This window comes from Oreochromis niloticus, linkage group LG7 (genome assembly GCF_001858045.2).
Source record: "Oreochromis niloticus isolate F11D_XX linkage group LG7, O_niloticus_UMD_NMBU, whole genome shotgun sequence".
Lineage (NCBI taxonomy): Eukaryota > Metazoa > Chordata > Actinopteri > Cichliformes > Cichlidae > Oreochromis > Oreochromis niloticus.
Genome location: NC_031972.2, coordinates 48,675,538 through 48,819,716, shown reverse-complemented (window position 1 = coordinate 48,819,716; position 144,179 = coordinate 48,675,538). Strand labels below are relative to the sequence as shown.

At 40.8% G+C, this 144,179-nt stretch overlaps 7 protein-coding genes across 11 annotated transcripts; 3 read left to right on the top strand and 4 right to left on the bottom strand.

Annotated features, from left to right (window-relative positions):
- Positions 1–43,344: 43,344 nt before the first annotated feature.
- hbp1 (HMG-box transcription factor 1) lies at positions 43,345–51,422 on the bottom strand. Of its 2 annotated transcripts, none has more exons than XM_003443882.5 (11): positions 51,322–51,422; positions 49,682–49,847; positions 49,413–49,590; positions 48,956–49,076; positions 48,710–48,824; positions 48,171–48,289; positions 47,281–47,437; positions 46,990–47,134; positions 46,509–46,796; positions 44,394–44,535; positions 43,345–44,253 (listed from the first exon to the last, which is right to left on the bottom strand). In XM_003443882.5, exons 2-11 carry the CDS (start codon positions 49,752–49,754, stop codon positions 44,236–44,238), a joined length of 1,356 nt encoding a protein of 451 aa, XP_003443930.1. In that variant the 5' UTR covers positions 49,755–49,847; positions 51,322–51,422; the 3' UTR covers positions 43,345–44,235. The 2 variants fall into 2 exon arrangements, with proteins under 2 accessions (XP_003443930.1, XP_005450978.1); XM_005450921.4 differs by lacking the exon at positions 51,322–51,422 and adding an exon at positions 50,805–50,824.
- Positions 51,423–51,766: 344 nt separating this feature from the next.
- Positions 51,767–58,743, bottom strand: prkar2b (protein kinase cAMP-dependent type II regulatory subunit beta). Its single transcript, XM_003443883.5, has 11 exons — positions 58,184–58,743; positions 57,061–57,096; positions 55,951–56,003; positions 55,777–55,860; positions 55,416–55,522; positions 55,117–55,270; positions 53,792–53,893; positions 53,619–53,693; positions 53,448–53,516; positions 53,222–53,357; positions 51,767–53,077 (listed from the first exon to the last, which is right to left on the bottom strand). The coding sequence occupies exons 1-11, from the start codon at positions 58,446–58,448 to the stop codon at positions 52,944–52,946; spliced, it is 1,215 nt and encodes a 404-aa protein (XP_003443931.1). The 5' UTR covers positions 58,449–58,743; the 3' UTR covers positions 51,767–52,943.
- Positions 58,744–61,725: 2,982 nt separating this feature from the next.
- Positions 61,726–67,386, bottom strand: hsp90b1 (heat shock protein 90, beta (grp94), member 1). Its single transcript, XM_003443884.5, has 18 exons — positions 67,217–67,386; positions 66,600–66,702; positions 66,135–66,276; positions 65,928–66,044; positions 65,512–65,843; positions 65,149–65,260; positions 64,907–65,038; positions 64,595–64,711; positions 64,368–64,505; positions 64,194–64,271; positions 64,020–64,085; positions 63,500–63,769; positions 63,163–63,408; positions 62,903–63,039; positions 62,728–62,806; positions 62,408–62,563; positions 62,099–62,194; positions 61,726–61,996 (listed from the first exon to the last, which is right to left on the bottom strand). The coding sequence occupies exons 1-18, from the start codon at positions 67,263–67,265 to the stop codon at positions 61,973–61,975; spliced, it is 2,394 nt and encodes a 797-aa protein (XP_003443932.1). The 5' UTR covers positions 67,266–67,386; the 3' UTR covers positions 61,726–61,972.
- A 4,798-nt stretch (positions 67,387–72,184) lies between these two features.
- Positions 72,185–81,297, top strand: nt5dc3 (5'-nucleotidase domain containing 3). The gene is made up of 14 exons (XM_003443980.5): positions 72,185–72,598; positions 73,726–73,910; positions 74,366–74,440; positions 74,535–74,590; positions 74,697–74,787; positions 74,869–75,006; positions 75,817–75,877; positions 76,034–76,136; positions 76,812–76,913; positions 77,057–77,138; positions 77,240–77,326; positions 79,610–79,750; positions 79,876–79,940; positions 80,048–81,297. The coding sequence occupies exons 1-14, from the start codon at positions 72,304–72,306 to the stop codon at positions 80,307–80,309; spliced, it is 1,743 nt and encodes a 580-aa protein (XP_003444028.1). The 5' UTR covers positions 72,185–72,303; the 3' UTR covers positions 80,310–81,297.
- Positions 81,298–81,429: 132 nt separating this feature from the next.
- Positions 81,430–86,756, top strand: LOC102075816 (parapinopsin). Its single transcript, XM_019361725.2, has 3 exons — positions 81,430–82,117; positions 83,392–83,720; positions 83,870–86,756. Exons 1-3 carry the CDS (start codon positions 81,766–81,768, stop codon positions 84,155–84,157), a joined length of 969 nt encoding a protein of 322 aa, XP_019217270.1. The 5' UTR covers positions 81,430–81,765; the 3' UTR covers positions 84,158–86,756.
- A 170-nt stretch (positions 86,757–86,926) lies between these two features.
- LOC112847366 (dopamine D2-like receptor) lies at positions 86,927–89,249 on the top strand. The gene is made up of 2 exons (XM_025908961.1): positions 86,927–88,642; positions 89,039–89,249. Exons 1-2 carry the CDS (start codon positions 87,131–87,133, stop codon positions 89,195–89,197), a joined length of 1,671 nt encoding a protein of 556 aa, XP_025764746.1. The 5' UTR covers positions 86,927–87,130; the 3' UTR covers positions 89,198–89,249.
- A 503-nt stretch (positions 89,250–89,752) lies between these two features.
- LOC100700816 (potassium voltage-gated channel subfamily D member 2) lies at positions 89,753–122,779 on the bottom strand. Of its 4 annotated transcripts, XM_005450925.4 has the most exons (8): positions 122,238–122,779; positions 120,745–121,931; positions 95,288–95,450; positions 94,650–94,748; positions 93,479–93,577; positions 92,212–92,432; positions 91,713–91,753; positions 91,185–91,346 (listed from the first exon to the last, which is right to left on the bottom strand). In XM_005450925.4, exons 2-8 carry the CDS (start codon positions 121,854–121,856, stop codon positions 91,333–91,335), a joined length of 1,749 nt encoding a protein of 582 aa, XP_005450982.1. In that variant the 5' UTR covers positions 121,857–121,931; positions 122,238–122,779; the 3' UTR covers positions 91,185–91,332. The 4 variants fall into 4 exon arrangements, with proteins under 4 accessions (XP_005450980.1, XP_025764745.1, XP_025764744.1 ...); XM_005450923.4 differs by lacking the exon at positions 91,713–91,753 and having other exon boundaries at positions 89,753–91,346; positions 122,238–122,772; XM_025908960.1 differs by lacking the exons at positions 91,713–91,753; positions 94,650–94,748 and having other exon boundaries at positions 89,753–91,346; positions 122,238–122,773.
- Between the last annotated feature and the right edge of the window lie 21,400 nt (positions 122,780–144,179).

The window sequence follows — 144,179 nt, the reverse complement described above, 5'->3', positions numbered from 1 at the left end:
GGGGGAAACGACAACAAAACATTCATGGCCGCGACAGGTCGCCCAGCAGGGACTACGGACCATGACACAGGGTATCTCAGCATAGTTTATAATGTGTTCTTAGAAAAAACTGAGGAAATTGGACAAGTAGAGGACAAAAAAAAAGTGTCAGGCCTAAAATCAGGTTCGCAGGTTTTATGGAGTAATGAATCCAAATGTAAAATTCTTAGGTTGAAACTGATATCAATATGTATGGAGGAAGTTTGGTGAAAAGCACAACACTAAGTTTCTGCAGCCATGTATGAAACACGGCAGAGGCTCAGCCATGCTTTGCAGCAGGATTTCAGCAACTTTGGAGATCTTGTCAAAACTGATGTAATTATTAACACAGAAAAGATCTGGAAAGCATCTTAGCAATAGCTGGATAGAACAGCACACAGTGGAACACAGTATTGGTTTGTCCTCACCAGAGCCTGGATCTAAAATGACTGAAACAGTGTGGGTTCATGGAGACACATGACAGAGAATGACGCAAAAAGCATCCAAAATCTAAAGAACAGCTTTGAATGACCTTCAAAAAGCCTGAAGAACTATTCCTGAACACAAGAAAGCTGCCTAAGAGAGTTCAGGCTGTGTTGAATATTAAAGGTGGTCATATCCGATACTGACTTTCAAGCTCTTTAATTGTACAGTTTCTGTTCCTGCTTTAATAGCATGTAAGGAATGCATAACTACATTTGGTACAAGGACGGTACACGTGGAGGTTGTTGGTACTGGCACTGCTTAACTGAATTAGAACGTACTCACTGGGAATAACTCCAATAAAGAGACAACTGTTTAATCTTTTCCTCCAGTTAATTTGAGCAAGACATCATTTTAACGAGAGTAATGTTTCTCAGAGCCACATATTCATTAGTTGTAGTTCCACAGCTGTTATTCCTCTCATAGATACCAAAAGAAAATTTGAAGTTAAACATTAACAGATAGAGAAGTAGTAGTACACATTCAGCAGCAAAGAGACCTTCCTAAGGTATGTTGCCCTTCAGTTCTGTTTTCCTTTTGCCTCTTCCTCATTTCTCCACGCTCCATCTTACATTTGATTTAACCCATCAAATAAACACAGCTGACCATCAAAATGAAATGATTTATGACCACCCTTACAATTGTCCATGGGGTAATCTGTAATCCTATTTGGCTATTGAGTTTCCAGGCAATCAGCCACACACATAAACAAATTTGCCAGTGCAGATGAATATATCGCTGATAAGCTCAAGCAAAATGCATCCCAAATAAAACTGGCAATTCCAAGTGGCTCATTGTCATATGCTCTCCAATTATCACAGACTTTTCTGGGATTTTGGTGACAGTCATGTACAGACAGTCTGCCTTTGTCCTCGGGGGGCACAGGAACTGAATAAATAAAATCTGAAGAAAGCAATAAAAAATATTTCCTTAAATGGAGTTTATGCAAAATAAATATTATACCTTCATCTTGGCATGGCAGTTTACTACCCCGGGGTTTTTAAGCATGATGCTGTTCAGCGTACCATCAGCCTTCATATTTTTTCCTAATACCAGTACTTAGACTGCTAAATTTATTATAATATGTCGTCATATTATTGTTTATAACAGTGAGACTTTGTGCTTTTTATTTTGGGTATCATTTTTATAAATAAAAAACAGAGTAATGGAGTGTAACAGGCTGCCTGAAGGAGAGATAAGAGTCTGACATGTATCAACTCATAAACAGGTGTCAGTCGACATGACACAAAGTCTGAAAGGTTTTGGATAAAAATACAAATCCTAATAACATGACATTCAATCTAGTATTATGTCAAAATCAGCTTGACAAACACAGTTGTCTGTAGATTCTTAGAGTGCCTCTCATACTTGCAGTATTTTGACCACATTCTTGTCATCACTGTGGAGAAGCAGTCAGGGTTTTTTTTTTCTGAAGCAGGTGTTTGGGGGATTTCACTGGAAAGGAGCAGAATACCAATGAACTTAAACTGTTGCTGGTGTGAAAAGACCATCAGACCATCTCAATATATCCCATTGTGGTGAGTGTCAGACCCTTGTTGATTGATTGTAGTTCTGCTTTGCACCCCTCTGCTCAGAGCTCAACTTTGCAATGACAGAAAGGACACACAGATGAATAATGCATGCCTCTATCAACCCATCTTGCAAGCACAATGCAAGGAGAGAAAGCGATGGATAGATAGTGGGACAGATGGACATGGAAAGTGAAAGAAAGACATGAAATTATGAGTCACACCATCTCACATAAAGTGTCAAACATGACATGGGAAATAAATAATTAAAACCACTATCTTTCATTTAGATAGCTTCACTAATTTCAGATAACTACTTTTTTCAGTAATTTAATATATGGCTTGTCCGCTCAATACCTAGTCTAATTAAAGGTCGGTTTCTTTGAGGTCTCAATGTTGCTCTCTAAATTTATTAATTATAGGCCTGAGCCATGCCATTTGCTCTGCTAGACAGAAAACTGAATTACTCAGCACCTGCCACAAAGCAATATTACTTATTAGAACAAACTCATCAGTGACTTGAAATATCAGGTAATGCAGATGGAGGACAGATGCTTTACTCTGCACAAGAACCTTTACCCATATACTGACTAGAAACCAAAAATACACACTGGAGTACAAGCCTGTTTCCTTCTGCTGCACATTAATAGACAATAGGAAGATTTAGAGATATTGATATCATTTCCTTGTGTAAAAATGAGGTTGACTAAATTCCTTTATTTCACCGGTGTTATTTGTTTAAGGTATGGGAAAAACTCAACAAAGGCATCATATTCGTTTTTTTATATATGGATAAATAGAAAATCTCCCTCTCGCTCCCTGGGGGTTCGTATGTGTGTCATCAGCTCTGGACAGTGAGCTCTGATGTTGCTCTTTCAGGTTAAAGGTTACAGCACCCAGTGCTCCTATTATCACTGGGACAGCTTAGGACTTTGCCTTTCACATCTGGTCCAATTGTTCCTTCAGCCACTGACACTGATGTTGGTAATGGTGCTGTCTGCTGGGATTGCCACATGTATCACAACTGCAGTTTTTCCACCACTATGGTTGGTTGGCCAGCAGCTGTTTGTCTGTGTGAGATTCGACGTCCCACAGGACTTTACCCTGTTGTTGTCAACCACCTTTGGTGGCATCTCCCATTAGGAGTTGGGGACTTCAGTGTGGCATACACACACACACACACACACACACACACACACACACATATATATATTTCAAGTCTTTTTTTTCCATGTCCATCTGTCCTACTATCACTCCATCGCTTTCTCTCCTGGAATTGTGCTATATATCGATCAGGACTGTCCGGCCTTCAGTTAGACATTCCGGGTGTCTCTCATCAATTAGCAGCTGGCTCATTTGTGTTGCCAAATGCTCATGGAGTGCAGTCAGCTTCTTCAGCCAGTTGGCGTGAATCATGTCAGGGCCTGGTGTTGTCCAACTTTCATACTGGAGACTCTTTGTTGGATGTCTGTCACTGTGATAGTCACTGGATCTTGTTCAGGGAGGTTGCTGGGATCTACTCTTAGATCCATTAGCCACTGAGCATTCCTGTTATAGGTTTCATCCTTCTCCCAGATGCTCTTGCAGTATTGCTATGTCTCCAAGGCCTCAGGTATGGGCAGCTTGCTGTACTTCCCAGGCACGCCTTTCTTCATCGCACATTTCTGCAGCTCCAATAGTTCCCTCTTCCTCCATGCTACCTTAATCTTGGCTTCTAGTCTCCTTGTTCATGGAGGATACCGCTCCTTGTGGCTGTTCATCTTGTAGCCAAGCTTCTCCGTGATCACTGCAAAGAAGAATGGCAAAAACTGGCCAAGCTTATAACATCATACTCAAAAAGACATGAGGCTGTAATTGTTGCCAGAGGTGCTTGAACAAAGTATTGAGCAAAGACTGTGAATACTTATGTGCATGTTATAGTTTTGTTTTTTATTTTTTATAAAGTAAGAATTTCAACCAAGCTTTTTTTCACTTTGTCATCATGGGGTATTGTGTGTAGAATTCTGAGGTGAAAAATGAATTGAATCCATTTTGGAATAAGGCTGTAAAACGACAAAATGTGGAATGAGGGAAGCACTGTGAATACTTTAATGCACTGAACAAAATAATCACAAAATATTAGGCACCAAAAAGCATTAAACCACTCGATAGCATATAGTGCTTCTAAGTGGGGTATTTTTACATTCACTGGCCTGATGAATTAATCATCATAACACTATCGTCATGCTCATCTTCACCCTCCTAAATGATCATCAACATTATGTAGCAGAAAATGGTATTAAAAAGACTGTGCTTTCCTCTCTATTTGTGCTGCCATGTACACATTTAAAGAGCTCTGAGCCCCTTTCCGTCCCACCTATTTTACTCTTAGGTGTCAGGAAGTTCTCTGTCCTATCCTAGTATGTGAGCTCACATACAGAATGGGGTTGAACTAGGACCGAGAAGAATGAGTGTGTAGTATAGGACCTGATGGAAGTGAGAAAGGGTGACTTGCTGGAGCTGCAGATTATGCTAATCTATGAAAAGCCTTGTTCCTGCTCTGTACCTGAAACGAGTACTATCTTGACTGAAGCCAAAAGCTCTTTCAGTCCAAAAATGTTACATCTTTCACCAAATAACGTTCCTTTGATCTTTTTCGTCTCTTTTGTCCAAATAAATTGTTTTATGTGCCATTATGATTGTACAAATGCATTTTTGGAGTTTGAGAGAGTTCCATTAGTTCTTCAAGTCCATCATTTCTAAGTCCTAAATGGTTGACAAAAGCATATGATCACCAGTTGTCACATGATACATGTTGTAATTTTTTAATGCCGTATCCTCAGTTCTGAAAGTGAATGTTATCCTTCCGTAGTCCAGGACCTCACCAATGTTACACAATGATTATCAAAGCTGCCAGCAGATAATTTTAGCTCCATTCTGTTTTTGTTGGCTTTGCTGTATAGTTCATATGGTCCTCCATGAGGATTTGACTAATTAATACCCCCTACTCTGTCGTCAGAAAAACTGCACAATCAAGGGAATCAATGGAGCATTGCCACAGATTTAGGAAGCTTTCCACGTTCGCACCCAAGCATCACAGATGCACCGTCACATGAGGGTGTTTAAGAGAAAGGCCTTTTTCAAGATAACATCAAAAAGAATTCTAATTTGAATATGCTGCCTTCAGTTCTTATATAATCTAGCACAGCAAGCACAGTAAAATCTTTTAATGGAGTTCCATCTCTTCATTTTGGACGAAATGTGCAGTTGTGTGTGGGAGCATGCCATGACTGGAGTGGTGAATCTTTATCATGTCCGTACCTGCCAGTCTATTTTATACTCAAAGCTCTTATCTGACCTCCGGCACAGAGCTCACTCATACGCTGCATAGAAAACCCCTGCAGTCATTGGCTGTTTTGGGTTTTGGCTACTCTGGCAGATATGACAGCATCAATTATTTTCCACAATACGAAAAAAAAGGACACATGCATCCAAAGTGTTTAAATGCTTTAAAAAATTGTCATATGTTGTTTTTTTTATATCTATTGTACCTGAGCTTGAAATCCATTTTTAACGTGTTTCATGCCCACGGTGTTTTTCTGTGTGTTTGCTTTTTGTGTGTTTTTTCCTGGACTCAGAGAACAGACTTTTTTCTTTTTTGCAAATGGCATAGAGCTCGCGTTGTTCATTGTAAAACACTTTCCTAACCAACCAGGCTCATGCTCCCTTCATTCCCACTATCCTCTGCAAACTGCAAATTCGTACCATTTTCATTTCCATGCTTTTAATGCTGGTCTCAAGCGGTCTGCTTCCACATGCGTCTGTGCTAGCATCACTGCTACTAGCAGTGATTTTAGTACTTGCTATGCAGCTACTATTTATATCATGCTGTTTGTGAAGCCAAAATGTGAAAAATAAAACAAAGTTTGTTTCAGTTATTTACTTATTTTTGCAGTGATAAGACCTTTGTACACTTGATACACTGCCAAACATCTTGACCTCACCTGGAGTGCTTTTTTATCACTGTTTAAGTCCCTACATGCTGAGCCCTCACTGGCTCCTGTTTCATCCACTGTCAGTCAAACTCCTCCATCTCAGGCTATCACACAATACTCCATCACTTCTTTTATTGCCAAGAGGCCCTACAGAGCTACATTTATGTCAGTGTGTTTGAAAAATAAAAATTAAAAAGCTAAATGCTACAGCTTTTGTTTGGTGTACTCGCTGTTTAACTGTTGCATTTCTTTCCAGATAAATCACCCACAAAGCATTCCCACAGCACCACACCACCTCCTCCATGCTTCACAATGGGAATCGCACATGCACATCTATTTCTCAGTATTCACAAATACTGGAACCAAAACCAATCAGACCTAATCACATATTTTGTTTGGTCTAATGCCCATTCTTTGTGTTTCTTAATGCAAGCACTTCTCTGCTTCTTATCAGTCTCCCTCAGGAATTCAACCATGAAGGTCAGATTGATGCAGGCTTCTCTAAATAGTTGATATTTAGATGTGTGTATAGCAGTGATGTGGGCATCAGTCTGAGGTGCTATTTTGCCATACTGATTTCTGGATTTCACATTGTTAATAAAATTATCCTCCCCATCATTTGTAACTGTTTTCTGGAGTTGGTCTGATAAGAGCCAGTTTCATCAGAACCTTTGATTGGTTTTAGACTGTACTCAAGGGAACTCCGAGTTATTGAAGTTTTACACATTGACTGAAAATGTCTTAATTGATGTTGTTTCTCCATCTCATTATATGGATGACTGCAAGAGTCAAAGGGTTGTTTGTTTCATACCGACGCGTCTGATGTCTCAGACACATTAAAAAGTCGTAAAATTGCATTACACCACATAACTTTGGACAAGGGCCATTTGTTAATTAAAAACCGTTTCAAGTTACAGTCCCGTGTGTGTGTTTGGAATGTCTCTAATGGCAAGAAGAAAATCGTTGGCCACTTTTGTTTCTTTAGTTCTGTGTTACAGAAAACCCCTTAAATAAGGTGTGTCCAGTACGTTGCAGTACATCTATATCTGCTTTCAGTTTAAACTTTTTGTGGGGTTTTTGGTTTAGTATGGTGAGCTAAACAATTCATTTCCACCTGAAACATTTTTGACAGTGCATCAGTTGTGACTAGTGTAGCATGCTAGCAGGTAAAATTTTGAAAGCGTGTTAAAAGCATGACAAAAGCATGTTAACTCGCACTGCACATTTTTAACTGTCTTTTTAAAGACGAATTTTGTGACTTCTATGCTCGCACTGTGCAAACTAATCAATGGACAACCATGTGAAGCACTCGCTGGACATAATCACAGAAGCCCGGGTCTTTTCTGTCCAGTGACATTTCCAATAAAGTCTTTTCAGCCATAACAGCTCAGTTCTCATCGCTGACCGAAAAAGACAAAGGCAATTTTCCTGCAGTTTCATACTTGCCTTTAATGGTTCATTTCATTCTGAATATACTGCACTTGTCTTAATGAATTTTTTTTATTTATTTTAGACTTGAGAGTAAATGGATAGGAGTCCTTGCTTATTGTTATTTGTTTTTTTTAATCTTGTTTTTCTTATAAATTTTTATACCAAAACCATCTTTTAACTCACTTCTATAAAAACTCTCTGCTCATTTATATTCAAGTCTTAAAGAAGAAAAGAAGGGAGGGGTGCGTGGGGAGTGGTTAATGCATAAAAAATTAACCGTTTAGTTTAAATTCAGTTCTTTTTCAGGTTCCTCACAGACAAAAGGGAACGTGGGTGAGTGTGTGAGTGAGTGTCCAAAACATTTGCACAGCCATGGGTGGATGGAAAACATTCAAGCTATGATCAGCTCTTAATCCATCACCACTGTGGTTGTATTTTTGCTCTTTTGCACAGTTTCACAGGAGGTTTAAAAAGTACTTACATATTTAAGAGCAGAGAGATAAATGTAAGCTGTATTTCTGCATGTACGTGACAATTGTGTTGCCTGTATATAAAAATGAAGACGTGTTGGTATTTCAATCAAAAACTGCAGGAGGCATCACAAACCACAATCTTAATGTATGTAGTGCATGTTCATAAATACCATAGGATATACAGACAGCCCACCCACTCACATATGTGGTGGCTGTAAATTGGTGGGAATCCAACGGCAGAGCCAGATTAACTCTCCTTGTAATACAGAACCTCATTTTAAGATGAATAAAGAACACAAAGCTAGAAAACCATATGTTGGAATCTACTGTTGAACTCCTGCATTTCTGTTGAGCTTTCAGAGTGTTTTACAGTATTTATCTTTCATAATGCTCTGATAAATTGAATTCAGAGTTTGATTATATCCCCAACCTTTTACAGTTATGACCAGATTTTAAAAGTTACATGCACCTCTTGGTAAGAATTTCAATTTGTGACTTGAATTGCTGAACATTTTTCATTTTGCTGAAACTTTGAAAATATATATGATTTTACCGTATATATTATTACAAGACACTGGAAGATTGTAAATGCGTTTTAAATCATTTCTACAGTTTAACCTTTTTTTATTGGAGATCATTCACATTTGTTTTTAGAGTTTTTAGAGTTTCCAACTGCAGGATCTATTTTTCTCTAGTCGTAACAAACTTTACCAGCATTATATTGTACTATGAATCCTTCTATAGAGCCTAAATGTACTGTAAACATGCATTTAGCAGAAAGAGAATGACAATATCAAAAGCCAGGAAAACAATGACTTTTCATCCAGCAATTGTTGCCAATTCCAGAGAAATATTTGAATATGACCCAGTTTTAGGAGATTACTTGCGTTTTGCTGACGTCAGTGTCTAAAACGCTGGAGGCCTGAGAGCTTCTGCATGAAAGAAAGATGTCTTAAAATTTTAGGAACCCTATGCAGGAAGGAGGGCTGTGGGAAAACCTTGTTTGAAGTTTCAAACCGGCTCAACCTCAAGAGCATAATAAATTTAGAACTACTAATTTCACTAGACTCTAAGCCTTAATATTGCATTTAAAAATCTCTGCATCTCTGATAGAGAATTGTTAGGTTGCTGCGTTACGTGGAGTCTGCATCCTGCAACTGACTGCTTCATTGCTCACCTGAAGCTTTGTATAATGTGTGTAAAACCAAAACAATCGGGCCTACCAACATGCTCAAAACCATTTTATACTAATAAAGCCTTGTTAACAGACCTTACCTTCTATATAAGGTATCAGGACCACAGCCAGCTCACTCCGTTATTAAACTGCAATGTTATTTGTCCTATTTTGTACATAATTCTCATTGTCCGGATTTGGCTCAGAGATAACTGCAGATAACAGATTCCAGAAGTGTGTTTTGTGTTTGTAGGAAGATGTGGGTGGGCACTTCTATCAGAGTCCGTGTAGATAGGAGTGCAAAGCTAAATAAGTAAAGCACTCTCTCAGAAATGCTAATCTGTTTAGTAGGCTCGCTGTTAGATTTCCTGTAGCATAGTACACAATTAAAATGATTGTATTGATTCTACATTTCCACTGCTGATAAAAAACTAAGATAAGTCATTACTGCGGTCATGGCATATCCTCTTCTGATTTTAATAATGTGCTTTTTCAGCCTCTATTACATTCTCTCAAAACTGCCTCCTGTCCTTGTGAAGCATGATGCTGCTTGATGGATTTCATGGCGTTTTCTTGGCCTTGTACATTGAACCCTCCCCCTTCTGCATTCCCCTGTGGCAGCAATTAGCCCTCAGTTTGTCAGAGGCTAATGGCTTTCTAACCGAGTCTCCGCAGGTAGTTTACCTGTTTGTGGAGGTTAAACGGAAACAATGCGGGCAGGACAAAGATCTTTTTTCCACCTCTTCATCATTTTATGGCAAACAGCAGGAAGCAGTGTCCTCAATCTATAAGTGTCATCCTTCCTGTCTCTCAGATTGTCACCCAACTGCACTTCATCCAGTTTGCTCCAGTATCGTGCTGTTCAGCTTTGACTTGTACTTGACTCCTTCTGTCTCCAGTAAGCCTCAAAATTCAACCTTACACCAAATGTATGCCTATGTTAACACATTTAAAATTTACAGCACGCTTTCACACCAAAAATTAAAGTTAATTGACAGCATGACATTTTTTTTAATTTGTTTTACAGGTTTTTTGATAAATTGGAAATTTCACGTTGCAGAACTATTCCAGTGCACCACCATGCATCCTTCTTCTCATTCCTCCGCACCACATATATCTTTGCACCCTGCATTTTACCTAGCTTCTTACTCAGCTTCAATCTTCTTTCCAATATCCCTCTCCTATGGTGCATTTTCCATTTTCTATTATCATTCTCACACAGGGCTGTCTTTTTTCTTTAGGTCCACAGTCGTCCATTTGTGTGCCGTTTTTAAAAGCTTTTCTTTTTCTGCCTGGACTGAAGGACACCATCAACATCTCTAATATCACTTGCTGTAATTTTAAAAAATGATTCTTACATTCCTGTTCCCCAGTTATTTGCTAGCTATGGGAGAAACCTAAAATAAAAGTATCATCTCTCTCACCTTCATCCAAATGAGCACCTCTTCGTATTGATTGAGTACTAAGTGCATTAGTGCCTAAACATGGACTCTCGCTCCCAGCCTGGTAAAGCAATAAAAGGCTATTGATCATCCTGCTCATCTGACATCTGCCTTTTTTGTATGTGTGTGTGTGTGTTTGTGTGTGTGTGAGAGAGTTTCAGGGGATGCATTGCTGATGCAAATGTGTGTTACATAGCTCGCTGTGCTAAAATGTGTGTTTTTTGGTTTTTTTACTGTTTTTTTTTTTTTTACAAATGATTTTTTCTTGCATAGTAGAGACGTGTAGCAATGTAATGGGAAGCTAATCATTTAGCTATGCACAGGTATAAGCCATTATGACAGAAAGAATAGCTTACAGCTGCTGTCCACCTAATTGCACCTGTTGACCTTTCCGAGGCAGTTTGGTGCAAAAACAGGATTGCATTCACAAAAAAAGTCCTATGTTATTATCGTACACCTGTAAAATGAATTTGTCAGAGTAGTTTTGTGGGATTTTGTTATGGGCACAACATCTACATACTACTGTCTGAACTAATTGTTAGTGAATGAAATCTTAATCATCCATCCCTCTATTTTCTTCCACTTTTCTGAAGTTGGGTTGCAGTGATAGCAGCCTTAAGCAAGGTTTTCTCTCACCGTACGGTTCTTGTTAGTGGATTCTAAGGTAATCCCAGTCCAGAACAGATATACCTCTACACCAGGTTCTGGGTATACTCCAGGATCTCCTCCCAGTTGGGCATGCCGAAAGAATCTCTGAATGGATCCACCTAGGAGGCATCCTTGAAGATGCCAACCCATCTCAGCTGGCTGATCCCAGCCACCCTACAGGGGAAGCTCATTTCAGTCACTTATATTCGCAACTTTACTATTTCAATTATTACCCAGATCTCAAGATCATAGCTGAAGCTTGAGGCATTGATTGGTAAATTGAAAGTTTTACTTTTTAGCTCAGCTCTCTCATCACCATGACAGTAATTCCTGCATTACTGCCTGTACCGCACCAATGTGCCAGTCTAACTGACACTTGAACGCTTCATTTCGGCATGGACATGCATGAAAACGTAAGGTTAATGTTAATGTACGTCATGGGACTGTAATTGTGATAATAGATACTATTTTGCAAAAAGTGTCAGCAATTACATGAAGTGGAATTTCTGAGTGCGAATAAATCAGACATCACTTACATGAGCAATCATTGCCGAGCTATAGCAAAAGTAAATTAGCTACATATTTACCCACCAGCCAACTATGATGCTCACAAGCTTCACAACTATATTTCTATTAGGATATATTAGTCAGAAAGCCCAGTCTGTGTTGTGCTGCATGTAATTTATGAATTTACTTTCATATATAACATATCTATATATTGTAAATACTGGGTTCATTCTCAGTCCTAAATAACTGATTATTAAGTTCATATTAAAAAGTGAAAACATTTTTTACTGCAGTCAGCTTACATTCCCATTCCCACTTCATCATTAGCTCATGTGGGAATCACCATTAGGTATGCCAGATAAAAGGAAAAAGCATGTGGAGAGAAGTGTGAAAATGAGTCAGTCAGATGGTAGCGGTGTGGATTAGTAAAAGACAATAAGTCAGTATATTGTTATATGATAATCGTTGTTATATGCATGAAAAATATAGTCCATGTTCTTTGGAGGGGGGAGGATAATGGAAAAGCCCAGACCTCAAACTTAGATTTGGTCCCTCCAAAGCTGACTCCATGGCTTCCCACACGTTCATATTTCTTAATAAATGATTTAATATCATGAAAGGTTTATCTGGGTGTTTTTGTAACCTGTGATGCATCACTCAGTTTCCTTGACTATAGAACAGGGTGTTACCTTTGGGTAGTGTATAAGAAGGCAACGTGCAATCATAGAATTTCGTAACCTGCCCATATATATCAGTTCCTGTACATTTAATTTAACTTTGATCAATCTTCCCTTCAAGAAAATCCCGTAGCTAACTTTCGCTCGTACAGTAAAGCACAAACTTGTTTAAATAGCAAAGATTCTGTGTTAAATTCAGCTAACATTCATCCGTAGGGCCATCACTGATGATGAGAGATCCCAGTGTCCAAGTCCAAAGGCTGTGCATCAGGCGAGAAGCAGAATCAGGAGCATTTTATCAACACGGGCAGCTGACACAAGATCAAATGCAAATTCTGTGCAATGACATCATGGGTATGCTAATCAGTACACTTAAGCTGTGTGTCATGGGTTAAACATGCCTGTGACATTTCACATAGTTTTTAACACGTAAACCTGAGCACCTCATAGAAAGTACAGAGATATCCAATATACAGTTTACCGTCATTCAACCTAAAAATACCACAATATAAGTTTTGGTCCATCTACACCAGAAAAAGCTGAACAGCTGTGTTGCTATTAAACAGTGCAACTTCTTAACTTCCGCAAGTTTTCAAATATTTAATCTTTATACAGTTACAGTTGATGTGATCTAAAGTGTGCTATGTTCTGTCATTTTAACCAGAAATGTTTAAGATGTAAAGCTTTGATCGTGTTCCTTTTTTGTTCTCATCCTAGCCTGATTCAAAGACAATTAGTTATTACTCACACCATTACACACACAAAATATTCCACGTTTGCATTTTTCTGTAGTTGCAGGGTTCCAAGATAGATGTATGGCTCAAATTATTATGCTAAATGCTAAACACAGCAAAATTCCCATACCACTAATGTATCAGTATCAGATCAGAGCATCAGAATGAGGAGAATAAAACACAGTAAGCCCAGTGAAGCCCGGAGTAGCATTTGTTTGACCCTATCAATCCTATAACAAAGGTTTGATCCATGCCAACAACAATCCTTTGGAATAGCTTGGGGCAATAATTCATGGTGCATCTTACTCCTTATATTCCTCATCATGTCCAAAATTATTCTGTACAAATTTCAAGGCATAGAACAAAGTGTTATTTGGGTTCACTTGTGTTCCTGTCCCGTGTTTCTGCTTCTGTGTTGTACACAGTGTCCTCTTGGTGTCACTTCAGAGTTAGGACAGCTGGCACAGGACTATTTGTTTCCCTCTGTAACATCTTTTAATTATGAATAAAATGAGATCTCATAGGGCCGTAGCTTATATGCAGATCCAATTCACACCAGTTTGTCCTTTGGGCGGCTGGTACCCTTTTTGCTACATTGTGCAATATGACGAGCCTGCTCCCCTCTATGAAGGAAGAATTAGCATATCTGAAAAACCCATTCCCTGCACAGGTCTTTGACCATTATGTGCATTTGATAATTTTGTTTCTCTTGAAGTGGCTTTTGAAATAGAATTCACAGATACAACTGTACGCTTCTGTATCTCTTTCCCACTCATTTTGCTCAGAGCAGTGGAGCAGAAAATGGGAGTGTGGTGCGTTGGATTGTGTTTATGTGCGCGTGTGTGTGTGCGTGTGCGTGTGGAAGGGGGGGTGTACGTACTTGTGCATATTTGGAGTGGGTGTCGTTTAAAAGATGTGAGATTATGTGCATGTGAATTATCTGGTATTTTCTTATGTGGTTCAGGGACATCAGCTCATTTATCAGCGAACAGCCTAATTACATTAATTCAAAAGCCGCGTGCTTTTTAGGTTAAGTGACATTTAAATTTTGCAGTCTGTTGTCGAAAGGTCTTTTTAACGATGTTGCACACGATGGAGAAGGGTGTGTGTGCATGTGTGTGTGTTTGTGCGCGTGCGTTTCTGTGAGAGAGCGAAGCAAAAAGACAGAGGGGGTGTGTGCATAGAGAGGTGAGAGAGAAGGAGGAGGGATGTGAATCCATGATTAATGCAGTATTGCCCTTGTATGTTTCAGAGGAGAGAGGACGGAGGTAAGCCTAACAGCATTAGCATTCTGCTGTACTCCTGGAGTAGTCTGCTGTGCCACTGTACAGATGCTCCATTGCCTTTCCGATTACTTGATATGTGCTTCACAGACACACTTTAGTCTGGATGCACACTAAACAGACATTTTCCAAAATCAGTCTTAGGCCTATAGTGTACTCATAGATCGCTTTATTCTTTAATACAGTTTGTTATGGAGTGTCCATTCATCTGGTCTCAGCTGTCATCTCTCTTTATAGCTCTCATTCTAAAGCTATTATTGAATACATAAACAATAGAGTTTGCTACCTACCGTAATTGGGGAATCAGTTTAATGGTACTGGGAAAGTGAAATATTATTGCCTTTGAGTGACGATGTTGTACAAGGGCCTGGTTTCAAGCTGACTTCAAAACTCATCACATATTTAAATCCCGCCACGCTGCCAAAAACCTTTGGGGTGTTATTTGGAGTAGTGACAGCAGGCACTTCAGGGTTACTGGTATGCAGAGCAAGCCGTTCCAGCACATGGAAGAGCTACTAGCCTGACGGTGCAACTTTTGACATTTCTGGTTCTGTGCTGCATTATAATGTGAAATATGAGCACCAGCCTAGCAGAAAACTCAGTCACCAACTTAACTTTGGTTCTGTACATGCCTGAGCAGGACCAATTCTGTCCAAACTACAGACACAGGCGTCCCAATTTAAAACATTTTTCCTCTCACGTGTGACACAGATCTGAATGTGAGCAGCAAAAAAGCACAAGAGCATTATTTTTCTAGTTTAAGTTGGGTCAGCTTTTGTTAAAACCTCAATGAATCAATTTAGAATGCTTAAATTGAGGATGAACCCATGCTTGGAACAATCATTCATCAGCACACAATATATGAACTATTTAAAGTTTCAAGTGTTTGTGCAGCATTATTTGTTCTCAGGAGCAAAACCTAGGTATACAAATTGACTGCTGATCATTTTCGGGACCAAACACTCTTGTGTTAGAAGTGTTTTCCAACCTTTAACATATGTACAAATGACATAGGTTGAAAATGACAAATTATTTCTGTTTCTGTTGCTTGTGTTACTCACTTATGGCAACAGTACCTCAGCAGTGTTGAGGTAGTTTTTCGAAACAAGTAATTCATTATGCATTACTCATTAATTTCCTTAAAAGTAATGCAATGCATTAATTATTCACTGGACAGAGTACTTTGTTATACTACTCGTTACCTTACTTTGGTCGTGAAGCGTACTGTCACGTAATTAAGGGTTAACAATATGAAACTAAGGCTACCATCCAACACACTAACATAAATCCCTTTTCTAACTAGGACACACTTTCTTTTACTTTTTGTAAGAACAAAAAAATCAAAAATGTAAAGCAAAGTTGAAAATGTGCAACTTCAACATCACTCTGGGGTTGCTAGCTTTGTGTTAGCATGCTTCTGTCCAGATGCTTGCTTGCTAGCTAGAGTTGTGCTAGCATAAAAATTTGGTTGTTCCGGTCTTGGAACCAGTTTGAATTTCACCTTTCAGGTAATTAAAATAAAAGTAATGTCCAAATCTCCATTCCTCAAAAGCTGTATATCACTCGACCATTTTCCTCGTCCTGCACACATTACAACGCAGGAAGTAGGGCTGATTGTAGCGCTAAGGAAGAAAACAAGATGTTTTTTTGAGTTTTTTCCTCCTATCTGCCCGTCGTGCTGATAACTGCAAAACCTTTGTAATATGAGTAATGACCTTATTGTAACTCTAATGTAATTACTAACTTATTTAGTACAGTAATTTACAGTAATAAAAAGTGCATTTTCTTCTATCTGAAAAATGTAATGTGATTGCAGAAACATGTTATTTGGGAACGCATTACACAAAACATCATGTCAACAGTAAAATCAGATCATGAAAAAGGCATTTTTTCATGACAATGCAAGAATTTGCTGAGAAATCATGCGTCTTGGTATGTTGTTTTTACTTTGACATATACTAACCACCAAAACATTACTACAGTGAGCACCACCCCATCACCTTAGCCCTTTCACACTGAAGAAATTACTTGAGGAATGCAACAAAGTAGACCCCAAACAATTAGCCAGATCCAACCCCAGACCTACTCAGCAAAGAACCCAAACAATCTATTGTCAGCTTTGTGATCTGGACATCAGAGGACACCCTCAGAGGTCCTGCATCCATGACCCAGAACTTTAACAGGTAACAAAGGCAGTGATGAGCAGTCAGGCTTGTAGCGTTGTAGCCTTGCACATGCCTATGAGAGTCTGAATCTAAGTCTACTGCTGTATAAAAAGCTACATCAACGCAGAGTCTACCTCAAAAGATGCACAATAATGAGATATGGATATTGTGGGGAAAATAGACAGCTCTTGACATTTAATTCCGATGGAAAATTGATCTTTGCATTTACTCAGTCAGTACCTCTCAATGGATCAAACCTAGCATTTCATTAACATCCAGAGGAAATCCATATGTTGACACTGGTCGTGTAGAATTAAGTAATGCTTGAAAGTTAATCACAGGTCTAGGTACTAAAATGTTCAAAATCTCATCGTTCTTATAGTTCACGGTATAAAAATTGTCATTTTGTGTTATTGTGGCTGAAAGAGGCTCGTTTCACAAACAACATCAGCATCTCTTTGTGTCTTAGGAACTGCTTGATTTTTGTGCTGGCAGTGGAGGAGCTGTTTAAGAATGTCTTTTTGATCCATAGAGCCGAGATCATCACAGCTGCCATTGTACCAATCGATTCCTGCATTTACCCTCCAGTGCTTGTCGTTGTCCTCGCGTTTCTTCTCCGCTGGGTTAAGGAAATGTTTGCACACATGGCTTGTTCGGGTACTTATTTCTGCTCCTGCCTCAGGTCACATATTGAGCTGAACCTGGCAGTAATGTTTGTTATATTGTCGGTCAGACATTAACTCTGCATTGTCTCCTTGTTACATGCTGTGCCAGAATGATTTTTTTAGCAGTTTGATGTAACTATCATTCTTAAAGGACAATCAGTGTGGTATGGTTATTTTGTCTATACTGATCCTTAAGTCTGAATATCACCACAGATCAGTTTCATATTGTTAACTAATGGAGTCTTGGTTAATCAACCAGCTGATATGGCAAATTTACGTTATCACTGATAATGTGTATACACTCATCAGCCACTTCATTATATCATGCTAGTTCTGGGTTGCCTTCCAAACAATCCTCGGAGATATATTGATATGATAGCATCACAGAGTTGCTGCCGATTTGCTGGCTCCACATTCATGATGTGAATCTCCTGTTTCACCACATCCCAAATGTCCTATATTGGATTGAGATCTGGTGACTGTGAAAGCCATTTGGAGTACATTTGAGAACTCATTGTTCTGTTCAAGAAACCAGCTTGAGATGATTTGAGTTTTGTGACATGGTGTGTTACCCTGCTGGGAGCAGCCATAAAAAGATGGGTACATTGTGGTCATAAAGGCACGGACATGGTCGGCAAATGTACTTAGGTGGGCCGGGACTTTTAAACAATGTTTTCGCTAATGGGCCCAAAATGTGCCAAGAAAATATCGCCGACACCATTACACCAGCAGCAGCAGCCTGAATTGCTGATACAAGGCAGCATGGAGCCATGTTTTCATTTTGTTTATGCCATATTCTCACCCCACCATATCAGTGTTACTATGGAAATGAAGAGTCATCAGACCAGGCAACATTTTCACAATCTTATATTGTCCAGTGAGCATGAGAGAACTGGAGCCTCAGTTGGGTTATTAGAAAGGAGTAGCCAGTGTGGTCTTCTGCTGCTGTAGCCCATCTGTGTCAAGGTTGGCATGTTGTGTATTTAGAGATGGTATTTACCATACTTGACTTGTAACAAGTGGTTATTTGAGTAGTCTCGAAGCAGTCTCCTTCAAGCTCCGGCATCAACAAGTCGTCTTCAGTCAGAGAACTGCAGCTCACTGGATATTTTCTTCTTTTCCAGAACATTCTCTGTAAAATCTAGAGATGGTTGTTTGCATAGTCATCCTAAGTTCATTGAAAATGTTGGGCAGTATTATTATTTGAGTTCATTAGTCAATAAACTGATGGGTATAAATGTAACATTAGTATTGTAAAAACTGTTACTTCATTCGTTTCAGCAGTTCTGAAACTTTTCTGGCACCACCATAGACCCATGTGAGAAACTGGAAAAACCTCAAACTCCTTAAAGGTCTTTAATCAATCTTTAGAAAGGGAAAAAAAAGGATCCAGGCTTAATTTTGCCTAAATAATGAAGGTCAACATTTTCACAAGATTCAGTAAAGTTCTGCTTATTAACTTCTGTACACTTCTTATTTTTCACCTGGTTGTCCACACCCTAACCTGAAGGGTTTCTGCATCCCACCAGGGGGGCAACAGTTTGAGAACCACTGATCCGATCCAACACTGCTGAATAACAGCTGAAGGAACCAGTTTATATCTTCAGATGTTGCAGACAATAGGCACGTAACTGGTGCACCTGATGTCTCGGTAATTTCAGAAATTGTCTGAACTTATGTCATGGGATGGGATTTTCTCATTCATGCTTTCAGGAACCATAAAATCTTCCCATTCTTTGCTATTGATGTCTCTGCAGAGGGTACAAATGGCAGCCTCAGAGGTAACTTTTGTTCACCAAATTCACAAATGTGATACGCATACTTTTAACCTTATTCACATCAGTTACACAGTTTTAATAGCTTTTTTCTTTACGTGCTGTAAACTAAATAATGACTTTCATCAGTTAAAATGTAAAAGATCTGCTATTTAAACAGCAAAACCTTACCCACGGGTAACCTCAAGTATCACGTCTTCCTTGTATACATAGTATTTCAGTGTAGTTCATTATGCAGGCATATTGTGTTTAGCCACATTTAAATCAGAATCTGTTTTCAGTTAACAACCCACATTCATCTGTTCACATCTTCTACCTTTGATACTATCATCCATATTTATCTGGCATATTTTAGATGTGCATAATACAGTGGTTTGGATGTGCACTGTGGGATTTGTGAACGTCGTTAGCCAAAACAGCTTGCATATGTTAAACTATAGGTAATTTCCATAAGTTATCATTGATTACCATGTAATTGTTAACGTCTTTTAGAAGCATAGTTATTATTTAAAAATCTTGCTGAATGCTCAATCTATTTTACGTCACTTATGGTACTTAAAGACTTCTGTTAAAACAATATATAAGTTTTAAAATTTAAGTGAAGTTCGAGCAAGTAGCAAAAAGTAGCAAAAGTGTTATTTTTCACAAAAAACAAAGCCTTCAGCTCCTGCCTAGTCATGTGTTGGACTGGCTGTCTGAACAGTCGTTGCAGTGGCATCTTTTTCTTTTCTTTCTTTCTTTTTTTTTCTCTCTTTCTCTTTTTTGTTGCCCTCTGCTTCACTGCATTGTGGAAATGGATGACAGCACCGATACAAACAATGCTATAAAGTTACGCACCACAGATTCAAGTTTAGAAAACTTTTTCTTCCCCTTTTCATGTTACGCTTTTAAGTATCTTTTGCTGCAGCTTTACCATTTATTGAAACAGACGTAACCTTTGCTTTCCCTCGTTGCATATGGTTCCCCTGTGCTTTTGGTGCATCCTAAAATACCTCTAAAAATTGTTTCATGTGTTACTGAAGTCGGGAAAGCAGGCATCCTTTGGGCATCCAAATATGGGTCATGAAATAATTTGAGTCCTGTGAATGTGAGGATATCTTTGTGGTGGAGTTAAAAATATCAGCAAGCTGAAATGTCATGGGGGTCGTGTCTATTAGTGAACAGATTTTTTTTAGGGGGATCAGGACCTGTTGCTGTTTCTAGGAGTGACTTTCATGACTCTTAGCTTTCCCCAGCACCTGTGCCCCAGAGCTGGGTTTCTGTGTTTGATGTAGCTTTAATTACTTTACCTGTCCTGTAGAAGTCAAGGTCTCCACCTGTCTCCGGTGCCTGAAGTATAGTTCATTTTGCATCTTTAGCTATCCTTTAAAATTGACGTCAAGTCACTCCTGCTTGGCTTGAAGTGATTGTCAAGTGCCATCCTTCCTGCAACTTTCATATATATGACTTTTACTTTTACAGGTAATTTTCCTCTTTATTTATCCTGCTGTGCCTCAAAAAAAAAATTTCTGAAAGCAGCGTAACAACGAACCAAAACATACGATGAAAAAAAGTATTTTCAGCAACAAGGAGTGTGTAACAGATGATTTGACCTTAACAGAGCCCTGATCTAAATAGTCTCAAGTCAGTCTGATATTACAGAGACAGACAGAAATACTGAAACAGGCAAAATCTGCAGAAGTGGGGCAAATTTTCCAAAATGCTCATGCAGATAAATTGTCTGGTATTTGCATTTCAGCATGGACGTCCCTGCCAACTATGTGTATGGACACTTGTTCAGGAACCAATAATACTATTTTTCCATAAGCAGGCACTTCTTTTACCCAAATCACCACCTTTTCCAAGTAGTCCCCCCAAACTGTGCCCTCCTGAATATGGACAAAGTTCCAGTTTAAACATTTGTCATCCATCCTGCCTTTTTATACAAACTCCTGCTTCAAACAGGACTGTGTAGTGTCCAGCAGCCGTGGTTAATACATCAAGGCACTGACACCTTGTGTGTCAGTCACTTAGCATTTGATGCCCTTAGATGTGACTGTATTGAAGTTCTTCTTTGCATTGTTTTTGAAGGGGTACTGATTTAACATCAGCGCTGCTAATGCTGTATTTGTACAGGGTTTTTTCTTTGTTAAAAATAATGCAGTCTGTATACCTCTGTACACCCAAATCTTACACAGTGAGTCATGGCAACATATTTCAGGCTAATGTACTCAGAGCAGGTATGTAGTTTCAAATATTGCAGCTTTGAATAACTGAAATGCTGTCAGAACCACCCCACCTAAAGTATTGCTATGGATATGATTCTTTGTTACTGCACCTTATGCTCTAAATTATTTTCTGTCCTGTCAAAGTGCATAATGATAATATGCTGTGGATGATTCATTATCACTGTGGTTTAGAACAGGGTATATAAAATGAGCCTGACATTGCTCAATTCATCTTAATGCATGCATATGCTGTATATGTCTGCAGACCCTGTGTTAAACTGCAGTCACAATCACTAATATAAACTCTCAGCTGTTGAATATTTCTCCTGAGATGTGTATGCAAAGCCAAATAATGCACTCTCTCCTCTGTTGATAATTAGAGACGTTCACCTAATCAGGGTTGTGAGACCACCTACAGTAATCTTAATATATTAAAGTCCCCGATCTTCCCAGTGAGATTTTATTCCTCTGCAGTTCACTGTGTTAGACTTTTAAGACCCAGATCTTCTCAGCGGTAGCTTCTCCAACCCTTATTTTTCAAACGTTGTATTATTCTCCTGCTGTGCCCCAGGTTTGAGGCTGTTGTCGTCATTAATTCTGGACACAGCGCAGTGTTGCTGTGACCCATTATAACCCACATCTCCATCTTGGTTCTGTGGTGATGCATTGCTCTATAATTCTCATTAATAATCCCAACTGCAAATAGCTTGGTGGTGGGATGAGGCATGGCAAATGCACTACAAAAGGCAAGAAAGCAGTGTTTAGATAAAGCAAAGCAGAAGTAGCTGATGGCATTAAACCACCTGTGTAGGTTAATTACTGTGACGATCCATTAAAGTAGCTATGTCCACTGATGCAGCTGGGAAATGGTGTACTAAACTAACTGGTCATGGTTGTGCATTATTAACTTTCAAGGAGCTAAGACAGACCGAAGGGATTTGTGATGTCAAAAAAAAAAGGCAGGCATGTTTCCCTCCCACAGCCTTCGCTGTAGCTGAAATGATAAGTATTGTTTAGGAAACAATCTGTTTGTGCTTCCTCAAGTTTTCATTGTTCAAAATGTAAATTTTACCATTTAAAACATGTCTGAGTAGATCAGTCATCATGTAAAGCTATTCTGTTTTCTAGTGGTGAGGAAAAATGTCAAATAATTAGTCGATAGGGAGATAAACAGCATGTAATTTGTGATAGCTGCAAGTCTGTAGCGTTAGTGCAATAATTTATAGCAAACACAACTGCTGCAATGTCAGGAGAATCTGGCTGTAGTACACAACAGAAGACAGCCAGAAAGATTCAAGGGTTAAGCACGGTTGCTGCCTGGGTAGAACATGCAGGACACGTGATGTGATTTCTGTGGAATATTACCTGCACTCTTCTCACACAGGTCTCACATCAACCTCCATCAGGTAATGTCTGGAAAAGTTGTACAAAAAGGGTGCAGTGCATGTGGAAAGAGCATTTTAGAAAAAGGCGAGAACAATAAACTGTTAATGAATCATTTACTCTGTCAGTTCACAGAAATTTAAATCATTACCGTGCACTTTTAGAGCCTTCAGCAATACATCGCATGGATTTTCTTAACTTGTTGACAGTTTTCTAGTGTCTTTCAGGATGATGTGTAATATTTTACAAACATGCATATTTGATGCAAAAAAGAGCAATGTTTGTGGATCTTTACTGCAAGCGAGCTTTTTTGTAAATTCAATAAGGAAGATCTGTAATCTCTCATCTGCCTGCTTTCCTGGGTGTTCTGCTGCTTTTCTGTTCTTTACATGACTACAGCTTTCCCACGCTGTCCATCTCAATACTGACATCATTACTTTAGACTCTCCACCTCCTCCCCATCTCCACCTCAGACACCTCAAGCCTCAGTCTTCATCTTCTCCACCACCAGCAGCTAGACTCTGGGGTGTCCTGTCCTAAATCCCATCACCGCTGGGATTCTCTTCTGCCATGATGGTTCCTCAGAGTCTGATCGCTAAATAGATACATTTCACTACCTCAATAAATCATGTTCAATTCTTTAGAGTCTGAAGGCACTACAAGCTCCATCGCCAAAGTCACGCCATGTGTGTTGTTAATTTGTGTTATTTTTAGACTACACATGCACAGATAATGGCCTGCATTGTGAAAAATTTCATGTAGCCAGTGAGCGGATATTTCTAGTGATTGTTGTTAGCACATACTGTACAGTACAGTGCTTTAGGCTGCTGCTGGATTTCTGATATTCTTCATATCATAATTAGATCTAAACAGCTGAGATGGTCTTATCAAACACGCAGAGCTTGTTCGGTAGTCTTGTTAGTAAATGGAACTGAGGCAAAAAATTGGACTCAGACATGAAGGACATACTCTATTCACTGCACCATTCAGCATTGTGCGAAAGTCTTATAGTCTGTATTTTCCTGGGAAAAGGCTGACCAACAATTTACGTGCCGCAATTTATTGAAACAAGCAAGCATGGAAATGCTGTATAAAAGACTAAAACATAGCTTGTACAATTATAATGAGCTTGAAAGTCAATATTTGGAATGACTATTCTTCAGCACAGTATGAGCACTCTTTACTTTACTGTTTCTCTAAGTAGCCTCCAGATTTCTTGAAAGGCATTCAAAGCTCTTCTTTGGATGCTGGCTGCCTTTTTGTTGCATTCACTGTCCAAATGATCCCACACTGCTTCCAAAATGTAGAGTTCTTGGCTGTGGGGAGGCCAGTCCATGACTGACAGGGTCCCATTGTGTGTTTGTGATCGCTGTCATGCTGAAAATAAAATCGTTGCCAGTTAGATGTTTTCCTGATGGTATTGCATGGTGGATCAAAATCTAACAGCACTTTTCTCAGTTCATAATCCCATCAGTTTTCCCCACCACCACTGACTGAACCGTAGCTCTGAGTCAGAACAGAGCCACCTCTGTGTTTTACTGAGGACTGTTTGCCTGATGAAGGCTCAATCATCCACATGAAGAAATCCCAGAAAGTTGATTCTGTTCATCTGGACGCAGCTTTTTCAGCTGAAGAAAAGTTTCTAACCTATAAGAGAGGATCTTTTATGAAGATGACAAAAGCTCAGAGAGTCTGATGGAAATGTGTTTGTTGAAAATGAAGCTGTAAAAATATTTAATATCCTATTTGTTTTGGAGGTTATCTCTCCCATCTTCCATTTTCTTCTTTTCACTATCTCTGACTGGATCACATGGAAAGGCTTACCTGTTTGAGCCCACTCACTATTCACTCAAGTACAGGCCTGTCAGGCCTAAATGAAGAAATCTTTTTTGTGCTAATCAAGAGCATATGTTGCTTGCCACCAGGGTGACTAGGAACCTCGCTGACAAGGCAGTTTGGCACACTACAGAACTCCCAGAATTAACAGGATGTTGAGTGGCACTGCCAGGACTCCTTGATGAATCCATCACACTGTCACTGTGATACTCAGAGGATTCCTCATTAATTCAGGTATTTTTTCACATGACCACATTCACTTTAATGGTAAATGGTAAAACTTTCTATGTAAGTGCTTTCTATCTACCATTCACACACATTCACACTCTGATGGATGTATCAGAGAGAAACTTGGGATTAGTATCTTGCCCAAGGGCATTTGGCATGCCGAGTGGAGCAGACGGGGAGTGAACCTTCTGATTAGTAGGTGACCTGCTCCACCACCTGAGCTACAGCCACCCCATAATTGTGATACTGTTCTCTTGATTGTCTATTGACAGTCACTGAATTGTTTGATAATTTTTTTTTAAAAAAGACTGTTACTATTACTTTTAAATGAGATTTTAGCTATATTTGATTGCTCAGGCCAGCCCCTTCAGGTACCATTTCTCCATCTGTCAATCTTTCTGATGTGTTGCATGGCAACAAAAAAAAAATGCAGCTCACAGTATTGACCATTGCAGATTTGTGTCTTAAAATTATTTGTCATTTTTTAAACTGTGGGCAGCTGCAGGCAAAAGCAGAAAAACATTTTATATCTTTCTGATTATCACTGATACTGATGGATGAACAAATGTTGCAGGTTGCAGGTGGGCTACAGCTAATTCAGCTAAAACAAACTCCACTAACTTGTTAAAAAATACTGCCTGTGAAGCATGAGGTTAGGGAATTATTCAGACCTGTGTGTCATTTTCATCTGGTCATTTTTCAACAAAAAAAAGGTGACTACTTGTAAAGGAATGTGCTCTAGCTTGATCCTTTAAACCTAAACAAGTTGTGTTTAGCGCTGTGACCCAATCACCACGTGCTAGAAAAGTTTAAAATAAAGGGTAAGGGTTGCCTGCTCACTGAGTTTAGCAGCGGATCCATATGTCATGAGGCTAATGCAGTAGTCCTGGTTCAAATCTTCCCTGAGGCCAGTTATTTCCTTCCCCCGGCCTTTCTCCCAGCTTTCCTGGCCTCTCTCTCTCTTGGCTGTTATACCTGTCACTTATGTGTCAACCCAGGGTGGAAACATTAAATTAAAATGTCAGCATATCCCAAGATGATGATCCATGTGGAACAGAGGAAAATAAAAAAACAGCATTGCTTTGTATACAAAGTTTACCGCAAGTATAGGATAAGAACAAATATTCAGTGTTATTATTTTAGTGTACATGCTTTTTTTTTAATATATGCATATGTCATCTGGTAACACTGAGATTTCACAATTTTTGTTGGGAGTAACCAGGAGGGACAGGATTCAAAATCAGAGGGACAGCTCAGGTTGAGTGGTTTGGAGACAAACCTAGAGAGGCAAGGTTGACACGGTTTGGACATGTGCAGAGGTGAAGGGCTACAGAAAAGATTCATGGATGTTGTGAAGAAGGACATGCAGAGCATTGGTGTGACAGAGGAGGAGGCTGGGGTTAGAGCGAGATGGAGGCAGATGATCTGCTGTGGCCATCCCTACAGGGAGCGGACGGAAGAAGGAGACCATCTAAGGTAACACTGACAGGACTGCTAAAAGTAAACATCCCCAAAAACTAATAAAGAACTGTACAGAGCTGGTAATGTTACACTAAAATCTGATATCTGAGAGAAGCAAGCCAGGTCACTGTGCTGTTGCTCTTATGTTCTCATCTTGGAGAGCCCAAAATATGACACCACTCTCCAAACCATCTAAATATGTCTCAGTTCATTCCCACTAATCTGGGTGTTTAGAGGTCAAGTGTGTTTGGTTCTTTTGTATTTATTTGTATTTTCAGTAAAATGCAAATTCTGAGTTTACATTTTTCATAACATTTAGATGGATTGTTGCTGTTTTATACGATCCTCGGTCTATCACGAGAACCAAAAAAAGACAGATATATTTTTCTGGGGATTTATGAGTATGGATTTAAACTCCAACTTGCAGAAATGGATTTTTTTACATCTAGTTTTAAAATGTTAAACTGTTGGAAGGCGCTCCTTTAGTTGTCTATAAAGATTAACTACTCAAGTGCAGACATCTGGGGAGACTTCCTCAGCAACTGTGATGCTTATGACTCTGCCCGTACACAGCAAACACTTGATGGCTTAAAAGGAGAGTTTGTGAAGTGCCACTTAATATACTGATCATCACCTACTGTAAGTGTGAAAGTCCAGGCATGTCGCTCCATCTGTTAAGAAGAAGCAGTGATTATTAGCTCGCGTTAGGGTTGTTGTCACTGCTAGAGCTGGCCAAAAAGCAATGTGTTCAAAGATTAACCTTAAAGCTTGGAGGATTTGTGCCAATGTATGAGAGGGGGAGGGGTCAGAGTACTGCATGTATTATTCAAAAACACTTATTTAATCATCAAAAAAAAAGAAATGCATTATTGACCAGTTGCTCCGCAAATAACTATGACTCTATTTGTTTGATAGCACTGGATAGCAGTGGTAAGAATCAGATAACAAGCAAGGGCGCCGATGCAGTCTCCTCGTCTGTCTCTGATCCTCCTAACTTTCTCATCCCGAGAGTATAACCGTCATCTGTGGGCTAAGATCAGTGTCTTAGCTTAGAAGATCTTCTTTCCTCATATGCAGGCTATGCCAGTGTTTCATTTTGTGGGTGCAGTCACAGGACGATCACGAATGGTGGCAACCACATATTTAATAATTGGTTGTTTTGTTTTCTTCTATGGAAAATCAGAAAGAAATGCTTTATTCACACTGAGTTTTCTATAAAGATAATTTTGCATTTCTGCCACATTGGTTCTGTTAGGCTGGACAAAAGTTGCACAGTTTTTGTTCAGTGTAATTTTGCAGAAATATTTCAATGTTGTTTTTTTTCCTGTGGATGGCTGAAGGAGAATAGAACAGTCTGGCAGACTGTGGCATAACACTCTTTCTTATTTACATAATATATCAAATTCACTAGAGAAGAAATGATATTAGAGCCCACTGGTGCTTTTGCAGCTTTTAGTGAAATGTTGTTTTTTTTTTTCTGTTTGGTTTTTCCAAGTACTGCTTCTCCATCACAGCAAGAAAATGTGGAATTTATTGAATTTAATTTCATTTTCTCCCACTTAACATAGCGAGATTACATATCAACTATGATAGAAAATAATACACAATCGACATAATCTTCCCTTGGCCTGGAACAGTGAGGAAAGAGATGAGCAGGTAGCTGATAGTGAAATAAATATATGAATTTCAGAATCAATTTTCCTCAGAAGTGTATGTCACAGTGTTCATCAAGCTCCATCTCTGACCTTAGAACTTGAGGCGAGTGAGTGCGCTTACATGAATGAATGTGACAATTACGTTCAGGCTGCACTGCGCTTGCTAATCAGTTCAGCCCTGTGTTTACATTCCTGATGCCTCCCATTCATCACTTTTGTTTTTCCATTGAAGCTCAGGTTATTTTTTAAGCGCTAAGCATCGCTATACGACCACTCAGGGAAGTCTGAGGAGCAACAGAGATGAATGAATTATGCGATCGTTTTATAGCTGAACGTGGCAGAAGTACTTTTACATTTGCACTCCAAAGATAAAGAGGTGTGTAATTCAGCAGTGCCTTTACTTATTTTATCCATTTTATTTTTTTAGACCTAGTCAGCCTCGTTGATTTGTGTTGAATCTGGCAGAGATGCAAAACTCTTTATTATCTCCTTTGACTGGCTAAGAGCCTCAATAAGTGGATTGCATACATGTACAGATAGTCGTGCTATAATACGTAGATATGTAGATTAACTGGAATGTCATCTTTCCAACTTTATTAGATTTTGCAGGTATTAAGGGGATTACTGAAACATGCTGCAGAACATAACCATTCAGAAAGCGATGATAGCGCAACCAGCAAATGGTCTCTGACAAATCCTGCAGAGACCACATGTCAAGCAGTATCTTTGAAAGAGTTACAGCTGGGTGTTTTCCTCGCACGTTCACATTTTCCTTCAGTACTGAGGGCTATAAAAAAATAAATAAGAATAAAACTGGGCTAGTCTCTTGGCGCTAGGGGTTCCAGAAATACCTGCAGGTGATAACTAGCTGAGACTTTGTAGCAGGTGTCCTGTCACCTTCACCATTATGTATGTATGTATCATAGCTGTGGGTGGAGGTGGTAATTAACTGTTGTTTGCCTTTTTTTAGAATGTTGCCATGACAGCTCCCCCTGTCTCTCTCTCTTTTTTTCACCATTATTTTCTCAATAACTGTCACCTACTTCCAAATGTCTCTGCTTCTACATTTTTACCCTCGAGCTATGTGCCATTACACTCGTTCCTCTTTGTTACGTATTTTTAAATAGAAAGTCTGCACTATGCAGTTAAAATAGAATCATCTCACCTTACAAATGTGTGTGCATGTGTGTGTGTTTTCTTGAAATAAGGATGGTTTTGATGGGCTGACAATGTCATCCATCACGGTCAGATCAGTTCATGCACTCTGCCCAGTGGGCGGTGGCCTGCAGGTAACAACAGCTGCAGCACAGTGTCTCAGCTGTCATCGGGGTACCGAACATCAGTGTGACAAGCCCTGCCCATGTCAGCCTGTTGTAATTCAATGGGCACACACATAAAAAAATCCCTGTTCTTGTTGTGCTCTGAGCCCTTTAAAGCCTGCTGTTTGATCGATGTTGATATCCAGGTGTGTGGGTTTTAAATTACAGTCTTCCAAAAGAAGAGAAGATTTTTTTATAGTTGGGTTTATTTATAACAGTTTGAAATGATTAGTAATTATTTGTTAGCTGATAGACAAATGTTTAAAGGGGAAGTATTAGAGTCATTTCTGGCTCCTTATTTTTATTCTTGAACTCCTTATTCAAAAGAGGTCATCACAGCAGGCGGCTCCGCATATTTGATTTGGCAGATTTTTTACGCCCGCTGCCCTTCATGACACAACCCCCAAGGGATTTGTGTCTCCTCCCGGGATCGAACTGGGGGAGCTTTCACTTGTCCTTGTTTATCTTACCTACTGAGCTTGTACTTGTGCAGCCCTTCAGTCCATCCACAGTCCAAAACAAGTCGTTTTAGCTCCATTCTCTTTAAGCCAATTTTCTTCTGACTGGCTGCACCTTGCAAGCAGTAGATTTGAACAGCATTTGGGAGGCCTTGCTGTGTTGACAGCTAGAGCTGTGTGCCTGAGATGACTATATGAAGTATATCTGCTCTCACTGACATGATTCAGAGCCAAGAAGAAAAAAAAATGGAGAGGTCTGACTCCCGATCTTTTCCTCACAGGGATTACTTGCACATATGCTGCCCACAGGATTTGAAACTTTTACCATGTTTAACATGACCATCCTCTATTGTAACAGTGCACAGATGACAGAAAATACTGAAAAGCATATCAGATCTCTTCGCCTTCTCCAAGTTTCTGCAGAAATCCTGGTAATTTTCAAGGTCCACAAAGCTATTCTTGCAACCTTTTTTTTTTTTTTAGCTCTTCCTCTTGTGTCATTCAAATGCACTTACTGCAAGTTGCTTTGGGCAAAAGTAATTGGCCCAGGAATGTAATGTTAAGGTTCAGCCATGTATTGTGCTCGGAGGGAAATGGAATACTTAGAAATGATTCTCAAATAATCTGTAATCTACTGTACCCGTGGATTTGTTTTTTCTGTGGAAAGGTGATTCGGTGTTGCTGCTGTTGGCTTCAAGGTTTCCTGCTCTGTGTGGATTTAGTCATATGCATCTTACAACGAATAAGCATGTGGTACTAGCTCTGCTTATGCTTGTCTCGCTTTTGTAGCACTATAGCTAGATGCTGAAATTCCACTGTCTTAATGCAGGGATGAGGATGAAAAACGGGTGTATAGAGAGTGCAGGTGGGATGATGGGGTGACTTACTCAATGATTTAGTGAGTGAGTACCCATGAACACTAGGCTGCGGCACACAAAAATGAACTCACTTCATATCGTTATGTATTAAACTCCTATTAGGTCAGTCCCAAATCATTCCGGCCCACTTGAACCCCTGACTGTGCTACCTTCCTGACTGCGGATGAGTCTTTTGTGATGACAGTTTGTCATTCAGAGTCAGTCACTGGTGAGTGAGCACCATCATAGCATTGATGGACAGGTCTCTTCGAGGGGACCCTTTCCCCCAAAGGAGCAGAAGCTCAAACTTGTTCAGGTCGAGATTTCAGGCAGTCCATCTCAATCCGCTCTCAGATGTCAGCCAGGCAGGCATCAATCTGCATGGAGAGTGGCGGATCTGGTAGCAGATAGGTCAAGGAATATGAGGACAGAAGAGTCTCCTGTAGCAGAATGAAGCTCTCGTGCCACTGCAAGGATGGGCAAACTAAACTGGTGGGGATCTAAGAGGTAAGCAATTCTGTTTTGGCCGTTTGTGGGTCCAGTGTGTGTTGACAGTGTGATAGTGATAGCAGCAAATTTGACAGGAGTAGAAAAGCTAGACAGGTTTTGATAGGGTTAGTCCAAAAGGAGAGAAGGTTGGAGGTGACAGACTAGTGGAGCGCAAAGAGGATAGATAAATGGTAGCAGGTGGGAGCAACTGGAAGTTACAGGGTCTAAATAGAAGCCAGGGAATAAGATTGGATTATTTTAAATTGAATTAGATTGTCCAGGTGTTACTGAATGAGCATGTTGTTACCAGTACAAATTGTCACATTAAAAATTATGTCTAACCTCTCTACTTCAACAGACAGACCTGACAAATGAAGTACAAACGTGAAAATAGTGTGACAGCGAAATATTTGTTATTTAAAAATCAGGATAATAAGATATTAATATTGCGACTGATAATGCAAGTGCAGCATCATCAAAAGGGGAGTATTAGTTGAAGAAGGAGACGATGTTTGAGTAATGATATCTCAGGTCTGCGAAAGCTCTCCCGTGCATCTGTTCGAACACTGGTGATGGAGAACAAAGACGATAAAGACCAGACATGCCAGCATTAACATGCTACTGTAAATCACTCAGGCTTCTGCCATTTGGGGGCCTATTTTGTAGATTGCTTGCAAGGCTCAAGCGCTTGTTATCTGTACATGTTTTCACCATCAGAGAGTAAAAGGCTAAATCTTCTGTATTTCATCTTCATCTGGTTGATTGAACTTGATTTGATCCTGTATTCTTCTGTGCTGAAATTGATCTACCACAATGATGTCTAAAGTGTGCTGTGTGAAATCTAGCAGACCATAACACAGACAGCACTGTAGCACATTTTAATGGTTTTACTGCTGGGAGTGTGCGAATGAGGATGATCAGTTTGGTTGTTAAGGATGTTTTACTGAATTAGACACACAGCCCCTGTGGAAATGCAAAATAGCTGTTTTCAAATCATGCAGACTCTTAATTCTAAATCTCTAAAGCAGGGGAGTCAAAAAAGTCAGTCAAAATTGGCCTAGTAAAGACTCCAGTCCAGCCAGCTGAATGGCTTTAGAAAATGTGAAGGGGCGCATGCACTTCGGACTTTCAGCTGTGTAGGTTTTACAGCTTTTGCTCCTCCATCATGGTCTTTCATACTACACCAGGGTAATAAAGAATTAGATAAACAATTAAATGACGGAATAGCTTTTTCACTAGAAAGTCCAGGTTTTTATAATTGGGTCCAGAGTAAAAAAAATAAACTAATGAAATAAATAAATGATTAAAAACAGGGTATTCTCTGTGAATTAACAAAAACTGCAATGAGCTAGCAGAAGTTTTTCCTGTAATTCTACACGTTCATTTTATACATTTTAAACTCAAAGAATCCTTTCTTTTATTTACCACAGCAGTGTTTCTCTATCATGTAGAAAAACTGAGACGTACTGTTGATTTTGCACTTCTTATCTTAAGATATCTCTGGGATGAGATGTGTAGTTAAACTCTTTTACACTGACAGGATGGAAAGTTTGACTGCTCCAGCCCTCTTAAGATCAAAGTGGGCTGCATGTGGCTCGTGATGTAAAATGAGTTTGACATCCCTGCTCTAAAGAGACACGTATGTTTGCAGGAGCGCTACTAAAACTGACAGTAAAGTTCTTTCTCGTGATTCCCGCCAGACATCCGTGAGAAGCCGATCTTCTGCAACAGCATTGCTTTTTTTATTTCTTTCTTTTTTTGTACAGTCTCAAATTACAAACTTCAGCTGGTGTTTTTAAGAATCTTTGTCGAATGTACTATATACACTTGATGGACAGACCCGATATCAAGGATTTACCCATACCAGCGGGCTTAGAGCAGCAGCTTATTAGGTTTTCATTAATGTCTCCAAAGATTCAATAAAAGATAAAGCATCCAGATCTAAAGCAGTGCTTGCCCCTCTTCTTCTGTGTCCTTGGCGCAGACTAATTCTCACTCATGCTGGCATATTTATGGTGTGAAGCACAGGTTGACTGCCAGGTTAAAAGATTTACTTTTGAATTTAGGAGGATGTTTGGAGTGAGGGGGGCTTGAAAGAACGTTCATATTATGTGGTTGGGAAATAGGCCTGTATATGATAGATAGATGTATGATATTTTTACTACACTGTTTACACCGTGACAGCTGTCACTTTTATAAAGGTAGCTTCGGATGCAGCAGGTCTTTGTGCACTATGTTCTAAATTACTGAGAGCAGCAGCTTTATGGCAGTATTTGATTTTCAGCCATTCTATTAACTCAAGGAATGTCACAATTGATCTGCCTGCCTGCCTGTCCAGAATAAAATCTCTATACAGATATTGGACGGACTGCTGAAATTTGTCATTTCTACAGTATAAATCTGGATGTTTTTTGACGATGCCTTGATTTTTCAACCAAAGCTATCAAGTACAGTTAATATTTACATATTTTATGGGTTTGTTGAATTGCCAAAAGTTTTTTTTCTTATTTTACTTATGCACAGTTTTCAGGTGAGAATTGATCTAACATCTATCTTTTGTCCATTGATGAAATTCCCTTTTGCTGTAACTGGTGTTAAGCAGTAAGTAAGTAAAGTTTATTTATATAGCACCTTTCACAGACATGTGTCACAAAATGCTTTACAAGAAAGGTAAGAAAACACAATACAGTCATAAAAACATCATAAAAACCTTGGTCTAATTAAAAGCTTTTTGAAATAAAAATGTCTTTAGCTGCTTTTTGAAGGCAGAAATAGAGGAAGTGCATTCCAAGCAGCTTGGAAAGATCGGTCCCCTCGAGTTCTGAAACGAGTGTGGGGGACCACTAAAAGGTTTTGATTCACTGACCTCAGGTTACAAGAGGTATGTGTACAAATCAAATCAGCAATATAGGGAGGGGCCTGTCCCTGTAATGCTCTAAAGGTTAAAACTAGAATTTTAAAATGGAACCTAAATCTGATTGGAAGCCAGTGTAGCGACATTAAAACAGGGGTCATATGAGCTCCCTTGTTCGAGCGGGTCAGTAGCCTTGCTGCAGAGTTTTGAACAACCTGTAGACGAGCTAGCCCTTTCTTGTTTAGACAAGTAAACAGACTGTTACAGTAGTCGAGTCTTGTAGAGATAAAAGCATGGATTATCATCTTAAGTTCACTTGTTGACATGATAGATCTAAGTTTTGAAAAGTTCCTCAAGTGAAAAAAGCAGGTTCTTACTATCTGATTTAAATTTCCCTCCAAAGACAAAGCTTCATCAAAAATAACACCTAGATTTCTAAGGTTATGCTTCTGTGAGGAACCTAAGTCACCCAGTCGCTGTTTAATATCAGACATTGCACTGTCTGGTGCAAAAATCAAAGTTTCTGTTTTGTCTGGGTTTAGCTGTAAGCAATTGTTGTTCAACTGTTTGTTAAACAGTCAGTCAGAGCAGAGAGCTTATGAACTTCAGAAGGCTTAAATGAGTAGTATAGCTGAATATCGTCAGCAAAAAGATGATAAGATACATCAGGAAACTACCGTATTATCTGGCCTAAAGGAAGGATGTATATTAAAAACAGAATAGGTCCCAGCACGGAGCCCTGAGGAACTCCCCACAGCAGCTATGTAGATTCCGACATAATCTGGTTTGCAGACACACTAAAACTCCTTTCAGATATGTAGGATGAAAACCAGTCTAGAACAGAGCCAGACATCCCAACCAGGTCTGTCAGTCTGTTTATCAGGATGGTATGATTAACTGTGTCAAAGAATGAGGTAAGGTCTAACAAGACTAGGACTGTGATGATAAGCTGGTGTTAGTAGGCCAAAGGGCTAAGCACACGAGATGAACAGTTGTTTCCATCATTCTTTGTCATTATACGCATGATCTGCTGCCTCACAGACCTGCTACCGCTGCTGAAGACTTACAATATACTGACAGGCAGCAGGGTCCTGTGTTCGAGTCTTGTTTTCTGTCCACCCTCTACTCTCCTATCAAAAAAAGGTTAATATATTCCTTTAAATACTGTATAGGATACTTAAAATGACATGTACTTTAACAGAGGCTTTGTCTATAATGAACCCCCCTACTTTGTGCAAAGGCATAGTCATTGCCTGTCTACGGAAGCATACAAACGCCACTACACACAGTCATTAGCGCTGAAATTCTCCTTTTAATTCATATGTAAATTGCTGGAGCCTGATTAAGTCAGGATTAAGATAATGAAATTAAACAGCAAAGGTTCAGAGATGGTAAAAAGGTTTTGAGAAGAGTGTGTAAGGCACCTGTGGGAGTTTAGTAACAACAATGTCTGGATGTCTCAGAGCAGCAGTGTTGTTAACCTGTATTGTTACCCGTCTCTGCGGCTTCCTGGGCTTTTGTTTGGGATATTTAGTATCGTTATGTAGTGTAACACAATAAAGGACCCACGCGCACAGGGTTGTAGGTTGAGTGTTATTATTTTCAGAGTGTCATTGCGGCAGCTTTCAGCTCCCCTCCCCTTCTGTTTCATGCCGCGCACGGTTTTGTCTTCTTATCCCAGCGACATATTCAAATGGGGAGACATGATCAAATGATGGAGGTCAGATGTGTGAGTCAGCCTCCCCTGACACCACACCCTGAACCCACTGCTCCACCCCTCCCCTCCAGCTGAGCCACAAGCCACACCCCACAACATGCTGATTAAAATGATTTCCTTCACAGATCCATAGTCAAATTAACCTCTCTCTTACGCTCACTTATTAGCAGTGCATTAGATGGTAGCTTGTTTATTAGTTAATGAATCACTCACACCTGAATTTATTGAAATATTGCTAACATATGTGGAAATACAATATATAAGGCAATTCTAATGAGCTTGGTCAATACTTGGTATGAACACAGCCTGAACTTTCTTACCTTTCTTTAAGTAGTCTTCAAGAATAGTTCTTCAGGCTTCTTGAAGGACATCCAAAGCTCCTCTTTGCCTTTTTTTTCTGTTCTCTGTCAAGATGATCCCACACTGCTTCAATAATATTAAGGTCTGGGCTCTGGGGAGGCTGGAAGGTTGCTGGTTCGAGCCCCGGCTTGGACAGTCTTGGTCGTTGTGTCCTTGGGCAAGACACTTCACCCGTTGCCTACTGTCAGAGGGCCCGGTGGCGCCAGTGTCCAGCAGCCTCGCCTCTGTCAGTGCGCCCCAGGGCGGCTGTGGTTACAATGTAGCTTGCCATCACCAGCGTGTGAATGGGTGGATGACTGGATGTGTAAAGCGCTTTGGGGTCCTTAGGGACTAGTAAAGCGCTATATAAATACAGGCCATTTACCAGGCCATCTTTAGTTATTTACAATGTCAAAAGTACAGCACACTACCAACACCCTATCGGTATTAGATCTCATGGCTGTCTTGAAGAACTAGTCGACTACATAATTATTTAAAATCTGCTTCTCACAAAGGCTCCTGAGCAAATAAGAGGGCAATAACATTATGTTGAGGTAGTAGTGATTTAATTTAATAAAAGCATTTTTAAATCCACCTAAACATATGAGAACAATCAATGAATTATATTTCCCAGTGAGACCACATTCTACCAGTATTTTATGGCACCTTATAGAAAAACTATTTATTAAGCATCCATTCACTCTCAGTGAACCCACTGGAACATAATGTGAGTAGAGTCTGATGTCTGACTCCATCCGTCTCTCTTTCATGTCTTGAAGTCTCATTAGCTGCGTGCTCTAGGGCTATTGATCTCGAAGAGACGTTAATTACGTTATCAGAGCTCGAGTTGTATCCTTCGTTATAGTAAACACAGGAAATGAGCATATGAGGCTGGTTTCAGTCATGTACTGACTCAGGCCTCTAAGTGAACCTCCAGTTTCACCATTTGAATAAAATTAATCAATTAATATACGGGCGGCAATAAAAGCTCCTTGTAACTTGTTTAATATTTTCCTGTGAGGGATGCTTTTTGCTTTCTCGCTTCCTCTCTTTTATTTCCTTTACATTTACAGTGAACTAACAGTATTTTTCTTGATCATTAGTTTTTGAGAATGAATCACTGCACCACTTCCTGTCCCAGTAGATAGATCATAAATGTCATCTGTGACAATTAAAGATTGTTGGAATCAACAATCATAAATCGTTAATGATACTTTAAATAGAATATCTACATTGTGTTACTGTGTTCCAGCAGCATATTGGACCTAATGCAAGTTTTTCTTAGTTAAAGGCTAATTCATCAGTACAAAAGCTCTTTTCCCGTTCTGTTAGCACAGCTGATTAAAGGAGTAATAAATCTGGCTAGCTGGATGCCTGGAAGCATTACCCTCGTACAAATGTCTCAAAGTGGGGGGAAAAAGGCTTGTTCTAAAACTGTCAGAACACTCTTGGGGTTAAGAAATGCAGGCTACTTTATCAAGGACATTTCCAAATTTCATACAAAAATTATATACTACTCCATTCACAGAACAGCACAAAATGGGAAAATGGGTATAACCTTAATGGAAGAAATGATGCCTTCTCTGGTTGAGAAGCAGCTGCCTCACATGACTTCAGCTGGCAGCTTTGTTAAACGGTACCTGCAAACCATCAGGATGTAGGCCTTCTCGCTGTAGTAGGACATAAAAAGACAGGAGTTAGAATGATCCATGAAGCGAGGGATTAAGATAAACAAAAGAAGACCAAAAGACTGCAAAAAGATGTCAACAGCAGGCAAATTAGGTTTGAGATGTTTGGATCAAAATTAAGAACATTTGTGAAGAGACAAAGACATGCTAGAGGAGTGCTTGAAGCCTTTTTGTTGGGAAGTCTGGATATTTACTGAATTATCCTGACATTTTGACCTGTATTATAGTGGATCACAGTTGTTTTGGTGATTCTTTGACTTTTTATGTCTCCTGGTAGATTTTAAAGACACTCACTAGATGAACTGATACAAAAATGACACATTCTGACAACTGTCCTCAGGTTGTCATGATGTTGACATTTTATTTTGTACAATAAGCAGCTTAAATTATATATTAATTAACAAAATTGATGTTTTAATTTTTCATTGCTCTTCTCATTCTCTGATCATTTCAGCCCCAGTTTACTTGGTTTTAAAAAAGTTCTGTAACCCAATTGTGACACAACTGTTTTTTTCATACTCCAAAATCAGTCACGCGGAAAGTGTGCGTTGTTAACATTAACAGCTATCGCACATAATCCAGGGCAGCAGCTACTCTTTGAGCATTAGTGTAGATTAGTATGAAACAGCGGCTTCTCTGGAGCATTGTTCGACTCGTGTGATTTCTGTCCTTTCGGCTGTTCTGTTGTTCAGCTGTCAGAGCAAAGTGCAAATTCTATCAGCAGGAGTTTATTCAATCCAGTTTTCCCCAGCCTGAAACCTGTGGACCGAGAAAATGGAATGATTTTCCCCCCTTTCACAGTGTTCACGCACCATCCAATTAGAGCGCCGAAACACAAGGGACAGCGCAATAGGCAGGCAGAAATGTGGGCAGTGTTAAAGGACAAAAGAATGGTAGTACGACAGGTCATAGAATATTATTAGAGAAGGAAGGACACACAAAGAGGCGCAGAAGTGGTGTCCTTGAATGCCAATTATGTGCTTGTATATAAAAATTAATTGAATAAATTAACGAATGAAAGTTCACTCTGTAATTAAATGTGTTTTCTATGTGGTGCAAAAACTGAGCATTTTAGAGCTAGGACCAATATATTGCCCAAGATTTTCTTTTGGTTACTAAATCAGATATAAATGTTCAACTGCTCATTATTGCAACTATCCAGTTAGCCAATCACATCTCACAACCATCTCTAGTGTTTACAAAGAATGGTCCAAAAAAAGGGAGTAAAATCTCCAGTGAAAGGCAGCTCTCTGGGTGAAAATGTCTGGTTGATGACCTGATAGGAAGAGACCTGTAACTGAAAAAAACGATTACTCAAACTAAACTAAAGAAGCAAGGTATGCAGAAGAGCATCTGTGAACACACACCACGATAAACATCGAAGCAGAAGACCACAACAGGTACCACTGCTGTGAGCTAAGAACAGGAAACAGACTACAATTCCCATGGTTTTACTACAACTCAGCAACAGAAGAGGCCTTCCAGCTGTTCTGTTGTTCAGCTGTAATAGCTAATTCTATCAGTTCAATTCAGTTTTATTTAGAACGAGTTATATCACGGCTGTGTGTGTCGAGATGGGCCAACATCTCTGAGGAATGTTTGAGACTTTAAATAGTAAGAACACTCAAATATCTTTTAAATCGATGTTTTCTTTCAACTGCATTAGGATTGATTTAAAAAGTCTAAGCTGTCTTATAATTTAATTATATACACTTAAATCTATAGATCAAGTTCCAAATCTCTGACATGAATAAAAATGATTAGTGTTGTTGTAATTTGGCGCTACATGAACTGAGTAGTGTGCAGGATAGTGGATTTCTTGGTTTTTATACCATACATGAATTCTAGGGTGCATGTCTTTGTGGCATGCACTTTGCCGCCAGACAGATCTCCTGCTACATGCTGCCACTGCATCAACAGGCGTCCCCTGAATCATCGTTAACCTCGGCGAGCAGAGATTTCGTGATGATCGGTGTCGGTCCTTCCCACACAGCACTGATGGAAAGGACCAACACCTTCCTCTTCCAGCGGTCAATTTTAAATCACAGGGGGTGACCGAGTTTCTGCTTGAATAAGGCAAAAGTGGCAAGATAACAGTCGCTATTCTTTTCTGGACTCCTTGCAGGTAGAACAAAAGCAAAGTGATAAATATCTTTTAGGTTCGGTGTTGAGCTTGTCCATCACTTTGGTAGCAGAGCTGTTAGAAATCTGAGTGTTCGGCAGCCAAATTGTGATTTATGTTTTGTATTTTAGGGCAAGTAAAAGAAATAAAAGTACTGACTTTTCTCTGACGCTACTAAAGTGTAGGGTTTTTTCGTCTATTTCTAGTATCAGTTAAATAAAAAATAAAAACACAGCAATGTGTTTTTCAGCAATGTGAAATTGTTAATATTAAAGTGCTTTTCAGTAGACTTAACACAGCTGAAAAAAGATGCAGGGGCATGTCACTCTTCCAAACCTGTTATTTAATATGCATCAACTCCTAATCAGAAGTTCATGCATATTAGATAAAGATCACGAGCTCATCTTTTTCTTAAATCCCAACCTTTAACTGTTTTTTATGTTCCCCGAGTCAGACTGTTGCCGGTGATAGCTTTGCATTTGAAAGCAGCATTTAAAATTATTCACTGTGTAAGTAAAGTTCAAGGAGAATAAGCAACCAAGAAATTTAGTAGTAGCACAAGCAAAAAACACTCAGCGCAGCAACATATCCTATCACATTCTCTTGTGTTATGTTATATACAAACTGGTGCTTTTAGTTAAACATACAGACGTTCTAAAGAGAACTCTAGTCCCAATTTTAGTAACATCACCACAATGACCAAATGACTGTAGAGACTTATGGTTAAGAAGAAGAAACTCAAATAGCAAGGGAAAACATTTCACTAAGCTAATGAAGTCAGCTGGCACATTATTGGAATTATCCTTATTATTATTATTGAAATAATATTGATAATCCATATACACACTGACGGAATGTAATGAATAAATCCACAAGTTTTGCCTTTTTTTTGCCTTTTTAGTGGTGTGTTTATTTCTTGCGTTGCACGAATATCATGATGTAACGAAAATCAATCAAATATTAAGTCTTGAAAATACATCATGATATTTGGGGAAATAGACACTAACTGGTCACTTTGTTACAAATACCTTGTTAGTACTGAATTGGACCCTTTTTGCCTTTTGCATAGTTTCAACAATGTGCTGGAAACATTCCTCAGAGATTTCGGCCCATATTGACATATTGGCATCACACAGTTGCACACCGATGATATAAATCCCCTGTTTCATCACATCCCTCGGGTTCTCTATTGGATTGAGATCTGGTGACTGTCGGGGGGCATTTACATACAGTGAAGTCCTTCTTACCTGCTTTGTGTTATGGTACATTATCCTGCAGGAAGCAGCCCTCAAAAAATGGGTACACTGTCATAAAGCGATGGACATATTCAGCCACAATAAGCCTGTTTAAACAATCCAGCCTCAGTTTCCTGCTGTTAGCTGACTGGAGAGGTCTTCTGTTGTCTGTAGCCCATCTGCTTCATGAATGGATGTGTTGTATATATTTAGAGATGTTCTTCTGCTTACAGTCTGGCTATTTTCCTGTGATCTCTCACATCAACCAGGCATTTTCTGTTGCACACTAGATGTTTTCTCCTTTTCAGACCGTTCTCTGTAAACACTTGAGATGGCATTGTGGGAAAATCCTGGTAGATCTAGTTTCTGAAACACTCAGACGAGCACCAACCAACAACCATGCCATGTTCAAAGTCACTTAAGCCCCATTTCTTTCCTGTTCTGATGCTCAGTTTGAACTTCAGCAGGTTGTGTTGACCATGTCTATGTGCCTAAAAGCATCGAGCTGCAGTCATGTGACTGGCTGATTAAACGTTGAACGTGTGCGCCTCACAATCTGCCCAGTGAGTGTATTGTGATAGTATCGTATCATGTGCTCCTTTACTTCAAACATCTATCAAACAGACATGATTGTGTGGACTGGTGGGGCACATACGTCTTTCCCGTCACTACTGACAACCCAGTGAGCCTGCAAACATGTTCAGCTCTCTTCAGATGCCATGGCAAAAGTGAGCTGCTGCTGATGGCTGTAAAGACTTGTCTTTTTACAAGTCAGCTCCTTTTTTTTCCTAAATCGTCAGAGCATCTTACACTGCGACATGTGACAAATAGGCCTCTTGCATGCATTCACCAATGTACTTACATAATATCACACGTTTGTCTCAAATGGCTTCTTTTTTTGTACTTTACCAGATTTTAAAATGTGTAATGCTTAGTGTGTGTTAGTGGGAAGGGAAAGGCAGCCATGTAACTATAAGAAAAATGTCATTAACACATTACTGCCAAACACTTTGCTCTTACAAAGACACCAAGAGTCTGCTATCTCTCAGTGAATTACTAAAGCTAATTGCCCCTAATTAGAAAGCCTTGATTAAGGCGCAGCTTTTGATTCAGGAGGAAGCCAGCAGTGATGATCCCCTGAGTTTCTCGCCATTCTAATTTTTCATTTTAGTATTCGTCATTTCTTCCTGCAAAAATAAAGGGGCTTTATGCATGAAGGCAAGTCATTTGTCCATGATTACATTTTTTCTGGATGACTGTGTGGATTGCAACTCAGCGACCTCTCACATGAATTGTCTCTATCTTTATCCGCTTTCTAGAAAAATCATCCAAGATGGCGTTTTTGTACAATTTTTTTAAGGGTTTCCATCCTTTTGTTAAACATGAGAGCAGCAGACCTTTAAAATCCAAATGCGAGAGGACACAGCTTATGGGTTTTTACTGTTGGGTGTCAAGTTTGCTCACTGTCCACACCTTAATGTTCATAAATAAGACACCACAGCCCTTTCTGTGTTATCCTTATGGCAGTGATACATTGTTTTAATTTACAGAGCGGTGACAAGATTTGAAAAATGCTTTTAATTTTCCACCACAATTATGACATTCTTTAGTTCTCCTTTCAGACGTACAGCAGCGTTCAGCCAGAAGCACGTCAGACTCAACTTTTCATTCCCCTCAAAACACCATAAAGTATTAAACATTGACTATTTTAGAGCAGTCTGCTATGGATATGCTATAATTAGATTCCTATGCTTGAAAGGCCTGCAGGGTGTTGATCATTGTTATTTTATGAGGCATGTTTTTCTCGCCAATTTTAAAATTACCATTTTCTGCCAGCAGCCAAACAGGGGCCCCCAAAATTTTTTATAAGCATAAAAATGCCTTTATTTGAGCACCAATCACCCGAGGACTATATTACTCTTTTATTGTTTAATTACAGTAAGGAGAAAGGAAAATCATTTTCTGTTTTTCATGCTGAAACATCATTTTGTAAAATTCACACATGCTGTTATACATGTTCCCTTTATGATGACCTAGAAATCATGCTATTTTTTATAAAGAGAAGATTGACATGGAAGATGTTTGTCATGGGGAAAAAGCAACCGTCTCTTTACAAAAACTGGGCGCTTGCGCCCTCTGGTGGTAATCATATATATAACGCCTAAAATTATTGCTTAGATTAGACAGACCGATGCCAAGGTCAGATTCCACTGAGCATAAGATTCAGCTAAAACCTTCAACACTGCTGTTATTCAGCACAAGAACGAATTCGGCACACTTTTAACTTTGTACATGGTTGCTTTGGTGTGGTATACAAACAAAAGATTAAAATGCATTAACCTGTGATGAAATTGTCAGTCTTTCCCAGTCGGACTTTCAGCTCAGTGAATATTAAGAGCTTTTAAAACTTGCTTATGTAAGAAACTGGTAATCACTCAAAGGATTACCAGAACAAGCTATAAACATATCAAAATATATTCACAGATAAAGCCAATCATCAAAGAAACACAAAGCTGGATGAGAATTTTAAAAAATTATTTATAATATGATACAAGGATATTTTGTGCAAGAGGTTGTTGGTGCTGTAAAACCTGTACATTATGAACAAAAGCATTTAAAATTTAAGAGAAACCTGAAAGCAGAGCATGGCTGCTGGGCCACGATTGTGTCAAATGGCTAACTGTCAAGAGACGAGCTGTATTATACAAACAGTTTCCCCCTGTATACAATGGCTGTATAGGATTAGATTACATATTTATATAAAGTGCAGAAGAAATAAACACTTACAGTGAAAGCCTGAAGTGCTTTATGACTGAGTATAAACCCACCACCGCATGCGGAAATCCCTGTCATCATGTGACCGGGTGGTCGGGCGAAAACGACCTAAAGACTTGGCAGGGCAGTAATCACAAACTGTTCGCCATAGTTCAGCGGCAGAATATGCTATATACTGTAATACAAAATGTTTTAATAGATTACCTATCTGTGCAATATACTGAATATTAAAAATATCACTATGAACAGTTGTGAAAAAGTTATCTGAAATTCCCACTTTTGTCTTTTTTTTTTTTGACTGAAGCATAGCACCACAGGCTCTCATGTTTTCCCACCACTGGATATGAAATAACCTGAAATTCATTCTTATTTCAGAGGAATAAGACCATTTTTGACATTAAAGATATAAGAAAATATATGCACTGTTAGTGACTAGATTAAATGCTTTGTATATATATCTCATAACTCTGTTTTGTCACTATAATGTTTCATGGTTATAAAAAGCAAGTGAATTCAGCATCACAGTCGAGTCTCAAGAATACAGGAGAGCAAAGAGGCATCAAGCGGTCCATCAGACTCTGTCCAGCACCTCTCCATGCCAAAACAACAGCAGCCAGGGATGTGGGTAGATTATCTAGGTCTGCTGGGAACCCTGTGCAAAGACAACAGGAGTTGTAGATACACAGCAGACTCGACCCATGTTTAAAACCATACAAAATGCAAGGTCAGTGTGCAATGTTGAAACGGTTATGAAATAGAAATCAGTGCGTGATATCTGATTTTGGTCCTTACCGAGTTGGTTCTTTTACGTTTCCAACAGTCTGGATTGAGCCTTTTCTGCTCTTCGGCCAGGGCCTTGGCCTCCATGGTGTACATCCTCCTCTCCTCACTCTTCATCTTCTTCCACTTGTCGCCCAGAATGACACTAATGGCTCTGGGGCGAAAGGTTAGAGACAAATCGAGATTCAGTTTTTCAGATTTTTGACATGCCAGAATCTGTCTTTGTTTTCCTTTTAACACCGTCCCATTTGCCCCTTTTGTCCAGGATATAGAAAAGCGTCCCACATACGTTTGATTAAGAAGTTAAACTAAATTTAATTTAATCTAAACACAGTCAGCTGTCAGTCACGGTCAGTGTTAAATGTGTGACAGTGTTTTCGAGTGGAACCCCAAGGTGTAAATTAGCCTCATCTACATCTAATGTTTCATGTCCACTCTAACTTTTGACCTAAGAAAATAAAAACAGCCACACTTGGTTTAACTATTGCTTTGTAACAACTAAAGCTGGTAAACCATCTGTGGGTGGAGAATAAAGCCTTCATTATAATGTGCTGGGAGGAGTGTGTCTTCATACACGGGTTGGGCTCCTAAATGAGAACAGAGTTTTAGTCCTTTTGGTTTACTACGACTTGTTCACAGCTTATCTACATATCAGAAATTCTAACCCACCACTGAATGAACTGCTTCTCTATCAGAAGCATGACCCACAGTGGCTCTGCTGTTTTGTTTTGTTTGTTTGTTTTGGGGGGAAAGTTTGGGTTTCTTGGAGTGTAATTTTATCCTTGCTGTCAGGGCTACACTGGCCAATAAGGAATCATCTTTGTGTTCAACTACAAGGCTTCATTCACTATATCATGGACTTTTCATGTGTTGCTTGGGGCTTGGCAGCTCTAGCTTGAAGCATTTAGCAACCTCTAACACAAAAATAATAGTTTTCATATTAAGTCAGTTCACACTTTTCTAGCTCTGCAGTCATTCTCTATCAGAAAATTGGCAGTTTTCTATTCTGAAAAACATATTAAAGTGGGACAAACAGTCAAGTATCATCAAGAACAATGAGCTAAAAGAGAAGGAACCAGAGGAAGTTAGCGTGGGAAGGGAGACACAAAGCGACCATAAAGCTGTGGGCATTTTGAATCATGTGAAACTGTTCCACATGTTCCTCCGTTGATACATTTTGACCCAAGGTCACAGGAAAATAAAAACAAAAGGTCTGATACAAATTAAATCATTAAAAAAAATTCTAACCAAGGAACATCTAATCACGACAATAAGAAACCTAAGTGAAAACTGGTAAACGTTTGCTGGTACTGATATTGTTTGAGTCACCCATGCAACGTTTTCACACCGAACTGCGTTGGGCATTGGTAAAGAGGCGGTTAGCATTTTTAGATATTTTCACAAGTGTACACAGCGTACACTTTAAGACCCCCTCTGTGTGGCTGAAAATTGTTTTTTTATGGCCGTTTGGGGTGGTGGTGGTGTCTAATTTCATGAGACAACAAAGACCTTTCAGTTGCATGAGTGTATTGATCAACAAGCATATGTCGGCAATTTAAGACTTGTCATTTTATAAGCTGTCTTGAGCAATAGTTGCCCAGGCTTTCTGAAGGTCAGTCAAAGTTTTTCTTTGAACACTGGCTGCTTTTTCATCCATTTTCACTCCAGTCCTTGCACCTGAACATTTCCAGAGGAATGTTTTCTTTTGTTTTTTTGGGGGGGTTTTTTGGTTTATCAAGTCAATTAATGCTCACCTATGACTCATTCAAGCATTTAAAAAAAGAAGAAAAAAAAACACCTTACTCCAGGGGTGAATCAGTGTTATGTCTACATACAACAGACAACTTAGCATAGAACCAATTTTAAATTGGTAATAGCAACCTCAAAAAACTTGCAAACTGGAGAAGCGGAAGACAAAAAATTGTCATGAGTAGAAAAGAAAAAACTATTTTGAGCAAATGAATAATATCTGAAAGTCATGTCCTTGAAAAAAGTGCATGAAAGCTCTGGCTTTTTTCATATTTTCCTAGCAAAATATAGAAAAATGAGTGGTGGCACAAGACTTATGCACAGTACTGTAACTGGGAATATGTGTAAGTATATTGTATTTCAGTGACATTTGCACACCTGTTGTCCTTCCCAGGATACATCTGTGTGTACTCCACCCTGTACTTCTTGGCAAAGAGCATGAAGGCATTCATTGGCCGCTTGCATTTCGTAGGTGTGGCACCACTGGCTATCCCTGAGTTGTGGCTCCTGTTTGATTTGCTACTGGAGGAGTGAGGGGAGCTGGAGCGCTCGAGTTTATCACAGTCTGGACTGACAGCACCCCCACTGGACAAGGAGGCCCTCCGTTGACGAGCCATGCTGCTCAGGACATACACAGCTGAGGAATCTAGTGGGGTAAAGTCATAGCTGCAGGAGACAGAAAGGAAGAACTCAATTAACCAATCAATAACCAGAACCTTCTTCTGGTGTGTGGCACAAACAGTATTTCTAAACAGCCAGGTTTCATGTGAAAATATTTACAACTACTTATAAACAACTTGTATCCAAGTGTATGTGAAACAACTGCAAAAAAAATTAGATGACCATCTAAAGAGTGTACCTTCTGAAAGTGTCAAAGACGACTGAGTCATCACAGTTAATGGCATCTGGGTGGTTTGGCGGCAGGCACACATCACCCAGCTGCATCTCATAGCAAGGGATTCCATGGTGCACCACAGTAAGGCTTGGATAAAAGGAAGACCACCCTGAAACAGTATATTATAGATTAGTTTGATCCTAAAGCTGTTTACTGAAATGCAAAAACTAAACAGATTGGATTCAGCAAATTGTTTAAGTGGAAGATTCTAACAGCAAAGATCAATTTAAAAGGAAAGAACAGATGGTTTTGTACCTTTGTTTTTGACAAAAAAGGGGTGATCCAATCGGCATTCAGCTGTTAGCAGGCCTTCATCTGGTGAGCCCGGGTCAAAGGTCAGTTTCAGAACTGCCTGCCCAAAGGATAATGTCTCTTCGTGGTTCACCAGTTTAAGCCCATCGGAGCCATATCTCTGTAAAGGAAACATAAATGCAGATAAGAAATGTTTCTATTAACTGGAAAAACGTGCATGACAAACTCACTACCAGAGAAGAATTAGTGTAGATACAAATCAGTGTCCAACTGCTTAAAGACTCAGTACCCGAGACACCTACAGTGCCTAACAAATTTAACAGACCACTTGTGTTAAAAAACAAAAAACAAAAACAGGAATATTTTAGAAATCTGTCAAAAACTAAAAACGACTGATTTCATGTTTTTATACCCAAACTTCAGCCACCACTCTGGAGAATTTAAAAATTACTCAAGCATAATATTTGACCACTAAAGCTCATTTTTTGTTCAGGAATGCAGTTAAATAACTGTATTTTATTTTAATTAACAAATAATAATTGCTTTAATATTTTTTTTCCCTTTTTTTCCCCCCAAAACCGCAAATTTGAAAACTTGTGGATTAAAGACATCAAACTGATTAAACAGCCTGTACACACTGGTGGATCAACCATTACAACATAAAGCATAAACATAAAACAACATAAAACATAAAAGATTATTTTAGTTATTACCAATACTGTTAATTTAGGACAGCTGTGGCATAAACCTTACAATGGGTGGGATGTGTGTATAAAGTACAAAGTAAAGTACATATTATAAAGTACCTTATACAAGTATCCACAATGATTTACTCATCTAGTCAGATTTTCAGGATTTTTAAGACATACTAAAGGCACCATACTTTGCAATACCTTGAAAGAGGATGAGGATGGTGGCATGCTTTCATCATCTGAGTCATCATCCGAATCCCCGAGTTCATCGGCTTCCTGCCACTCCACATTTGGACCTCGATGGAAGCGCAGACGAGTCCCTGAATAGCAATAGAACAATGAAGCATGAGAAATTAGCATAAGTGTGCTGATATTGCAGAGAGGATGCTAGAAACTGGATGCAATGCTACTATTTGGACACCAGAGGTAAGAACTGATCTTCTTTGCAATTTGTGCTAATCCTAATGGGAGAAAATATTAACAAAATCTGAATAAATCTCTAGTTGTCCTCAGCACATTTTGAAGGCTTTTCCTGCCTTTACCAAGTGGTGACATTTGAAAAAAAAGGGAATTTTGCATTCATGTTTAAATATCAAGCAAACACTATGAGGCATTTTCAAGACAACTGTTTCAAGTACTTCAAATGTTCATCATTAACTCCAACGTGTGACTGAATTGACCTCTAGGTGTGTGTGTATGCACTGATGGATGCATATGGACATGTGTTCTTATGTATGCACCTTTTAGGAAACAATGCCAGGCCGTGGAGGGCCAAGAGTGAGACCATGCCATGTCTTCATCATCAGAAAACGATGATGACATTGAGAAAACCCCAGACTCTGATTCACTGCTAGCCTGTTTTTGATAATTAAGAAAAAAAAATTACAATCATATCAGCATTGAGACAGGTTGAGAATCCATGCCGAGTCTGTTAGAATGAATGATTCTCAGGTTTTTGAAGGAAAATGTTAGAAATGAAAGGTTACCCTGACACGCCTGCGCTCCCTCAGGTGGCCTCTGGACGGGTTGGGTGCACTACTGGCTAACGGGGGCCGGGCATAGGAATGTAAACTATTGCTGTTGCCAAAGATGTGAACTGGAGATGATCTGAAAAACAGTGATAATGTCACAAACATCAGTAGTTAGTTTGTTATGTAAATAGATATATTTGTCACACACTCAAATGCACTTATATGCAGCTTTATGTGATTCTTTTGTAATTAAAACAGATTTTGCTCAGTCCTGGTTGTAATGTTGCATGCCCCAACTGCAGTTAAAAATCTGCACAATTTTACGGGCTATTTTTGCTGTTGTTCTGCTAAACTGCCACTCTTAATCTTGTGAAATTACCCCCAGGTGTACTGGGGTGTACTGTTACTACATGTGTAAAAGTGTCTCTGTGTTTACATCACACATACAGGCATTCCTTAAACATCTACAAACCTTTTGTGTGGGGCGTCCTTCAGTAGAGGGCTCTGAGGACTGGTGGCTATGTTGGCCAACTCAGCAAGCCAGTTGGTGCTAGGAGAACAACTGAGCTCCTGGTGAGACACTGCTCCAACTTGAAATAACCTCGGAGACCTCTGGTCCTCCTCCACCTCCTGCAGCTCTGGCATGTCGTCTAAGGAGATAATTCAGTACTTTTCATACGCATATCTTAAGGGTTCGGTTTGCTTAACTGCAGACTGCAAATACTTTTTGGTTAGTTTTACCATACTCCATGTGGCACCCAGGTGAGGAAGGCAGGTCCTCATTACACTTGAGCGGATCGAATGACTCGTCCATTTTCACAATGTTCGGTTTCCTCTTTTTCCCCCCCAAAAAAACAGGCTACTGTCCAGCTTACTCAGCATCCATCATCATACTCTGACACATCACCTGGTTTTGGGCAAAACCAAAAGACAAAGTTAGAGCTATCGTAAGCAAAATGGAACTACTGCTGACGTCTGAATCAGGGGTGTGCAATAACCAGTTGCACTTGAAGCCCTTGAGGCAACTGTTGTTGTAATTTTTGCACTATGTACATATGTATCTATATATATCTATATATCTATATATATCTATATATACATATAGATATATATACATATATATCTATATATAGATATATATATATATATATATATAAAATTGAGCTCTATTGAATTGAATTGAACTAAATGAAAATAAAGTCTTTGCGGTTATAAAGTTGTATGTGTGTCTGCGGGTTTTTTATGGTAATATGGTTTGAAAGAATAATCAACTGAAAGAAAAACACGACTATGACACCGATGAGCTATCAAAGATCATCACCACAGCAAAACAAAAACACCACAGTTAGTACTGAGTTATTGCATATCACGTATGACATCAATATTACGGAAAAGGCACAAAGCCTTTGGGTGACTCCTTTGTCTCAGAATCGACACAGCAAACCTCTGTGACTAGTCATGTGACTCCCTGCGTGGAGGCCTTGTTTATAAACTTAAAAGGGTTTGACGCATGCGTACCAGAGCTCATTCATTCAAAACTGCGCAGCGAAAGCGAAAAATGCCAGAAATTCGTCTTTAAAAGTGTCTTACAGACGGTGGAAAACATCGATTTTGAAAACAAAAGTATGTGAGTGTCAATGACAAAGTAAAATATATCATTCTTTTTGGGAATTTATATTGTGTTAATCGACAAACAATGTATGAAAAATCGTTAAAATATAAAGGTGACCGTGACTTCCTGAATTTAACACATTTAAATGAAAAACTGGCTAACACTAACGGTCTGTCAACCGATCAAAGGCCGCAGGTTCGGAGACACCGTTGTTTCGACTTCGTAAGCAAGGATACACGAACAACATAATACCGTTCAGAAAACGCTTCAACAGTCTTATACTGTCGAAAAAGACGGTTGCGGGGCTCGGTCTGCTCTTTCTCCAACATTTAAATGCAGCAGTACTTTCCTTCGCTCAAACCTCGAAGCTCTGGGGTCTAACACTGTAAACAAAAGAATGTCAACAAGTTGAGGCATGACGCAACATCTTTGCCCCGTTCAAAATGAATGACACGAAAACCTATAGAAGCCTTTTGACGGCATTTTCACACTACTCAAATCATATTTTACTAATTTGAAGACTTGTTTTAATACAAACAACTGCTGTCGGATGGGTTTCTTGCAACAAAAACAACGAGCGTCACAACGGAGAGAAAAAAAAAAAGCCCCACTGTCGATCTCAATCTTTCAGTCGACGTCAAATTAACGCGTGACAACCTCGCTTAAACGTTATACAAGAATTGCAAAGACACGAGTCTCACATGGACCAAGTTAAAAATTACTTTCAACCGTTTATTTCTTCGAAAAAACTCACCAACTTCCCACTTACCATAGCTGTCGACATCAAGTAACTCTGTGGCATTCACTCGAGGGGAGGGATTGAATGGCTCCAGAGGAAGCTCCCCATTGGTGCGCAACAACGTCAATAAGAGGAATTCGGATATTCTATTGGTTGATATGTTTGAGAAAAATAGGAGAGGTGTTCCCTAGTTTGTTGTTTATCCTCTCATTGGATAAAAGTACACGCCCGTTACTAGCCAGTAACAGCTGATTGGCAATAACAGGAACAATACATGACTATTTTTTATCTGCAGTGTTGCAGTTACAGTAAGAATCACATGGACACATCGTTTTAAAGATTAAATTCTCTTTTTCGTAACGAAATAATCTCGTAGAAGATATGGCGGCTGCCATGAAGAATGAATGGGTATCCGAATGGTCAGTAAGAAGCTGACTCTTTCATTCTTTTAACAAATACTGACAGGAAGCACAAATACAAAAAAAAAAATTCTTTATTGACATGAAAAGTGAAACATACAGTACTTTTAGCCAGTATTGTGGTTATGCCTTCAAAAATGACCAGTCCTACGGGGGAGGGTGGGGGATAAAATCTGCATGTTTAACCAGTTAAACCATGTAAGCTGCAGACAAAATACAGAAGACTTCAATTACTTTAAAAAGAGAGAGAAGAAGTAAGAGAGAGGACCCACTTTAGATTCCTGTTGAGCGTAAAACTGTAGAAGTTGTTGGCAGAGGTAGACAGCAAATATGGATGTCATAATAATGTATGTTTCACCTATGCAAAAACAGTGTTACCTAAATTTTACATTGAAACACAGAAAAATGAGTTGCCTTAAGATGTTGCCTGTAATGACTACTGTCTTGTTGGGCAACTTATTAAGTTTAAAGTGGGCCTATTATAATAACAGTAAATACTCAGTTTTAAAATTGTACAGCAATGTGTTGTGTGTTGTTACAAAACTATCAGCTATCTCTCTGAACTTTGCTTTTTTGAAAAAAGAAAAAGCATAGTACTCGGCTAACGGCCACAAACACTTAGCAACAGTGATACGTGGTTTATGAGCATGTATTCCAGGGACTCCATCTTATGCTAAACAGGAATGTATTTTTGTAGAAATTTTAGGGTACTGCCAAGTTTGTTTGTTTTTTTGTAATCAAAATGTCAAAGATGTTATCCTTTACAAATTGTTTACCCTTTCTCAGGTTTGGGCTGTTTTGCACATGTGACATTTGCTTGCACTTATCCAGTAAGAAATCAGCTTTGGCTTTTGACTTTGACACGCAATGTTTAGAAATTTACAAACGATATATATAATATTGTACGTGTGGCTATAACACTGTGGAGAAAATGTGAAAGTTAAGAAAAATGCTCAAATTACAAACAAGTAATGCACCCGACACCGACAAGTAAAATGCACACTTAGATTTTTTTTTAAGGTGAGTGTTGTGGGAAATGTAATTTAAACAAGCTTTAAGCAACTCTGCTTTGGCTTTACTCTTCGGCCATAACCTTCCGACAACGTGTGTTTTTTATATATCTGACACTCAAATGGTTTATGTAGGTGGATATTCACATTTCTTGTAAGAAAAGCTGTTTAAGTGGTTACAAGCCTTTTTCCATCCACCCATTTACAGTCCACTGCAGTCGCTTCATGCAGTCTGTTGCTCAATTTCAGGGCTACTTCCAAACAGGGTCACCAGCTGCTCCTCATAGTTAGCAATGTTTCTCTTCATGATGTCCATGCATGGGCCTAGCAATCTCTCAAAGGCTTGAACATCCATGACTGATAAAGAAGAAAACACAGATACAGTCAGGACTCGGAGGAGAATTTGAAAAGGATGGTACAAAATAATATGTGTTTTACTGGGAGATGTGCATCTTTGGTGCGATATATGAACGAACGAGCACAAAACTGCACAAAATTTACCCAAGCATTTGACACTCCCCACAGCATAGGCAGATGCAGCTCTGGGTTTGTTTGTGACGAGAGCAAGCTCCCCAAAATACTGGCCCCTGGAGCATGTAGCAATTTCCACCTCCTCTTCTTCTTGGTCTGTTTTTGTCTAGCAAAGAAAAAGAAATGCGTACTCTAAGTTTCCAGAGATTTTTTTTAAAATCAGAGGCTTGTCTAAAGGGTGGCGGTGCAAACTTACCCGACTTCTCTTCATAGTGATTCTAACCTGGCCAGATTCAACAATGTAGAAGCAATCCGCTAAATCACCCTGTGACATAAAGCAAGACAGCAATTGCAAAGGAGAACGAAAACATGTGGAAAAATTTTTTAAATGTCCAATAAAAGCAGATCAGACGAAGGCATTATTCACCTGAGCAATGATCTGCTGCAAGTCGCTGTACACCCTGGTGGATAGCACGTCAACTACCTTCATTCTCTCTGACATCTGTGCATGAAACATATTTGGTTTGCAACCGTTTTACTGTAAATACTGTAAATATGAAGTACACTGTGTAAATGCTGGAGGACAATGTTAATCTTGACCTCTAAAGATGTAAGCAGGGGTAGCGTTTCAATGAATGCCTCATACAGCTTCCTCTTCTTGGCATTGTTTTTCACTATGATCCTCCTGAATGTCAGACGATCCTGAAACAGATTTAAAATAAGGCTTCATTAAACACAATTTCTGATGACGCTGCCCTGGGGTTAGATAAAAACTAACAATTCACACAAATATTATTCATAATAGTGCTATACAGTAATAAAAATAATAATAAACATAATGATGAAAGATCCCCAACCAAGAAGTCCAGACTGATCTCATGTTGTGTTGTGTTGTGTTGTGTTGTGTTTAGTGCCGACATTGGACAGTTTCCAAATTCGTTATACTATTGCACCAGGTATGACTGTGCAATGGCAATAAAGAGTTATCTTATCTATCTTATCTTTGTTCATCAAATAGCTCACATAAAACAATAGTGTGCACTTATAGTTTGAATTTAAGAAAAGAAAAGAAACAGCATTATCCATGTGTCATTATATGAATGGAATGAATGAAAGGACACCAAGCCTGAACACAAAGAGAGGAATAATGTCACAGACAGCATGGTCAACAAAAGCTTGCAGTTACATACTGCAAGCTTTTGCAAGCAGGAAACATATGTGACTGCAGAGGGCGCCCTATAGCTGACAAACCTTTTCCCTCACTCAAAGGCACAAGCAAGGCTGGAACCTCATGTTTTAAAGGTTGCTAAAGTTGGACCCACTTCAAGTTCATATCCTATCGCTTGTTTACAAAATAAACAAGGGCCATGAATAAAGGGTCGACTGTTTGACTGGATCCATTTTTGGCAGCACTCTTCCTCATTGACCTAAACCAATTATTGGTCAAAAAGGGCTTCCTGTTTGAGATTAGAGACGCAAAGAAAACAACCTACAATCCCTCAGGTCAGCACAGGACATGGCAGCAACCTACCCAGCTTGCACTGAGAGGACATAACTGAGACGTTACCCACAGTTCAGCGATGGCTCTCATAGTCACTAATAAACAGCAGCTTCTCAGAAATAAGTCAGGCTGCAACTGGATACTGAAAGCAGCTGCTGTTATAAAAACAGTTTCATGTTTTGCGGGTTTTGCTTAAGCAAAATAGCATCCATGCTGAAATGTAACAATAAAACGAACAGAGCCTGGAGGTAAAACAGCTGCTTTCGCCTTAATTTGTGTTCACCTAATGATGGTTTCCACACCGTCACAGATAAACTCCCCGTTTACTTAAATCATGACAGCTGACAGCACAGCACGCTATAAAAACCTGATTAAGCATCCAACTGTGCTATTGCAGGGGGGTGCGGTGTAATGGTTTACTCACTAGGCACCAAAGGGCTCCAGGTGAAGTGGCGATTATTGTGGCTGCCCTGGGGGTGTTGTACATCAGCGCCAGTTCTCCAAAGCTGCCTCGGTTGTCATAGCAGCCCACCAACTTTTCCGTGCCATCAACCTTCACGAAAATGTTAAACGTGCCACTGAATGGAAAGAAAGCGGGGGAAAAAACATCTTTAGTTAGCACAAAACAATGATTTCAGCAATTATTTAGCAACTGTGTTCACTTTTTTAAGTTAAATAACAACCTATAAAGCAGTTTGAAATTCAGGAGTAAGTTAAGCCCACCTTTCGATAACATAGAAGTTGTCCCCGTCATCATCTTGATCAATGATATGTTCCCCTTCCGTGCAGAACTTCTCGAACATGGCATCCAGCACCTGAGACATCTCTTCCTGTCATGGTGGGGGGAAAAACAGCAGTCAGACAGTGAAAGAATCACGCTGAATGCACTCAGAGTTCGTTTTCGAGCTTCCAAAACAAATAGATAAATAACCATCTCTAAAAAAATCAGGCACGGTGCACTGGGCATGCAGCAAAAAAAAAAAAAAGAAAGAAATTTGCTGGCCTTGGGCCATGTTTCCCTTTGTTTAATTTAGGATATGGCAGGGCACAAACCAGAGAAGAGCTTATGGAATAATCCACTCACAGGATCCAAATTCTTGAACAGAAGAATGTCCCTACATGCTTCCTGTAGTCTCTGTCTCTGCTCATCAGTTTTGGGGTGAGTGACCTAAAACATAAATCACGAATCAGACTTATAACCTCTGAACAGTTAAACCAATTGTGTAAATAAAATAATCACTGGATGGATGCAGTTTACCCTTGGCTCTTTATCCTCATCATCTTCGTCAGGATTGAATGCTTCAGCACACACTGCATGACACAGACACACAAATCACATTTACATTTCTCTTATTGATGAGCAGCAGTTATTTTGTCCATACAGTGTTTTCAATTCTGGGGCAGTTTTCTTGTTATTAGCGACAGTAGATGTCAAAGGTGTTTGTAAATAGAATTGTTAATTAATCCCTTATTAATTGCTTGTTTCGTCCCGTTCATGAATTATAATGCTGAAGTATACCAGCGTCTCTAGGGTCTCTGAGAGCTCACTTCCAGTGGAACTGTCTACCAGGCCTTTATTTGAAAAAGCTTCACTTTTTTTTTTTTAAATGAACTTTTAGATGAATAACGACACCTTACATAACATCTGAAAAACAAATGTTCATCTTCAGGTGGCCCACGGCACAGACTTCATCCCAGTCAAACAAAAAAGGCAAATTCCAGGGATGATTCAGGACCATTTCAGGCAATAAATCTTTCAATAAAAACAACTTTTCTCATCTTGAGTACAGGAATATGCGGTGATGGATGACAGCACTCTTACCGCATTTCCTTCCTATATGTTAACAGAAAGATGGGGTAGTGGTATAAAAAACTTTCAACTTGGCACAGGCTAAAGTGGAATATAGTAAGTGGCCAGCTTAATGTTAACTTAATTAAATTTGTTTTCATTTCCTGTGCAAGCTTTACAGTGTACTAAGTAGAAGATGTTCGTTCCCCGTCTGAAGTGATAAGAGGTAAGTTAAATACCTAAGTTATTAATAAATAATTCTTTCCATTCAGAAAGGCAGACCAAGCAGCTATCCAAACACAACAAAGTTATGTGAAGCCGCAACTTTACTATTGCTACATTACTCACTGACGGGTTCAAGACAAAGTGGCTTCACAAGCTGTAACAAATCAACACGATTACAATAAGTGGAAGACGGTAACAAAAGACAGATGGAAAAATACTTAAGTATCACTTGTACTGAAACCAATCTGACGCAGCCTCGCTAGTCATGTGTCACAGAAGGCTTTATTTAATGTTTTCAGCTCAGACACTGTCCAGAGTTTCCCTCCTTGACACAACAGGAAGATGGCAACTCACCTGATGCTCTTCGGATGAATCTGTTTATCACAGGGGCTGGAGAAAAGAAAAAGAAAGATATATATCTGGGTTGGGTTTTTTTTAAAAAAGCATGTTAGATTTCACCATAAAAGATATCCATCCATCACAAACTGTTATTGCTAGGAAGGTTTGAGGCTGTTGTATTTCTACATCTACACATCTACAGCACAAGTGGAGCATTCTCATTAGGGTCTATATTCATCTGAGTAAAAGCTGAATGGGGGACAGCTGCTTTGAAGTGGATTTTAGCCTTTGAATCAAATTTAAATGAGAAAAACAGTGCCAAGCTGCTACACAATAGGTCAGTATGAAATATACATTAGATAGGAGGTCTCATCCATTAATGGCCTGCCAACCAGTGCTGACCGGGGAATCTCGTTGAAATATGGGAGGCATTAATGGTGGTTGGTTGGTTGGTTGGGGGGGCACAACAATGACCCAAAACACAGACGTTTAACAACTGCATGTGAGGCATTTCTCCTTATGTAACCATTGCAGCCAGTCTTGCAGAAGCCACCACTCATTGGGATGCTGTGTCAGAGCTCTGGGTTGCTTCTGGCTGCACCTCATTACACTCTAGCAGCAGTCACTGTGTTAAATACTTCAGGAAATGTAGGCCTGTCGACGGCAGATTGTGTACTGCCTGCATCTATATAACAGCTGAAGCTGTAGCCCTTTATGTTTTACAAGCTTTGTCTTTTTTGGGGGGGGGTACATATGAAGGGGAGGCCCACCGGGCCTGCACCTGAGACAGAAAACATTCAAACGGTCCAGATGTTTTTATTACTATCATAATTATTTATAAAGCAAACGTAGAAGCCGCAGTGTGCAGGTGCTATTCTCTGAGCAGAAACGTGAAGAGCAAAACACGTTCGTGAAGCAGCATTGAGCCTCGGTGACCATATATGGCAAATGACAGAGCCGTTGTAAATGTATGGCGGCAGCATCAGCGCGCTCGATGTGGTTTCTCATTCTCTCCCACAGAACAGCCGCGGTGCAGCCATCCATCCATCCATACATGCTCACAATTCAAAGCAAAGCATCTCGAGTCACGTTCAGCATCCCCCTGACAGAAACACGCACGGTGAATGTGTTAGCCCACCTATGAATTCCTCGTCATCGTCGTCGTCCTCCTCTCCGTTTTCCGAATCGATCTGCATGGCTTCGTCAATGAAATTGACCGCTTTCCCAAGTCTCGGGGCCGAATTTTGGTCATTGCCAAATGAGGCCTCTTTGGTCTCGTTCTCCTTAAGCTGGGTGAAATACTGTAGCGCAAACTCGAGCAAGTCCCTGGGCTGATTCCTCAACACTTCCACGGTAAAGCTCTGTAACAGCTCCGTCAGTCCTTCAGGAATTTCTATACTCATTCCTGTTATCAGTCTATGGATGTGGACAAAACCGGTTTGCTGCGAATTTCAGTGATTCAAAAGCACCCAGATCAGGTTTTCTTCCCGTCGTGTTTTTTGGTTGGCTTTTTTTTAAAGATGCCGAAATCAGCAGACGGGTGTGTAGTCAGACCACCCGCTCAGCAAGCCCTCCACAGCGGATCCTCTCTTTTTCTTGAATGAAAATGGCTCTGGATTTTTGGTCCGAACATCTTCTGCTGCTTCTGGCTAGGAAACCCACGCATGTGACCCAGGAATCCATGGCAACCACCTATCCAGAGATTGCGTATGAGCAGCAGCGGCGCAGAAACTGCAGTCAGTCGCAAAATACAAATGATGGGAAAGAGAAGCCCTGGGGAAGGCTCTTTCAGTCATAGATCGATTTTTCACTAACAGAGATTAGATCAAATATCCTGCGGTCTGGCATGTATGTTTTCCGTGGTTGTTCACTCACACTTACCCTAAACGATTTAAAATATGATTAAATAAGAAGACATCGCATATTATTTAAAAAGAAAAAAACAACAGCAGTAGACATAGCAAGGCTAAAGACAAAAAGGTACTACCATGCAATGATAAACACTGAATCTGAGGGAAATGTATCTATTTTTTTGTTTTGCCACATGTAATTCATATTTAAACAGGTAAACATTAAAACCTAAGACCTCTGTAAAGACCTACAGCTCAATAAAGATTAGTTCTGTATTTTTATTTAGGCTTCTTTTTTTTAAAGGAGCTAATAAGAAAAGATCGTTTATGATAGTTTAGAGAGTTTGGAGGCTCATTTCTTGTTCCATAGGGAGAAAATAATAATAAATGTGCTGGATATTTTAATGTCATGGGACCTGTCAGAACACTTTGACCACGCCAGATGGAAGTTTCATTTCAGAATCAAACGTTCCCCTGTGATATCACGGACTTGTGTAGCTGAACATTTAGTACATTAGAAAAACGGCTCAGACAGAAAAAATAAGTCTAGGTCTCAAACTAAAGCTCATTAATCATAGACTTCATATGGACATCTATCAAGAGATGAACTAATGATGCTCTGCTGTGGGTTACAATATGACTGAGCCACAAAAATGCATATCCACAATATGAGTTCAAATTTAGTTGACACTTTCTCGTACCAGAAACATTTGTAGGAGTGACATGAGTTCACAAGCCTGCAAAACTACATTCTGTCAAACAGCTAATCCAGAGAGGAAGGGGAAGTAGAGCAAAACAAGGGGGTAAGGGTTAAACTGGAATGCAGAGCAAGTGGGAAGTCTGCCCACTTGCTGAGGTTGGGTGACCTCAGGTGAGTTTTAGTCATGGCATGTGGTGGCACAACTACTACAGTGTGAGAAATCCCCCCCCCCCCCCCAAAAATCCCTTCTCATATTGTGTTGGAATTTCAAGGCTTCCAGCAGAGAGAAGGTTAGTTTGAGGGAACCACTTGAGGAAACAGATAATAACTGTGCTAAAGGAGCACAGCTATTATCTGCCATGGTTATCATTCCTCTGTGGCTCCACTATGACACCCCTCCCCCTGCTGTGGCCCATATCTGTCACCCTTTATTAAGAAAGGCGCAGCATTTCTCACTCCGGCGAATGGGAGCATGTCGATGGAGTGACCTGTAATGCTCCACTGCTGCAGTTTAGCTGTTAGCTTTCAAACTCACTATTCCAGACCACTGTGAACTATAAGACACCCCCCCACACACACACACACACCCCCACACACACACATCTGAATACAGCACAACACCATCATTTCATCTACTGTAAGAGTCAGCTGCACAAAACACACACACTGTGCGTCAGCCCTGTTCACTGAACCATAGATCCTGAAGACGGTTTCTACTTTAAGCTTCACAACAGACCAGTAGAGCTTGCATTGGTGTAATTGTTAACTACACTTAAACAGCGAATTCTCTGTTGATATACAACATACATATATATACATATACATATATATACATATACATATATATATACACACACATATATATATATAAAGAAAAGAACAGTTTTCTTTTAAAACAACTTCAAGATACTGTTCATCAGATGTAGATTTTTTTAGGCCTGCATTTTTTTCTTTTATTCTACAATGGCATTCTTTCACGTGCATTTCAACTAAAGAAATGGGGGGGGGAAACATGTCTTTTTGCAATACTTAAATAATACTTGCCAAGTGAAGTGGGGCGAGATCAGCTTCGAAAGGGCTCCATGTTTTTATTCTATGGCTTCATCTCAAAAATGTGAAGCTGAAACCTCTTAAGTCAATTTAATGACGTAATGATTGAGTGCGTCCTTTAATTCATTGGCTGCTAGAACCCATTTTGAATGTATTAGTGCCACCTACTGGACATCCCACTACATTACAATGTATTGTTAAACTAGGATACAGTTGATGTTGTTTCCTGTTTCAAGTGCCATTAAGTTGCCGTCTTTCCTGAGTGTGTTGGAACAAATGTATTTCTTGGGTAAAATAAGCTTACTGTGTAAAATTAGATAATTAATTCAGTGGTGAAGACGCCCCCCCGCCAAAAAACCCCACAAACAAACAAACAAACCCCAAACAAGTTTTATCTCTTGCATCTACTGGCTGTTCCACATCCTTGTGGGTTTCATTGCTTTCCTGTAAACCTTGACAAGCCTGTGGTCTGCATGTTTAGGTCATCATAACAGATTCTGAGATAAACCCACACAAGTAGATTTTATTAGATTTAGCATTTAGTGTACAATATTATTATAGTCAAAATCACTATATCCAACAATTAAGGCTAGGCACCTAGTTCTGCTCACTTTCAGTAAAGAAAAAAAAAAAGAAGAAAAAAAAAAAAAGGCATGGCTCAATGAAGACATCCTGTACAAGATGCATCAGTCTTCATGACATCTTACCAGTAAGCCATCTCCCCAGGGTTGCTGTAGAGAAACCACAGGGGTGTCACCCTCAGTGCACTTAATATTTTTTTTTTTTTAAATGCATCCTTCCTCATTAAATTTGCATAAATGTGCAACCGAAAAGAACAGTAAAGTATCCTAAATGTAGAACAGCTCATGTAACCATGACTCTTTACATCATTTCAGTCTGAAAACAAACTGTAAAATGTCATGGCACCCTATGTATGGGTAGATGTATTACACTATAAGCTACAGCCAGACTGTACTTTTGATATGTTGGGATTAAGATGACTGAAAAAGAAAATAGTAGCCAAGACCTGTCTGAAAGCAACTCTTTCAGTTTTGAATAAAACACCAGAAACGATGCAAGCATTTTTTCCACGAAACATTTATTTGATCAATAGACAGGATCACATCTTTCCATAAACAGGTCAGTTAAATATTAACAAATTTACAGTCATGAGGAATGTAATACAAAAGAAACAAAAACAAATATTCGCTTTAAAAAACCCCAACCCAGGGACCCCACCCAGAAATAATGTGGCCACGGTGGCACTGAAACAGAGACTTAAGTCCATTTTCCAGCTCCACTGTTACACGCTCTTCCCTTCAGTGCTTCACAGTTCATCCTTGTCTTTTGTCTGTAAGAGTGATTAGAGAAAAGTCAGAAGAGTAAAGCACTCCATCATCTAGATTCTTAATTTTACATTCTCCTCAAGCAAGAGTGTGTGAAGTGTTCTCACCGTTTCTTCATCATCATCCTCATCCACAGTCTCCTCTTTATCTTCAGAGTCATCTTCTGCTGGTTCCTCAGGCTCCTCCTCTGGTTCTTCTTCAATCTATAAAAGAGTCATGATCATTAAATATATCCTACAGTCTTAAATATCACTGCAAAAATACTTAACATTTTACAAAGATTTAAAAAGCAGAGACAGGACTAAACTCAAAAAAGGTCACTGATGGAAGAGGAACCATTAGTTCAGACACAGATACCAAAACTGAAACATCTGCTATGCAAATTAGTATACCATACAAGAGCTGCAGTTACTTGCCTGTTCATCTAGTGGTACATTCAAGCTGAGTCGGAGCATGCGCTCTATTCTGTCTCCATAAGCTTTTGTATCAACGAGCTGGTATCCTGAGCGCAGTGTGGCTGTCTCAAACAGAACCACAGCCAGATCTGATGCAGTCTGGTCCTCAGCATCGGCCTGGGGGGTGTGAGGAAAAGAAACTGTTCAACTATGTGCTCTGATTGGTCCATTTTAAGTTTATTCATGTAATGAACTACATTTACTAAGTAATTTGATGGTAATCTTAGTAAAGGACAATTACTATAGTACAGATGTACAAAAATGACAGTGGTTAAACTCACATTGACTCTGTTAAGCAACTGCTTGACAAGAGGATGTTTGGGGTTGAGTTCTAGTGTTTTCTTCTGGCTGGCATAGTAACTGGAAAGATTAAACAGAAATACAGATTTAGAGCAAAGCAATAGCAGGTGGAGTAATAAATGGACATGCAAAGATCAGCACGGGATTAACACTCACTTTGTGGAAATGTCCTTTCCTGTCTGGTAGGCCTGTGCCTTCATGATCCTCTCCATGTTTCCTGACCAGCCATACTGACTGGCAACCAAGGCGCAGGGTGAGTTGGTTAGCCTCTGAGAGAGAACAGCCTTCTCAATCTGTTGGGGAATAAACAGCAATGCATTAAATGTTGCAACAGACATAAATGGGCAGCTATAGCCAAAATTAACTGCTTATACAGCTGGCACTCATTTCCCATTCTTTTAATATCACAGCATTACCTTATCCTTTAGAGCTTTGTCCTTCAGCCAAGTTGTGAGAGGTTCGAACTCCTTCTCCAGGGCCTCCCTCTTCTCCTTGGCCTTTTCACTCTCGTCAAATTTGACACCTTCCTTGGCCACGTTCTGGAAGCGTTTTCCATCAAACTCTGGCAATGCCTGGATGCAGTACTCATCCACAGGCTCTGTCAGGTAGATGACCTCATAGCCCTTCTTCAGCAGCCTCTCAACGAAGGGAGAGGACTCAGCCTGTAGCGGATGGAAGAACAAGAGACATGAGAATTTCAGCTAGTGTAGGATAGTTTACACTTCTTTCACCTGGCCAAAAACATTCACTCACCTCTTTCCTGCTGGTGCCAGCCATGAAATAGATCTTATCCTGCTTCTCCTTCATGCGCTCCACATACTGCTCCAGGCTGGACAGGTCTGTTTCACTGTTGGAGGTTTGGAAGCGCAGCAGCTTAGCAAGACGGGTCCTGTTGGAGTGATCCTCAATCACACCCAGCTTGATGTTGGTGCCAAACTCCTTCCAGAACTTGTCGTTGTACTGTTCCTCTGCAATCTTCTTAATCATGTCCAGAGTCTTACGGACCAGCTTCTTGCGGATAACCTGAAAAAGATAAAATAGGTATGACCATTTCATACTGCATTAAATCTAGTGTTAGTTATTCAGAATCTTTAACTTATGCTTTAATTTAACCATATTCTAGTGCCCCCTGTTATTCCTGAAAGCACTTTATGATTTGCGCTCATTAAAAATTGCTTTGTTGCTTCATTATCCATTTTAATCAGTGGCTTAATTGGTTAATGATGACTAAATGATGGAATGGGAAGCGAACAGGGCTGCATGTTGAGCTCACCTTGAGCAGTTTGTGCTGCTGCAGAGTTTCTCTGGACACATTCAGAGGAAGGTCGTCAGAGTCAACCTAACAAAATAAAGTTTCCCTTAATCACGGTGCAGGTGATATTAATGCAGAGACCAAGCACATAACATTAGCATGAGATCGTCGAATAAGAGTTAAAAAATAACTCACCACTCCCTTGATGAAGTTCAGGTACTTGGGCATCATGTCATTGAAGTCGTCTGTGATGAAAACTCTCCTGACAAACAGCTGCGAATGGAAGGCATTTACTTTGAAACTCAGTTTTTGGGGTATTGCTGAAAAAGTTGAATAAATCTGATGCTAAATATTGCTTAGGCTACACACCTTGATGTAATCGTTCTTCTTGGAGCCATACTCGTCAAACAGCCCACGGGGAGCTGAAGTGGGCACAAACAGGATGGACTTAAAGGTGACCTCACCCTCAGCTGTGAAGTGGATGTGAGCCATAGGGTCATCATTGTCCTGTTGGAAGATGAAAGATGGGTAAAGTTGACATTAGTATACCAGCCTACAGAGCCGGTTTGACGAAGTATTACTGGTTGTGTGCCTACCTTTGAGAAGGTCTTGTAGAAAGCCTTGTACTCATCTTCCTCAACCTCCTTAGCCGGCCTCTGCCAGATGGGCTTGATATCATTCATCAGTTCCCAGTCCCACACAGTCTTCTCAACCTACACATCACACACAATTATATAACTTTTGAAAAATATACATTTTAGATCAGACATATTTTCACAGACTGCTTTCTGAGTAAAATAGTCCATAAATCTTAATGACTCAATGGGACTTTAACCCACCATAAAAAACTGTTAATGATCACACATATGTCAATATAGTCCTCAACCACCATTTCTTCATTAACATACCTTCTTTGTCTTTGGTTTGTCTTTGTCCTCTCCTTCTTCTTCCTCTACTTCAGCCTCATCTTCAGAAGCCTCTTTCTCTGGTTCCTCTGCTGCCTCAGCATCTTCCTCAATGGGCTCTTCAACCGTCTCAGTCTTGAATGTTAAAAGAAATTATGCAACCGTTTGTTCATTTCCATATTTGCCAGTTTCAGTCTGGGATTAAGTCTGACTCATAGTGTTGAAGGAAATGACAAAGTAGTCACCTTGCTGGCCCACACATAGATGGGGAAGTTGATGAACTGGGAGTATTTCTTGACAAGATTCTTGATGGTCTCCAGCTCCAGGTAGTCTGACGCCTCCTCCTTTAGGACAAGTCTGCAATTAGACAAAGATGAGATTAAATTTCAAAGTTCAGGCTTTTATAACTTTCAGACTCATGTAGCAGCATGAAAATACTCTGCAGTTCTTCTTCAATAAAGACTGTACATTAACAACACAAAAACATTAACTACGATTTCATAAGCTTTGACAAATAACGTGAGCCATGCACACATTTCACAGGAGCTATTTGAAAGATCAAGAAACCAAATCCTGTGTGGGCAAATGTTAACACATAAATAACTTACGTGATGGTGGTTCCTCTTCCCAGTGTGTCCCCACGGGGGTCCTCAATGACAGAGAACTGATTTGAGTCAGACTCCCAGATGTGCTGTGTGTCATTGTTGTGCTTGGATGTCACAATGACCTTGTCAGCAACAAGGAAGGCGGAGTAGAAACCGACACCAAACTGTCCGATCAGCTCTGAGGTAGACTGTCCCTCTTCCTGCATCTCTGTCATCTTGTTAAGGAATTCGCTGGTGCCTGACTTGGCAATGGTTCCCAAGTTCTTTACTAGCTCCTCCTTGGTCATTCCAATACCAGTGTCAGTGATGTGCAGCATGTTCTTCTCCTTATCAGACTGGGGATAGAAATAATGAAATTAAATTAGTGGATGCACAGCTTTTCCATTAAAGGTGTCAGCATTCAGTAAGTTAATGCATACCTTTATTTTGATGGTCAGCTCTTCATTTGCGGCCATTGCATCCTCATTGGTCAGGGACAACAAGCGGATCTTATCCAGAGCATCCGAGGCATTGGAAATCAGCTCCCTAAGGAAGATCTGCAGCACAAAAAAGTGATGATGAGCTCTGTGAGAACTGTCTTAAATAAAAATATGTAGACACAGGGTTGAGTAAAGATTCCTGCCTACCTCCTTGTTCTTGTAGAGAGAGTTGATGATCAGCTTCATCATACGGTTAACTTCAGCCTGAAAGGCATGTTTTTCAGACTTTTCCCTGAGTTCCTTAATCTGAGCTGCATTCAAACCATCCAGCTGGATTGCCTCCTCCTCTCTGAAGGCAGACAGATGCAAATACAAGCAGGGTAAGAGAGGGGAACGACAGCAAATCTTTGCTGCCAAACAAATCTGTTGTCCTTTCAGATAACTAAGATTGAAGATGAAAGCAAGATATATACAACTTCCTATTATTACAAGCAAATTTACAGTAAAACTTGCACACCTCTTACCTCCACTATAACTCAAAAGTGGCCCTGAGCACCTGTACACAAGCTTTATCATCTTGACCTTGTTCTGCTAAGATTTAGTGGACTTTCCCTGATACAATAACTGCAGTTATCTAGAAAGGTATATGGAGTTACGCAAAGTAACACCTACCTCTGCACCACTTCATCGTCTGTTCTGGAGCCATCCCTGCTTTTACCCAAGTCCTCCTCGACTGTCCCGTCAACGTCAAGTTCATCATCTGCCTTTACGGCAGCTGTCAAGGGACAAAGTTGCTCGATTAAAATTCATTATCAATTACCGGGAACATGTGGTAATTTTAGACTCATTTAACATTTTTTTTTTTTTTTAAAGCACTGTGCAAACACATTCTCACAGTCACCAAATTAATTAAGACGTAACGTCTGACCGTGTTAGCTTTTTAATCATTATTTTAACGTGCATGTATGCAACAGTGGAGGTTAGCTAACATGAGACAGCTTCAACACAGATGGTGTTTCTGCTAGAAAGTTCTGGAAAGGCAAGGAGATTAACGGACAGTGGCGTTACTCTAAAATAACAGGTAAATTAAATACGCTCTTCGTCATTGGAATAATATATATAACTAGACTGTTGCTTTGACACCTGCAAGCCTTTTAAAGTCAAGTACAGGGAGAACGTGTAAACTCCACAGTGAATGAGAAGAAAAGCAAAAAACCAAGTTAGTGCTAGCATACGGGCTAAAGGTAGCTAATATAATGAATAATTTTAAAAAAAATGCCGCTACTCACCACATGCTAAGAGTGCGAAAAGAAGCCCTATCACCCAGATTCGTTTCATTGTGAGATGCTTCCTGACTGACTGCCTGACGACTTGAGCCTTCAGCTGCTGAGACAATAGCCGGGAGATCAGCGCATGCAGCACTGGTTTTTACAACGAGGAATGACTAGCCGTCTCTCCCACCAAAAGAGCCCACTCGCCTTACCCCGTGACTACCGACCAATGGCTGTGCACCACGCACGACCGTCGACCAATCACAATACAGTCTACGGTACATGTTGTCCAATCAGTTTCTTCAACATATGCCTAGACCCGAAAATCGTGGCTGGACACCATTGGCCAGGAATGAATAATCAGCACATCCTAAAATTTACCTTTCATTGTAGGGAAAACATCACTGACAGCACTTCCAAGTAAAGTTCCCGAGCCAAGGAACACACTTAAGATTAATAATCGAAAGCTGGTGAATGTTTAGTTTATGGCTCCAAGCCCGTTTCAGTCTCTACAAAAGTAAATGATGCAGTGTTTTTCGATGTGTATATGGCGTGTTATTCTGGCATTTTGCATTCCCTTTCCTTTAAATGACTGGATGCATCGTAATGCTGTGGAAGCATAAAGTATAATGAATGAGTCTATCTCAAGTGAGTCACCGAATCTGATCCACTTGGTGGCGCTATATAGTTAGCAAGCTGAAATGGCAAATGCTAATGTTTCAGGAACTAGTTCTTAGTGTTCTCCCGCAGATCAGGATATCATTATTGTGCTGCTTGCTCAGTTTGTTTTGTGTCAGGGGTGTTAGCGATCGTGTCAGCAGCGATATTTAAAAGAGATACTGTGAATCTTATTTTAAAAATATGACAACCATCGTCAATACTGAACATCTCAAATGTATTAAACTTGACTGTCTGACCACAGTGTCAGCTCCTATTAAGTGTGATGTTTCTCCAAATGTGAATGGAAAAAAGATCAGAATTAACAATTTAAAGATAAATAATAAAATACTGGGCTAGTACTTTTTTGTTATAAGGTCAATAGTTTAATTTACTACATTACAGTAAGTCATAGTTCTATCTTAAAAGGATTTTTCCAGTCTAATACAATTTTCATAAAGCATCTATAAAACAGCAAAGATTACCGAAGTTCTGTACATAAAAAGGTGGATTACATAATACATAATACAAGATATACACGCACATGCCCACACACATCAACCTAAAAGAACTGCAAAAATACACAAAACAGCCTTAATGCCTTCAACTCTTATGCTGGGTCGAAAGCAAAAGAAGAAAAACTCGTTTCAAAGGTGGACTCAAAAAAATGTTGAGCTTATGGCTGAGATAGCTTGATTCACCCTTAAGTCTTGTCTTTTGGACATAGAGGAATAACTGGTCAGTGGCCTTGAAGTTGCATAAGTTTTTCAGAGATTGGCAAAATATGTTGGTGACAGCCTATTAAGGGATTTAAAAACATACATCAAACCTCAAAAATCAATTGTAAAATACACAGGAAGCCAGTGAAAGGAGGTTAGGACAGGGGGGATATGCTCCATTTTATGGGTTCTATTAAGAAGATGAGGAGCTGCATTTTTTAAGCAGAATTAATTTGTTTACCCAATTTTAAGTCACAATCCTTCTGCTTACCCAATCCAAGATCATAATCCACAATTCAATGTGAACCTACACAGGAAACACATGCAAACTCCACACAGAAAGGTCTCAGCTGGCTGGTGGATTCAAACTCTGTACCTTCTTGCGTTTAAGTGTCAGTGGTAACCACTGCGCCACTATATCATTATTAGTCAAAGTTAAGTTTATCACTGTTGGGTTACTTGTTGATCACAAACTTCAGGCGGGCAGGCCTGTCACTATTTGGACAATCACACAGTTTTTGTGATTTTGTCTCTGTTCACAACGATTGATTGTCTGATTTAGAAACCACAGTGGATTCTAAATCAGACAATCAATATGTGCTTGAAGTGCACACTTTCAGCTTTAATTCACTGTGTTTAACAAACCCTTTGCAGTCACTGTTTAGAAATTACAGCACTTTTTATACATAGTAGATTAGATTAGATTAGATTAGATTAGATTAGATTAGATAAAACTTTATTAATCTCTCGGGTGGGTTCTTCCGGGAAATTCGGTTTCCAATAGCACAGCACCGACAGAAGTTACAGAATGTGAGCAGAAATATACCATATATACACATATATAAATACAGAGTATACAAAAGGGATTAATAGAATAAATAGGAATAAGAATACAAGGGAATTGCAAATTTCACGTATTGGGAGTCTATTGCACCGTTGGATATTAACAAAAAGTATTGCACAGTGAAAAGGCACTACAGCTTAGTTGTCCCCCCCTCCTTTGTCCTCCTGTTTCCCCTCCCTCTCCCCTCCAGAGAGGAGTTAAACAGTTTGATGGCGTGTGGGACAAAGGAGTTTTTAAGTCTGTTGGTTCTTGTCTTTGGGAGAAGCAACCTGTCACTGAACAGACTCCTCTGGTTGTTTATGGCCGTGTGCAGAGGATGCCCAGCATTGTCCATAATGTCCATAATGTGCCCTATTTTCAGGAGTTTCATGGCCAGGTGAGGCCTGTTCCCTCATTACTCCATGACAAATCAAGGAGATAAAAGATCTGCAGTTCATTCCAAGTGCTGAACTTGTATTTGGTTACTTTCACTGGAAATCTCAATTAGAGTTCCAAAGAGATATTGATGCAAGTGAAAAAACAACAACAATCATTACACTAAATCCCAAATACACCTATCAGAGAGATGGCAAAACCTTCAGGAGTGGCCAGATCAATGAACTGATACCTTCTTAAAAAGAAATACACTGGCAAGTTCAGCAAAACCAAAAGACCTGAAAGACCACAAAATAAAGTGGATGATCACAGAATTCTTTCCTTGGATAACTTTGATGAAAGGCAGAGTCTTTTCATTTGAAAAGCTCACATATGTATGTGAGATACTTAATATCTAGCTGAAAATGTTAAATGTTTGGACTGAGAGATTTTGCATTTTCTTTTCCTTTTTTGGTATCAACTAATGAGGCAGACTAATTATGTGATTGGTTTGGTAAGAGCATCCCAGAGAGGAATGATAAGTTATCAATTAAGGAATAGCTTCCCACTTACATTAATATAGAGCAAACTGAACAAGACAATGTTCGTTGTCTTTAGATATAAACCTTGAATTTGGAAAAATTAACAAAGTCCCAGAGTATCTAATGATCTAAGACTCTAAATCTGTTCACATGGGATTTCACAATTTCTGCTATGTAGCTAGTCCATCTAGCTAATATTAGATAGATGTGATGTCATCTGCTAAAAAAGTAAGAAGCACATACTGTATTAGCCTAATAGCTATATTGTGAGCTATCTGGAGGTGAAATAATGACTTTTGGTGTAGCACTGATCAAAAGTCTTGAGCCCTCCCTCCACCTCTGCATAGGAGGTGAAAGTTTTAGTAGCATTTGCATGCATATGTGCACGTCATACTTTCAGTCTGTAAACACGATAGCCCCAAAGGTTTTGAATGAATTATGATAAAACTTTGTCGGGGTGTAGATGATGTCATGTTCACAATCCATTAAAATGTAGCTCACATCCACCAAGGTCTTCAAGGTCAGCTTAAGGATTAATTTGTCAAAAATTGACAAAAATATTTGTGTCATTTCACATTTTACCTCTGACCTCTCCTTCAGGGTCAGTAGATTATTCCGAAGGTCAAACTGATATAGAGCAACTGCATTTGTTTTTGTTGACAACATATAGACATACAGGGGCGGCACAGTGGTTAGCACTGTTGTCTCACAGCAAGAAGGTCCTGAGTTCAATTCTGCCTGGTTCTTTCTCCACACAAAAAGAACCCATGCCTGCTGGCAGAATGCTTGAGGGGTTCTCTCTGGGTACTCCAGCTTCCTCCCACAGTCCAAAGACATGCTGTTAGTGGGGATAGGTTAACTGAAAACTCTAACTTGCCCATAGGTGTGAATGTGGGAGTCAATGTTAGTGCAAATGGTTGTCTGTGTCTATGTGTTAGACAGGGTGTACCCTGCCTCTTGCCCTAAGACCCTGAAAAATGATAAGTGAATACTCATGGGGATTTCAAGTATCATATTATTGTTTGCATCCAAATATTATGTCACATTTGACCTCTGACCTCATCGATTTGGGTGGTGGATCTTTCCGAAATTATGGGTGCAACACACCTGCAAAGAAGGGTTGACGGTGAGTAACAGACTTATAAAACTACACTATTACACCAACACATCTTGGTAATGCTGTACAAGCATACAGCGAATGAGTGTACCGCTAATCTTTATCCACTAGGCGGCACTATTTAGCTATTAACATAAAATATGCACATTGTAGCAAACACAAATGATAGAAAAACAGTGGTGCAAGGTTCTCCCACAAATGTGCATATTATTCTACTGCTTGCTCATTTTGTTTACATGTTCACGTGGGCAGATGATCTGAATGTAACAAGCAGAAGCTAAAAGAGACACCACTCTTTCTGACAATCCTCGTCCCCATCCCTAAAAGGAAGAAAGGAAGGATAGATAGATAGATAGATAGATAGATAGATAGATAGATAGATAGATAGATAGTCTGAGCATGTCCCAAAAGGTTGAGTTCTGAATTTGCTGGTTGATGTTTGTGGCTCCTGTTTGAATCTGTTTGATTTAGCATTCTTCTTTTTTTTTTATTGCCAGAGACAATACTGTGGGTTTGAACACTGCAGGATCTCTACTCTGTAATAACACATTTACTACGTGTAGCCTATCTGTGATCCCAAATGATGCAAGGGCAGTAAGGAGCGAGCATAAAGTGTTAAAAATATGCATCTTATATACATTTATACATATTATTATTATTATTAATATATTCAGGCTATGGGAGGCACTGAACGTCAAACGCACGAGCTCCTGATTGGCTGGCTGGTCGTGACCTTACCAAACAGGGAAGTGACGCAAGAGCAACTACACAGCGACAGTTTCTGTTTTTGCAGAGTGAGCCCGTTAGTGCATGCAGTCGGCTGGGGAGTACTCCGCGACCTCCGCACGGTCCGCCACGCTCTGAACGAAGCTATGGCGCCCTGGTCTTTGCCGCTCTCGTCTCTTCTGAAACACACGGACTGTCTGCAGAGGGCCAATATTTTCTGTAATGTCGTACAGGGGCTACACCACCACCACCACCACCCGGTAAGGTCTCGGTTATGGAAGCGGAATTTCAGAGCGGTGTCCCAGGGAGTCGGTCAGCTACTCTCCCACCAGCCCAGAGCCGGAAAGTGCGCAGCATCTGTTTGTAGCAGCTCCTTAGACGGTCAGAACACGACAGAGAGGCTGTGGTCTGTTTACGATGAGACCAAAAGACAGACTGGAGGTATGGTCACTGTTCACAGTGAGGCGGCTCCTCATTAATAGTTACAGCCCTGCCCTAAATACAAAGCTGCTGTTTCTTTATAACTCTGTTATGGCCTGTGTTTCCTGCTGACTAATGCCCTACATCTCACCATTCCTCTATATTAATTGCCTCTCAGACAGCAGACTGTAAATGTGGAAATTAGGTTGTACCTGTCTCTGTGACTTGATTTATTTGTGTCTCACTGATGCTAACAAATCCCCAATGTCTACATTTCTGAACCTTAAAACCTGAATGTTTTTATTTATTGCATCACTGATTATTGATCTTTTTTAAAGGTCAGAATTTGTTGGGAAGTTGACATTGAAGGGTTAAATCAACACTGTGCTGATGTTTGACTGAGGTGTTCTTTTACACACCTTTTGTCCACTCCTGAATGAGAGAGTAACCTTGGGAGTTGGTGCGATTAGCACTGTTGCCTCACAGCATGAAGCTTCCTGGTTTGAACCCTGTTTGTGGCCCTCTGAGTGGAGTTTGCATGGTCTCCCTATCAATGTGTGGGTTTCCTCCACATGTTTTAGCTGCCTTCCACATTCCAAAGACATTCATGTCAGGTTGGTGTTTCTAAACTGGCCATGGATGTGAGATAGATAAAATATTTTAGGTGCATAGAATCAAGAGCTGTATGAATGCATGTCCCCCCCCCCTTTCTAATGTATTAGTTTTTACATATTTGTCACACTTACATATTTCAGATCCTCAAAAACTTATATTCACACTTTGATGGTTAGTATCTTGACCAGACTGGAGCCAGGGATCAAACCACCAATCTTCCGATTACTATAAATGATTTTAATAATGCTATAAATAAAATAGATGTGACAGTCAATATAGGCAATATACTTATTAACTATAGATGAAATATATACAAAAATGCAATAATTTAATTTAATAATTTAAATATTTTTTAAAAACACAGATGTTAATAATTGCTGTACATGTGTCTGTGCAAAGTTTTGCTGAGATTGGCCCACTTGTTACAAAAGAGGTAGGATATATACAGATACATTCTTCGTCTGTATTATTGTATATATTTCTGACTTCAAATAAGCTGAACAAAGCTCTTGTGTTTTTATTTTTCTTCTCAGATCTGATCTCCGTTATAACTGCCAACTCTGTCGACTCAGACACTATTTTTGCCAACAATGAGATGAGCCTGCGAGACATAGAGATCTACGGGTTCGACTATGACTACACTCTGGCATTCTACTCCAGCCATCTCCACACTCTCATCTTCAACATAGCGCGGGACATCCTCGTCACTAACCACCGGGTGTGTGTTGTGAATGATTCTACAACCTGACACTACCGATTAAGTCACCCCTCCGCTCAACCACAACCGGTTGCCCACACATGGCCACCCCTCCCTGAGCCCGCTTCTGTCAGAGGCTTCTTCCTTTGAAAATTTAGTTTTTCCTTCCCACTGTCACCAAATGCTTGCTCGTACGGGTCATCTGATTGTTTGGGTTTAGGGTCTTTACCAAACAATCCAGAGCGTCTTGAGGCGGCGGTTGTTGTGCATTGGCTAAAAACAAAACAAGTTAATTTATGTAACAGATTCTTAAAGGTTGTCAGTGGGCTAAGGTTTAAACGAAGCTACAGCCCTGTTTAAGCTCCATCTACTTGCAAAAGTACATTTACCTTTGTGGGTGATTTATGTTGCTCATTGGTTTTAAGTAAACCTAATGCTTTTCTTGTCACTAAATGTAAACCTTTGTTTTTTTAAAGTATCCAGAGGGTCTGCGAAAGTACGAATACATTCCAAATTTTGCTGTAAGAGGACTTCACTATGACGTCCAAAAGGTGAGAGTGGAGCTTCCATTGTCTTAAACTGTTTAGACAATCCAAGATCAATGTGAGGACCATCGGTATGATGATTATATTTAATCATTTTTAGGCATTACTGATGAAGATAGATGCTTTTCACTATATCCAGTTGGGAACTGTATACAGGTATGTGTGCACTTTGTTAATTCCATGCCTGAGTAGTGACCATTTATGTGACGATACAAATGACATGCTGTTTAGGAATTTACATTGTTTAATGTTTTTGATTCAGAGGTCTTCATCCAGTTCCTGATGAAGAAGTAATTGCCATGTATGAAGGCTGCCATGTTCCTCTGGAGATCATGAGTGACTTCTATGGCAAGGTGATCAGCACTTCCACACTGTCATGTCTCCACACAGATACTGTAACAAACATAATAATTATGATAATGACTTCCCTGCAGAGTTCACATGGCCATACAATGAAACAGTTCATGGACATATTCTCCCTGCCTGAGATGACCCTTCTATCATGTGTCAACGACTTCTTCATGAGGCACAACATCGACTATGAGCCAGTCCATCTCTACAAAGATGTAAAGGTCAGCTGTCTCGTTATCGCTGTACCTTGTTTTAATGTAATGATTTAACAGCACTCTCTTTTTCCTGATTGGATCTCCCAAAAGGCCAGTGTGTGTGTGATTATAATAAATCCAGCCACATGTTCATGACTGTAACTGTATTTACATGTTTCCAGGGAGCGCTGTGGTACTCCAGCCATTCGGTTCCATCTTATTTTTAGATCTGAAAAGCAATGTCTAATTTTAGTCAAACACGCTCGCTTGCAGCCGTGTGCGTCTGTTCTCTGGTGGCTCCACGACTTCACAGGGAGACCGGCGAAAAATCAGATCTGCGTTCTCCCTTTGAGGCCAACTGTCATGGTGGGCCTCTCAGTTCTGTGTCACACTGTAGGGTATTTGTCAGATCGCTGTCTTTAAAAGCGCTCACACTTACTCTCTGTTCCGCTAATGCTTCTCATGTTTTCTCAAGGACACCCCCCTCCTCCATTTTTTAATTACTTTCAAGCCCATTTTATTATTTTTTACTTCTTTTGTGCATCAAACAATCTTTGTAGATGTTAAACATCCTAAGTTTTCCCTGAGGGGATCAGGATTTCAGGGGAAAGTTTACTCGCACACTCATTGATTCAAACACTTTCTCAGTGTGTCACCAAAGAAACTAAACTCTGGGGCTTTCTTTCTTCATATTCATTTGTATTCACAGATGCACTTGCTTTGTGCTTCTAAGTCAACTGTTTATATTCACAGCAAAGTTGCTATTGGACCTGAATGTTAACCTAGCGTCGCTGAAGTTATAACTTGTGGCTAAGGGCCGTTTACTTCTCTTCACAGGAAGCTATTAGAGATGTTCACGTCAAGGGCATAATGTACCGAGCTGTGGAGGCGGATATTGGTAATTTTACTTTGATTTATATTACTTAGTTTGAACTAATGAAAGAAATGATATGGCCACATCTGAATAGAAGAAATAAAAACATAATTTAGGCTTAATGAAGCTGTGATTTACAATTAAAAGCATAGGGTTTCTTTTCCCCCTCTCTCTTTTCAGAGAAGTACATTTGCTATGGTGAGCAAAGCCACGCTGTGCTGAAGAAGCTGTCAGCGCAAGGAAAAAAGATGTTCCTCATTACCAATAGCCCTTTTGACTTTGTGTAAGTGAGAGCAAACAGAGTGCAAGTGTTTGTTGACGTGATTAATTAAAAACATCGTGTATTGGTGTACTAATGTTTAATTGGTGCCGCTTTATAATGCCCCAAGTTTTATGGATGGGCAAACACACATCAGCAGGCTGGTGTTTGTAATTCATTGTAAATCATTCACTGTGAAGCCTTTTGAAGTGTCTTTTTTTTCCAGAAATATAACAAGCTTGTGCGTATCCAACCTCGAAAGGTTGAAAAATCACTGAAATTATGTCTTTGATATAATATTTTGTTACACTGAGTTATCAGGATGGGCCTGATGTGCGCTACAGTGTGCAAGATCTCATGTTTTTATTAATGTTGTAATTCGAAGAACGGGCTTCGTAACTGTGTTAGTAAATGTGTAAATGGTAAAATGAGATATTGAGATGTATTGAGATATTGATATTTGAATTAACAGACAATCTAAGTTGTGCCCAGATGGGTTTTGATTTGACTGTCCTCCATTGTTATGAATTAACAGGTGGACCAATTTGCAAGTTTAACTGAGTTTATGCTGGCCTAGTGCTGCATTGACATGCTAATCCAGGTGTAAAGCTATGCCCTAAGCTTAGTGTTATTGCACCCTCATAACGAGCTCTAAGGTGTTGCTGACAAAGTAAAAAGCGGAATCTTTGTTTGCTGCAGGGATCGAGGAATGAACTACATCGTAGGAAAAGACTGGAGGGACTTGTTTGATGTTGTCATTGTTCAAGCTGATAAACCTAGTTTCTTTAATGACAGGAGGAAGTAAGTAATCTGCTTCTCATACTATCTTCATGTTATGTTTTAGGGGACTTCAATAACACATGTCAGTATGGCTACATTGTGTTGTTCGTTGTATAAAAATGTGCATCGTTTTACTAAATGTCCAATTTGGCGTTTTGTCCTAGACCTTTCAGGCGAGTAACAGACAAAGGCGTGTTGCTGTGGGACAGAATTCACAGGCTGGAAAAAGGGCAGATCTATAAACAGGTACTGTGCCCATTTAACAGTTCTAATAAATTCCACTGGATACACTGCACGATGAAACAAATGGTTAATTTTTCTTTTTTATGTATGACTTTGGTATTCAGGGAAACCTTTATGAATTCCTCAGGCTGACCGGCTGGAGAGGATCCAAAGTACTCTACTTTGGAGATCACATCTACAGCGACTTGGCAGTAAGTTGCATATTTATAACAACGCTTTAAAACTACACCAAGGCCTGTAGTGTTAAAATAATTATACTATGAATACAAACAAAGAGTGGAACCCTGCTTTGACCATGCAGTGCTTTGATAATGATCCATTTAGTGTGTTTTCCCAGAACTCAAAGGCCTCAGGCTGGATTATTCTTTACAACAATCTAGGTCTTACCTGTTCTGGAAGAAGACAAAAGGGTGTGAAATATACAACTAAATGCACTCAAGCCTAGTTACTTAGACACTGCAGTGGGTTTGGCTGATAAATTAAAGGAAGACTTTTTAATAAGAATATAGCATCAGGTCAGTTAAACTTCTGGGATATTGATCTGGTCAGTTAAGTAGCAGAGGGGGTTGTTAATAGGTTTTAGCTGCTTTCATGTTAATTAAATTAACAGGTGCACTAGTGGGGCAACAATGAATCTACCCCCAAAACAGGAATGGTATTACAGGTGGAGGCCACTGAGATTTTTTTTCCCTCCTCATATTTTGTTTTTTCATTAGTTTTGCTGTAGTCCTCCTCCTTCCCCTCCAAGTCCTCCAGTCATACATGCAATTTCCATAAGGTTTACTGTGTCTCCCAGCACAGTCTCAGGAGCATGGAGGAGATTCCAGGAGACAGGCAGTTACTCTAAGAAGGCCAGACAGGGCTGTAGATCTGTTTTTGTACAAAAGAGCAGATACAGAGGAACAGGATGAGAATGCCAGAGCTGCAAAATGACCTCCAGCAGGCCATTGGTGTGAATCTGACCAGACAAGTAGAAACAGACTTCATGAGAGTGGCTTGAGGGCCCAGTTGGCATTTGCCATAGAATACCAGAACGGCACCCTGTGCTTTTCACAGATGAGAGCAGGTTCACCCTGAGCACCTGACAGACATAGAAGGGTCTGGTTTGGGCTTTATAATTGTGGAGAACATTATGTTGCCTCTAATATTGTTTGGCATGACTGGTTTGGTAGTGGGTCAGTGAGGTCTGGGGAGGTGTGTCCATGGAGGCAGGGACAGACCTCTACAGGCTAGCCAACGGCATCATGATTCCCATTAGCTATCGGGATGAAATCCCTGGACCCATTGTGAGAACCTACTCTGATGCAGTGGTTCCTGGGTTCCTCCTGGTACATAACAATGTCTCATGTGTGAGAGTATGCAGGCATTTCCTGGAGGATGACATAATTGATACCACTGACTGACCTCAATGTTCGGCTGATCTAAATCCAGCAGAACACCTCTGGGACATTATGTTTTAGTCCATCCAACGCAGTCAGATTGAACCTCAACTGTCCAGGAGTTCAGTAATGCCTTCGTTCAGATCTGGGAGATTCCCCAACCGTTGTCTCATTAGAAGCATGGCCCGACGTTGTCAGGCATGCATATAACCACGTGGGCACCATACAAACTACTGAGTGTAGATTGATCATTTTGATTTTCATCAAACGATCCGGCTTTCTTTCATTCCTAACACATTACCCAGTACGTATCAGTATAGATATTTGATGTGTTTTCAAAAAAGTGCTCATTTAAGTTCGTATGTCACACCTGCCGTAATGATAGATAGATGGAGAGATAGAGAGACAGAACTTTATTAATCCCTCGGGTAGGTTCCTCCAGGAAATTCAGTAATGAGTAGCACAGCACATCACCACTCTTTATCTTTTTATGCCTGTAACTCAGGAACTGGCAACAGCTTGGACAAAGCAGGTTACATATATGTATAAGCTTGATTAGCAGTAAAAGCTGATAATGAGAGGTAGATTTTATATCACTGGCATGATGCCTTGCAGGTGGCAGGCAGCCAGGAGTCAATTACGTCGTCTTGCTTGTTTGGAGAGATGGAAGCTGGCATTTTGTAGTTTACACTAGTCACAGCTTACACTCAGGCTGTCTGGCTGTGGAATGAGCTCATTGCTGCAAGTGGGCACAGAGTAGAAACATTTCTGAGTTTCCTCATTTTAATTACTCAACTCCAAAACATGTTCCCACTTTGGATGTGTTGCAGATGGCATTTTCAGAGGTCTGTGTCATGTTGCTCTTAACTAGCAGATGAAATTGTTATAGTTTTGTTCTGGTTATCTGTCTTTACTTATACTTACTTACTAAGTATTGAAACACTGTGTTCTGTGTTTATTATTGTTTAATGATTTATTTCCTCCATACCATGTACTAAAGATTCACGGCTCAAACCGCAGACTGAAGGAGTATATTTCTAAATTATTGGCCTATCATGATTATCAAGATGGATCTACTGATCTTTTGTTCAACAGGATCTAACACTGAAACATGGCTGGAGGACGGGTGCCATCATTCCTGAGCTGAGGAAGGAGATTAAGATCATGAATACTCCAGAGTACGTCCACATGATGACCTGGTTACAGTCACTGACTGGACTTATTGAACAGATGCAGGTCAGAAACCTAGTATATCATCCACTCCTCTTAGTCTTTTATTTTTATTATTATTGTTATTGTACTTTTTAAACTTTAATTCTTAAGGTTTTTTTGGTTCACATTTATGCACTGCTCTCTAACAGGTGCACAGGGATCCAACATCTCGAGCTGTGGTCGAGGAGTGGATCAAAGAAAGAGAAGCCATGAAGTAATAACAAAATGTTTTATTTATCTAAAACCGTTTTGGATCATTTATAGAGATACTGAGGAATCGATCTAACCATGTCTCGATGGTTGTGTTTTCATACATTACAGGCCTCAGACCAAGGACATCTTCAATGCTCAGTTTGGAAGTCTCTTTCGAACATACCACAACCCCACCTACTTCTCACGCCGACTCTCGCGCTTCGCTGACATCTACATGGCCTCCATCAGCTGCCTGCTCAACTACGACTTCCAGCACACCTTTTTCCCTCGCCGTACTCCTCTGCAGCACGAAGCCCCCTACTGGCCTGAGCACGGTTCTACCGGCTTAGGTGTCTCCTCTCCAGCTCCACAGGACCAAAGCAGAGTGTGATTAGCAACAGAAAACCACAGTAAAAAGCAAACACAGAGGCTGAATGATCTCAATCATTCATTCATTTATTTAATTTTCTTTTCTTCAGTTTTGAGTTACTGTATTTTAGAGAGGCATGCCACATTTTGAAGTGAGCTCCAATGGTAACAGTTGATGTAAACTGTTTATGAAATTTGTGATTTAAATTAGTAATTTATGTCCTTATAAAACAACAAGTCTTAAGATGAGTAGTTTGTGTTTGACAGAATTGTTTAATTAAACAAATAGATGATTTAATGCAGTATAAACAACAGGGGGCAGTCACGCACCATGTTTCTTTTCTCCTATTTCGAGCTGTGAATTGCACACAAATCATCTATGCCTTTTTTGTCCTTTGCATCTGTGGGTGTAATGGATATTTACAGTTACATTACAGACTGCGTTGCCTTAATCCCTTTGTTTACGTTACTGCAGTATTTTTTTGCAACACCCTGATATAACTTATTGCAATTAGCTTTTTCAGAAAAACATTTGCCAGCCACTATCTCCGTTGATGTCATTATTTGCTGCACATTGTCAAGCAAACTGCACTTTGATGTTCTGAGACGTTTAATAGTTTTAGGAATTCTCGCACAGCACAGCCTGTATGTCTCATTTTAGCACATGAGAAATGTTCAATTTTCTCAGGAGAAAAAAAAATAGAACATCATCACTATATTTAGCATGAATGTTGCTTTTTGATGTTTGAAGGAAGCTGCGTTTTGGGTTTGTTGGGTTTGACACTTTTGTAGGAGATGAGTGAAATGTTTTGTGCTGTAACCGTGGCTATATTTTATATATATGCTGGAGTTTTTAAATATAATATTAAAAAAGGAATATCAAAGGGAAAATTACAGTGGCCACAACCATGACCTCACAGTCTGTGTCTGTAGTTTAAATGATGTGTTTATGAAGTGTTTACTTATGGTTTATTTCATTATTTATTAAACTGGAAATGGCCTGATCCTAACCCAGTGATTATGTCATCATTTAAAAGGGCATGATCTGATCTGCCGACTTAATTAGCAGATATGTGTTTACTGAATGAGTAATCCATTCATTCTTTGCTTATGTTATTGGTATTATTACCTATACAAACAACAAAAGGTTTCATAGTTAAAATTTAATTTTCAGGACTAATTGCACTGGTGTTAATAACCACTCAAGTTTCTAATTACAGTTATAGCAGAGGGTTTATTGGGATTAATCCCCCACCCAAATCGTGTTACTGACTAATTTACCATATTGCATCTGGGGCTTTAACTGTCAGGCAGGTGCAGGCTCTGGGATCTTAGAAAGAAAAAAAAAGCCTAGTGCTTTGACAGGGATCAAAAATGATCAAACCAATGACACTGGCTCCTGAGCTGAGGAGAGAGTATCTGGGGGTTCAGTCCCTGACCTCATAGATGCTTCATTAAGGCTGGATAGTTTGGGCACCATGGACACCAACAGCACACCTCTGAGCTCCAGCTCTCCATTCCCTTCCATCCAAACTGAGGTGGTGACCGTGCCACCAACAATCTTCCCTCGCGTGGGCTACAGCATCCTTTCTTTCCTCATGTTCATCAACACGGTGCTATCAGTGTTTAACAACAGTCTGGTCATAGCCGTGATGCTGAGGAATTCGGCTCTCCTACAGCCAATGAACGTTTTGATCCTCAGCCTCGCCGTGTCTGACCTCATGATAGGCCTTTGTGGCTCCCTGGTGGTCACCATCACAAACTACCAAGGCTCCTATTTTATTGGACACACAGCCTGCGTGTTTCAGGGATTTTCAGTCAATTACTTTGGTAAGTTTAGTTGTTATATGCTGTGTGTGTGTTTCTGGAGTTCAGACTTTCTGTCTGTCTTACTGTCTTTGGTCCATAAAATCACAATATATTCTACCATTCTTATGCAAATGACACTAAGTTGTATCTATCATTTTACTCTGATGATCTAAATTCTGTTCTCACACTGATGAGCTGCATTGATTGCCGGATGTCTTGAAACTTTTTACAACTGAACAGGGACAAGAAAGAAATACATACATATAGTTTCATATTTGTTATCCCTGTCTCTGAAACACAGTGAGCAAGTCAGGAACCTTTGCATTATTTTGGACAGTGATCTCAGTTTTGATAATTACTCATTTAACCAGAACTGCTTTCTATCACTCAAAAAGTATATTAAAAGTTGGAAAATTCTTATCTCAAACTGACTTTGAGAAATTGGTTCATGCTGTCATATCAGATCTTGACGTTCCTAGAATCAGATCCAAGTATGCTGATGGTGCTTCCTTTAGATACTGTTGTCCTGCTCTTTGGAACAAGCTGCCTGCTGACCTGAGATCAGTTACATCTGTGGCAACATTCAAAAATAGACTCAAAACCTTTTTTGTTCAAACAGACCTACACACAGAGGTTTATATGTTTGTTTCTTCTGTTAAGCACATGGAGTTTACACATAATAAAATGTGCTGTATGAATACAGTTGCCGTTGTCATTCTGTCACAGTGAGACATACTAATTAAAATTACTAATGCTTTAGATTTCCAGAAAATTAAGTTTTATTTATACAGTGCCAAATCACAACAATAGTTGCCCAGGGAGCTTCATATTGTAAGGTAAAGACTCTACAATAACAGAGAGAAAATTGTCCGTATGAACAAGCATTTGGCGACAGTGGAAAGGAAAAACTCAATTTTAACAGGAAGAAACCTCCAGAAGAACCAGGCTCAGGGAGGGGCCTGAAAGCTGAAGGCTCTGCTTCCCATTCTACTTTTAAATATCCTGGGAACCAAGAAACATTAGAAAATCTTAAATTTTTGGAGCATCTTTTTTAACATTTAAATAAATGACTTTTGTTTCTTCCTTTAATTTGGCTTTGATAGTTTATAGAGTATATGTGTTTTATTAATGTTTTCTTTGTATATAGAGTTTATTCACGTGTCAGATTTATCAGATATCTTCTTCATGACACCCGAGCATACTCAAAAATCACTGGAGTTGATAATCCAAGTATGCCTTGAACTGTCTAAATGTCAGTTATGTTGGGTTTTTTTTGTTGTTGTTGTCTTGTCTAGGTTTGGTGTCTCTCTGCACTCTTACTCTTCTTGCCTATGAGCGATACAATGTGGTATGCAAGCCAAAAGTTGGTTTAAAGCTGAGCATACGGAGAAGCATCTTTGGCTTGCTGTTTGTCTGGATCTTCTGCTTGTTTTGGGCTGTGGCGCCATTATTTGGCTGGAGCTCCTACGGACCTGAGGGGGTCCAGACATCCTGCTCACTGGCCTGGGAAGAGAGATCATGGAGCAACTACAGCTATCTCATTTTCTACACACTCCTCTGCTTCATTATTCCAGTTGCAATCATCATCTACTGCTACTTTAAACTGCTGACATCCATGAATAAGGTGGGTGTGTAATAGCTTTTGCTTATTCATTACGCCATTTAAGCAACATTTAAAATTCATGCATCTATCCATGTTAGCTTGCAGTCTACCGCATGCATAGTAAAACAAGTAATTAGCTTTTAATGTGGCCCAACTTTGCTCTCTTCTAGCTGAACAGGAGTGTGGAGCTACAAGGTGGGCGTTCCAGCCAGAAAGAGAATGATCATGCCATCAGTATGGTGTTGGCCATGGTAGTAGCATTTTTTGCCTGCTGGCTGCCCTACACAGCATTGTCATTGGTGGTAGTTATAGATCCAGAGCTGCACATTCCTCCTCTGGTTGCCACCATGCCAATGTACTTTGCCAAGACGAGTCCAGTCTACAACCCCATCATCTACTTCCTTTCCAACAAACAGGTAAAAGCACACAGGTGCTGTAGAACTGAGATAAAATCTTGATTGTGAACAAAGATTGAAGAAACACTGTTTGTGAAATTATTGCTCATATATTTCTTGACAGTTCTTGTTCTTGGGTTATTTTTTTTCTCTACCAGTTCCGTGATTGTGCTCTGGAGGTGCTGTCTTGCGGCCGTTACATTCCTCATGGGTCCACCAGTGTCAGCATCCGCATGCACTCTGTGAACAAGGGGAGCTGGCTGTCCTCCTTTGGCAGGAGCGTCAACACACACAGCAAGGTGTTGCCTCTGTGACAAAAAAAAGCTGTCATGGTTGTCAGCGTTTACTGGTGCCTCATCAAGAAGACAGACCAGGACACCTACAGACTCGAGTCTGTCACAGAGGTATCCAGCGTTGTTAGAGAACAGAATCAGCTCAGAGGCTGACAGGGATATTCAGAAGGTTGGACAAAAAACAGGAAACTTCATAAATAATAATAAGAAAATGCTGTAATGCAACCCGATACAATGTAAATGTTATTTTATTTTTTTGTTTTAAATTTCTTTTCGTGACTAGAATATTATATTGCATGGCTATTTTGTAGTCTCTTCTTTTATTCTGTAACATTTTACTAACAAAACCAGTAATGATTTTTGCTTATGAATTAAAGGAGATACATAACAAACAGAAAAACACTACATAAAACAATTTCTTTCCATTTTTAACCACACTGAGATGGTTAAACACACCCAGACTGCAGAGAAAGACTTTTTTTTTTTTTTTTTTGCATAAATTAAATGCAGTGGAACTTTCTCTACCCATATAAGCAAGCATTTCCTATTTTTTTCCTAATATTGTCGAACTGTTAGGTAATGAATTGTTAATTCACGCATATAGTAGACTGTGTGACCCTTTTTACATTAGGAGGACTGTTCTGGGAACAAGTGATGTGTTTTTATGGAAGCTATACAGCACAGCATCCTCCTGTGTGATAGCATTATGCAACAACAACAAAAAAAAATTGAATTAAAGTCAACAGTAGCCAGCTCCGTGGTCTAATCAATACTGACAGCTTGGTCAAATAATTTTATTTGTTTTTGGATTATGCAATAAGTCCTGCCTTTTCCCAACTCTCACACTTTCCAAACGTCTGCTGCACAAAAACATTGCTCCAGTGTATATAGGCATTATTTCTTTGTCGAGCGCCTTTGTGAATACACAATGTACTCGGTAAAATTATTATTTTTTATTCTAGGGAAATAGCAAAGGAAGAATAATATGCTTAAATCAGTTTTTCTCTACCCACAAAATCGCATTAGGAAAACATGAGAAATTTCGGTGCACTTGTTAAGCAAGCTTGCTGCACAGCTCACCTTGTGCATGTTTTAACAATGAGTAGTCAGTCAGGCAGTAAAAGACTTTCATTTTACTTGGTTAGCCTGCTCTGTGGTCTGGCAATTTTTCATTTGTATTATTTTGTGCTTTTTCATCTGTGTAGACAGTTCAAAGGGGCATTAGACGGTTCAGAGAAGGGTAACATAATAACATCTCTGGGTCTGATTCAAAGGCAGGACATCGTGTCCCACGTGGCACGTTCCTGAAGCAACGAGGAGTCACGAAGAGAAAAATGCATTGCTGATTAACGATGGAGTAAAAGCACCCAGTTGAGGAGAATTTTTTTTCACTGTTGAGTTGGTGCTAACAAACAGGATAATTAATTTAAATCAGTCACTGTAACAATCCATCATTAGTTTTACTCATAAAATTACTATGTGTCAAGTCAAACTTCAGCTTTGAGCAGCTGGACCGCTCCATCTGTGAGCAGCAGATCAGTTTCTCAGTGGTCCTAATCAATGAAATCCAGCCACTCAGTCTCGGGCTTCAGGAGCAGCCACCAGCACTGAGAAAGAGCTAGTTTCCCCCTTTGGCGCACTGTAGTTATAAAACTGTAGCAGTATTTTTAAATTAAATCTACACGTCACATTACATCACATTACAATGTGTACAGCTGAATGATATCTTTCAGGTAATTGTTTAGTGCTCTGCTAGAACATTTTACATGGTCTTTTTTTTTTGTCTGTATGTAAGCTTTGTTATATTAGTGTGAATCTGTTTCACTCTCTCGCTCATATTGTTCCCACCCACCTGTTTGGTGCGCTGTAAATATTGCAGATGGTTATCTGCTTCGAAATAAAGTGTTTTTGATCTTTCATCTTGTCGTTATAAGCTGCACATTGTCTTTGGCGTCCAGATATTGTCAGATGTGCGATAACTGATTTTTTTCTTTTCCAGAACTTCTGATTTTATTCCATATGTTACTGGGAGATATTTGATCAGCCTAATATGTTAGATGATCAAAAGCAAAATGCATTATATATTAATCTAATCCCAGATTTGGTGTAGTCCATAGCTTGCATATTTGAAGCAAAGAGCATTTCACACTTTATCTCCAAACAGGATTACACAGTGTCGTGCAATAATCCTGCAGCATTGCTCGCTTTATATCCTGAGCCAATTCAAGAACTCCCAAGTCATCCATCTGGCATGCTTAATGCAAAGCTTTTAACCTTTGTGGTGCACTGTATTAAATGACACGGACAGCTGTTCAGTTCCCACATATGCGTACAGTATCCTGTGCATTTCAGTGCCATACCGTCATCATCACCGCATTATAGATTTGAACCCCTGCCTGGCTTTTTTTTTTTTTTTTTTTTTTTCAGTTATATCAGGAATGAGACAATGGTGACGTAATTGCTATTTAATTAACAGCCATCGTTTTCCCCCAGTTGTCTCTGCTGTGAATACACTGCAGAGCTTTTAATGAATGTGAACACTGAGGACTCCCAGGTGACCCGCCGGTGCTGTCGAGTGATAATGAAAAGGGCGGATTCTTTGGCGCAAATTGTCTGAGCTACAGGTTTACCAGTTAATATTATTCATTCAGTGGCGATAAGGGACGCAGGCTTGACGTGCGTTTGGTCAGCGTGGAAAGAGTGATGATAAAGAACTAAATATGTTGGCTCTTTGAATCCAGAGATGAGAGGCGAGCCCACACCTGCACTAGACTCTGGGAACAATACAGCCTTGGAGGAATACGTTGAAATCGCATTTGTGCTGGCGAACAGCTTTATTCTCTCCAGCACTTCTGTTGTGGGGGCTGCGGCAAATGTTTTTGTCATACTGGCGGTGTATCGGCAAAAGTCCCTGCAAACTTCCAATAACGCGCTGGTGGTCAATCTGGCTGTTATAGACTTTCTGAGATGTGTAATCGATTGCCCGGTTCTCTTAACCATTGTTGTGAGTGTGTATCGAAACAGACAAGTGGACAATTTCATCTGTGATATACAAATGGCATCTTTTTCATTCAGCTGCTGTATCCAGTTGTTAACACTGGCGTGCATAAGTGCAGAGAGATACCAGGCCATTGCACAGCCCTTCAAAGCCAGTCAAAGGAAAAGGCGAATTAAGGCGCTGATTCCTCTCACATGGACCTTCGCTATTCTGGTGTCTGCTTTTTGTGTGATATTTTTGAGGGACTCACCTTTGCACGTGAAATGCCAACGACAACAGAGAGAAACGTTATTCTCTTATGACAAATTTGGGCTTTACATGCTATTCCCACTGTGGGCAGCGTGCTTTGGTGTCATCATTGGATTCTACGCTCGCATATTTGCCCTGGTGAGATCACACAGTCGTAAAATATTTGACAAAGGTACTTTTCCTCTCGCTAAAAAAGACAAAAAAGAAGAAAAGCCGGAGAAAGAAAAAGCCGCAGTGGTGGAAAATGAATGTGGAAGATTTGAGCAAAACCCCACCTTGAGCTTAGGCAATGCTCAGACACAAGCTGAATCAAATTCACCCAAGGAAAGATCAGCACAATCTGTCTCCATCAATTCAGAGGATAAGAAAGAATTTAAAGATACAGTGAAGATGAGCAATGCAGAAACAAAACAAGCTCGGCCCCTTTCAGTGCAGGCTACAGTGCTTGAGAAAAAACCTTTAAAAACAGAGCAGTCAAACCCCCATGTCATGAAGGTTGAAGTGAATCTGTCAAATGGAGATGCTGTTTCAAATGTTAAGAGCTTAAACACAAAGCAGGCGTCAGTCAGTTTCAACACACAGGAACAGTCCAAAGACAGACTGAAGTCTGAAGAAGAATCCAAAGAAAACAGCTTCCTGCAGCCCCCATCATTGCCTGCACCAAATGAAAATTCTCAGTCTACTACTATCTTACTGACAGAGCCTGACCAAGCCCTAAACAACAACGAAGGAGAAACACTGACTGTTGCTTCACAGGCTCAGGTGACCGCTTCACCTCCAGTCTCAAGCAACGTCCCCGAAACAGAAGCGATGCAACTCCCTGCAGTGGTAGAAGGTGCTGTTTGCATGATGCCTTCAAAAGCAAGTAAAGAGAGAGCAAACAAAAAGAAAGAGGGCAAAATGGCTAAACGTGCTGGCTATATAATTCTAACCTTCCTCTTATTCTGGTTACCACTGATCACAACGATCCTGGTGAATTACTTTATTCACAAAAACACAAACTCACAGGTAAGTGCCAGCAGCAATAGACTTATGAAGATGTCAAGATGATTCAATTTTCAAGAGGGTGTTAAAATCAAATATGTGATTCATTACATCACACACGGGTTGCAGGTGATGGCTGCCTCTCCCTGAGCCTGGTTATGCAGGAGGTTTCTAACTGAGAGTTTTTCCTTCCCACTGTCGCCAAGTGGTTACTCATGGGGGTCATTTGATTGTTGGGGATTTCTCTCTATTATTGCAGGGTCGTTACCTTACAATATAAAGCACATGGGGGGGGGGGGGGACTGTTGCTGTGATTTAGTGCTATATAAATGAAATGGGATTCACATGAAAATCTCTGTTGTGTTATACAAAGTTAATCTAAAGATCTCTTAATTCTTAAAATTGTCTATTGTTTTTCAGATAATTATCATTGAAGACATGGAGGTCCTGTCAGTGTCTGTTGCCTGCATCACGTCACTAAGTGACCCAATCATATACGCTGCAGTAAACCCTCAGTTTTCTTCAGAATTTTATCGGCTGAAAAACAGGATGAAGTCCATATTTCATAAGAAAAGATAGACTTTTCACCCCTATTCACTTCTTTTAAGTGGCTCTAGACCGAATGACTGTATTCATATTCGCTGTGCAAGTGAATATAGAATTTAATAACATTTGTCTAGTCATTGTCCAAATATTAACTAAATTAAATCCCAGTTGTCAAAGTGGGATTTTTCTTTTTTATTTGGGTATAAGAAGCTTATTATTTTATATGCCGCTGCGTTATCTTAGATTTTATGCAGGCTGACTTCTCAGCAGTTACTAAACACTGCAGAGCAGAGGCAGTGCATGCTGTGAGAAGCTGCCTGGACTAACGCAATCAGCTCTGCAGGGGGGGTCGGTGCTGCGCTCTCTGTCAAACAATCACCGAGGCCTGCACGTCTGCCTCCAGAGACCCTGCAGCCGCGACCCACCGCTGGGCCAGTCAGGTCTTCACATGTCCTCCAGCAGCACCTAATTATTATGCCATCCTGTTATAAAAGATGCTCTTTGAGTGGTCGTGAAAAAAACATTACGAGATCTACCTAATTATTTTCTTTCTTTCTTTTAATAAAAGAAAAGACATGGGTCATTTAATGGATGTTTCCATAGAGCTACAGTATTTATTCTATCCACTGCACCAAATGCACAATGTGTGTGATCATTTGTCCCCTTTTCCCTTGCCGCTTACATATGTGGTCCGTGACAAGACTTGTGTTTCATTAAAAGCAGAATTTACATCATGACATACCAGGCTCACTTGTTTCCTTCCCACCAATCTTGTTTTTACTGACAAACCAACAAGAAGAGACATACTTTAATAAAACAGAATTCGGCAATGAGAGCATGCAAATCCTTAATTCAACCAGTTAACAGACAGAAAGAGAATGCCAACAAGTGTCAACTAAATCTAGAAATAAGAGAGGAGCCAGCTTCAAATGCGGTCGAGAAAGTCCTAACTGAGATATTTACAACATGAAAAGTGTACAAAATGGCCCTTTGACACAGTAAACTCCACCGAGGCTTGCTTTTGAATATCATAAGAATTGGTAAGTCATTGGATTTGATGCTCAACACTCTCTCATATAGTTTTCAGTCCAAATACCACGTGTCCACATTAGGGTTAGTATTAGTTAAGTGCCGCCGAGAACATTCACTTATGTTTCTACCTTGTGACCTAACTAATATATACCCTGTATAGTTCTCAGTATCAATTGTTAACTAACGACAGCGGCTGTCACACAGATCCATATCAGGATGTCAAATATGTAAGCTAACACAGAATTCGTCATTTGACTTTCACTTTGCACATTTCACAAACATGGTCAGGATGCGTAGTATATTTTACTCGTCATCAAGCGACGTTTTTCAACTAGTTAATGAGTCAGTTAATGAATATTCACAACAGTTATCCATTCCAGTGGATGTACGGTTTTCGGAATTTACAACAGTGAGGGGAGCGTTAGAAAACATTTCATTGAAGGGGGTTGGGGGGGGGGGGGTTCAAAACAATCGATGAAACAAGCAGTGAGTGAAACGAATGTCCCGCGATGTGTAAAGGAGACTGATTTAATATTCACAAAGATCGCCTTCAGGCAATGAATATGTGTGCTTTGTCATCAGAGGCCATCGAGAATGACCTTTAAACATCCGCATTTCCTCCTTAAATCATAGACAACAAATATGACTACATTACATAATCAAAAATAAAGTTGTTTTTCTTTTTTCCTCAGTATTTTTAGGCAACGACGATGACCACGCGTTCCTCACCCTCTTCCTTGCTCTTGCTGTGCTTGATGGAGCAACATCTGCTGGTTCACTTCCAAGGCAGCTGTCCACATCATTTTAATACCATGCAGAGTTTGACATCAGATGAGATAACAACTTCAAAAAAACCCTCGACCTCTGTTAATCTTATAATCCTTCTTAGATTATGGCAGGTTGATGCTCGGTGGTCCCTCTCCTCAGCATCTGGTGCTTCTTGAGACCAGTTAGCCGATCAGATAGGCGTGACATCTACAAGGCAGATACTCGGACAATGTTGCTCTGAGAGTATGCTGTGGTGGTGGAGCCGTCCCCGTCTGATGAAGTCACCACCGGGGCAGATAAGCTGACCATGGAGGGAGTGATGTAAGGTTCATCACATTTCAAGGGCACGGTCTCGTCGAGTTTAGCGTTCAGGCTGGCGCGACTGTGAAAGAAAACACGGGATTAAAAGAGGCTGAAAGGTCTGAGCTTGCAAATGTACACGGCACAAACCTGTTATTTAATATGTTCTTGTACAATGTATACATGAGTGAGGATTGTATACACACACAAATATACCCCCTCTTTATGAAGTGGTTCATCCTGTGATGCATATGCTGTAAAAACCCTACATTTTTAATTTACTGTCCGAGAACAGTCCTTTATTGTAAATACTGAAATTATGTTCCACACACGGTAGACGTTTTCAGAGCAATAGCACCAAACTACTCCACCCAGTTTGGAATCGCGGATTCTTTTTTTTTGACCTTTTGAAGTAACAAGAACTGCAGATCATTTATATTGTACTTGCCTATGGGAATGGGTTTGCTCAGGGGAATCTGCTGCCACCCGCTATAATGAAGAGGAAGGGTATTTAATTTGTGGTACTCACAGGGGGAGAAAAAAAAACCTGTTACTCTGCATAATCCACTGAATGTGCTGTCAACAGTTTTCATGAGAGCAATTAGGTAGAAAGCAGTTCCAGTGAAAAACAGTGAGGATTATTCCGAGATAACAGGAACACTGTGCCGGGATAACACCATTAACTACAGCACGTTAGTGCGTTTATGTCAATACAACCTACATACTGTATATGCCAGCTGTACTGTCGATCTTTTTCATCTTTCCTTGTGCTTGTAGCTGCTTGTTCACTTGTTGCTCTTTGCTTTTGCTGCATATCTCCACATTTATTGAGGAGGGCAGAGGTAACATCACTTGTAGACGTACTGATCAAATCAAAAAACACTCAAGTCATTTATTTAATTTCTCAGCATCCCCAAAAGCAGTGTGAAGTCAGAGAGACTACATACCTGTTAGCCACTGGCCTCTCTCTTATCTGTATGGTGCTGAGCTCCTGGTTATTTGTGCTGGGCAGGCTGAAGCTGCTCTTCTTTCTGTGGCGTCGAGAGCAGCATGAGCCGAGGCCGTGCGGAGACGAGGACACGGAGGAGGCCCGGGAGCCGGACTTGTTCATTACGGAGACCTCCATGCAGTTTGCCTGAAAGGTCTGCTCGTCCACAAACTCATGATTCTGGAGAAGGAAAAAAAAAATTGGATTCAGCGTTGCTTATGAATCACTCTATTACATCAATGATTGGCTCTGCTCAATGATGAGTAAAGATGTTTCACAGTAAAGCCTAAACAGACTGAACAGAATCCACTGCAAAATTGTTTAATAATTGGAAAATGAATCATCAAGGGAATAGAAATATATTGGCCCAGATGTCCATATTAAGGGCCATCTGTGAGAACATTCACAACTGTTATCGCTGTGAAAAACGAGCAGAACTTGAAGGTCAGGCTTCAAGTGCGTTTCGGGCCCCGCCAGCAGGTGGCAGAGAGAGGCTGTGCAAGATCTGATGCCGTGCCTTGAATCTTATAACTCGCCTCTGTCACTCTTGGTCTGCTCTCTGTCTGTTATCTATAATGCACACTGTAAAAGACCTGATGTAAACCTTTTCATCGCCACGGGAATAGTGTGAAACCATTTTTTGGAGCCTTTCCCAGATGAGAGGCAAGCCGGTTACTAGGAGAGGGATCATCTCATGACAAGAAACACTGATTCGCTCCCTGCATACGTCTGTTTGCAGAGTTTAGATCTGCACGAGTGTAAAACTCATGTCAGAGCAAAGAATAAAAGAGGCCCCTGCATCTCTAAATTATTGATACAGTAAAATGAAGTACGCCGGTTTGTTTAGATGAAATAATCTTTGTGGATCGCAGAGCCACGTTATCTTTAGCATGTCGCTGGCTCGGGGACTCAACATTTCCCAGCCCCATTTAAAGCTATTTTTAACTTATGCTGAACAGGAAATAGATTGTACAGTTTGAGCATAGATGAAAAAAAGTCACTTTGTTTCTATTTGCAACTCACTGTAACAGGTTGGAACTACTGATGATACAGCGCAGACTGTAGGAGTAATGCAATGAAAGGAGCTTTTTTTTTCCCCCACAGAGAGCTATTTTAAACCGTGTGAAGTCTGTTACCAAGATAGTAAAAAATGAAAAATATCAAAGCTTTCATCTTCCAATCGACATGGCTTTAAGGTCTTCTAAGATTTTTTTTTGTTTTTTTACCGTGGTCTTTTCCAGGCAGTGCAGCAGATGATGATGCTGGCTCTCAAAAGGAGGGCTGGGGGCCTTCCCCACCAGGGCTTGTCCTGCCTCCTTGGAAGCCTTGACAGAGTTAAAAGAGAAAAACAAAACAAAACAAAGAGAAAACCACAGCAGTGTAGATGAGCAGGGTTACATTCTGCTAGAAGACAGTCAACAGCAAGTAGCTCGGCGATGTAGTGGCGAGGACGCAAAAGCACCGAGAGTTGAAATGCTGATCTGTAGCGCGGCAGCCAGTCCACTGAACCTAGTGACACGGTGACGTTTTAGGGGTGGGTGCACAGAAACTGCGAGTAATCGCAGCGTGTTTACACTGAGAACACTGGTTTTCTTATTCTTTCACAAATTTGATGATAAAAAGCAGGAAAAGTCCAATTCGAGGTGAAATCGCTTTCAATGCGGCAGCAGTGGCACACCTAGACACAGATCAAACACAGCGTACCAAACACAGCAACAGCATTCTGCACCATAATGTCACCACACATATGAGACACACTTTATGAAGCTCTGCGCGGCTCTGGGATGGACGGTATGCTGTATTAGTCTGCACTACAACCTGGGATGCTCTAGAAAATACGCACAAAACACACAGCAGATCAAAAAAAAAAACAACCCCCCCTCTCAAAAAACCTCCCCAAAACAAACAGCAACAAAAAAAAACAGAGTTTAGAGGAGATGTGGGCTGAGCGGACAGCCTCCACAGGTGACATACTGTCCAGTAAGCCTTTGTTTCCCTCCTTCCCCTCCAAACCCTGTTGGACAGACATGCAGAGCTTGGTCAATGAGTAAGTGTGAGTGTAATGACTGAGGCTCCACCAGAAGGCAAGTATGCCTGCCTGGCCCTCCTGCTGCATGGACAGAGAGAGAGAGTGTTGACAAGGAATGTCAATGCTGCAGCTGAGAGGGTTGATGTAAGAGAGGATGATCACACTGAAGCACTGGAATGACAGCAGCCCCTGTGTTACAGCATGAAAAGCTTCCCCGTGTGTGTGTGTGGTGTGTGGTGGCATGCCCCCCCACCCCGACCACCCTACCCACACCCCTGAGCAGAGTGACATGCAAGCATCAGCGAGGCCCCGGTCAGTCAGCCCCACCCCCACCCCCAAGCCGCTGCTTGGCCCCCAATCCGGTTTACCTCCTCCAGTGAGTCGATCAGGAGCCCATTTTGTTTGTAGCGCATATAGGCATTAGTGCCTCGAATCTTCGTAGCACGGATTCTAGCAAGGCGAGTTTTCTGTTTGAACAAACAGACCTCTGTTTTAGCCTCTGACAGTTTGTCCGTCACACTAATTGGCTACGTCTTCCTCCACCACCCCTCCTCCCCACCCCGCCCTCTCCACCCGCCCCGGCAGCCGCAGTATTTAGTGGAGAAAGGTTATGCCTAAATCTACGATTAGGAAGTTCTGCCTTAGCAAACACTTTTAGAAAGAAATGCACATATTGCTATCGAAAAAGCTGCTGACACAATACTCTGAAGATCATTTGTTCAGTCATTGTCATTCGCTCTCTTATTTCCCTCTTTCCCCCCCACCCCGAAATATACTTAAGCAAGTCAATACACACATACGCTCAATACACACACAATACGCAGAAGCACAATAAAAGATTAATATTCTGGAAGATAGTGTTTGCCCTGTCATTCTGTTACATGCGGATAAGACAGGGACAGAGAAGAGGGGGAGAAAAAAGAGGGCAGATAGAAGCAAAATAAAGACAGATAGGGGGAAAAAGGAAGACAGTGGCAAAGGAAGGGGGAAGGCGGGGAGCCAATACCCTCTGTGCTCGTCGTTTCTCTGCCCGCTGGCTTTGGTGGTAGATACGGCTGAAGTTTGACACTATGACAGGGACAGGCAAGGCAATGACCAGCACCCCACTCAGAGAGCATATGGACCCAAACACCTTCCCTACGATTGTTTTTGGCACCATGTCACCGTACCTGAAACACACACAAAACAGATAAGAGTGAGCAGACTGGGTAGGAACACAAACAGGGAAAATCTTCCACTCAGGAGGTTTGTTTAGCATGTCAAGTTGTTGCGTGTGCCTAATGGTATTTTTAATAGTCTTGAAGATAGTTACGGTGACCTTGGGATATTTCACAACTTCAAATAAAAAGTCACACATTTGAAGTGGGCGAAGAATAAATAGGACTCCCTCTGATGTCACCTCTCCCCGGCCTAGTTTCTACACGCCATTGCGATGTTCCTCTTTTAAAACACTGTTTCATATATAATTACACACCTGCTGGCATCGGCTAATGCTTTCACGTCGTGACCAAATGCGCTACATATCCTCTGTGACCTCTGTTAGCCAAACAGCTTGTGAAAGATACAGCGAGTAGTATCATGTTGAGTAAAAGCAAAAAGGGGAAGGGAGCAGTGTGATGCCGAACCCCGGAGAGATCGATTAAGTCTGTGGTCCTCGGCGACAGCCACCGGTGTGTTTTGTTCTTATTCCCACATTAAAATGGAATATGGAGACACAAAGGGAACCCAAAAATTCAACACAAGGAGAAAAGAGCTTTTTTGGCAATCATGCATGACACTGATGTGGAATGTTTCATGGTATACCTGAGCACAAATAAAGCATGTCATTTTTCAGTGGTGAACAGGCTGCATTCAACAGATTAAAGGCTGCGCTTCTGTCAGGTTGGACTGACTCATCCTCAGTCCCATCAAATTAACATGCCTGTCTTCTGCTAGAAAGCCAAATCCGTCTCTGTTCAAGGCAAACCTGAAATCAAACTGTCTTCATCACCTCGTTTTCTTTACTTTAGCAGACACCTTCAGCACCACTTACCAAGCACTACAACCAAACTAAAGAAGAGAGACACTTCTTGACTTTCCCTGAAACTTCGCTGTCTTTTCAGCTGTTTTTATTAAAGTCATAGCTTTGGAGATACTAGGCCATTATATGTTCCTATTTCGATGACAAAATTTGATTTAATGCCAACATGTGCAACAAAGGTGATTCAGGTCATTCATAATACTGTTATAAAATTATATCGCATAATCCAGGCATGTCTGAAAGCAAGAGACCCATGTTAGCATCAGAGAACCGGAGGCTAATATGTTCACGCTGAAAACTGAGCTTTTGAAAAACTGCCAAAGTGAAGTTTTAAAAACCTTAGTTTCTATTTTTAACATGTGGTCGAAGAAAACGTGGATTTTGTCTCACAATGTTAAAGGTGTGCAGCTTTATTTCCTTTTTTGATGTTGGACTGTGCTCCGTGTTAAGCCTGGGTTATGCTCGATTGTGGACACGGACACGGATAGCTGGACGGCCGAGTTGTAGTTCTTATTATACTTCTTTAAAGTCCACTGTCTGGGCGCATGCGTAGTTGGTGCACTGTTATGTAAATTATCTGCGCTGTCACAAAAATAGCAGAACCTCGTATGTTCGATGATGTTACAGGGGCCCAAGCAGAAATCACGAACACGGAAAGTATAAATCCCGCTTTATTGTTTGTGGACTTTTAATTGGCCAACATTTCTTTACGGTTAAGGTTATATTACCACCTGTTGCCTGAAGCCTAAAATGGGAGCTACTTGAACAACCTCTAACAAAGCACGGTGCTTTGTAAAACACGCAAGAAAACTGTCTCCACTAAATGTGGAAATGACAAATTCAGTTCACCTCATGAGGCACAAACACACCGTCTATTACAACCAGGCTACAAGGAGGAGATGCTAGCAGCTGGTGATGTGCAACTCACATGTAAACAAATGACTCCGCCGAGCATCGGGAGAGGACTTGCTAGTTTCACTCCATGTGACGGGAAGAGCAAACGGTGGATGGAAATTACTGATGCGATTACAGGTGGAAAAACAGGGTGGTTAAAAAGCTGGATCTAAGATACAACATCCCAGGTAGGAAACATCTTTCAGTTTGATTGGGCAACCGTATTGTGCAGCTACTGAGAAGTTTTTATACTTGAAATTTCCAGGGAAAATGCTACATTTACATTTGACTTACAATAGATTCACACTTCAAACTAGGTAATGTGTCATCAATGAAAATGTGTCCTCAGTGCTATTGTAAAGTTTCTTCAAATATTGTGATATAATGTTGAGGCTATAACGCCTGGCCCTAGTAGGGGAGACCGGGGATAGTTGTAACGTGGGTCAGTTGTAACACTTCCAATTTCTCCAATCAGGGCTAAGTTTCAAATGATGTGATTCATCCTGTGCATGCCCAATTCAGTTCTGCTATCACATGTGAAAAATCAGCACATTTTGTCAAACACAGACAATTTAACACGAAAAAAAGTAATTTGTATGCCAAAAAGTAAGTTTTTCTACTTTATTTCAATTTCTAATAGCATTATCTGCTTTGCAGTTAAACTCATCAAACTTAAATTATGTTATTTGTATGTCTATGGGGATATATTCTGTGTAGGTCTTTAGTGCTAATGTTTTAGCCGTTGGCTGTATTGTTAGCTAGTTCATGGCTATAGGAGTCTGGGTCAGTTGTAACAGCAACAGTCTGGGTTAGTTGTAACAATAATGCAGATGTTACACCTTACCACACTATTACTTTAACTTATATTAAACAAGTTGGGGCAACGACATCAGCAGAGAGAGGTTCACTGGTCACCTTTGTATATGCGGTTAATGCCATTGGCAACACAATTCCTCCACTGTTTGTGTTCCCACGCATACATTATGCAGACCACTGTGTCAGAGATGGGCCAGTAGGAAGTATTGGTAGTGGAAATAAATCAGGATGGGTGCAAGAAACAGATTTCCTCATCTTTCTGAAGCACTTTGCAAACCACACCAAGGTAAGCCATGATAAAAAGTAATGGAATTGCGATGCTGGTGCACAACTACATTTTTTCAGCTTCATTGTTATGTTCAAAAGTTGGTGCAAGAGTTGTAGGTTATAATGCCCACTGAGCCAATGAGGCCAAACTCAAGGAAGACCAACCAAAATTAATATTTAGTTCCAGAAAATTCCATCATCTGTCTTTTTTGGGGGGTTGGAATATGTTCAATAGCTAGAGTTCTGCATTCTGTCACACACACACACATAGCTACATAAATGGCTCTATGTGCATTCATGTGTTGAATAAAAAAGATTACATGTTAATGTTTTGTAAGTACCCTTATTTCATTGTGTTACATTTCACCCCAGGATATGTTACAACTAACCCAGACTATGGGGTTAATTGTAACATTTCACTCTTTGTGTTTGAGACCATACCATGCAATGGGTAATTGTGCTGCAGAGAAAATAGCTGCATTATTTAATAGCAGGGACATGTAAATATTTTGCATTAAATTTTCAATCCACTACCTTAAAAGAGCTCCAATTTACAGACAGAAATGTCAAAAATGTTACAACTATCCCCAGTCTCCCCTACTCAGGAGGAAAGGCTGGAAAAGATGGAGGTATTCCTTCTCAAAAAAGGCCAAATGTGACACGTCAGATCATTTTTGTGTTTGCTGGTTGGTTAAACAAGCCCCTGCTACTATATACACATTTCAATATGGATTTTTGTATGGACGATGGATTTTAAATGTTTATGTAAATAAAAATTTTTCTAGTGCTTTACCAGCTCACTGCAATGTAGTATATTATATATGTATTTATGGTTTTTTTTTTTCTCATTCATTTATGACATGTGTGGGTTGCATAGACTACCTTTTGCAATCCAGATAGTCCCCCCTGGGACAATAAAAACAATTCAATCCAATTTAAACATTTAGCTGCAAACAAAGTGACATCCTGTAGCCACATGTACATCTGATTACTTTTGAAGATTATTACTTTATCAAATAGAAAATCCTGATGTCTCCAAGGCAATTAACAGATCCAGGCAAAAATCTGCAAATTCATTCGTATGAGCATAATCAGCATATTCACATGCAGCTCTGTGCTGACATGCTAGGCCACCAGCAGCACTGGGATTTAAAATGAATGATTCAGGGCACGTATGTTTTCCTTGTCATCTAAACATCTCTCCGTGTGCTGCAGAGGACCGGCAATTCACACGTTCGCAGGTGGGTGAGATGAATGAGTGAGACCCTAATGCGCAAATGACCTGAGAAGACCATTACCTCCCGAGAGTAAGATGAATGCAGGTAGGAAGGAACATCAGCATTGCTCAGTGGCTGTGACAGTAGTCCGTCTCTCAAGTGAGGCAGGGTAATGTGAATGTATCGCTACACGGGAGGTTGACTATTTCATAAATGAAGTTGTCTAATGCCCACAGACGTCTGCTTGAGTCATTAGCTTCAGGTTTCCATCATGTTGGGCCCAACAGTCTGGGCTTTTACAGAGCTCGGGCGGAAAGATGTAAAAGTGGACATTTTAATATCACGCTTGATGGGACTTCATGTACAACAGTTTGCTTTCAAGTTGACTAATCTCGCACAGATGTCATTAGTTTTGCAGTTCATTACAGGTCAAGTCATTTTCCTATCTAATGGCAGACAATGACTGAAAGCAGGTGTCAATTATAGGTTCTGGATGTGCTGCTGAAAGCCTATTAAGAGATCCATAAAAAAATGGAAGACAGCATTCCCTCGCATGTACTTTACTGCGGCGAGTGGAGTGGTGAGATGCAGGCATGTCTGTTGTGGAATACAGTGTGTTGCAGTGACTGTCTTCTTTTGGAAGGAAAGCCTAGCAGCGAGCAGATGAGAAAGGAAAGCAGCAAGCGCACTCTGGAGAGAAACGGTAACAGTGATGGATTGTTCATAAGGGAAAGCTGAGATACACAAAGCTCTGCCTCGTGGATGATGGCAGAGGTAGGAATTAACAGCAGCTGCAGATTAAAGTAATGTTCCTGCTTTGTTCTTGTTGTCTCTAAGTACCAGGTACTCACATTTGCTACCCCTGCTACCCTAAGCTGACACAGGTGAGACACAAAGACAGATGACCAGATTCTTATCCTCTCTGCAGAGGATGAAGAGGAATGTCGAAATGACTGAATATCAATTCCCCACTTCCGCCCACCTAAAACCATACAGTGCTCGCGCTGGCGCCGGCCTTTAAAAACAACGCATTCTGTAGAATTGTCCGACAGCGAGATGACAGCATTGCAGATGAAGCTCGGTGCGCCGAGAGAGAGTGAAACCGCGGGGTTGCCTCAGAGTGTAGGAGAAATGTCAGACTCAAAGGAATATTTGAATTCTAGAAACGGGGGGATGAATGTCCTCGCCTGGCTTTGGATAATAGACCAATCAAACATTCATGAGTCCCTGTATCAACCTGCGTGGCAGAGTTTGTGCAGTTGACCTTAAAAGCAGTGCGGTATTCCATCAGGGGTGCTCTGAGACAGATTTCTGTACATGACCTCACCGCCTCACAGCTAGCGCCAACACCTAAAAACAGGGACGCACTTGGACACACAGGAACTGACACACAGTCAAAACAGACACTTGTTTGTGTGTATATGTGTGTGTGTAGGGCCTTTAATTTGACATCTAGTTAAACCAATCCTCCTTCCTAAAAAAGCAATCTTGTTCCTTGATTGTCTTCCAGAACCCTGTGTCTGAAATCTGACTGCCATCTGGTTAGTGGGAAGTGAAAAAAAAAAAAAGATATCTGGATGACTTTGCAGACACGTCATTTGTTTATTTCTCTTTTCAGAGACAGGGCAGGTTCTTTTTTTTTCCACCTAAAGATTAAACTAAATGAAATGAACCTTTTCAGGTAATAAACTATGCCTGAATGGCCTTTTCTGGTCATTTGCACCACTCTGTCTGCTGCACACAAATAGTGTTTGGTGGCTGATAGAAGTTACAAATCCCTACTTTAAGCGAGCATAAGCTCAGGTTTCTGAAATAAGCACAGAGGCCTGAAGTAATCACACTGCTGTCCCAACAACTCACATTCCAGTTGCGATTACTGCCAACAGCTTACCAGTGCTGACAATTAGGATCCAAGGAGGGCTGCGGCAGATCTTTCAGAGGGCTTCGTCAACAGCATCGAAGGCCAGTCACCCAGTGGTGCCTCTGTCGCGGTCTTCCTACCCTCCTTTTCCTGGATTTTAGTACGAAACTAGCTCACACACTGCACAAGTGACTACAGTAAAGTGCATTAATCAAAGCAAAGTGAATATCTAACGTTCAAAAGGCCTCACAGTGTTCGTCTGTGCCGATAAGCGATCAAGGTCAAGGTGTTCAAAGGAAGAAGAATCCTATGATTAAGATAGTGAAACTGCTGGACTGTGAGGTGACATCCTATTAAATCCTTCATGGTAAAGACATTAAATGTCACTTTCATCAAACCACACTTTGATCTACTCCAATTTGATATTTCAGTGAGAAGCAGTGGAATGAAACTAATTTAATTATTAACCGTTTTGATTCATCAGCTGATTAGAATAAAGATGAGTTAAGCACACTGTCCTTATCTTGTGCGCCATCTATGCATGTTGTTTTATAGCAATAATTACTAAGGGACCTGCAATCTGAAAATCTGAATCTCAAATTAATTTCGGTCTCACTTTCTTCCCTGAGACTGATTTAACTTCACATCCCACTCAGCGTTTGTCTTTTATGCTTGGAAAGTCACAATGAGCTTACTGTGCTAAAACAAGGCTTTCATATATTATAAAAAAAGGACTTTTATCAAGCAATTATGTGCAGGTGAGCCACTTTTACTCTACATTTTCTTAGACTGGTAAACTCCCACCGTGCATTGTGAATCAAGTCTCCTCAACACGTCTTTGATAATTCTGGCAATGCACAATTTTCTGTTTGACCTTCACCGAACATCTCATGGCGCACCGACTCCCCATCATGCTTCCAGAGGTAATTCACTGGCTCCGTTTCACAGTTCAGTTGTTTCTACAGTGCAGACAAGCCCTCCAAACCTGTGAGACCAAATCCTGTCAATTATAGTGAAACTCTGATACTGTCACCGACTGTACCAATCAGAAGTTGATAATGACGGCGAGAGGCATTAAAACTGTGCGGGGACAACGGGACAGTGGCAAGGTCAGGAAGTATTAGGCGCTCTTAAAGTGAAGACATCTCTTGTGCTGTGAAATGTACCACAGAGATTAAAGTGTCAGAGTGGACGCAACATTAAAATCTTCTCTAAGGACTTAACACAGACTCTTCCAGATATTAGCCTGACCAGTTGAAACAGTCTCCATTTCTTTTACAAGTCATGACAAGGAGCAAATGGAGCAATGCTGCACAACAATACAGCTCTCTGTACCTTCTCCGTGAGGCTGAAAGAGCACAATATTCATCCGTGCTGACAGTTAAATAATAGATATCCCCCCACCCCCACCCCAAAAAGAAAAAAGTAATTTTCCTTCAGAACTCTATCATACTATGAACTATGAATTGAGAATTTGAGGAAAATAGATTACACTGCCTGGATGTCATACAAGGCATATGAACATGAGTGACAAGAGGATATAGATTCTCTGACATTGTATTTGTGAAGACTGCAAGATTTATGGGTTACTGAGAGGTTGTAAGGGTGGTTATGTCATATTAAGAGCCTTCATAAAATTTTTGTTTGTAAAAACACGAATGAGCTGACCAGTCGGCCATTCTTTTATGTGCCAGTAGGTAGTAAATCTGACCATGAAGTAAGAAAATCGAAGCTGGATATACATTCTTGTATGTACAGATATACAAGGGCAAGTGAAGGTAGCAGAATGAAGGAAAACTCCCCTCTCTCGCTCTCATAAATTCATATTATTGATGCACCAAATGTGCATCTGTTTCATGTTTTTGGTCAGCATATTAAAATATTAAGGACATTTTTTATTTATCTATTTCCACCATGAACAGACTGCAAAACAGTACAAATTAAATCTTTGTAATTGCCAGATAGACTGGCACAATCTCTCAGGGCTAGCATTCAATACACGCTAGCACACCTACAATATGTACCACTGCAATGCTGGGAGACACACCACAAGGTTTCAACAATCTGACACACAATAAATGAACATGATCTCCAGCATGATCCCTGAACACAACATATCATTCCTGATGTTCTGCACCGCATCTCTGGCAAGAGGCCGGGAGCACAACATCCAAAATGCTCCCTCTCCTGGGTTTGGACACCAAAGACTGATGGGATTAAGAGTGTGTGGGCTGATAGGAGTCTGCTCTGATGCTATCCCTCAGATATACATCATTATAGAGAGGGGAATCCCACAGGCACTGGGATTAGCCCGCTAGATTTTCACTGCAGGTGATAAGGGAGAGAAGGAGAGGCTGGCAGAACTACACAACATAATGGGGAGATGAGGAAGCACAGATAGGGGAGAACCAGAGGACCGCACTGCCTGGTGTTATGCATGCGGTAGGAAAAACAGGGTGCTCAGGTATGAGTAACTGCAAACAATAGCTACAGGGAAGGACAACTATGTGATAGGTGCGCGTCGCAGCCTCTGCAGGCAGTAATGCAAAGGCTGCATTGTTCTGGCTGTTTGCTGAAATGCAGGGAAAAAATCAAATTAAAAAAAGAAGAAGTGTGGAGCAGATGCACGAGATCATGTTTTTATGATTTTCACAACCCAGCTGAGATCCGGTCTCTGCAGATTTGTAAAAGCTGACGAGTGGAGCCAAAGGTTGGGATGTGAAGTTTGTGGGAGCAAGAATGTGTGGCTGCGTGCCAGTCAGTGTTAACGCATAGTAAATGAAGGCTTTTGTGGTGCTGCAGTGTCTATATAACTTTGATCCTCCAGCTGAATGTTCACCTCAGAGTCTCAGGAACTACACAGACCCAATAAAGAGCGGCAAAATTCCTCTCTTCGAGCCACGAAGACACAGATAAACCATATAAAATAATCCCTCACGTATGGCTCTGGCAAAGGCACCTCAGCTCTCTCTCTCGCTCACATATCAAACATGTATTCCCTCAGCCCTGCAAATCCCAGCTTAACCCTCACCCTGCAAAACCAGGCGGCTAGTTATCACCGCGGCTTTGACATTAGCATGCACGCCCTCTCTCATTTGGGAGATCTTCTTAAGAGTCAGGGATGATAAAAAGCTTTCCTCTTTACCGCTCTTCCGCTCCTGACTTTGACTCACCCTTCCTCTGCCTGGACCTGCCTGCCTCTAACTATGAGTTGGAGATGAAACGCTTCATTCACTTTCTTTTTCTCCTCCTTTTCTATTATCATGCAGTGCTAGCACAGCCCTGCTTGACATTTTTCTTTTCTTCTGCTCCTCTCCAGTCTCCAGTCTACACCTGCTGACACTTGAGAAACAAGCGCAGTACTATGCAAAAAAAGCGCCCTTTTCCCCCCATTACTGTATATGCCGAGTCACCTCTAGGCCCACTTGAGCTCCTTATGGTCATAATTACAACCATTTCCTTGTGCCAATTGCTTTCGATAACTAAATGAAAGGCTGTTTTGTATTATTAAAAGTTTTAAGAGGGTTGAGTGTTGACCTGGACCAAGAAAAATAGCATGCCACCGTGTAAATATGAGAATTATGATTTATGGCTATTAAAGCGAGGTCTGAGAGATGCTTTAATCACTCTGGACATGATGAAACCAAGGTAAGCCAACTCAAACATTGCTCAGAGTCTTAATTTGTCATTGCATGTTTAGATTTCTGCCCATTCACCTTACATCATTCCAGAAAGCCAAGGGCTAAAAATATATTCCCACAACGTCGGTATAATACTTTGATAATGCAATTACACTCCTTCGTGACTGAATGGGGAGGGCAAAGGAACATGAAAGACTGGTCTGAAAGCACGAAGGGGCGACAGAGCTATGGATTATAAGGGAACGTGATAATAAAAATGAAATCATCAGACACTCAAGCGATTATGCTAATGAACTCGTTCTGTATTCATCGTAGGTTAATCTGAATGCTGGCAAGAGAGCAGTGGCATTTTCTTGAACGCCGAAAGCTTTGATTGAACTGGCAGCAAGTTACCTCACCTCTGGAATCTAAATGCCGGAGGCAGGGTTAAAGATGAAAACTGAATTTCTTAAGATGATCAATTAAGGAAAAACTAGCAGTAATGACAGCGGTGGCTGTGTTCGTGGCATTCGCCGCATTAATACTTGTGTTTTTTCCAGTCTAAAGTAGAAAAAAAAAAGCACACTTCAAAGTAAGATGCGGCTCTTAAAGGCAAAATGCACCAAAACCAGCTTTTCTTAAACTGAAACACAATAAACACCAGAACCAGTGGCGATGCTCAGCTAGTATTGACCAGACGAGATTTCAAAGGGAACCTTGTGACCTTTGTTGTCTGGTCAGGTGATGGAGCGGAGAAAAAAACGTGAAAGGTCTTGTGGATTAGTGCCTCTGTGTTGGAAAGGGGAACTGGTCCAGGAGCCTCATCACACTGACAGCAGATTAGTGCTCCGCGGCGCCGCCAGAGCAGACGGCGCAAGATTAACTTTGATGTGCGATTCCACGCAGAGCAGCCGCTGGATATCAGCTTCCTCCACCCCACCAAATGGCCCCTTTTGCCCTGACTTTGCAGAGTGTGCATTCACGAGCTACGTTATCTAAAAAAATCTGCTCAGTTAACGGGAGAGTACAGCGTCACCAGGCAGATGTAAAGATGTATAGCTCTTTTTTGGGCTATTTGCCCTTTAGGTCTGCATTTACAAGTTTCATTATCTATCAATTCATCACTTAAAAAAAAATGTGTGGGTGTTTGGGGTTTTTAGATGACATAAGGGTACTCCATCAATTTTCCAGATAAAGATCAGTTTTATAATGAGGAGAGCTACTTGTAAAAACAGCTGTGTAATGTTTTCTGTGGATCTCAAAAGAGGTTTATCTGGTATATATAACCCCTGACTATGTCACAGCAGTGTCATCAGGGTTATCTGTACTATAAGATAAAGCCGGAGCAGAATGGAGAAAGGTTTAATGAAACAGTCGCCCGTCGAATGCCTCACAACTGCACATGTAATACAAAAATGAGGAGGCCATTAATTCAGAAGCTGTTTAAACTATTGAATTAAAAAAAATAATTGGAAATGCCCGTCACAATATAGCAGAGCTGAGGGTGATGTCGCGATCCACCATTTCAAACCCAAAGGTTATTCGATTTCCAATTACAGAAGACAAATAAAAGCTGCCCATTTGAGAGGCTGACATCCAAAGTAGTCAGCCGACGTGTCAATTGATTCATCGTTATGACAAATGATGAAAATTGTGGCGTTAAAAGCTCCAGATAAGCTAACAAATGGACTGGCATTAAGGGTTACTCAGTCAAAATATGATTTACATTCATGAATGAAGTCAGAAAATGAATTTTGGTCTTTAGCTGTGGGCATGTTCACGTCATGACAAATGGTTAAAAAAAAAGACTGAAGGTAGGCAAAATAAATAAACAACACAAAAAAAGTTGCAGGATAATACGTGTTGAGGAAGAGAATCAATTGTCCTCAGGCTTTAAAAAAAAGTTCTATATTCTGTTTGAGCTGCAACTTTAAATCGTCTGTATCAGCTTTTTGCACCAAACAGCTGCAGCCTCTCATATATGGGTTCACTTCCTGTATACACAAGACTGCACATACATTCAGGATGCTTTGTAAGTAGATACAGTACTCAGCACGTAAATGGCCTGTGCCAATGGAGCATTGTCTTTGAAATAAACATCAAGGTAGAAAAATACAGCTGTTAAAAAGAATATATATATATATATATAACTATAGGAGCAGTTGTCAGTTCAAAGGGACACTTCAAAATCTCACGGTAAAAGTGAGAGGAATAGCGGAGGTTGGAATGAGACGGAAAGAGTGGCGAAGCGTAAAAATGTACTGAGCGCTCTCTCTCCCAGAGAGTGTGGATGGCAGCCAGACCGGCGACAGCAGCGAGCCCAGATAACAGCGAGTACCAAGGAAGCAGCGAGAACCTGCAGGGAAGTATCGGGAAGAGCTGCAGCTCTCCTAACAGCTGCAGACTGGCCCCCGGGGCAGAGCAGAGCTACTAGCTGCAGCCCTATCTACCATCGCCCCACCTGCACCACGCTACATCACGCACATGGGGACATCATTACTTTTTCCATTTCACTCCTCAAGACTTCTCCTGTCAAATCAAAAAATGACATGAAAAGTAATAACTCGGGGGCCATGGCGACAACAACAACACAAGCAAAAGGTCATTTTCCAGCGAAAATTGGTCTTGCATCCACACAATCTATCAGTCATCAACAGGTTTATTGCGATGTCTGCATTCACAGTAGGGGTGGCTAAAAGCCTGAATTAAACCGACCCGGGGCCCAATGTGTGCTTGATGACACAACTCCTATTATTTATAACTTCAGCATCTTTGCCAGCGCTGAGGACGAGCTTCCTGGTGAATAATGATGTTCAAACTCGGAGGACAAGGCAGATAAAGGCACAGCTTTGGCCCCCACCACAGACAGCACATTCAAATGTACCGTTAACAAACGTGACTGAATGAAGGTTATTCATTTTAATCACACCACAGCACGCCCTTCCTTCTACTATCCCAGGGGGGTTGCTATATTTAAGCACTTTTTCATTCTTTCTCCTTTTTTTTTTGGTCTTGGCTAATGGCAAGGCAATTGCTATGTGGGATGTTTGCCCTTGAAGAATCAGACAACATAAGGAGACATTTATACATATTGTAGATGTGGCGCGAGCAAACTGTATAATATTCGGTGGCTTCTTTTTTGATTGTGTCATGTTGAGAAATCAAATCCCAACCTCGTTATCCTTTATTTCTCTTTTTTTTTGTGATGTTTTCCCTCCGACACGTGTTGGTTTTAATACCTGTGCTGTAAGAATAGCTGTCTGTCCTGGGAGAGAAAGAGCAGGGACATTCATCTCTCATTTTTCCCACTTTCTAATTGGACTTCTCCATCTGTTGAGGTCTACAAATTGTCTACTGGGGATGCTTTAGCTAAACCATCCTATCAAACACGCAAATACATGAGGGACGCTCTTCTTGGAGCTCTGCCATAGCAGGCACTGAAAGAGTAGTGTGTGTGTGTGTGTGTATAAACCTGTATGATGTATGATCAGTCCAGCAGCATACTGCCTGGAGATAAGTAGATCTACAGGATGCGCTGAACTCTGATTGGAAGCTGGCAGAGTTGGCTTCTTGGGAAATTAATCTATCTAGCACGCAGCAGATCTGTCAGTAGCAACTGACATACTTTAATAAGAATTATTTCACCAGATGACAATGTGGATGGGTGCCTGAAAAACAGCGTCAGTAGTATTGACTGTTTGTCACATATGCATCTAATAAATGTTTCTCCTCTGCAGTCCCAGAAGAGGTTGAGCAAACAGAATCTAAATCTGAAGAATAGGCAAAACTTTTTTGGGGGCGGTGGGTGGATTCTTTTCCAATTCTCACTCGGAGCCGTTAATGATATGGGAAATTGTGTTCCTCGTGCTTGTCACTCTTTACATCCCATTGACTGGGAGTTGAATACTCAGGAGCGAGCAGTGGAACGTGTGACAGTGTATTTGTGGTGATGATTACAGCCCATTAACTTTGATGGATGCCATTTCATAGAAAAGATGATGGGAGTTGAAACAACAGCAGCGCAGCTTGTTTTCTGTCTCTGACATGTGTGCGCAAGAATCTCGGGGAAAGAAACTGCAGTTAAATCCATGCAAAATGGAATTTTTGGATTCAAAATGAGACCACGTTTCCTTTGGAGGTTACTGAATGTCACATCTGACACTTTGATGCTGGATCAGTCTACGTGAAAGCTCGGGTATGATTGCCCTGTGACCTCCAGAGGACAGTCTAACAGTACCACAGGTTTCACCACATAATACATTGCCAGTGAAAATACTGCGTGTACCATGTGTGAGATGCATATGTGTGCAATTAAATAAGGCTGAGCTGGTTCTGAAATTGACTGCAGTGTCTGACTTTATTAAGGTTAACTATCTGGGCAGCTTTTTTTCCTCTGCACAACTCACTTTGCCTTTTGGCCTCAGTCAAAATGAGATACATTCCATTTGTCTGTGTCGGTTGTGTAAAGATAAGAGCGTGTATGCCAGAAATCTAACTCTTAAGCTCCTTCGTAGGGATTACAGACAATTGGCTAAGAGGAAAATACAAATAATCATCAACTGTTTACGGTTTCCCACTAATACCTTTGAAAAAGGAAAAAAAAACGATGAAAATCCCCCACATGGAAATCCAGTCCTTAACTGAGATACCCCTGTGTAGGACACCTGCAACAAGATTCACAGGCAGGAAATCCTCTAGATGGGAGCTGAACCCACACTGCAGTAACACCCAGACAAGCAGAACAATCTACAGTAGCTACTGTCTATCCCTTTTCAAATAACGCTTTCGAGTATTGTTGTTTTTACATCCAAGAAATCCAACCAGCAAAACATCAGGAGGCACTGATAGGCAAGATAGGATTGGAATTTCTCTCTCTCTCTCTTTTTGGACCTTTAATATGTCTGCCTTGTTTGACCTTATTAGTTTTCTGCCTAGCGTCCCCTGTGAGGCATGTAATCACTAAAATAGGGGCTTAAACTGTGGGCTAAGAATCAAGCTTTTTTTCCCCCATTGATTAAGAAGTACTCTGTTCCTCTACACAGAAATACTTTGTTTGAACTACATGTTCAGAGGATAACACAAAGTCATCCTTTTCAAAAGATCTGTATAATTCTATCTATTATATGGATAACATAATGCACCCAGTAAAGCAAAGAGTGTCAGCCTAAGCCGCTGTGCTCACGTACCTCTAACCAACAGTGTTTTCTCTGAATCACTGCCCAAAAATCATTCATTAGAGACATCCAAGTGATAGATGGTTATGCATCTGTGGGCTTGATATTAACTGGGCAATAATCAGTTTTTTGGGCAGACAATGATCACCGATCACTTTCACCTCCGATTTTTTTCCCAGAAGTCGATGAATTCACCCCAAGTTGTTCTGTGCTGTAGCAGGTGACACATTATCAGGGGAACACAGACATCCCGCATGGGTGCTTTAAGTAATGCTCAGCACAGTGATTCAGTAAAATGTGAATTAATCAAGGAGATAGCCAGAGAAAATACAGATGAATACATTTCTCTAACAAGATATCCTGTAACACTGATGTCAAAGCAATCAGACATGAAACTCCTTCAGTGTGATATTTGAGAAAATTATAGGGTCTTAATATTGAATAGTTATAGAGTTATATATTTTAACAAAACAAAGTAACAGGGTGTAATTTAATTACAAAAATCTGAATATTTCTACAGCAACACAAGCACTGTGAGGCTGTAGTCAAACATAAGACTGTCTACATGCTCAAACCTGCAGTACCAACATGCTGGTGTTAAGTAATGTCACCATTTTACAGTAGCATGTCAGGACACTCATATCTGGACATTGCAGCTACTTTTCTTTTCATTCCATTTCATCATAAAACTTTATTGATCCTGAAGGAAATGCATCAGTGTTGGTCAGCGGTTCACACACACAATAAAATAAAGTGTTGGTTCTATAAAAAAGAAGAGAATAAATCAAATAATAAGTCAAAAATATCGTAATTAAAAATACACTCGCTCATCCTTTAGGTCCATTAGGTCCACAAGGTGCTTCTGCCCTTTTCTAATCCTTCCCCCTGGTAAAGTAATGGGAAAGTCCATTTTTGAAACAGTTCATGGATTTCTGTATTAGATTTCAAATCCCTCCATACATGTGCTAGAAAATAAATGTAGGTATGAAGCACCTCTGCAACACACAATTCCAATGTCATTTCCTTTTTTGGAACACCTTACAAAAGCCATTTCTTGCAGAAATACAGTGGTGGACGAGAGTTTTATTTTTGTTGGGGTGGCACAAATGTCGTTTTTCATGCAGTTTGCCACTAAAGTTTTTATTTATTTTATTTTATTTCTCTGATATAGTGAGGAGCAATCATAAGGGTTTTTATAAGTTTCAACAAAATCTTTTAGTGGGAAACAAAGAAGAATTTTGGTTGTGGCAGTGGCGCAGCTGCCAAAGCTTTTGGCCACGATGCACTTCCTTTCACTGCAATTCTTCATTGTGTTCATTAAACAGTTTGTGTGTCATTAGTTCAGTTGGACCGTGTTTTTCGTGTTGCAAAAAAAAAAAATCAGAATTCACGGCAGAAGCAGATTAATTTTAAAGCCAATTCCCAAACTTTTACTCGCAACTGTAGATGTGACCAAAGTGGCACACTGACTTACAGATCAGCTTCATGAAGCCATGCCAGTAAATTGGCTTAAACAACTTCTGCTTCTAGCTGTTTATACAGAAACCTGGAAGAAAAATGCTATGCTTTATCACAGTGGGACAGTAAATTACGCTCAAACACACACAAGAGACCGACACTGATATGTGCTGCTTTCCGCCGATCGTGTAGCTGCTCTGAGTTTACAGTGGGTGGGCACAATAGAACCATCATCGCCGGTTCCCTCTGTGAAGATTTAATGCTCGGTTCTCGAGAATGTGACAGTAAAGTGTTGATTTAACACTCTTTCTGAAGACCGTAGTTTGTGGTAATTTAATTGTGTCGCAGCGTTGTGTGTGACTGAAATGTTGATGAGCTAAAACAACACATTTCTGAGACATTAAAAAAATAATAATCACACAATGAAACACTATAATAGTCACAAGCTGATCCTTATTGCAAGCCTATTGTGCCGGAATCATTCAGACTGCCTTTATTTACTGCGTCAGGATTTTATCTTTACAATATCTCATCAAAATGTTAAAATTAGAGAAGAATACTAATGAAACCTGTACACAATTGTTCTTTAAAGATTTTTTGAGCTTGCATTAGCTCAGCTGAAGCTCTGAACCTGACGTAAAGTGATGGCGCTGCAAAATCGCAACCTAATATGTCATCAATCCACGTTGGACAGGAAGGAGATAGTCGCAGAAGGATAAAACAGTGAAGATTTGGTGACACTACTGTGCATGAGAAATTCGTTTGAGGTGAAAGGGAAACATATAGCCCCAGAGCTCATGCCCTGTTTAGTTTCTGTTTGACCAAATGGCCTACATTAGGTGATATATTTAGCTATTTATAGTAGCTGGGGCAGGCAGGAAACAGCTGCCATGTGTCAGGGTGACAGGCTGACATCCCTCATCTCAGCAGGACCTCCCTGCCAGGCAGACAGGAGGAAGCTCTTTATACCTAAACTGAAATGGGACATAGCTTCTTATCATTCATGCTGCATACAGAAACTAATAATCTATGGAGCCTGTGGCAAAGACTCAACAATGAAACTGGGTTAACAGTGGCTAGCATGGGCAGCTCGATTCAAAGCCAGACTCGTGAGCTTTACAGAGCTCTGTTTTCCTTTTTTCTTACAGAGAACACTGTGGATTTCATTCAAGCCGGATCAGTATTGATCATCGGGAGCTTTTATTGTGGCGTCTTGGCGGCGTAAACTGGCACAAGATTCCTCAGCTCTGATGAAATAATGTGTTGATTCACAAGCGCTGAAAGAAACGTTCAGGCTGACAAACGGGCAGAATCAATATTCACGACTTCGCTCGAATCCGCAGGCGTTCAGGTATTACGAATGGCTGTAAACAAAGTTTCCATTAATGTGCTAGCGTCAAAGTCTTATTGTTTTCTCGAAAAACTCATGAAACACCATGCCTTACGTTTTTTGGGGGAACATGAAAGTCCGTATTGATTTCAGCTTTTTTGCAAGATGCATGGCATTAAGTGGCGTTAACATAACATACTGCTGTACAATGAAAGTCTGCCACAGCCAAATGAATGTATGCCGTGTAGCTTTTAAAAGTAGGTACTTTAAAAACTGGGGTAGGTGTCAAGGTAATGTGCTTCTCTCATTTCAGCCTAGTAGTTAATGTTTTGCTGAGAGGCTTTAAAATCAGCACAGCTTTCTTTTTAAAACCTTATCTACAGTGAAATCCTATCACTCTTCAAATGAAGTGTCAGAAAAAGCACGAGCGACTTTGAATCCTTTTTTTGTTTCTGTTTCATTCACGCAACAGACTGATTGTTGCTGTTAGCTATAATCTCTGAATCTCTGCTGATCACAGATGTAGGCTTGTTAGCTGAGGGGTATTTCTGATAAAGAGACAAATGTCAGGGGGAGGGAGATTCGCACTCTGGCATTACAAAAAGCTGGCACCATTTCAAGATATTATGTTTGCTATGCTGTCCCCAACGCTTGAGAGAAATACTGGGTGCAAAGAGCAACACATTTCTCCCAAACTCCTCACAGAGACAGGCGAGCCTATCGTTGCCATCGTCTGCAAAACTTTTCCGCCTCACGCCTGCGCTGCGACGTCGGATTTTGTGGTCAAGAAGGGTGCGAGGGCTGGTTTGGTCTCGAAAAAGCAATATAATGATTGCTAGTTCCACATTTATTGTAGTGACGGTGGCATCTAAAAATTTAAGAAATAAAAAAAAGTTGACATTTTCTCCCTCAAACTACTCCATATTGCATGCCAATATGGGCAATGTTCACATCGGCACAGTGGGCATTAAAAATGTTGCAGCTCACCATGAAAACAAACACAGCTTGTACTTTGTATGCTGATTAGTTTGAGAGCTACACAAAGGTAATAAGTGCAAGGGCATTGGCTTGCATATGTAAAACTCAACAGTTTATTATCAGTGACTTTTTTTTTTCCTCCGCAATGTTAATGTGACCATGTGGCTCATACCAATTAATTCCTTTGTTGTTTCAACACCATATTGAGCTGATAATGAGTTTGTTGACCTCATGGTGAAACCCACACCATGAAATTTTAAACAAGTAAGTGGTACTCGCTGTTTTTCTCCAGGGAAACTTTTTAGTTGCTGTTCTTGTAACTATAAAAAGGGCTCTGTGCAATGTGTGAACAGTTTTGGTGTAGCAAGCAACGACGCTACACTTAAAGTATGGTTTGGTTGATTGGCAAGAATCACTCGATTAGCTCTGAATCCTGATTATGTTAAATAAGCACTCAGCTTAGGTAAAAATAACTATTTTGGTAAGGTACCTAAATGATTGCAGTAAAAGTTCTCTCTCACTTTTTTAGTGCTACTTGCTGAAATTATCGATGCTGTCACTGTTATTCAGAGGACAGTGTCAAATAAGAAAACTGCTTCCGCTCAGTAGTTGTTTGCTGTAACCAGCTCCTCTCAAGGTTACTCATTAAAAACATATATGGGTTATATGTTGCTTCAAACACAAGCAAACGATGCTGCAAAGAAACACAACAGAATATGACAACACACACACAAAAAGTAAGAGTACCTCGTCTAGGGTATCAATACATCATCATCAGCAGGATCAATAACGCACAGGCCCGTTGTTGCTTTATTGCTGTGCTTGCACATGGCAGTCGCTTTGCTGGTTCATAAAAGTCACGCAATATTATTTTCTTGTTTATCATTAAAATTGTCTTGCACTTTAGCGCACGTGTAGTTATTTTATTAATAAAGAACTGAAAAAAATAAATGAGCAATGTCGGAGATGGTGAAGATATGCTCAGAAAATATATTAGCCTCATAAATCATGACAAGTGGTCCTCTGCTACATATATTACCTCCGTGAATATTACCACCTTTATAATGAAAGGCCTCCAATTGATATGGGTGATTCTGGGATTATCGTAATAATAATGCATTGCACACCCTCTGTGTGTTGTGCTGAATACATTTTTATTGATCTTGATATGATAACTGAATTGATCTAATGCTAAGCTCTTTGTAAAATATCATACGATTAAACCTAAGAATCTATTTAGAATACGTTGTACATTTCAACAAAGTGATGAGGAGGCATTATGTGCGTCTGCATAGCAGACAAGCCATTTTCATCTGTATGTAAATGCTGAGTATGTAAATAAGCCATGCAGCACCACAGAGGGAAATAGCTGTTGGGCTTGGATTTATCATTTGCAAACTATTTGATCCTCTGATCTTGTGGCACATATACACATCCGATGTCTTTTTACAACATATCAAATTTCAAGATCATACACAATCACATAACAGGCGATATTTCCTCATTTCATTCATTCACTCAGGCTGGATCGGGGTTTCTTGGCTGTTAAGATCGGGTGGGAGTGGAACCAGGCAGAACAAATGCTTTCTAGCAACAATGGAATCTAGGTGATGTTTTTTTTTTCTCACACATCTCCTTATTTCCTAATGCAATGATGCCGCATTCGTACGGTGCAACTTTAATCTTGTTCTGAAAAATTCCATTAATCTCGTACGTTGCTCGCAATACAAAAGAAGAAGATAAAAATGCTGAGCAGTGGCAAAAAGAAAAGAAAAAAAAAGACACTGGTGCCATATTTTACATCCTCGAACTGCCTTACCAAGGCCCAAGTGCAGAACATGCTAGTCGATTTCCCTGCTTAATGCAGCACATTTAAAGTGAATTAATGAAAATCCCCCCTCGTGGAATGAGTGTTATTGGGGCTGCCTCGAAGATGGGCTGTCAAAGAAATCGAATCAAATGGGGGGGACAGCCATTTTGTCCTTGCCATATAGATTATTTATCAATCTGACCATCCGCAGTGACGCATGCCTGCTTTTAGAGTCAGTTCACATACACAGTAACCTCACATCAACCTACCAGCTGGCCATAATCTGTTTTTCAGTTCAGGGTTGACTGACCGCAAATGCATTTTCTTTCTGACGCTGGATTTTTATTTTTTTTTTCAGTGAAATATATATAATTGAAAACTCATTTAACACCCAAATAACCAAATAAAAACATCTGAACTTTCTACCTTTCAAAGCACAGGAGTATGATGTAATAAATATGCAATATGTGAATGGCCTTAAGATTTTAATCAATCATTCCACTTCAAACCTTCAAAGCACCCTTTTAAATCTCTAACTGCCAGAGTGAAACTGTTTGAGCAAACAAAGAGGAGAAAGAAAATGCAGGGGCTTGCGTGTTTTCAATTTAGCACTTTTTTTTATGGATTCCTTCTTTCACAATGATCTTAATCTCCTCTGAAGAAAGCTGCCTGGTACCCTCCCCTCGCTTCCACTCCTCCATTTCGCAGTCATTTGCATGGGCAGAAAGGAGCTTGCACAGAACACATTTCAGTGCCAGGTTCCTCTCATTAAGTCACCTGTCACTTCAGGACTATTATACCAGCCTCGTATTAGCGTCACCTCTCCTCCCCAATAAAGCACCTGGAGGACCGCCGTGAGCCCACAGGCTGATGGCAGCCTACACATTTCACATTAGCCACTTCTGTTTTACACGGCGGCACATCACGTCGCTCAAAATGGATTGCTGATTTTCATAATGTGCATAACATACACAATGGCAAGTGGTGTAATTTATTCTACTGAACACAAAAATTACACCAATTGCGCTACGTAATCAAACGCACCAAATGTTCTCACTGACTGTCGTGCTCAGAAGGGGGGGAAAAAAAAGAAGAAGAAGAAGAAAAAAAAGAGTGAAAATTCTCTGCATTGGCTGCCAGGGGCACGGTAACTTATCCAACCGCATGAGGACTATATCATCAAGAATGCGTTTGTTATCTCTTGGGTACAGATACAGTAAAAGGCCCTCCAGATTGTTCCTGCACGTTTCAATTACATTTGACATGCGGTGAAGGGTTTCGACTTCAAAAAGCTTCGCTCTCTGCGCCACGCTAAACCGTGAAGCTGATGCTTTGCGTTGTAGTTTTCGATCGCCAGGGGGCTGAGGTGTCAGAACTGGCAAGCATGATAATGGTTATACTTCTGCTGGTTTATGGGCCCTACAGTGACCCTCATGTCTGTTAACCTTGCTTTCTCTGTCTTATAAATCCTATCCTGAGAGGTTTATAGGGCTCACTTGTCAAGCCGTTCCGGTTGTATTTGGTGGGTGGAGCTGCAGCACAGACAAACGGCACGGTGATAAATCCTGCATCTGTTGAGTGACTACAGCATACACGCGTATTTGTTACACCGCAGGACAATTTACATAGTAAATGTCACAACAAATCAGTAATTATAATGACCATTCCTCCTAGGCATCTTGGCGGGCAAAGAGTACATTTCAATATATGGGAACTGCGTGTGGGCTTGCGTGTTTGAGTCAGAAGCTCGAGCCTATCCTGTCTATCAAAGGTAATGTTTGCCAGTGTCCAGAGGAACGTGTCTAGGTTTAGCCTACGCCAGACTAAGCCCTGTCCTCCCCACTCCTCTTCCCCTGTGGGTTGCGCTTGACATCCACCGTTTTCACAGCTGCTCTCAGCAGTGCACTCCATTACACCTTAAATCACTTAAAAGATCTGAAGCACCAAAAACTCCCTCTGCAGCTAATTCACCCTGACCATGTGGATCATCCAGAGAAAATAAGAGCAGGAAAACACTGCAACGTCTGATTCCAGCCTAATAAAGTGCAATACCACCTTAAATGAACAATATTAAATCAAGACACTAAATTATACCCACAGACTCGAGTGCCGTTATCAAAGATACCGCAAAGCTGCAGATAAAAATCTCATATTTTACACCCAGTTCTTGAAGTTCACGGCAGAAGCAGATTCCTCTTTGTTGGATATCCGAAAGCAGCCACAGAGATTAGGCTCAATAAAGAAGGAGGGATAAGTGGGTCTTGTCCTGTGTTTGGTGGCACAGAGGAGTAGACACACAGAGGCATGACACGCAGCTGCACAGTGCTATTGATTCTCCGCTGGTCTCCAGGCACCCTTCCCTTTCATTCAGGCTGCCTGCCAAGTGCCTCTGAACAGGAGCCCCTGCTCTCCCAATGTCTGCACGTCTGCTTAAGCACAATCAATGGGCCATCAGCAGGGGAGAGAACGCACACCACAGTCTTTACTTCCACGGGGTGCAAGTGAGGGGAAATTGAAAATATATGTAGTGGAAAGGCATCATGATACCATGCAGGCATAAAGCATCATTGACTATCAGAATGAAATCAAATGCTTTCAAAGGCTTCAAATGGAGGTTCCAGCCAGTAGCGCACCCGCTAGTCTCTAAAGAGCTTATTTGCCAGCGAATGAAAAGACACCCCCATTCATATGGGTCTAAATACCTATTTGTCAGACGTGGATCAATTTTTCTGCATGCTGAGCTCTGATACAAACCATCAGAATACCTCATTTCCCCTGATCAGATAAGCATCTGAAGGTGATTGGAGAAGAATACAGCAGATGCTTTTCTTACGTCGCTGTATCAGTAGACATGACTCTGGTTTGTAGGCTTGTGTGAGGTATGTTTTTTCAGAAGCACGCCTTTAAAGACAATGATGGATCGCAACTTTGTCTTACACTGATGAGTATTCAGCCTCTCCAGCAGTGGTCCACTATGCAGCATTCTGCAGCACTGTAAGGCTTCGGTTCAGGTTGCAAATCTGTCAGCCGGGCTGTCACGGATCACAATGGAGTGACAAAGATGTCCCCATTACCAAGGACATTTCAGTTTTGTTCTCTCGCGGCAAAAAACATCTTTTTCAAATCCATCTTGAGCAACACAAAGGGGACTCCGAGCTGAATGCAGCAATATCTTTGTTTCTCCCCAAAGATAAATAATGAACCCTCTTACACAACTCATCGTTCACCCGCGCTTTGAATCGAAATGGAAAGCACGGCCGATGCAGCATTGTGTACGAGGTGGCCCGCTTCAATCACCAGATCGTGCCCATTACTAATTATGCTCTCATTGGTCATTTCGAGGGTGAGTGGTAGTTCGACTGATATTGAGTGAGCACAGAGGGAAGAGTTGTATGCCATTAAGAAGACAGAAAATCCACTAACTCAGTGTCACCCGCAGCATGAGCGCAGATAGAGGGAAATGTCACTGTTTAATTATATAACAATTACAATAATGATAATAATAACAAAATATGCTGCCTGCAGAGCTGAGGGGTACTCAGGTGCTGAGTGGCTGCATCAATGCAGATGTGAAGGAAGACAAAAACAAGAGGGATTATTTATCCCCCCCCCCTGTTGGATCAGGTTGTGCGCATTGTGGAGATTTCTGTGTCAGTTCAAACCAACAGTAATAATGATACTAATGCAGGAAGGAACACATTTTGAACTTAATATTCTCAGGATTGTGCCTTACATAGCTCCAGCTTATACACTGCTGCAGACACACACACACACACACACACACACACACACAAGTACACACTGCCAGAGGCAATTTGTTTTTGCAGTGTTTGCTTTGCGATGTTGTGACTTTGAAATTAAAAAGCGGCGTTATTTCAACAGGCCCTAATTTCTGTGTCATCAGCGAAGAGGAGGACTAACACTGGCTGAGCGGCTGTGCTCAACCCCATACGAGCAGCAGCAGCAGCTAGTGCAGAAGCAACCGGTATACGTTGTTGTGTTTTTCCTTTGGTGTGATTGCGATTCCCCCGCTGCTTAAACTCCGCATTCCGTTTGTTTGTTTGTTTTTAATGCGAGCAGGTATCAGGTCAAACATAACGACGGTGACAAAAGTTTGCAACACCCTGGGTGGTGCAAAAGCGCATCACCAAAGACTGGGAATAATGCTCATAACAACAACAATAATAATAATAACAGCAAGCCACACCGTGCATCAATACAAATTAATTTGATGTAATCGTCCAACCCGAGTTTAATCATTTTGTGCTACATCAGCACGTGGTTGCGACCGGTGGTGTTCGCGAGCATGAAATTGGCATTCAAATATTTACTGCACCTTGTTGAAACGGAGAGAGGGGAGCTGAGAGGGGTGAATGAGAGGCGGAGAGGAGGCGGTGCAGGGACAGGAGAGGCGTGTGTGTGTGTGTGTCCTATACGTTTTGTAAACTGCTTTGCCTTTAATTTGGCCTGTTAATGCGGTATGTGGGAGCGTGGTCAGTGAGCTGTAGTTTGTTTGCTCCTATAGCTCGACAATAAAAGCGCCTTTTTTAGAGACATTTACCTCTAGACCTTTAGAAAGGCATTCGGTAACGACCCTTGGAAATCGACAGGGACGGTGGCTTACCCTCAGAATGATAAGATGCGCTTGTGAGGGGCAGGCTCGCTGATTGGGGAGCGAATCGACCACGGAAGCTTCTATAAAGCACACTGCTCCTGCTCTCTGATTGGCTGAGCATTAATAAGTCCAATGACCCACACCTGTGGCCCTGCTACAATTAGTTAAAATATTTTTTATGCAAATTAAGATCTACTAGCTAATTGTAAGTGCTCGTTGAGAACACTGCTACATAATAATTGTTTAATTGCTGGTATTATTACAGTAATAATAATTTTGGGGCTTCTTTTTCATTGTTGTGTGTTGTGTGTGTTTATCGACACAGTAACAATGCCGAGCTGGTGAGTTGTGGTGTGTCTCGAGCGCTAGAAGGTTTTTTTAATGGACTTTTGCAGCCACCTACCCCAGTGTTGTCATGGTGACAATGGTGTACCAAAAGGCTGCGGGGATACTGGTGAACTTGCTGGCCGTGGAGCCTTTCTCCGCATAAAACATAACCGTGGCAAAGATAATGATGGCCATGGTGAGCGAAAAGAGGAGGAAGCCCAGCTCGGAGGCGCAGCTCTTCAAGGTGTATCCCAAGATGCGCAGCCCAGCGGAGTGCCGGGAGAACTTGAAAATCCGAAAAACCCGGAAGACTCTGAGGGTGACGAAAGCACCGCTCACCTGGTCGTTGTCGGTCATCACCAGGCCGATGTAGTAAGGCATGATGGCGACCACGTCGATGACGCTCATCACACTTTTCATGAACTTGTACCGGCTGGGCGCCGCGATTAATCGGAGGAGGTACTCTACCGTGAAGATCATGACGCACGCGGTGTCCAAACAAAAGAAGGCCAGAGCGTAACGGTCTCCACAGGAAATCTCCTTTGACCTGTTGGGCAAAGTCCCACAGGGAACCGTCTCCACCACGTTGGCCATCACCGATATGGCAATGAAGAACCCCGTGACATAGTAGAAGACCAGAGCCAAGGTGCTGGTGTGGGGGTTTTCAAACGCCCGCCACAGGTACTCCCGGAACGTCAGGTTGACTGGCGTGACGTCATTGTTCATGTCCATCTCCTCGTCATCCTGAAGCCTCTCCGCGTTTTCGCGCCTTCGGTCTTTGTACTCCTCGTAGCAGCAGTCCCCGATGATCTCGGGAATAATGCCAAAGAACGCGAGCTCCTCGTCGTACGCGGATATGCATTCTTGGCGCGGATAGTGTAGTTTCCCCGTGCGGTAGAAATTGAGGATGTGTCTGAAGATGTCAGGGTCGCGGTCGAAAAAGTATTCGTTCGTCTCCTCGTGGAAAAAGAAGTCTCTCTCCGTGCTCCCCAGCAAAGTGTCCGGGTACCTCTCCAAAGTGGTTCGCCACGTTTGAAACTTGGTCCCACTCACGTTGAGGATAATGAGTCCGTCCTGGGCTTTCCTCTTGTCTTGAGGAGGCATGGGCATCGGGGTGCTCGCCACGGGCATCCATCCTATGGCCGCTGCTCGGGCGAAGGGAAGCCATGCCGCTACACCTGCTGCCATGCTGACCTGTAGTTTCTTTTTTAAAACGACCCTGCTCCGGTTATCACAGTGCTACGGCTCGGAGATGAATTGCATCTGCAGGAAGAACAGATAGGGACAGTGACGGTTATAGGCTTGTGGAGCAGAATGTGATAAGAAAACGCACGAGCCCATTTACTTTTACTGATACTGCGCATAACACCGTAGAGTATCACTCTCCACAGCCTTATCCACAGTGTAACTGTTCAGTTATGGAAGCCCACTTTGCGGCAGAATATGAATTAGATTTCGATCATCATCCATCAATAAAAGCAGGCGTGTTTCTTCTTCTTTTTCCCCGCTCTCAGCAAAAAAAAAAAAAAAAAAAAAAAAAGAGTAAGAGAAAAGGGGAAAAACACCCACCTTAAAGAAGGTTTCTCTTTAAACTGCATCCACGGCGAGTTCAATAAAATACCTATCATAGGAAGAGAATACTTGCGATTCCGCCACCCATCTATGTGTCACTGCACCCAGACGAGAAGGGGGGGAAACAGTAGAAAAACGTTGCATCAACAAGTTAAACAATTCAAGCGCCAGTGTCTCAACAAAGCGGTCATCTGTCCAGGCGCGAGCCTTTCTTTTTTTCTCTTCTTGACATCCGCAAGGCTCATGTGCACAGGCTTTTCCTCCCGTTGCAGCTACTCCTCAATAAACTCCTGTTCCTCTCGTCGACTGCAAGACCATCCTCCCCCTTCCTCACCAACAAGCCCCGACTGTGGAGAGAGGAGAGAAAATCGTATGCAGAGAGAGGAGTGGTCCTATATCTGCACCCAGAAATTCCTCTGCTGCTTCACTGTGGGGGGAACTAATCAATGCGTAATGGTGGTCTCAGTAGGCGGCATCGCCAAAACCTCAAGTTAACGCTTTTGTTTGTGTGTTTTTCCTCTCGTTGCACACCAGGGACTTACTCCCAGCCATATATTACTCCGCTCTAATATTATACAATATGCATAATGTCGCTAATATAATGAAATGTCTTAGATAAAGTGATTTATTCTCTATGGAGGTCGTAATGAACATCGGCTTTATGTCGACGCATTAACGCACATATAGTCCCTTAAGGCGCATTTTTTAAATGTACATATATAATTTTTTAAACCAATTTAGAGGGAAAAAAGTAAACCTGATACCACTCGAGCTTAGAGGAACACGTGAGTGCGCGCGTACTCGAAATTTTCTGACTATAATCTTCAGCCTGAGTTTGTTTAATTTTGTTTTACATAAAAACAAACATCCGATCTCAGATCTGCAACAAATCCTGATCAATACGGTTTCCTGGACTTGCACTGTTGTGTAATGCTGTTGAACAGAATTACACAGCTTAAAAGGTCAACATCATTGGGCTACACCGCTCTACTGACATTTTCCAAAATAACCATAATCAATTAAATGTCTCGCGTGCTCTATAACGTAACAACACTGGGGAATCGAGACAGCTGTGTCCACTGTGTAGCACGTGTTTAGGCTCAGGCCGTGTTTGGCTGTGAAAACAGCGATTTGGGACATAAGGAGCACGTTCCCAGTAAGGATTTGGCTCCCGTTTTAGCCAGTTTTGTTTTTCAGCACCGCGGACAGCACCCGTGCTTTCAGCTCTGCTGCTCAAGCCGGCTTCTCGTGCAGATGCCTGCGTGCAGGTTACAGATTACAGGCGTGTTTTGCCCTGCAGTCACATAATTGTAGTGCTTCTCCAGCTTCAGCCAAACGGTCATGCTTAAGTAAACGCGGCTACCGAGCTCCTTGGAAATGGACGGTCAGTGCAGATGAGGTGTGGATTCATTCACTTTGGCAAATTTACTGCAGCTGTTGCTCTTATGTAAAGTACTGTAATTTGTAGCAAATGAATAGGAAGGGGCTCCCTTTCTTGCCAAAGGACAGTTTGGCACTATAAATGGCTCCTGATGGACACATTAGATGTTGCACCAGTTTGACCTGTGGCCTTTTACTTTCCAGATCTTCAGCCAGTGAACTACATTCACACCCAGCCTCTGTTCCCCTCTGGCACCATGCCGGGTTTTTGTAGGATGAATGCACAGGACTGTCAGAAGTCCCATTAGTGTATGCTGAGCATGTCAGAACACACTCGGTGATCAGTATGAGCCGTCGGGCCCAGGGGCTATGTATTCATCAGGGCATTTAAATATTCCAGCGGTTGCCAAATGGCACCAAACACAGGCTGAGGTGGTTGCCAGACTAGCTGCAAGCTTGTCACAGCACACATAGCCTCACTGTTTTAGTTTAAAAGGAGGTAAATGTGGTTGTTTAGCATCTACATATGGTGTAATTTAGACTGCACATGCATTTATCAGAATTTCTGCTATTTAATAGTTGCTTTATGAAATGAATACACGATGAAGCAAATTAACAGCTTGGGTTTTCTTTTTTTCGCCTTTTGTTCTTTATATTTCTGCTTGCATTCAGTTTGTAAAATCAGTCATCCCAGGATATTCCAACAGGTGAAGCCACCGTCCCACCGTATGTTCTTTTCGAAAGAACAGTACGAACCTGTCATTTTGCACAGTTTCAGTCTGTGACGTGATAGGAGGGTCGGAACAACATCATCCAAAGTGCTAACGTGCAGCACTTTATGAGCACACTAATTTTCAAGAAGCTCCAAGGTCATTTCAGATGGCTGGTGTTGACACAGAGCTGTGCAGATTATTTAATTACAATGTCTGTGTGTTTATGGATTTAGTCTTTGGATCATGTAATTAGCATTTGTCCTTAACAAGGTTGAGAACATCATCCTGGTGTTTTTGTGGTATTTTGCTTGGATGTCGGGTCATAAATGGAAATCTTTGATGTGGACTTGAACTGAATGCATGTATATTTTTAAAACAGTCTGTAGTATTAATAATAATAGTAATAATAATAATGATGATGATGGTGATGCATATAATTACACTCTTGTTCTGACTATCTAGATTGTGCTTCCTGACATTTTGATGTTGTACTACTGAAGTGACTCGGAGGCTTTTAGGATTAGGTTGTGTAACAGGATAAATTCTGTAAACGGTTCCTTAAGTGTTGTAACCCAAAGGCACGAACCCAAAACAAACACACACTGTCTGATAAACCCTTAGACATTCATGTGGGCTTACACACACACGCACAAACATACACGGCTATATTTTTTTGGATTTGATCCATTGACAGTAGCAGTCTGCCTGCTGTAGTACACTGATGCAGCCCACACTGCAGCCTGTTTTCTGTATTCTATATTTAGTTGGGTCCAGCTCAATGATTGAGATGATTAAACAGATGAGTCCCCTTCACTGGATATGCGCCAGGACTTGTTAAGGAAGAAGCCAAGAGGGCAGCCACCATTTGATTCGGGTCATCAATAGAGAAACTCCAAATATTTGAAACTATTGAGGCAGTCTCAGAAGTTTAGGCCAGAAATAACTAGTGAGCATGATGAATCATCAACAGTACAAATACTCACAGCAATGCCTACACCGCCTTCAAGGAGAACCCCATAGGCGAACACTCTGCAAAGGCTTTGATAGAAGGACAGTGGGCTAGTTTAACCTGATCAACTTTACATTTATAGACTTCTTCAATGAGATGTGGGTCCATGACAAGCAATATAAAGGTAATAAATAAAAAACAAAAGGATGAGCTGTAAAAAAAAAAAGAAATCCCAGTAAGAGAGAAAATGTCAGAGGAGAATTAAACAGGCAAACTGCACGTGTAGTACCCCATTTCGGGCTCGGCAATGCCCTGGCACGTTTTATGAAACGCTGCTAAATGAAGTCATAATTCGTCATCATGACCTCTGAGCACAATGACACGCTGATATCCTCAGGTGAACAGCCCACAGTCACACCGCCCATCTCCCACCACGTCATCTCCCTCAGCTGCCTCTGCCTTTTCCTTGGCTCTAATGAGTTATTGACCCCCTGCGGATGTGTAAAATAGAACAAGTCTTTTTGGCTTTTTATTGCAAATGCCAGCTGGTGTGTTAGTATCTGCATCCGTGCGTGTGCGCGTGCGTGGAAGCGCACATTCATGTGTGAAGCTATTTATATGCGTGTTCATGTGCTCCAGTATGTGCTTCAGGGAAGGGAGTTGCCCAGAGTGGGAGGCTGATGCTTGAGGACTTTATGACTAGTTTCATCCCTGTCAGGATTGTTGGGATAATCTGTAATTTAACAACTGCTGGTTGTCAAGAAGCTGCAAATAGGACATACAGGGTATGTGCGATCAAAGTACCTGTATTGTGTCATTACAAGCATATCATTATTTTTATTTTTATTTATTTTTTTTGACTTGACACTGCTGACATAAGTAAAACAATGAAACTATCAGCACTGGGGAAAAAACATACATTTGCTGTTTACAAATCTACTCATTAATTCAATTTATCATTTCTATTCAGGACTTTCTGCTCAGGAATCAGCGAGAAGGGGACAAGCGTTTCGCCCACTGGCGCATTTTTAATTGTTTTCACCCAACTCTTTCCCACTGCGTCTATAGGGAAAGTGGCTCTTGTCATCTGGTGAAGAGGTGTAGAAGGCATAGCAAGGGGAACGGAGGTGTCCATCACTGTGAGTGCTTGTGCCTATAGCTAAAACAATATGCTGCAGCATGTCTGGGGCTCTGAGAAGTGGAGTACATCACTGCACCATCAGCTGTGTGAGTACTAATGCACAAGGGCGCATCAGCTGGAAAATGTAAAGCGTGGCCGTGAGACTGAACCGAACCATACTTTCCCTTACCTTGGCTTGTCTGTTCAACCTTTTTAGAATCTCTTTTGGCCTTGCAACAGCACAGAGGAATGCATTATGTGTATGTCTCTCAGTGTGTAATTAAAAACCAAAGCCAGCATGGTGCCCAACTGGCAAACCCTTGTCGAAACAGTAATTCTTTGCAAGGGCGTTGAGTTGTTTACCCGCCTCATCTGTTGATTGCGTTCCCCATTGCAGAGGTGCTGAGCAGATGCTCTGTGTGGATCTAAACACAAGGCTTTTAACAGGTTCTCACTGTCTCTGTGTGCAGACGCAGCCTCCAAACGAAAAAGAGCTCTTTGCAAATGTGGCAAGTGTTAAAACCTTTATGTTCCAGCTGCTTCTCTGCAATGAAGTGATGGTGAAGAAAGGACTTGAATTAAGAAGCTTAGAATCAGATCACACATTCATCAGCGAACTGTTCCTCACGTGTGTGCTTGAACTGGAGCACAGGGGATGGCAGTTAGAAAAAAGGGGGGGAAAAAAGATCAAATGTCCTTCAGTATAGAAGTCATATTTGTTTGGCAGATGTGAGGTACCATTTCTCTGGTTCATGATTGCATTGCCATTTCCCTTGATTGATACGTAAATGTCACTGGCTTTAATAGTTCTGCCTCAGACAAAGGTATTCTTTTTTTATCCTCCTTTCTTCTGTCTTTTTTTAGATTATCCGGCTGACCATCCTCCCTTTAAGTCATAGGATGCGTTTCTTTCCCTTGATTTTAAGGATTCAGCTCATATCCAGAGTGACTCAAGCTCGAGTATCATGCTAGGAAAAGCTTTAATTCCTAGATTACCATCGCCATCATTACAAGCAACCGACAGTGCGACAAAGGGTCAGGAGGGGATCAGACTCTGTGGAAGGGTTGTTTATTTGGGCAGTGGCAGTGTGGGCTTCTCCTGACGTCATTTGTCGGGACTTGGCATTGGTTGGCCTGACCAGTGACATTTGCTTTCCCACCATGTGGCCCCTGTACTTTGAGGCCAGATGGCAGATGATGCCTCCGAAGCAGACGACACACAAACACCCAAGCGAGTGTATCCACACACACGCACACATGCACGCGCGCATACGCACACACGTGTGCACAGGCAGACATGCATTTACATAAGCAAGCACACACACATGCACGTACACTGCTCACAATCAAGTTTCCCTTCTCTCAGCAGAGGGGGGGGAGGCAAAGCAACAAATCGATTTGTCACCCAAAATAATTTATAAAGTCCTGATAGAATGCCAGAAAGTAAACTTGGGGAAAAGTGGATGTATTATGATTGGAGCCGGGTAGATCGATGCTTTCCTCTCTCTGTGAGGCTCAGCTTGTTTGTTCAGGGTGAAATATCATCATGAAGGCACAGCTCACAGCTCTTACACCTCCCCCTTTATGTGCACTGCAAAATTTCTTCTTCGTTCGCTCTCTGTCTCATGTCCCCTTCCTTTTTTTTCCTGCTTTTATCCGTACCTTTGTCCCACATGAAGGAACGGTCAGTCATCTGTGAACAGCATGCAGTGGAACCACCGAACAGGGATTTGTCATTGAACCAGGTATCTGGTGATTTTGTCCGGGGAGACAAATGTTGATAGGCACGCTGTACTTGAGTGTTGTTGTTGAGCGAACATAAGTGTGGCCTATTAACCCGCAGACAGGAGGCAAATCAATTTACTAGCTCTGAAAGTTTTATCAATCATAAGCATCGCGGCTTGGAGGAAGACGGAATGAAGAAGGGCTTTCTCTAAGTACATCATATCAGTAAACTGCGATAAGCATCAGCACTTTAATCTGAAGCTTCTTTGAGCCGCTTTTGTAAAATGATTTCTGCTTTACTAGAAACCGCACAAACCACAGTCGCAGAAAATTATATGGATGGAGGGATGATGACAAGGAGCGCGCATGGTGATTAATCCTCAAGAAAAGCCAATTGTGAGCTGCTTTTCTTAGCTTCTTTAATTATTTCTAATTTGTCTTCCTGCCGCATGTTGTGTAACTTCCGAGGCTATAAATGAACAATTCTTTTTCAGCGAGAAATTGATTCCGAGTTCACAATTTGTGGAGGTTTATTTTTAACCTATAAAGCACAGTGTGAACTGGTAGCATCATTATGAGGTCACAGAGGAGGGTATTGGTAAGGTAACAAATCAAGCAGAGGAACGGAGCTGCACACTGGAGGGGAAAACAATTCATTGCTTTCCACTAACTTTGTATTGCATATAGGTTCCTTCTTGTCGATTCTTTCTGCTAGCATAAGAAAACTTAAAAAAAAGGCCTTAAAGTCTCAGCCTGATGGGATGCACTTGCAGCAGTGTAAAGAACCCCAGCTAAGCAGGTGAACTGAAAAACAGAGCGTTTCAGGAGACAATAGTGGATAGCAGCAATGAGATGTGAGGCATCAGCAGGAAGAATGGGAAAACTGTGGGATCTGAACGCTCAGTATGCCTACGTGTGCTGCAAGCAATTTGCCAGTGAAATGTCCTGGCATCATGCAAGTTGTATGAAAGTGGAATTTAAATCATTTAGAAAGGTATGAGTAACATCATTTGTGCCCTAGAAAACTACAGTAGTTTCCTGCAACACATAGCTACCTTTAGCTCGTTATCAGCTAACCAGACATAGGATGCTGCAACATTTCTATTATTTTTTTGCCTCTAGCCAGTTAAAGGGTTTTTGTTGGTGTTTCAGACCTCAGTTACATATTATAGTGGTGCCTGTTTTCCACTCCGGTGGGTGTGGTTTGGTGACAAGAAGCACTCTGTCTTTATAAGAGCTGAACTGTAATGTCAGTAGATGACCTGGGTGCAATTTGTTGGGGCTGGGCAGCTGTGAATCAGCTCATCTCACTTTTGTTTCATAAAATTATGTATTTATTTAGTTATTCATTTTAAGCTTCAACCTCTCAGATTCTCACCTTTTTTTGGATGATGGTGATGATGCCTAGCAACAAGAGATTACAGGTTCTGGTTATGATTTTCAAACAACAAGGTGAAAACTCCAACAATGAGAGCACCTTTCCTCCAAATGAACTAAAATTTCATGTTATATATTCTTGGATGCCAGGCAATTTGCTGAATACAGTGAGTACATGTATCAGTTGATAAATAGGTGAAAGATGTTCTTCACCTGTGCTAACAATTGTTCAACTGATCTAAAGTCCTGAGCCACTCAATTCTTTATATTTTGTAAGAAAATGGGAAATAGGTGGAGTGATTTATTAAACCTACAGAGAAATTGTCTGCAAGGCAGATTCTAATGGTCTTGAAAGTCAATATTTGTATAACCACCTATATTATTTAACATAGCCTGAACTCTTAGGCATGCTTTCTTTCTTTAAGTAGTCTTCAGGAATCCTTCTCCAGGCTTCAAAGCTCTTCTTTGGCTGCCCTTCTGTTCTGATCTCACTCTGCTTCAGCATGTCATACTAGGGGTTAGCATGGGTGCACGAAGCAGGCTCTGATGAGAGTTAACATGCTTAAAGTGTTTATTTACAGTCAAGTAATAAAGCAAAGATAAAGTGGTGGGGGTAGTGGGATTGGACTGGCATTAAGGTTGCACACACGGGAGCTCTGCAGAACAGAAGACACAAAGTTGCTTAAATGGAGACTGTGTCTTTTTTGTCTTTCTTGTAGGAGAGGCGAGCTTGAGCCCATGGTGCAGCTCTTGAGCAGTGGGTCTCCAACAGAAGTGGAAAAAGTACAGATATTCTATACTTAAGTAGAAGTACTGATACTAGTGTTAAAAAATACTCCAGTAAAAGTCAAAGTACTGATGAAACTTATTTACTCAAGTAAAAGTAAACAAGTACTGGCTCTTAAATGTACGCAAAAGTAAGAAAAGTAGCTCTTTGGTTTATACCAGCTGTTTTTGTGAAAAGCTCACTGAACCGTGTGCTATAGTAATGTAATAATAATATAATATTAGTAGATGGGAATACAAACTTTCTTTTAGTCTAAATTTTAATAGATGTACTCAACTTCAGTCAGTTAGTAAGAGCATGAACAGCGAAAAATAAGGAAAAATTTTTTTTTAAAAATCTGTAGCCTACATTGTAGACGGGGGGCTTTGCCTCTAAACAGGAAAATGAGTATTAAAGTTCAGCAAAGGGGTTAAAGTTCAGCACATGGGGAAACCCTACAATCAGTTGTAGTGGCTCAGCGTGGGGAAGAGAATTACAACACAATCATTTCTATTGAGAGCTCCAGTTAATGTTTTTTAATGTACAGGCTGCTATTGGCTGATTTGGGTTACTCTGAGGTTTACTGCTCTTTGTGGATTTACACAAACTAACCCTTTTATCCTGCATTAAACTGCAGAGTATTTTGTCACATGTATAATGTCACATGTACAGACCCAATATCTGATTTAAAAACATGAGGCGTTACTTGTAAGAGTTAAATTTTCAGTTTAGCAGATACCACTGAGGAGTCCTTTTAACGTCTTTCTTATCTTTCTCCATCTCTGAGTGAAGTTAGCATCTTTCTTTTCTCTCCCTGTGAAAAACAGCAGCTGGACCTTTAGCTAGCAACACAAACTGCAAACAAACACTTTGTGTGTTTGCTGATGTTTCTTTGAGCTGATAGAAATGCTGCATTTGAATTTAGCTGCCGCTTTAAAAATGTTACTCCCTTTATGCTCATCCTTTGTAGGGCTAGCTAGATGCTGAAGTACCTTAGCAACTTATGGATCTTATCTGGACTCGTTCCCGTGTTGTGCCAAAATAAATAAATAAATAAATAAAAATATGTCCCACTTTAACCCCAGACTATGGGACACGGTGCCTCTTCCATCCATTTTTATGCAACATCCACTGATAATATATGAACAGGACTGTCTTTCATGTGTTACTGTTTAGGCTCAAATCAGTTTGATGTTTGAAGCCATGCAGTGACATGAAATAATAACTCTCCTCAACTCCTCAATAATAACTCTCCTTACTCTTTTTTCAGTAATAAGAGAACAAGACAATTCATTGAAAGGAACAGAGAGGCTGAGTGTTAGCTGTTGAAAAATACTTGTTACGGGATCAGAGTCGGTGGTGAGGAACCAAGGCAGCCTTCTGCTTCAAGATAACCTCCACACGATGAGCTGATCTGGAGCAGGTGCAGAAAGGACTGGAAACTCCACCCAAGGACGACTAATATCAATGAAATTAAACTTAGTGTCAAAACCTCACCTTGCAGAACCACAACACAGCAAAGTTAACCTTCGGGCTCCAGGGAGGCCAATCTCTGACTAATAGTCTTCCATTGTGTGTTTTTCTGTCCAGCTGGGCTTTTTCTGTATTGGCAGTGTGTTTGGTATCATTGTCATGTTAAAAAAAAAAAAATCACACACAAATTGTGTACCAGAGGCTCCGATGACTGCAACAAAGCCAGACTGCAAGCCAGAAGCCCATATGTCTGATTTATGTATAGAGTGGATGTATATCACCAAATTATTTAAAATGTAGGGTTGTGGATCCAACCATTACTATCACTTAGGGGGCTAATGGTATCTGCAGCCAGATTTCAATTCAACATGATTAAATTTGTTTTATTTATATAGCACCAATTCCCAACAACTGTCACTTCAAGACACTTGATATTATAAAGACTCTACAATATTATATAAAAAAAAAAAACAATCAGATGATCCCTTTTAACAGGAACACACAGAACCAGGCTCAGAGGCAGCCAACTCCCACAACTGGTTGAGGGTGAGGGGAAAGATAAGAGAGAAATGGGAGGCAGGACAAAAGACCCACTACTGAAGGGAGAGCCAGAGTTTAATAATTACTAATGATTAATGCAATAGTGGTGTATACCCCTGTAGGGAGTGAAAAGATGTGATGTGAAGAAACGCTCAGTGCATCATCAGAAGCCCCACAGCAGCCTCAGTCTACTGCAGCATACTCAAGGGATGTTTCAGGGTCATCTGATCCAACCCTAATTATACATTTTAAGCCTAATATTAAAAATAAAGAGGGTGTCAGTCTCCTGAATCCAAACTGGGAGCTGGATCCACAGAAGAGGGGCCAGAAAGCTGAAAGCTCTGCGTCCCATTCTACTTTTAGGAGCTCTAGGAACTACAAGTAAGCCTGCAGTGTGAGAGGAAAGTGGGTCTGCTGGGATAATAAGGTAGCATGAGTTTGTTAAAGATATGATGGGTCCTAAAATTAAATTAAATTTTGGATTTAACAAGAAGCTAGTGAAGAGAAGCTAATGTGGTAAAAATATAGTCTCTCTTTCTTGTCCTTGTTAGTACTCTCTCTCCAGTGTTTTGGATTAAGTGGAGGCTTTTCAAGGAGCTTTTAGAGTAGCCTGATAATAATGAATTAGAATAGTTAAGCCTAGAAGTAATAAATGCATGAACTAGTTTTTCAGTATCACTCTGAGACAGGATGCTTCTAATTTTACAGATGGAAAAAAGCAGCCCTACATATTTACTTATGCACGTTGAAGGACATATCCTGATCAACGATGACTCCCACATTCCTCATGGTGTTATTGGAGGCCAAGGTAATGCCATCCAAAGTATCTGTTTAGATAACGTGCTTTTAAGATTTTTAAGGCAGGGTATATGACCCCAGATTTATCTAAATTAAAAAGTAGAACACTAGAGGTGATCAAGACCAGCAGTCCCCAACCCCCGGACCACGGACCAGTACTTGCTGTACCGTTTGGTACCAGGCCGCAAGAGTTGAGGCTTGGGTGTGAAATTTATGGTTTTCGGGGTTTTTATCGGTTTTCATCATTATTTTTTTTAATTGCTTTTCTCGTCAACTCGGTTTCTCTAGGTCTTTTGCCGTGTGTTATGAATAAATCTTCCTTTTTTTGGTACTGGTACTGGTTTTATTTTGTTGTATTTATCTGCAACACCTTAAAGGCCGGTCTGTGAAAATATTGTCGGACATAAACTAGTCCGTGGCACAAAAAAGGTTGGGGATCGCTGATCTAGACCTTATGCCTATAGTTTAATTAGCATCATGTGGCTTCTTGGATATGTATCATCTACGAAGCAATGAAAATATATACAGCATTTTTTAATAATATTATCTAAAGAGAGTATGTATAATGTAAAAAGTATTGGTCCCGACACAGAACCCTGTGGAACTCCATGACTAATTTTTCTGGGCGACGAAGGCTTAAATTATATTAGGTTTATATGCACAAATTGAAATCTGTCAGATATACTCTGTAGTAAAATATTGTGATCAATTGAACATTGTACTGAGGTCTAACAGGACAGAGATGAGTCCATTGTCAAAAGCTATAAGAAGATCATTCGTAACCTTCATTAGTGCTGTTTTTGTGCTATGATAGTCTCCTATAATGAATTCAGATCCTGACTGAAACCCTTCAAATAAACCATGCCTCAACTGATTATCCAGCAGTTTCACAACTACCCTTTCAATGAATTCAGCATTTTCAAAAAGAGATAATGAAAAATTAATTAAAGGATTGATAGCACTCATATCTCATTTTTTAATAGAATGATACAGCCTGCAGCAGGTTTGCATACCTTAGCAAAAATACTATCTAGACCGTCATTGTTCAAACATCACAAAGTCTGCCTAGAATGTTACACTATGTTTGTTTATCTGTCCAAAAAGGACAAAATTTAAAAAAGAGACTGTTTGTCATACCATGTAGAGGTATGTACCACTTTCTTTCCTGTTTTCACTCTTGGTGCAGAACTAAGTTAGCCAACTGTGGGATGGGTAGATATGACAGCCATGGTAATCTTCTCATCTTACTCTCAGCAAGAAAGTAGCAAGTGTGTTCCCACAAATGTTTATTTCTTTATTTCTTTATTCATGTGAAGCATCAGGGTAATACCATCAGCTATTTTTGGTTATATACCACTGAGCGAACCTTCTAATCTGCATCTTTAGCAAACAGTGTGTATAGAGTAACAGGGAAAAGACCAGTATGGGTATATGTCATAAACTCAATAAAACTCAATTGAAATTCCATTGAAGACACGATTGTCTTACCCTTTAAAGAAAATCTTTACATGGAACAGCTTGATACAAAGATAATGATGTATTTCAGTCTTGCAGAAAGAGCAATATAACAAATGAATGGGTGAGCTGCAACGAATAACGAGATAACCTGCCTATTAAAGATAAAGCGGAGGTGTTGAGGTCGTCAGCTCCTGAGCAGCTGCTATTGGATGGCAGTTCAATTTAAGAGGGGGTGGACCGTCCTTTGAGAGTTTTGTAATTAATCAAAGTCCCCCTTTAAACTCAACTATTTCACATTCAATTTTATCTGTTCGTCTCCCACGTGCAAAGCCCTTGTGTGATGTGAGCCCATATCTTAATTACTCTCAGATCACTGATACCCCCCCACACACACTCACAGTATCTCTTGAAGAGACAGAAAATCATTTTACAGCTGAGCAGATAAGTCCCCGTGCTCCCTTTAACAGTCGTCGTGTCCCCCCCGCTTCCCTCACCACCACCACCACCCCTCGCCAAAGCACATCTGACAGTGTTTTAATGACAGACAGACAGCGAAGGGCCTTGTTCCGATAATTCCTCAGCTACACATTCGGAATACCCCCCCCCCCTGCATTTGTGATGGATTTCAAATGGAGCACTTGCAAAAATATTATAATTTCAAAGCAGACATACATCGTTAACATGTTATTAATGGCAGAGGCTGGTGGAAGTTGGCTGCTACTGTACAAGTTTTTCAAGTTGAGTGAAAGATCATTATGGAATGTGTGTTTGAGCATGGAGTATGGATTTGTGAGCGTTTACTGAAGATGTGTCCGGCGTTATTATTGACCTACTCCAGGGCCACAAATCACTGAGTAGAATTCGGTGTCATGTTCTGCTTAATGCACCATTTTATCACGTTTTGTAAGGGGGGGAAAAAACTCTTCATGTTTTATGCTGAGCCGCCGCCTCTAGGTCAGCATCAGTTCTTCCTTAGTCACCCAAAGAATTCAAACTTCTGTATGGTTGTTTTTTTCTTCTTCTTCTTCCATTTTTTTGTGGTGATGCCTTTAACTTTCATATCATGATCATAGGAACCCTGTCATAACTTCATCACTGAGTGTTTTCATGTATCTTTCACAGGAAATCAAATATTTGGACACATCCATGAGCTACTGCTGTAGAAAGCAATTGCAGAGGGATGTTCCTGTTCATGAATATCTAAATGGAACAAAGTTTGGACAGAGAGCATTAGTGAAATCACATGAAAACATTGCCAGAGTTGGACTCTTGCTCACAGTGCACACAGTGAAGTGCCTGGAGCTGCTTGTCAGATGTTACGATGGCAAGGAGCACATACAGACTTTAGAATGACACAGAGCGTGCCTTTTGATGCTGAAATAATTATAAAACCTTCATTCTATAAATAAAGCTGCCACATTAACGCGCAACATTTTGATACGCTAAGGCATTGGTATCTTTTTTTTTTTCCTACAAAAGGGAAAAAAGTGCCCGAGGGCAACGCTGAGGCTTTGAGAGCAGCTCAGGGGCTACGCTACAACACAAGCATGTGGTTAAATTAAACAAGAGGCTGAAACAAACACAAGGTGAGCGACACAAACTGAACTGCTGATATTAAATATATTTCCACTTTCTGATCTGCCTGAGCGGCACCATAAAAGCACTTCCATTTCAGCCTGCCTCGGTGTGCCTCGTGTCTAAATTAGAGTGGTAAAAACCCCATTTTATTACAATTTAACTTTCTCATTATGGTTGAGTTCACCACCAGGAGTATAAACATCATTAGATCAACTTTTGCTGCATAAAGCAACACAAATATTCACCTGCAGCGGCTTGGTTTTTTCCCCCCACTGGCGGATGAATCAGCATGCCGTTGTCTAATCACCTCCTTTCACTCTTCCAGCTTGTTACTGGCTAATCATGCTCATTTAAATAGCTCACATGTGTAATTACTGCTGTCAAGCAGTCCCAGACCTAACAGGTCAACTTGCTCAGAGGGCCAAGCCCATTATGGAGACGTTAAGTTATGATCATAGCTATAGGCCAGCTGTAGTAATACAGCCCAGGGGAACAAATGCCAGCGTCGCTCACTGGGAAAATAAAGTGTTTGTTTAACATAAAACAAGGTGCTTGTATGGTGTGTGTATGGTGTGTGTGTGTGTGTTGCTTTGATTAGCATAAATGACCATAACTCATTTATGGCTCATCAGTGGCTGCTGTTTTCTAATCAGACCATTTAAGGAAAAATCACCAGGCCCTAGTAATGAAAGCGGTGACTTTGTGCTTCTGTTTTTCTTCCAACAGCAAACACAGTTCAGTTTTGCTGGTCAGAACAAAAGACGATGATGATGAAGAGTTGATTGGTTTTATTTTTCCAAGGTTGTGTGAGGTGGGCTAGAGCCTAGTCACGTCTTGGGAAGTGTCTGCACATACCGTACGAAAGGATGTTCTTATTTAGGATGCGGAGAGTGACACTCTGAGGATTAGCCGCAGCTTTTTCTGTATGGCAAAAGCACTCTCAGGACACCTTCAAGTCTTTCTCACTTTCCCTTTAACTCCCTCTCACTTTTCTTTTACTCCATTGCCACACTCCCAGGAGGTGAACGAAATAAGCCCTGAACTGCTGGAGGAGAGGAAGAATGGGAAGTGAGAACATGGTGAACACAAATTCACAAGGTGTTTCACTGAGATGTGTGTGTGTGTGTTAGCTGCATGTATGGGAATACACAGGCAGACATCTGGGGATCTACTGGTTCCTGCAGGCGATAAAATAATGTTAAAAAGCAGTGCAGATCTGCAGCTGACTGAACCAGTGTTATGGCTGCTTTATGAGCTGTGCCCATCCAATCAGAGCTCTAATTAAGCAAGAACAGTGGTGGCGGAAATGGCGAGGATGTATTGTTTACCAGAGCCTCAAGACTGCACTGTGTGAATGCTGCAGCACCATGTTGACACGGCCGTTTTATTATGAGCAAATAGCTCAGATTTTTTTTTCCTTTCTTTTTTTTTTCCTAGCATCTTCTCTGCTTTAAAGAGTCTTGGTGAGGCAGACCCAGGAGGCTGTACATTCTATTTCATTTCCATTTGAAAAACAGTGCAGTGGAAATGACAAATGCGTGAGGCCTATTGAGAAGCCTTCAGGGCAGTAATGTAAATAACAGAAATTAATCATCTTCTCCAAAGAGAGAGAAACACGCCTCACAGTCACAACAAAGGTCACAAATCTGGCCTACGCCTTCACATCTTCCAAACAAGAAATGACAGACTTCTGACACGCCGCTAATGCTTGAATGTGTGGTCCGTTTGTGTGTGTGTTTCCACAGAGTGTGTTTTCATGCGTGTGTGCAATCGTCTTCCTGTGCATGCCTTATTTTTGATTGTGCGTGTGCATTTTTGAGCTCGCCTTTGAATTTCTTTCGTTTATTTGTGTACGAGTATCAGGTTGTGCACGTGCATCTGCATCCGCACACACCTCTGTTGTCTGCGCGAGCGAGTGTTTGGTCGCACATTCTCAGAATACCTTTTTCTCCGAGGCTGAACCATCTACTTTTAGCTGACAGCAAATAGTTGAGCAGAACCAATTTAATCTTGTTTTTCAGTCCAGGATGACATACGGGGGAATAAAGCAGTGAAGCTTGTCCTAACTCTCCTGGTGGAGGCAGCCACTATGGGCAGACATTCACTGAGGAATAGATGGTAATTGCAATGTGTTGATTTGAACTTTATAGGCATCATGGGAAGCTATGGCAACGCAGTGTGGTATTACTTTATACTGGGCAGAGACATTCTGCAGCCCTCTTATACTTAGTGTAACAGCTGCTGGGGAAACTAATTTGCAGCTCGGGAAAATACTACCTGACAGATCGATTCACCAGTTGTACCCACAATTAATGGACGACTCACTCTTGTGGAAAAAAGAAAGAAAGAAAGAAAAATTCCTCCGGGTGGCTTTGGCACAGTCAGGTGGCATAAATGCTGCTCTCCTACAACTCATAAATGTCACAATTAAAACAAACCACAAGCTCTGTGTGCATTACAAAGCCTCTCAAGGGACAACTTGACATTTGGACAATCAAGTCAAGTTTCTCATCGCGAAGAAAGTCGGCTTTTTATGTACCCTGGCGAGAGCTTGTGCGTCGCAGCATTACTGCACTCATTTGGCGAAAAAGAGGCAATTGCGTCGGGAAAAAAGCGCAGGAAAATGTTGCACATATATTCATAGCACCAAGAGCAAACCGAAATAGGCTTTTTCAATGACAGCGATCTATACATAGAGCTGGTCTGTGCTGAAGTGTTGGCGGTGAAGAGCACACACCAGCTGTCAGTGTGAGGAAAGAGAAGAAAATAGCTTTCATCGCAGAGGGGAGAGGACTGTCGGGCCACTCGGAGGCAGAAACTGAATCAGTCATACATTTTCAAATAAATTCATATGGGAAGAAGGGAATGTGCAGGAATTCAGAGTGCTACGTAACGCAACCTGGTCTGCTGATGATCCCCGGGGGGAATCTGCAGATGAACCGAGTGGAGCCACAAACAACAAATCCTTTGAACTCCTGGAAATCTGCAGAGTCCAAACCAGATTAACAGTGGCTGTGCACCAAAAACAGTCAATGAAATTTTAAAAGCAAAGCCTCCCTGATTGTTTTACATAACACCGGGGTAGCTGCGTTTGTGTGTGACTCCGTCTTGACTTCCTCCGTTCGCAATGGCTGAAGCTGGGTAGCTTATTCTTGCCCTGTTGCTTGTGTTTTTGTTGATGGACAAAATTATGGGATTTGACTAAGAGGATTAAAATGACAGCAGTTAATGAGACACAGCTGGGACTGGATCACAACACACAAACTGTATCGCACCCCCTCACACTAACCCCCCCAGCTCCGCCATAAACATAGACAAACACGCACACACACACATAATTTGGGCATGTACATCAGCGCACACACACATATTTGAGCTCCCTCTTATTTTCTTCACCTAAAGACCCAACGACAAGCTGCCAATCACTTTCACATAATGCTTATTACACAGGGTTTATTATCCCTGTCAAATGAACCAGATTAATTATGTCTTTTCTGATGGATTTGAAGTATTTAGCCTAACAGGGCACACTGGGAATAATAGCATAATTGTAAGCTCTCCCTAACCCCCTCCCCTGTCATGTAAAAAAACCCACAACAAACAAACAAAAATGCTCCATTAAATGTTCGTTACAGAGAAAGGGACAATATATGCACATGACAATGAGACTCCGGATGTTGCAAATGAAATTCAAGGTTGAGCCACATCTCATTACCCACTTGATCCATGTTATTATGTCTTATAAAGTCTTCCACCATGACAGGATAAAAAGGAGAGGCTGGCATCGGCAAGACAACATTTTATTGCTTTGTTGTGATGTAGAATTAATGCCCGCCCGGCAGAATTGATAGTGACATATTATAATCTTGTAAAGTTAATACGTGCTAGCAAACAGCTGTCTGTTTGCACATAAAGCAGACCTTAAGCAACACTGGGGTTATGTTTCAGTTCGCACTACAAGTGCAGTTCGTGTTTCCTCGGCACGCAGCCAGCAGCAGTAAATTCGGGAGCTGTAAAACTAAAGCAGTGAGCTGAAAGACGTCAAAAGGGTCTGGCGCTCTGAATGGAAACAACAGAATCAGATGATAATTTTCTGTGGGCTTCTTTGTCTTTAAGAGTGGCTCATTTCACACTTCATAAAGTCATCCAACCCACTGTTAATTATTAAGGGTTTGAAAGCAAATGATCCACATAATCCAAAAGTTTTTTTTTTTTTTAAATGAAGACAACAGGGTTGTGACAGGCATTGCCTGCTTATTTAATAAATAGTTGATACTAATATCCAAATAAGATGTCTGTCTTTGCTCATGGATTAGAGTTTAAGAGTTAGCAGTCAGGGGAAAGCCTACATGGTTAAAGTGACTGTGTGTAAGATCTCACCACTAGATGTCAGTAGAGTGCATAATTCTTTCGAGGCTTCCAGGTTTAAACGATGACAGCGATACTGAGGTGAGTTTTTGAAGTGAAATAGTATTTGAAATGGATCTAACATCGCTGGACTCAGACCGTTAGCGAATAAACTCTCTCACATTGTGAGAATGTAATCAAGCTGTTTATCAGAGTTAGCTAACATAATGTTAGCTTAAAACCAGCCAGGCTGTTGTCAGCTCTTCAGAGGTATTGGGGTCACATGTCTAATCTGCTGGCAATAAGTAACTGCAAAAATATCAGGAAATATTTATGCACGTTTTAATGTGTTAGAGTACTGACTTCTGTACATGACATGAGGTTTGAAGTGAGGAGGAAGGTGACGTTGTTTCTTTCACATCTTTGGTGAAGGGAAAGCCATCTCTGACGATTAAACAAGCTCTTTCATATCTTGAATCTGAAGCTGCTGACATAAATGAAAATTTGCAGATGAACACTTGTCCTCAGCCTTTGGCGTACTAAATGTGTGACTGGTCCCCTGCCCCTGTATTCAAGATGGTGGGACAACATGGTAGCTTCCACAAACTGGCGCCCGCTCCTTTATATAATGGTTTAATTGCACGTTTATGAGAATGTGCCAGTTTGTTAGAATACATAATTACCCACTAATTAATGTGTATTCATGAGCACAACATTGTTTTTTCTATTAAGTAAACTCAAAATAACAACTGAGGGTACCTTTAAGGGTATATGTTTACTCATCTTTAATTGAATTTAAAGACTTTATTTTGTTAAATCACCACTTCTGCTGTACATGAATAAATATCTGTAATCTGCATGGTTGCGCTCTCTGCCTGTAGGCACAATAATGTCTCGTGTGGTATGTAAATGTCACCATGTGATATTTAGTGTAGCAATTATAATATCCTATATATGGAATAGCTTTCATGACAATATTAAGGATTGATTTTCTGTGATGATCACTGTCATGATTACATCTGCCCCCAGATTTCCAGAAAGTCAATATTTTCATTCTACTGCCTTCATCGGTCCGCTGTCGAGTAGTGAGAAATCTACTGAATCGTTCTGATGAAGATGGGGGAAGGGCACGAAGTGTATTCCACTACGTGACGTCTTTATGAGCAGCCCGTAGCATACTAAAGGCAACATGCTTAATTAAATTCATGGGGGACTTTGATGGGCATACATGACAGTAATGTGGCCTGGACCGTCTCGATAATGTAATATGCATGTTAATAAAGAGGCCTGTGGTTTAAAGTTTTAAAATAATGTAAGCAACACGTTATTAAGCATGGCCTGGAGCATGTCAGCAAGACTGAGAAGCTGCACTGCATGCTTTTTGGTGGCTGCCCTAGCTCTATGCACCTATATGCTGTGTGTGCGTGTGTGTGTGTGTGTGTCTATCTGGGTGGGTGTTTTAATCTATGTGACTTTGATGCATTATATTGCATTTTCTTTTACAGCAGTCAAAAAAGACATTACCTGTGTGAGTTTGCTGCAGTGTGTTATTTCAGATTCCTCTTATCTTTCAGTCTTACAAAAAGCCCACCATGAGGTTCAGGCTGTTTGGGTGGTACAGTGAAAAAAGGGGGGGGACTGTAGAATAATGAAACTTTGATATAACTAGTTGTGGTTCATGTTTTGAAGCGATGCTGCGCTGGTCAGTCACATACAAAAGATAAAATGAAAAGTAGGGCTTTAAATCAGAGCTCACAGCGTTAAGGCTGTGGCCGCGAATTCTGGTTACATGGTGTGATGTGGGACTAGGATTGAGCCGGCCAGATCAGAGGGATAACCCATTGCTTCGCAGCTTTCCTGTGGTCAAGCCTGCATGACGGGCATGACATCTCACCGTGCAGTGCTGTCTGCTTGTATTAGCATTCAGCAATTAATTTGAGCACTTGTTTAGACTGTACACAGTGAATCTGCTTCAAATATTTGAAATCATGTCGCCCCTTGAAAGCTCAAGGGCCACGGTATTATTTAGCTTGGCCCGATGCTGTGATGAATAAGTGAATTTCTGCAAGTGTGCTCAGAATGCTATTATGCTAATATTAACAGACAAGCCATCTGCAAGGAGTGTCGAGTAGGATGTGCTTCTTTTTTTTCCCTTCAGAACTATTTCTGCTTAGTGGAACATAGATTTAACCACCTGTGCACATATTTTAATGCAGCATTTTCAAAAAAAATCTGCGCCCATGACCGAACAAAGTGTTCTGTAATAGGAATTGGGATACTCACTGAAATGCAAAAGACAGCACAGGTGGTGCCCAATGACCCACAGGCCCCTATCATCTCCAGGTTTAAAGCTGATTGAGACCAATGACTTTGACTCTTACAGTAAGAGGGAACAAAAAGTTATGCTTCCATTTGGAATCAGCCTGAGTTTCAGCCCACACACAGGGCACGCTTCAGTGGTCTGAGAAATTACAGGATACCACCCCTTCCAATTTCACCATCACTGGACCGGGCTGTTGCAGGCTTCTGAAACAATTACCCCAAGGGGACCAGAGCAACCTTGTTTATACCTCATTGAGCAGCCACAGTTCCAATTTAGCACAGGTAATTACAACATCGTTATCTTCTCCTAAATCTTCACCAAAGGTGCTATCACAGAAAGCTACCTTTGGCTCAGCTCGCCATTTGGACAGTGATCGAAACAAACACAGCATCAGTATGCCCAGGCATTTCTTGGACGGGCTTATGTTCGTTCTCCAGGTGTCGGTGACCCAGCGCAGCCTGCTCACCCAAAACACATCAGTCACACTAACACACATCTGTCGTACCGGTCCAACCCACTCCATCACAGCACACGGCTGGTCTCTCTCCTTGAATGTCCCACCCCGCTTGGAGAGGACAAACAAATCTTCTGATTTGCCTCTAATCTGCAGTCTACCCTCAGCAAGGGCTGCCGTCAAATCGCACATCAAGGACAAGCCCTCCGCAGGGGGGCTATCCATTAGCACAGCATCCTGCCTTCACCATAGTGCGATGGGGACAGGGCAGAGGGATACGCTCCAATTAGAGATGGAGACATGGGGACTTTGCCCCTGACATGTCCCTGCTGCTCCACAAAAGAAGTGTGAACACACCTTTCTCAGAGGAAAAAGGACGCTTTTTCTCCCTGTCATTTCTCCTGCCTCGGGCTGTTGCTGTTCATACACCTCATGAAGCTAAACCATTTCACATCACGCTGTTTCTTTTCGTGTGCGTGGTGCTGCCTGCCTGTTTGAGTCTGCTCTGTTCGAGCATGAATGACTGGCCAAGCTTATATGTATGTGTGTATATGGCAGAAATGTGCGCCTCTTGCCTTGTGTGAAAATGCTTTCTTAGGGTGGGAGGTCTTTGGCATGCATCTCTCGTTGGAGGCTTCCATCAACAGAAATCCATCCCTCTCTATAGTGCAGCAACTATTCAGCAACTGGTTTGAGGGCTTGGACCAGCTTCATGCTTTACGCATTTGCATGCTGCATGAACACAATCTGCTGACGCCCAGTGGGAACTCCTTCCATCCATTTGCATTGTTTTTACACCCCTACACGAAGCGAACCAATTTGCGGCCGTAGTCCGTCTTGATTTTTAATCAGCTTACGTGTAAGAGACACAGACAAAAGCAGAGCAACAACAGGCTAATGAATATTTCATCTATATGAATAAAACACATCGCGGTCCT

Coding starts and splice junctions, on each gene's coding strand:
- hbp1 (XM_003443882.5), bottom strand. CDS start 49,754: ATGGACGAGTCATTCGATCCGCTCAAGTGTAATGAGGACCTGCCTTCC. Junction 48,825..48,955: donor GGGAGCGCAGGCGTGTCAGG/GTAACCTTTCAT, acceptor TATCAAAAACAG/GCTAGCAGTGAATCAGAGTC. Junction 47,135..47,280: donor CTTTTTTGTCAAAAACAAAG/GTACAAAACCAT, acceptor ATACTGTTTCAG/GGTGGTCTTCCTTTTATCCA.
- prkar2b (XM_003443883.5), bottom strand. CDS start 58,448: ATGAGTATAGAAATTCCTGAAGGACTGACGGAGCTGTTACAGAGCTTT. Junction 55,523..55,776: donor TGTTCAAGAATTTGGATCCT/GTGAGTGGATTA, acceptor CCACCATGACAG/GAAGAGATGTCTCAGGTGCT. Junction 53,358..53,447: donor TCACTATGAAGAGAAGTCGG/GTAAGTTTGCAC, acceptor TTTCTTTGCTAG/ACAAAAACAGACCAAGAAGA.
- LOC100700816 (XM_005450923.4), bottom strand. CDS start 121,856: ATGGCAGCAGGTGTAGCGGCATGGCTTCCCTTCGCCCGAGCAGCGGCC. Junction 93,578..94,649: donor TGATCGACTCACTGGAGGAG/GTAAACCGGATT, acceptor AACTCTGTCAAG/GCTTCCAAGGAGGCAGGACA. Junction 92,433..93,478: donor ACTGCCTGGAAAAGACCACG/GTAAAAAAACAA, acceptor TTCCTTCTCCAG/AATCATGAGTTTGTGGACGA.
- nt5dc3 (XM_003443980.5), top strand. CDS start 72,304: ATGGCGCCCTGGTCTTTGCCGCTCTCGTCTCTTCTGAAACACACGGAC. Junction 77,139..77,239: donor AAGGGCAGATCTATAAACAG/GTACTGTGCCCA, acceptor TTTGGTATTCAG/GGAAACCTTTATGAATTCCT. Junction 79,941..80,047: donor AAAGAAAGAGAAGCCATGAA/GTAATAACAAAA, acceptor CATACATTACAG/GCCTCAGACCAAGGACATCT.
- LOC102075816 (XM_019361725.2), top strand. CDS start 81,766: ATGGACACCAACAGCACACCTCTGAGCTCCAGCTCTCCATTCCCTTCC. Junction 82,118..83,391: donor ATTTTCAGTCAATTACTTTG/GTAAGTTTAGTT, acceptor TGTCTTGTCTAG/GTTTGGTGTCTCTCTGCACT. Junction 83,721..83,869: donor TGCTGACATCCATGAATAAG/GTGGGTGTGTAA, acceptor GCTCTCTTCTAG/CTGAACAGGAGTGTGGAGCT.
- LOC112847366 (XM_025908961.1), top strand. CDS start 87,131: ATGAGAGGCGAGCCCACACCTGCACTAGACTCTGGGAACAATACAGCC. Junction 88,643..89,038: donor ACAAAAACACAAACTCACAG/GTAAGTGCCAGC, acceptor ATTGTTTTTCAG/ATAATTATCATTGAAGACAT.
- hsp90b1 (XM_003443884.5), bottom strand. CDS start 67,265: ATGAAACGAATCTGGGTGATAGGGCTTCTTTTCGCACTCTTAGCATGT. Junction 64,712..64,906: donor ACAAACCAAAGACAAAGAAG/GTATGTTAATGA, acceptor TGTGATGTGTAG/GTTGAGAAGACTGTGTGGGA. Junction 62,564..62,727: donor AGTTGCTTAACAGAGTCAAT/GTGAGTTTAACC, acceptor CACACCCCCCAG/GCCGATGCTGAGGACCAGAC.